We start from the raw sequence: 118,530 nt of genomic DNA on the forward strand, positions 1-118,530 counted from the left end.
AAAATTGAGAAAGGAAACGGGGAATGTGTAAAAGAGCAATCAATCCGATCAAAGAGCAGAAAACAGCCCCAGGTCACCAATGGGTTTTCAACACAACCAGAAAATCCCGCACCAGGAGGCAGTCTTCAGCTGGCCCCTAAACAAAAACGTGTACTACTTCAGCAAAAATGTAACATATATAAGGTATAGATATACTTCATATTTTGATGATTAATTCTTAATAGTGATTTTTTTTTTACTTCTTATATATGGTTACCTGTAGGAATTAAGACAGTATATTTACTAAGGTTTATCTATCTTTTATCAATAGTAGTATTGTCAACTTTATGGCGGTAGAATTCTAACGTATCTGGCCTGGGTGATTGTAATATGAATGAAACGGCATTCCCTTTGATAAACAAAAAAAAAAAACAAAAATATTAGTATGCTGGAGTTTCTTATTAAGCATTCTTTAATCGATACTGGTATCGTCAACTTTATGACGGTAGAAATCTAACGTATCTGGTCTGGGTGATTGTTATATGAATGAAAAAGCATTCCCTTTGATAAACAAACAAAGAAAATCTGTATGCTGGAGTTTCTTATTAAGCATTCTTTTATCGGTAGTGGTATCATCAACTTTATGGCGGTAGAAATAGCAGGAGAGAATTATATATAGTTACCTGTAGGAATTAGGACAGTATATTTACTATGGTTTATCTTTCTTTTATCGATAGTAGTATCATCAACTTTATGGCGGTAGAAATCTAAAGTATCTGGCCTGGGTGATTGTAATATGAATGGAAAGGCATTCCCTTTGATAAGCAAAAAAAAATATGTATGCTGGAGTTTCTTATTAGGCATTCTTTTATCGATAGTGGTATCGTCAACTTTATGGCGGTAGAAATCTAACGTATCTGCGACTCTTTTCACAAAAATCTTACGATTAAAACTTATCGTAAGTTAAATTGAAATGTGAATGACTTACGAGTATTTTTACTCTTAAGATTTTTTGTGAAAAGAGACTCTGGCCTGGATGATTGTAATAACGGCATTCCCTTTGATAAACAAAAAATAACAAAAAAAAATTAGTATGCTGGAGTTTCTAATTAAGCATTCTTTTATCGATAGTGGTATCGTCAACTTTATGACGGTAGAAATCTTACGTATCTGGCCTGGGTGATTGTTATATGAATGAAAAGGCATTCCATTTGATAAACAAAAACAAAACAAAAAAGTCTGTATGCTGGAGTTTCTTATTAAGCATTCTTTTATCGGTAGTGGTATCATCAACTTTATGGCGGTAGAAATAGCAGGAGAGAATTAACCTTCAGGAGCACCTGAGATCACCCCAAGGTTTTGGTGGGGTTCGCGTTGCTCAGTCTTTAGTTTTTTCTATGTTGTGTTTTGTAAACTATTGTTTGTCTGTTTTTTTTCTTTTTTAGCCATGGCGTTGTCAGTGTATTTCCTACTTATGAGTTTGATATCCCTCTGGTATCTTTCGCCTCTCTTTTTGTCAGCAGATATGATAAAGCATATGTATAGCTCCTTGATGTAATATATGTGAAAATGAGAAGGTGTGGTACATGTAAATATCTGTTTCGAATAAATGAAGGAAAAACATCGAATAACATCATAACTTTTCCTCATTTTAGACCTGCCCTGTTAGAAGTGTTAGCTCAAGTGGTAAAAATCAACATTATTTGAAATATGAGTCTACAATTAACTCATCATAGATACTAGGAATGAAATTTTGTAGGCCAGACACGCGTTTTGTCTACTGAAAACTCATCAGTTACGCTCGTATAAAAAAAGTTTAAAAGACCGAAAAAGTACGAAGTTAAAGAGGATTGAGGACACAAAATTCCGAAAGGTATTGCCAAATACAGCTAAGGTTACATATTCGTTGGATCGAAAATCCTTAGTATTTCGAAAAAATCAAAGTTTTGTTAACAGTAAGTTTATAATAATAACCATATCAATAAAATTGAGAATGGAAATGGGGAATACGTCAAAGAGACAACAACCCGACCAAAGAGCAGACAACAGCCGAAGGCCACCAATGGGTCTTCAATGCAGCGAGAAAAACCCGCACCCGGAGGTGGTCCTCAGCTGGCCCCTAACTAAAATTGTGTGCTAGTTCAGTGAATATGGACGTCACACTAAACTCAAAAAAATATAAATGAACTAAAATTAAAAAAACATACTAGACTAACAAAGGCCAGAGGCTCCTGACTTGGGACAGGCGCAAAAATGTGGCGGGGTTAAACATGTTTTGTGTGATCTCAACCCTCCCAATATACCTCTAGCCAATGTTGAATAAAGAAACACATAGCAATACGCACAGTAAAACTCAGTTTAAAAGAAGTCCGAGACCGATGTCAGAATAGGTAACAAAAGAAACTAAGCAAAATGACAATGATACATAAATTAACAAAGGACTACTAGCAGTTACTGACATGCCAGCTCCAGACCTCAATTAAACTGATTGAAAGATTATGTCTTCATCATATGAAAATCTAGTACAATCCCTCCCGTTAGGGGTTTAGTATCATACCATCATAAAATATATGAGAAGAATATAACCCGTATCATGCCAACAACTGGTTTTAGAATAAATGTGTTAATTTTCGATGCAAAGACCCTATGAGTGAATCAATATTAATACCAAAATATGCAATCCTTAATGACTTGACAACAGTATCGTTACTATATCCTTTCCGAATAAGTCTGTTTAAAGGTTTGGTTAGCTTTTGAGGTGAATGCCGACATTTTTGTGCTTTGTAAAGAATATTACCATAAAATATTGGATGTGAAATACCTGAACGTATAAGATGTCTGCATGTTGATTTATTTTTACGAATAGTGTCCTTGTACCGATGACAAAATTTAGTAAATGTTTTGACTAGTTTGTGATATCGATAATAATCAATATTATTTTAGGTCAACACATATGTGCTTACTACTGGGCTGGTGATACCCTCGGGAAGAAATCGCAACCAGCAGCGTCATCGACCAGTGGTTATAAATAAATTCATAATAGATACCAGGATGAACATTTGGTACACCCTACGCGCGTTTCGTTTACAAATAACTCATCAGTGAAGCTCGTTTATAAAAAGTTAATAAAACCCAAAATATATTAAGAAGTTGAAAAACATGGAGGACCCAAGCATCAACTTTTCCTTGGGGTGAAAATTCTAAGTATTTCGAAAAATATCTAAGTTTTGTTAACAATTTATTTATAATTATGACCATATCAATAATAATTCAAGTCAACACAGAAGTGCTGAATATTTGGCTGGTGACACCTTCGGGGTGGAAACCGCCAATAGCAGTTGCATCGATCCAGTGTTTGTATATGAACTCATCATAGATACCAGGATTAAAATTGTGTACGCCTGCATACGCGCATCTCGTCTACAAAAGACTCATCAGTCAAAAAATTTAAAAAAAAAAAAAAAAAAAAAAGTCGAAATAAAGTACGAAGTTGAAGAGTGTTGAGGACCCATATTTCCGAAAGGTTTTGCCAAATACAGCTAAGGTAATCTATCCCTGTAGTAAACAATTCTTTGTATTTCAAAAATATCAAGTTTACGAGACAGGTAATTTATAATTTTGACCATATCAATGATAATTCAAGTCAAAACAGAAGTGCTGATTACTTTGAGTTTGGACAAATGTATCTATTTCATTGTTGGTAATGTTGCACTGCAAGCATTTACAAAAGGATTTCGTTTGGATATGATGTTTCATAATAACAATAATATAGGGTTATTGCATGAATATTGGGGAATATTGTCCCGAGTAGAATTTTATATTGCACGAGCTTGCGAGTGCAATATATATGTTCTACGAGGGACAATATTTTCCAATATTCATGCAATAACCCTTGTATTGTATAGCAATATAATATTTGAAAGTAAAAATTGGTTTAAACTAAGATTTTGTCGTTGATGACGTCATAAATTTTGAAGATTTATTGCACTAGTGTAATATTAGAATTTATTGCACGCTAACTTTTGGTTACTTTCTCTGGGAAATATTATATTGCTATCCAATAATAATATTTATAATAATTATTATAATTGCTATGCACTAATAATATTTATAATAATTATTATAATTATTATAAAGCATTCGTTAACATGTAAGGTAGACAAAACAAATTCAACAAATAAATATCCACTTGATTGCAGATGTGTTTGCGGCAACTAATATAAATCTTTGTTTCCGTAATGGAAGAGGTTAATATGCTCGACATACTTAAGCTTACTGTCACGTTGATGAGATGATTTAGAGAGGCGGAAAGATATCCAAGGAATATTCAAACTCATAAGTTGATGACAAACTATCAACATCATAATAATATAAAAGAAAACAGTATACAAAATACAAGACAAAGACTAAGCAACACGAACTCCAACAAAAAAACGGGGGTGATCTTAAGTGTTCCTGAAGGGTAAGTAGATTCCACTCCACATGCAGCTGCCGTCGTGTTGCTCATGTAAGTACAAAATTGTTGATAAGTCTAATTCGGTGATGTCACATTCGAGAAAAAGAGTACAGGATTATGGTTACGACAACTGAAAAAAATCAGTCGTCGTCTGTGAAATATATATTCCGTAACGGTTAACTTTCTCGTGAAGGCGAATTTTCGAAGAGTTGACTTGGACCTCACCACCGTGAACCCTTATATCCAGCAACTCTCCTTCAAGAAAATCTCGACAGGAAATGGAAGCTCAAGAATATCGTAGCAACTGGGAAATGGAAAGTTCACAATTGGAAAGCTGATATTATGTCTTTTGTTGTAAAGTTTTGTTCTCAACCCACCCTCATCGTCAATGCCTAGATATTAGTTGAGATATGAGGCAGACTGAACTGTACTTGCTGTATCCTTCATTTCAAGTTCAATGGGATAAAAACGTTTACCATAGTCACAAAACTTTGAATTATTCAGTGAGAGGACAACATCTATATAGCCGAAAGTAAAAGTAAAAGATAATGATAGTTTTTTTTCACCCTTCCTAGGAAGCTCAGTGTGAAATCTGCCTCATTTAGATAAATTTAGATACGATCCGGGTAAACTTATCAATCTTTTAAATAAACTTATTCTAAAAGGTTACCTATTCAACACTGCAATTAAATCTTTGAATATTATTTTTATTGGTATAAATATTGATTTTGTTATCAGTAAATTAAAACCTTACTAAATATTACACATATGTACTTTCACAGTACTACAATCTGTCGATACCTATAGTGTGGCTGTTAATGACGTCTTTTCACTAAATCCATTGAATGTTGGATGCATACTGATTGATATTTTAGTCTTAGATACATAATTTTTGTCATTAGTTGTTATTGGCTTTGAACTAGCTGGTAGTAACTGCGAGTACTCTCAGTTCTGTGCTGAGTATCTTTTTGCTTTTGGGATGTATAAGTACCCGTCCCCGTCTACTCTGTATTTTTGTTAGTTGTGTATTTCTATTTGTATCCATCTGAAGCCTTTTTCAATTGATTTTTATAGTTTGTTCTTATGTTGTACTGTTACACCACTGTCCCAGGTTAGGGGAGGGTTGAGCGCTCACATGTTTAACCCCGCCACAGTCTTTATGTCCCTGTCCCAAGTCAGGCGCCTATAGTTCAGTGGTTGTCGTTGGTTCATGTCTGTTATATTTGTTTTTCGTTTATTGTTTTGTTATAAATTAGGCCGTTAGTTTTCTCAATTGAACATAATTTTCATGTCGGGGCATTTTATAGCCGACCATACGGTACGGATTTTTCTCATTGTTGAAGGCCGTGCGGTTGTCTATAATTGCTTACATCCACTTCATTTGAACTTTGGTGGATAGTTGTCTCATTGGCAATCATACCACATCTCCTTATTTTTTAAAGTTGATAATAAGTGGAGCGCACTTGATTCCCATGCTATGCCGATTGATTGTTGAAAAACACGTCCAAACGTAACAAATATGTCGTCAACCAAGAAATCAACCATCATTTTGATGTCAATTAAAGTACAGTTTGCTTAATCCTGTTTCTTTTATTGCGTTTACGTCAGATGAAGCAATAGATGTAGTAGACACTTCATGCGTAAATTTAAATAAAAATGTGATGCGAGTTAGCTATTTTGAACTTGCTTGTTTTCAAATTTTTCCGTCCGTCATCTCTCTCTATATATATACCGTAGAAGTATATTCTTTGCTTGTATCAGAGAGTTTTTTTTTTACAAAGTATGATGCACCTCCCTTAAACACGACATTTATATCTACATTGACCATTATTTTCAATGAAACAAAGTAAGAATAGTTTGTCTTAAAGACCAAACAGCCTATTGTTTATGCGCATTAGCTAAACCGGCGCAACTTGACTGACATAAAAGCTCTATGACGTTGTGAACAGCTAGACAAAATGCGGCAGATAAGAACGTCACATTTCGCGGATTCCAATATGATGTACGCGTCAAAATACGATTTGTCAAGAAAAATGAGATTTAGCATATAAATTTGCAAATATTTAGTAAAAATCAAACAAAAATGAACACAAAAGACTAACGTTTACTGGAATTTTGAACGTTTGTGATTTGCACAATTGAGCTTTTAAAAGGTTAGGCCGAGAAAAATAGTTCTAGTAGTTTCGATCTACTGACTACTCTAACTGATCCTCGTAAAACAGTGTTCGATCTTGTAATGAAGTTTAATTCTATTTATACTGCTAAATTTACAAAATCTTTGCAAAAAAGATGCAATGTATTTTGCCATTGCCGATAACTGGTATCATTTTAAAATTGTCTTAATGAAAAAAATATAAAGATTTCGCTTGCTCTCGCTAATGTTTAAGGCAACAATTTTAAGAAATGATACTTGAATGTGAATTAAAATTAAATTTAAGGTTTGTAAAAAACCTTTTATTTATTAACTTCTTAGAAAAAAAATGACCCAGGAATAAAATCAACATTAAATGCTAACTTTTAAGAAGCTACAATGACCGGAAAGATTGAAAACAAATTTCGATACGTTGTCATTCTTTTTAATTTCCAAAAGAACATTTAAATTCATACGATTATAGTCTTTCAAATTTATTCTGTTTTGAGAAATACTTCATAGTTTTCAACGGAAAATTATTTCTTTCAGCAGTTCAAACGAAAATTGTTTTTTAATTCTTAACAAGACGTCTTTTCCAGCTTATTTGTACCTCGTATTTAATGTATATTCAAGACCCGTGAAGAGTAATAACATAAATCGTATTTTATAAATATAGAATAACCATACATTGTCTCGAAATATAAATTTTATTGGTACAAGTCTTAGAAACAGGTAGAAAGCGAGGCTTTGCCGAGCATTTCTATCCTGTTTTGAGCCGAGTACAAATAAACTTTCTATTGCAATTTGACTGCGCAAAGAGCACAGCTGCAGTATATTAGGCAATATACAGTCATGCAACATTTTAGTAATAATAACCTAATTCTACCTATCATATAAAGTTCCTTAAATTTTTAATATTTAGAAATTAGGAATCTATACATTTAATGGAATAGTTTTTATACGCCCGACATAGTCGGAACGTTGTATTGTACACACTAGTCGTCCGTCCGTCAACACTCTGTGGTCTAATATAAAAATAAGATGTGGTATGATTACCCAGGGCGAGTCCAGAACCTCGATGTCAAGAGGAGCACTATGAAATCAAAACTAATAATTGTCTAGATGTAAATGGATCTATATATGCGAGTGTGGGTTCTGGTAGTGGTGGTTGTGGTGGAACAGGGGGGGGGGGGGGGGGGGGGGGGGTCGGATATACATTTCTGTATTTCTTTATCCTTTAGGGTTTTTTTCACTATTCACACTACACCCTTTATTCTGTTTTTCTGCTTATTTCCGACTTGATTTTTCCGATAGATGAAAAAAACATTCACAAGAAACCGTTATCGTTATGCGAGTGTTTTGTTATGAATGACATATCCCATATTTTTGACACTACACATCTTGTTGTACCTTGCTATTCTTTAAAGACCGATTTTAGTTGGTAATATCTTTCCTGGTCAACATATTTTTTAACATGTTAATCGATGTTAATCCTTCAATATTGTATTAGAAACAAATAAAAATACTCGTATTCCAATCAGCATGTTTTACATAAAAGACATTACACATAGATGTCAATATAATGTGACTTTTTTCCTGTGACATTTTGTCTGTGACTTTTTCCGTGACTTTTTTTCCTACATTCATATTTACACACCCATCGATACATTGTCATAAATCACGCATGTTGAAGCTGGAGTCAATTAACGGCCAGTTTCAGAAGTCAAATCAAGCTGTGACAAAATTTCCGCTCTAGATTATCAGATTCAGTAGCATAAAATTATGCTAATAAATATTTTGGTGATCCCGACTGGTGGGGGGAGGGGGGTGCCCCCGGTAAATCTTCCACTGGGCATTGCCAATGAGACAACTCTCCACTAGAGAGCAAATGATGCAGACGTTTATCGTACGGTCTTCAACGAGTAGCAAAACTATAATACTAATAAAACTATTAGTCTAGATTTAGTCAATGTCATCTTTCATTTTTATTTTTTTTCATTTCCAATAATTTTGTGAAAGAGAGGGAGGGTAAAAATTAAAATTTATTTTTTAAAGTTGAGTAGAATACTAAATTCCACGGGCGGTGTTTTTGAAAGCTTATTTTAAAGTTGATATTCTCGGTTTTGTGAGGCAACAGAATGATATCTGACAAATACTGATATACATAAATGTGATCTCTTGTATTATAGATAATATAGTAGGTGCATACTGTTGCTATTATTGGAAATTTGAATGTGTGTTTGAAATGTCCAAATTGCAATATTTGCGAAAATTACAGGAAACTTGTACTACAATGTATGACGTCAGATTCAGTGCTCTATGGAAAGACAACTCTTTTCTTTGTTAAAACAATGAGTAAAAAAACATGAAAATTACTGATAACTTTTTTTGAAATGTCGGTGACGTATAGTTATTTGGCTTTATTTGAAAGAGGACACAAAGCACTTCCTATCTTGAAATGTTTAAGGAGAAATCAATGGTAGATATTTTTTAATACTGGAAACTTTTTTCATTCTTATGTATTATTTTTGGCGGGAATTAAATAAATCATACTTTTTAAGATCAAAACACCAAAAATCTTTAACTCTAGAATCTAAAATTGATAGATACAAATCTACTGTTTAATGTGAAAAAAGAATTATGCTCCTAGGTTTGGCATTATTGGATCATTTGAAATTTTGAATAAAAACCAAATATTATTCACATTGCGGAAACACACGAAACTAAGGTTGCTATAGTGACGAAACGAAGTCGGTGACCTCCAATTTTTTTCATCATATTTTATTCCCAATATCATGAAACCTACATGTGTGGCAATACATTACATCTAATTATGTAGTTAAGTTTCAAAAACAAAATCAAGTTTAGTACCGATAAAAACTTGATGTGATCCTTACACACAAACTACTCAAACAGTGTTATGAGGAAGACAAACTGAATATTCGACACTGCTCAAGTTTTACGTTCATAATCACAATTAGTTTGACCGAAACGTTTTGTCGCTGTTTTAACTCACTAGCAACATTTTTTCGCAGTTTAACATTTTAGGTTTTAGACATATGAGATATTTTTTCGTATGAGGCTGAATTCGAAAAAAGTTTTATCAACTTTCGATACATGAAATAAAAAATTGAATGACACAAAATAACAGTACTGCTTTGATGAAGGTTGACAATCAATTTGGTGCACTAAATTGGAACACCTTCAGAAAATAGTATAGTTAGAACATCGAAGTCAGGCTTTTATTAGGAAAGATTTCGCATTCTACCCAAACATGTTTTGACAGTCTTGTGTAGAGAAGATACGCTGCAAAAGATACCGACATTTTGTAGGAACAGATTTGATTGCACTGAACATGACCCTCGTTGGATGTTTACAGATCTTACACGAGCGACAAACTAACGGTGTAAAGTGAAAGATTTTATTTAATCATTGTGAATGTAAAGAATAATCATTGAATGTAAGGAATAATCATAGAATGATATTGTTCCTATTGTTACTATTTTAAGATACTTGTACGCAGGGACCGAGATGATACCATTTCTTTTTTACGTCTATTTGTAATCATTACATGTATTTTTAACATGTCCTTAATGGGTCAATAATTGGCTGAATAAAGTGTAATGCATTCCCATGTGTATACTTTGTATCATAACCTTATACAGTACGATGAATTTAAAGGTAAAATGATGTCAAAAGCAATATTTTTATTCAAATATGTATTTTTAATGTTGTTTTTAAATCATTTGCCTGTAATTTTTAGAGAGAATATATCTAGACTTGTTTAAATGTTTGTGTCCGCAGTAAGTTATTAACCTCGACATTTATGAAATAAAACAAATACCAAAGGAAGATCAGAGCGTGAAAACTACGTAGTACACGCTATATATAAGTCATATAAGTACAAACCATCAACTATAAAGCGTAAAATGTTAAAACATGATAGCATCAAAAGGTATTTACCTAAAATGACTGATACACACTTTAAACACCAACGCATATACAGTACCTTTAATTTAAGATAATTAAAGTACACATTTATACCGTTTTTTTTAAAGTTACACGATAAAATCAAATTTTCTTAAAAGACATAAACCATCACCTCCCAGGCTTTTTTTTTGTGGCTCCATATACAAGGCGTTTATCGAGGACTCAGTCCGTTGATCTACATTAGTATGGGGTTGCGTAGGAAAAGAGTTTGTTTATCTGAGTAGTATATGTCTGTTAATCTGGATTTATCGACAAACATCAAGGTCAATTGTAAATTTTACAATATTACAATTTGTACAATTTACTTCACCATAAATATCCATATAGAAAACTAAACAGAGTTTTACATGTCACTACCAAAAGATAGAGAAGTCAATGACGGCGTGTTACTCAGTAGAGAGTTTTATATGTCTCTACCAAAAGATAGAGAAATCAATGACGGCGTGTTACTCAGTAGAGAGCTTAACATGTCACTACCATAAGATAGAGAAATCAATGACGGCGTGTTACTCAGTAGAGAGTTTTACATGTCACTACCAAAAGATAGAGAAATCAATGACGGCGTGTTACTCAATAGAGAGTTTTACATGTCACTACCATAAGATAGAGAATCAATAACGGCGTGTTACTCAGTAGAGAGTTTTACATGTCACTACCATAAGATAGAGAAATCAATGACGGCGTGTTACTCAATAGAGAGTTTTACATGTCACTACCATAAGATAGAGAAATCAATAACGGCGTGTTACTCAGTAATGAGTTTTACATGTCACTACCATAAGATAGAGAAATCAATAACGGCGTGTTACTCAGTAGAGAGTTTTACATGTCACTACCATAAGATAGAGAAATCAATGACGGCGTGTTACTCAGTAGAGAGCTTAACATGTCACTACCATAAGATAGAGAAATTAATGACGGCGTGTTACTCAGTAGAGAGCTTAACATGTCACTACCATAAGATAGAGAAATTAATGACGGCGTGTTACTCAGTAGAGAGTTTTACATGTCACTACCAAAATAATGAGAAATCAATGACGGCGTGTTACTCAGTAGAGAGCTTAACATGTCACTACCATAAGATAGAGAAATCAATAACGGCGTGTTACTCAGTAGAGAGCTTAACATGTCACTACCATAAGATAGAGAAATCAATAACGGCGTGTTACTCAGTAGAGAGCTTAACATGTCACTACCATAAGATAGAGAAATTAATGACGGCGTGTTACTCAGTAGAGAGTTTTACATGTCACTACCATAAGATAGAGAAATCAATAACGGCGTGTTACTCAGTAGAGAGTTTTACATGTCACTATTAAAATATATACAGAAATTAATGACGGCGTGTTACTCAGTAGAGAGCTTAACATGTCACTACCATAAGATAGAGAAATCAATAACGGCGTGTTACTCAGTAGAAAGTTTTACATGTCACTACCAAAAAATAGAGATATCAATGACGGCGTGTTACTCAGTAGAGAGTTTTACATGTCACTACCAAAAGATAGAGACATCAATGACGGCGTGTTACTCAGTAGAGAGCTTAACATGTCACTACCATAAGATAGAGAAATCAATAACGGCGTGTTACTCAGTAGAAAGTTTTACATGTCACTACCAAAAGATAGAGATATCAATGACGGCGTGTTACTCAGTAGAGAGTTTTACATGTCACTACCAAAAGATAGAGAAATCAATGACGGCGTGTTACTCAGTAGAGAGTTTTACATGTCACTACCATAAGATAGAGAAATCAATGACGGTGTGTTACTCAGTAGAGAGTTTTACATGTCACTTATAAAAGATAGAGAAATCAATGACGGCGTGTTACTCAGTAGAGAGTTTTACATGTGACTACCAAAAGATAATCAATGACGGCGTGTTACTCAGTAGAGAGTTTTACATGTCACTACCAAAAGATAGAGAAATCAATGACGGCGTGTTACTCAGTAGAGAGTTTTACATGTCACTACAAAAAGATAGAGAAATCAATGACGGCGTGTTACTCAGTAGAGAGTTTTACATGTCACTACCATAAGTCACTACCAAAGGATAGAGAAATCAATGACGGCGTGTTACTCAGTAGAGAGTTTTACATGTCACTACCAAAAGATAGAGAAATCAATGACGGCGTGTTACTCAGTAGAGAGTTTTACATGTCACTACCAAAAGATAGAGAAATCAATGACGGCGTGTTACTCAGTAGAGAGTTTTACATGTCACTACCATAAGTCACTACCAAAGGATAGAGAAATCAATGACGGCGTGTTACTCAGTAGAGAGTTTTACATGTCACTACCATAAGATAGAGAAATCAATGACGGTGTGTTACTCAGTAAAGAGTTGTACATGTCACTACCATAAGTCACTCCGAAAAGATAGAGAAATCAATGACGGCGTGTTACTCAGTAGAGAGTTTTACATGTCACTACCGTAAGATAGAGAAATCAATGACGGTGTGTTACTCATTAGAGAGTTTTACATGTCACTATCAAAAGATTAAGGAAATCAATGACGGCGTGTTACTCAGTAGAGAGTTTTACATGTCACTACCATAAGTCACTACCAAAGGATAGAGAAATCAATGACGGCGTGTTACTCAGTAGAGAGTTTTACATGTCACTACCATCAGATAGAGAAATCAATGACGGTGTGTTACTCAGTAGAGAGTTTTACATGTCACTTATAAAAGATAGAGAAATCAATGACGGCGTGTTACTCAGTAGAGAGTTTTACATGTCACTACCAAAAGATAGAGAAATCAATGACGGCGTGTTACTCAGTAGAGAGTTTTACATGTCACTACCAAAAGATAGAGAAATCAATGACGGCGTGTTACTCAGTAGAGAGTTTTACATGTCACTACAAAAAGATAGAGAAATCAATGACGGCGTGTTACTCAGTAGAGAGTTTTACATGTCACTACCATAAGTCACTACCAAAGGATAGAGAAATCAATGACGGCATGTTACTCAGTAGAGAGTTTTGCATGTCACTACCAAAAGATAGAGAAATCAATGACGGCGTGTTACTCAGTAGAGAGTTTTACATGTCACTACCAAAAGATAGAGAAATCAATGACGGCGTGTTACTCAGTAGAGAGTTTTACATGTCACTACCATAAGTCACTACCAAAGGATAGAGAAATCAATGACGGCGTGTTACTCAGTAGAGAGTTTTACATGTCACTACCATAAGATAGAGAAATCAATGACGGTGTGTTACTCAGTAAAGAGTTGTACATGTCACTACCATAAGTCACTCCGAAAAGATAGAGAAATCAATGACGGCGTGTTACTCAGTAGAGAGTTTTACATGTCACTACCATAAGATAGAGAAATCAATGACGGTGTGTTACTCATTAGAGAGTTTTACATGTCACTATCAAAAGATTAAGGAAATCAATGACGGCGTGTTACTCAGTAGAGAGTTTTACATGTCACTACCAAAAGATAGAGAAATCAATGACGGCGTGTTACTCAGTAGAGAGTTTTACATGTCACTACCATAAGATAGAGAAATCTATGACGGTGTGTTACTCAGTAGAGAGTTTTACATGTCACTTCCAAAAGATAGAGGAATCAATGACGATCAATGACGGCGTGTTACTCAGTAGAGAGTTTTACATGTCACTACCAAAAGATACAGAAATCAATGACGGCGTGTTACTCAGTAGAGTATTTTGAAAGAACGAAGAACGAAATGTAAACAAAGTCATATCTAACTCTGTTTCATTGAAAATAGAATGATGTTGGTAAACATTTATACTCAGTTCAAACCATTGCCTTGAGTAACATTTATATTTAGTCTAAAAAAAACATCATTTATTCATTACATTTAATTGGCTTTGAACAAGCTTTTAGTAACAACGAGTTCTCTTAGATCAGTATGTTGTGTCTTTAGTCGTTTTGCTAGTTGTTTTTGTCGATCCGAAGAGTCAAGCCTTTTGCAACTGACTTTTATAGTTTGTTGTTACAACACCTGTCATGTTTTTTAGGGGGAAAAGGGCGGGGATGGGGTTGGGGGAGCACCTGCTTACATGTCTATCCTCGACCCTCGCCATATTCTGTATGTGCCTGTACCAAGTCAGGCGCCTGTTATTTAGTCGTTAAATCATGTCATTTTCATAGTGTTTAGTTTTCGAAATTTTGCACTTTCATGTATAGGGGCACGTTGATTGGTCAGTTGAGAGTAACAGTTGTGAATTTCATTTACATTTTATTTAAGAAAGATTGTCAATACCAAAAGATAGAGAAATCAATGACGGCATGTTACTCAGTAGAGAGTTTTACATGTCACTACCAAAAGATAGAGAAATCAATAACGGCGTGTTACTCAGTAGAGAGTTTTACATGTCACTACCAAAAGATAGAGAAATCAATAACGGCGTGTTACTCAGTAGAGAGTTTTACATGTCACTACCAAAAGATAATCAATGACGGCGTGTTACTCAGTAGAGAGTTTTACATGTCACTACCAAAAGGTAGAGAAATCAATGACGGCGTGTTACTCAGTAGAGAGTTTTACATGTCACTACCAAAAGATAGAGAAATCAATAACGGCGTGTTACTCAGTAGAGAGTTTTACATGTCACTACCAAAAGATAGAGAAATCAATACCGGCGTGTACCTCAGTAGAGAGCTTAACATGTCACTACCAAAATATAGTGAAATCTATGACGGTGTGTTACTCAGAAGAGCGTTTTACATGTCACTACCATAAGTAACTACCAAAAGACAGAGAAATCAATGACGGCGTGTTACTCAATAGAAAGTTTTACATTTCATTATCATAAGTCACTACCAAAAGATAGAGAAATCAATGACGGCGTGTTACTCAGTAGAAAGTTTTACATGTCACTACCATAATTCACTAAGAAAAGATAGAGAAATCAATGACGGCGTGTTACTCAGTAGAGAGTTGTACATGTCACTACCATAATTTAGAGAAATCAATTACGGCGTGTTACTGAGTAGAGAGTTTTACATGTCACTACCAAAAGATAGAGAAATCAATGACGGTGTGTTACTCAGTAGAGAGTTTTACATGTCACTACCAAAAGATAGAGAAATCAATGACGGCGTGTTACTCAGTAGAGAGCTAAACATGTCACTACCAAAATATAGTGAAATCAATGACGGCGTGTTACTCAGTAGAGAGCTTAACATGTCACTACCAAAAGATAGAGAAATCAATAACGGCGTGTTACTCAGTAGAGAGTTTTACATGTCACTACCAAAAGATAGAGGAATCAATGACGGCGTGTTACTGAGTAGAGAGTTTTACATGTCACTACCAAAAGATAGAGAAATCAATGACGGCGTGTTACTCAGTAGAGAGTTTTACATGTCACTACCAAAAGATAGAGAAATCAATGACGGCGTGTTACTCAGTAGAGATTTTAACATGTCACTACCATAAGATAGAGAAATCAATAACGGCCTGTTACTCAGTAGAGAGTTTTACATGTCACTACCAAAAGATAGAGTAATCAATGACGGCGTGTTACTCAGTAGAGAATTTTACATGTCACTATCAAAAGATAAACGATGACGACGTGTTACTCAGTAGAGAGTTTTACATGTCACTACCAAAAGATAGAGAAATCAATGACGACGTATTACTCAGTAGAGAGCTTAACATGTTACTACCAAAAGATAGAGAAATCAATGACGGCGTGTTACTCAGTAGAGAGTTTTACATGTCACTACCAAAAGATAGAGAAATCAATGACGGCGTGATACTTAGTAGAGAGTTTTACATGTCGATACCAAAAGATAGAGAAATCAATGACGACGTATTACTCAGTAGAGAGCTTAACATGTTACTACCAAAAGATAGAGAAATCAATGACGGCGTGTTACTCAGTAGAGAGTTTTACATGTCACTACCAAAAGATAGAGAAATCAATAACGGCGTGTTACTCAGTAGAGAGTTTTACATGTCACTACCATAAGTCACCACCAAAGGATAGAGAAATCAATGACGGCGTGTTACTCAGTAGAGAGTTTTACATGTCACTACCATAAGATAGAGAAATCAATGACGGTGTGTTACTCAGTAGAGAGTTTTGCATGTCAGTTATAAAAGATAGAGAAATCAATGACGGCGTGTTACTCAGTAGAGAGTTTTACATGTCACTACCAAAAGATAGAGAAATCAATGACGGCGTGTTACTCAGTAGAGAGTTTTACATGTCACTACCAAAAGATAGAGAAATCAATGACGGCGTGTTACTCAGTAGAGAGTTTTACATGTCACTACCAAAAGATAGAGAAATCAATGACGGCGTGTTACTCAGTAGAGAGTTTAACATGTCACTACCATAAGTCACTACCAAAGGATAGAGAAATCAATGACGGCGTGTTACTCAGTAGAGAGTTTTACATGTCACTACCAAAAGATAGAGAAATCAATGACGGCGTGTTACTCAGTAGAGAGTTTTACATGTCACTACCAAAAGATAGAGAAATCAATGACGGCGTGTTACTCAGTAGAGAGTTTTACATGTCACTACCAAAAGATAGAGAAATCAATGACGGCGTGTTACTCAGTAGAGAGTTTTACATGTCACTACCATAAGTCACTACCAAAGGATAGAGAAATCAATGACGGCGTGTTACTCAGTAGAGAGTTTTACATGTCACTACCAAAAGATAGAGAAATCAATGACGGCGTGTTACTCAGTAGAGAGTTTTACATGTCACTACCAAAAGATAGAGAAATCAATGACGGCGTGTTACTCAGTAGAGAGTTTTACATGTCACTACCAAAAGATAGAGAAATCAATGACGGCGTGTTACTCAGTAGAGAGTTTTACATGTCACTACCATAAGTCACTACCAAAGGATAGAGAAATCAATGACGGCGTGTTACTCAGTAGAGAGTTTTACATGTCACTACCATAAGATAGAGAAATCAATGACGGTGTGTTACTCAGTAAAGAGTTGTACATGTCACTACCATAAGTCACTCCGAAAAGATAGAGAAATCAATGACGGCGTGTTACTCAGTAGAGAGTTTTACATGTCACTACCATAAGATAGAGAAATCAATGACGGTGTGTTACTCATTAGAGAGTTTTACATGTCACTATCAAAAGATTAAGGAAATCAATGACGGCGTGTTACTCAGTAGAGAGTTTTACATGTCACTACCAAAAGATAGAGAAATCAATGACGGCGTGTTACTCAGTAGAGAGTTTTACATGTCACTACCATAAGATAGAGAAATCTATGACGGTGTGTTACTCAGTAGAGAGTTTTACATGTCACTTCCAAAAGATAGAGGAATCAATGACGATCAATGACGGCGTGTTACTCAGTAGAGAGTTTTACATGTCACTACCAAAAGATACAGAAATCAATGACGGCGTGTTACTCAGTAGAGTATTTTGAAAGAACGAAGAACGAAATGTAAACAAAGTCATATCTAACTCTGTTTCATTGAAAATAGAATGTTGTTGGTAAACATTTATACTCAGTTCAAACCATTGCCTTGAGTAAGATTTATATTTAGTCTAAAAAAAACATCATTTATTCATTACATTTAATTGGCTTTGAACAAGCTTTTAGTAACAACGAGTTCTCTTAGATCAGTATGTTGTGTCTTTAATCGTTTTGCTAGTTGTTTTTTGTCGATCCGAAGAGTCAAGCCTTTTGCAACTGACTTTTATAGTTTGTTGTTACAACACTGTCGTGTATTTTTTAGGGGGAAAGGTGGGGGGGGGGGGAGGGGGGGGGGAAGCACCTGCTTACATGTCTATCCTCGCCCCTCGTGACATTTGTAAGTTATGCAAATATTCAAAGTCGATGAACCATGACTGAAGGTACATGGCTAAACAATTTTCATGGAATGAGATGTTGCCAATGCTAATACAACTGCATACCAAATACCATTGACTTATTATAAGTCGTTGCCTTTAAACAAACCTAAACATAAACATTAACTTGTAAACTATTTAAAAGTTTCAAAGTCAATGAACCATGATCAGGGGTGGGGGCTATATAATCTCCATGGAAACTATACTTGCAAATGTCAATACATTTGCATACCAAATATCATTGACTTAACATTAGCAGTTCATCTTAAACTGATCTAATCACAAACTAATACATGTAAAATAAGCAAAAGTTTCAAAGTCAATAGACCATGACTGAGGGGGCGGGGCCAAATATTCTCCATGGAAATGAGATGTGCTAATGCTTATACAACTGAACACCAATTAACATTGGCCTACCACTAATGGTTCCCCTTGAACTAACCTAATCACAAACTAATACATGTTAACTTAGCAAAATTTTCAAAGTCTATAGACCATGACTAAGGAGGCGGAGCCAAATAATCTCCATGGAAATGAGATATGCCAATGCTTATACAACTGCATACCATATATCATTGACCTACCACTAGTGGTTCCCCATAAATTGACCTAATCACAAACTAATACATGTAAACTATGAAAAGTTTCAGAGTCAATAGACCTTGACTGAGGGGACTGGGCCAAATAATCTCCATGGTAATGAGATGTGCAAATGCTAATACAACTGCATACCAAATATCATTAACCTACCACTAGTGGTTCACCATGAACTAGACCTAATCACAAACTAATACATTGTTGACGCCGCCGCCGCCGACGCCGGAAATAGCATACCTATGTCTCGCTTTTTGACTCCGTCAAGGCGAGACAAAAACCAGTTGAAAAATGCTTAACTCATCAGATCTATACAATGAAAAACATAAAACAAAAACACAGACAGGACGTGGCAGGGTATATATCCATCCCTTATCCCTAAAAAATCAAAAAAGACACAAAGAACAAATCTGAGAGTACTCGCAGTAACTGACAGCTAGTTCAAAGCTTATAACAACTAATTAAAAAAATCCTGTATCTAAGACTAAAATATCAATCAGTGCACATTCAACATCCAATGGATGGAGTGTTAAGACGCCATTAAAAGTCACAGAAAAAAGTACAAAAAAGACCCATTGTGGCCTTGGACTGTTTTCTCTTCTTTGGTCGGGTTGTTGCCTCTTTGACACATTCTCCATTTCCATTCTCAATTTTATATGTGTAACATTTAGTATGGTTTTAATTTACTGATAACAAAATCAATATTTATACCAATAAAAACAATATTCAAAGATTTAATTACAGCGTTGAATAGGTAACCTTTTTGAATAAGTTTATTTAAAGGATTGCTAAGTTTACCCGGATCGTATCTTAATTTCTGGGCTCGGTTAACAAGATCACCGTAAAATTATGAATGTGCTATTCCGTTTGAAATAAGTTTTCTACTGGTACAGAGGAACTTGCAAACCAAATCTTTGTTTCTTTAGAAGAATTTAGTACATTTTTTAAAGTAATATGTTATAACGAAATCACTGACTTGATAATTTACTAGTGATACATATATTACGCTCTTGAAATCCAAAACGTCACTACAGGCGTGAACATACCGAACGAGTTGGAATATATAAACACCGTAAGACGGTGCCAAAGGATCCGAACATCACCGTCCAAAAAAAGGAAAAAACTAACAATTATAGGGAAAACAAATCATCCTTTTTGTCGTTAAGATGGTTGAAGTGACGTTTAACCCTAATTTATCCTCAGTCGTGACAAGATAAAAAAAAATTTAGTTTTTAATCGTCTTCTGATGTATTTATTTTTCGGGATAACCCATTAATAAGTGACGGTGTTAACATAAAAGTATAATATAATTTTCGGTATAACTAGAGGGACTGCGAGGAAAACTCTCAAAATAAAGCCCCTGCACCTTGAAAAGTCTATGCTAAGGGGAACCCAAAATATATTCGGAACAAAAGCAAATGGGGTATACTCATTGTTGAAGGCCATACGGTGACCTATAGTTGTTAAATTCTGTGTCATTTGGTCTCTTGTGGAGAGTTGTCGTATTGGCAATCATACCACATCTTCTTAATTTCATATAAAGTATGAAATGCACAATGGCATTATAAGGTGAAGACTCTGCGAAAGTTTCATAAAAGTCTGATTAGGGATTCAGGAGGAAAAGCGCTTACACATATGAACTGTAATGTACAGATATAATAAAGTCTATGAACCCCAAATATCATACGGTTGAAGAAACTAAATGGGAGGTGTAAAAGATTCTGTGAAAATTTTACAACATTAAGTCAAGCGGTTTAGGAACAGCAGCGGAAACAAAAGTTGGAGAGAAGGACGGACGGGAGGACATACAAACGGACGGATACAAACGGACGGACATACGGACGATTACTCCTATTACTATATGCATGTATCACTCGATACAAAAATGACCTTTGATGCAAATATTTGTAACTTATATGTTAATACTTTGTATTCGTTTAATGATTTATTCGCCTATAAACCTAAAAGGAGATAACTAGTTTTATGATTTCTAGCTAATTCATATTTGATTATAAGTAAGGTAATGAGTCTCGACTTATGTGGTTTTAAATTAGAATGTGTTATGAAGACAAGTATCAAAAGAAGCTCAAAGCGTGAAAACTATATTTGTTAAAACTCACTGCGAAACTAACTAACAAACTTGACTTTTCATATGAATAAAAATCACGACAAAAAGTTTACATAAAAACAACCTTGCAAATCACTTAATTGACCACAAACATGTTTTTCACATTACACGCTTTTTAAAAGCAAATCATCTTGCTTATATCACTCGAAGCACACGTGATACTGATTTGAACCGATCGTATATTTGTATTGTAACATTCCTTTAAACAATTAATTAAAAATTGGGATTTTTATCTGGTTTTATATTGTCTTTCTTGATATTATATTTCTGACACTTTTTAATATGAAATCAATATGATGTGGGATATATGTAAATGAAAGCATAACCCAACAACACAATAACACCTAAAGGGTTCTATAAATGCAGACATGGACAAAGGACATGTATTCAGAATCTTTGAGTAAGTTTCGAACTTCGGATAGAAATGAAATAAAAAACATATTTTGTGGATAAACTTCCTTTTTCAATTAACGTGATCTGAGTCCGAGTTATTTTTCTTTGTCGCCGTGTTAACAGAAATCACTTCATAAATCAACTAAATTCAATTTGTTATACTGATTGTTAAAAAAACTTTCATTTTCTTAAACTTTTATAATTCACCACTAGTTCTAGTAATAATATTTTATCAGACTTGCTAGTACCACATAAATCAAACACCAATATGACCTAAAACATAGCGCCCAAGGAAAAAGACTCCAACTTAATCTCCGTAAAAACTACACGACGATATTTTTTCCTAACTATTCAATGTTTTAACTATGATTTATTGTAATATTGGTAAATAAATCCTAATTTGAAATGTTAAGAAATAGGGTCATTTTAAGGCCTTATCGAAACTACTCCTTTAACCAAATGATGAACAACCTGGTCCTGGACTGGTCTTGCAGTCTTTACATGCTTTAGTCATGACAAAAATATGAGCAATTCTATGCTGAGAATTTACGTATTATCTTTCTTTTCACGACGTCACACATACTGATTTTCCACATATATCAAAGAAAACTGGTTAACACCACAGTCCCAGGATTAGGGAGAGGGTTGAGAGCCAAATATCATGTTTAACCCCGCCACATTCTGTATGTGCCTGTCCCAAGTCAGGAGACTGTAATTCAGTGGTTGTCGTTTGTTTATGTGTTACATATTTGTTTTTTCGTTCATTATTTTGTACATAAAAATAGGCCATTAGTTTTCTCGTTTGAATTGTTTTACATTTGTCATTTCGGGGCCTTTTATAGCTGACTATGCGGTGTGGGCTTTGCTCATTGTTGAAGGCCTTGTGGTGACATAAAGTTGTTAATTTCTGTGTCATTTTGGTCTCTTGTGGAAAGTTGTCTCATTGGCAATCATACCACATCTTCTTTTTTTATAAATAACGTTTTACATATCTGATTTCAATATTTAGTTTGTCGTGGACTGCGCTCAATGTTTCCCAGGCCTAAATTTGGGAGAAATTTTGAGCAACCATATCTTGAAGGCGATTTTGTCAGTTTTCATCAAAATCTCTACTTTTAGTCTATTTTGGTTAAAATAAATATTAAAGCATTATAAAAAAAGCTACATGAAAAAAGCTCTATTTCACTTTCTTACTTGTCTTTTCATCCACTTCAAACATTTTTAATCTTCAAACGGTAAACTTAATATTCGGGGCCAATTTACCAAACTTACTCCTTTACACCTAGGGTTAAATATCGTAACCCTTGATTAAAAATCCACCCATGTTGTTCAAAATTTGTATAAATTTATCTCGTTGCTAAATCCTTGGTTAAATGATTCAGATTTAACCTTGCGTCGTACTTCCGTTAAAATTTTTAACGAAGACTATTGTTGCCATAAAGTATGAATCTATCTTCATTAAGGGTGCAAACAAGATTAATGTTTGATACAACCTGCTCTTCCTTTTTAGCGGCTTTTAGCTATAAACAATTTTTTTTACATTTGTTCCCCCTTTTTGCATTGAAATATTTATGATCATACATGTATATGTACCTTCTTGGTATAAGTATATGTACCTTCTTGGTATAAGTGTATGTACCTTCTTGGTATAAGTATATGTACCTTCTTGGTATAAGTATATGTACCTTCTTGGTATAAGTATATGTACCTTCTTGGTATAAGTATATGTACCTTCTTGGTATAAGTATATGTACCTTCTTGGTATAAGTATATGTACCTTCTTGGTATAAGTATATGTACCTTCTTGGTATAAGTATATGTACCTTCTTGGTATAAGTATATGTACCTTCTTGACATAAGTATATGTACTTTCTTGGTATAAGTATATGTACCTTCTTGGTATAAGTATATGTACCTTCTTGGTATAAGTATATGTACCTTCTTGGTATAAGTATATGTACCTTCTTGGTATAAGTATATGTATCTTCTTGGTATAAGTATATGTACCTTCTTGGTATAAGTATATGTACCTTCTTGGTATAAGTATATGTACCTTCTTGGTATAAGTATATGTACCTTCTTGGTATAAGTATATGTACCTTCTTGACATAAGTATATGTACTTTCTTGGTATAAGTATATGTACCTTCTTGGTATAAGTATATGTACCTTCTTGGTATAAGTATATGTACCTTCTTGGTATAAGTATATGTACCTTCTTGGTATAAGTATATGTATCTTCTTGGTATAAGTATATGTACCTTCTTGGTATAAGTATATGTACCTTCTTGGTATAAGTATAAGTATATGTACCTTCTTGGTATAAGTGTATGTACCTTCTTGGTATAAGTATATGTACCTTCTTGGTATAAGTATATGTACCTTCTTGACATAAGTATATGTACTTTCTTGGTATAAGTATATGTACCTTCTTGGTATAAGTGTATGTACCTTCTTGGTATAAGTATATGTACCTTCTTGGTATAAGTATATGTACCTTCTTGACATAAGTATATGTACTTTCTTGGTATAAGTATATGTATCTTCTTGGTATAAGTATATGTACCTTCTTGGTATAAGTATATGTACCTTCTTGGTATAAGTATATGTACCTTCTTGGTATAAGTATAAGTATATGTACCTTCTTGGTATAAGTATATGTACCTTCTTGGTATAAGTATATGTACCTTCTTGGTATAAGTATATGTACCTTCTTGACATAAGTATATGTACTTTCTTGGTATAAGTATATGTACCTTCTTGGTATAAGTATATGTACCTTCTTGGTATAAGTATATGTACCTTCTTGGTATAAGTATATGTACCTTCTTGGTATAAGTATATGTATCTTCTTGGTATAAGTATATGTACCTTCTTGGTATAAGTATAAGTATATGTACCTTCTTGGTATAAGTGTATGTACCTTCTTGGTATAAGTATATGTACCTTCTTGGTATAAGTATATGTACCTTCTTGGTATAAGTATATGTACCTTCTTGGTATAAGTATATGTATCTTCTTGGTATAAGTATATGTACCTTCTTGGTATAAGTATAAGTATATGTACCTTCTTGGTATAAGTATATGTACCTTCTTGGTATAAATATATGTACCTTCTTGGTATAAGTATATGTACCTTCTTGGTATAAGTATATGTACCTTCTTGGTATAAATATATGTACCTTCTTGGTATAAGTATATGTACCTTCTTGGTATAAGTATATGTACCTTCTTGGTATAAGTATAAGTATATGTACCTTCTTGGTATAAGTATATGTACCTTCTTGGTATAAGTATATGTACCTTCTTGGTATAAATATATGTACCTTCTTGGTATAAGTATATGTACCTTCTTGGTATAAGTATATGTACCTTCTTGGTATAAGTATATGTACCTTCTTGGTATAAGTATATGTACCTTCTTGGTATAAGTATATGTACCTTCTTGGTATAAGTATATGTACCTTCTTGGTATAAGTATAAGTATATGTACCTTCTTGGTATAAGTATATGTACCTTCTTGGTATAAGTATATGTATCTTCTTGGTATAAGTATATGTACCTTCTTGGTATAAGTATAAGTATATGTACCTTCTTGGTATAAGTATATGTACCTTCTTGGTATAAATATATGTACCTTCTTGGTATAAGTATATGTACCTTCTTGGTATAAATATATGTACCGTCTTGGTATAAATATATGTACCTTCTTGGTATAAGTATATGTACCTTCTTGGTATAAGTATATGTACCTTCTTGGTATAAGTATAAGTATATGTACCTTCTTGGTATAAGTATATGTACCTTCTTGGTATAAGTATATGTACCTTCTTGGTATAAATATATGTACCTTCTTGGTATAAGTATATGTACCTTCTTGGTATAAGTATATGTACCTTCTTGGTATAAGTATATGTACCTTCTTGGTATAAATATATGTACCTTCTTGGTATAAGTATATGTACCTTCTTGGTATAAGTATATGTACCTTCTTGGTATAAGTATAAGTATATGTACCTTCTTGGTATAAGTATATGTACCTTCTTGGTATAAGTATATGTACCTTCTTGGTATAAATATATGTACCTTCTTGGTATAAGTATATGTACCTTCTTGGTATAAGTATATGTACCTTCTTGGTATAAGTATATGTACCTTCTTGGTATAAATATATGTACCTTCTTGGTATAAGTATATGTACCTTCTTGGTATAAGTATATGTACCTTCTTGGTATAAGTATATGTACCTTCTTGGTATAAATATATGTACCTTCTTGGTATAAGTATATGTACCTTCTTGGTATAAGTATATGTACCTTCTTGGTATAAGTATATGTACCTTCTTGGTATAAATATATGTACCTTCTTGGTATAAGTATATGTACCTTCTTGGTATAAGTATATGTACCTTCTTGGTATAAGTATATGTACCTTCTTGGTATAAGTATAAGTATATGTACCTTCTTGGTATAAGTATATGTACCTTCTTGGTATAAGTATATGTACCTTCTTGGTATAAATATATGTATCTTCTTGGTATAAGTATATGTACCTTCTTGGTATAAGTATATGTACCTTCTTGGTATAAGTATAAGTATATGTACCTTCTTGGTATAAGTATATGTACCTTCTTGGTATAAGTATATGTACCTTCTTGGTATAAGTATATGTATCTTCTTGGTATAAGTATATGTACCTTCTTGGTATAAATATATGTACTTTCTTGGTATAAGTATATGTACCTTCTTGGTATAAGTATATGTACCTTCTTGGTATAAGTATATGTACCTTCTTGGTATAAGTATATGTACCTTCTTGGTATAAGTATATGTACCTTCTTGGTATAAATATATGTACCTTCTTGGTATAAGTATATGTACCTTCTTGGTATAAGTATATGTACCTTCTTGGTATAAGTATATGTACCTTCTTGGTATAAGTATATGTACCTTCTTGGTATAAGTATATGTATCTTATTGGTATAAGTATATGTACCTTCTTGGTATAAGTATATGTACCTTCTTGGTATAAGTATATGTACCTTCTTGGTATAAGTATATATACCTTCTTGGTATAAGTATATGTACCTTCTTGGTATAAGTATATGTATCTTCTTGGTATAAGTATATGTATATGTACCTTCTTGGTATAAGTATATGTACCTTCTTTGTATAAGTATATGTATATGTACCTTCTTGGTATAAGTATATGTACCTTCTTGGTATAAGTATATGTATCTTCTTGGTATAAGTATATGTACCTTCTTGGTATAAGTATATGTATCTTCTTGGTATAAGTATAAGTATATGTACCTTCTTGGTATAAGTATATGTACCTTCTTGGTATAAATATATGTACCTTCTTGGTATAAGTATATGTACCTTCTTGGTATAAATATATGTATCTTCTTGGTATAAGTATATGTACCTTCTTGGTATAAGTATATGTACCTTCTTGGTATAAGTATATGTACCTTCTTGGTATAAGTATATGTACCTTCTTGGTATAAATATATGTATCTTCTTGGTATAAGTATATGTACCTTCTTGGTATAAGTATATGTACCTTCTTGGTATAAGTATAAGTATATGTACCTTCTTGGTATAAGTATATGTACCTTCTTGGTATAAGTATATGTACCTTCTTGGTATAAGTATATGTATCTTCTTGGTATAAGTATATGTACCTTCTTGGTATAAATATATGTACCTTCTTGGTATAAGTATATGTACCTTCTTGGTATAAGTATATGTACCTTCTTGGTATAAATATATGTACCTTCTTGGTATAAGTATATGTACCTTCTTGATATAAGTATAAGTATATGTACCTTCTTGGTATAAGTATATGTACCTTCTTGGTATAAGTATATGTACCTTCTTGGTATAAGTATATGTATCTTCTTGGTATAAATATATGTACCTTCTTGATATAAGTATATGTACCTTCTTGGTATAAGTATATGTACCTTCTTGGTATAAGTATATGTACCTTCTTGGTATAAGTATATGTACCTTCTTGGTATAAGTATATGTACCTTCTTGGTATAAGTATATGTACCTTCTTGGTATAAGTATAAGTATATGTACCTTCTTGGTATAAGTATGTGTACCTTCTTGGTATAAGTATATGTACCTTCTTGGTATAAGTATATGTACCTTCTTGGTATAAGTATATGTACCTTCTTGGTATAAGTATATGTACCTTCTTGGTATAAGTATATGTACCTTCTTGGTATAAGTATATGTACCTTCTTGGTATAAGTATAAGTATATGTACCTTCTTGGTATAAGTATGTGTACCTTCTTGGTATAAGTATATGTACCTTCTTGGTATAAGTATCTGTACCTTCTTGGTATAAGTATATGTACCTTCTTGGTATAAGTATATGTACCTTCTTGGTATAAGTATATGTACCTTCTTGGTATAAGTATATGTACCTTCTTGGTATAAGTATATGTACCTTCTTTTTGGTATAAGTATATGTACCTTCTTGGTATAAGTATATGTACCTTCTTGGTATAAGTATATGTACCTTCTTGGTATAAGTATATGTACCTTCTTTTTGGTATAAGTATATGTACCTTCTTGGTATAAGTATATGTACCTTCTTTTTGGTATAAGTATATGTACCTTCTTGGTATAAGTATATGTACCTTCTTGGTATAAGTATATGTACCTTCTTGGTATAAGTATATGTACCTTCTTGGTATAAGTATAAGTATATGTACCTTCTTGGTATAAGTATATGTACTTTCTTGGTATAAGTATATGTACCTTCTTGGTATAAGTATATGTACCTTCTTGGTATAAGTATATGTACCTTCTTGGTATAAGTATATGTACCTTCTTGGTATAAGTATATGTACCTTCTTTTTGGTATAAGTATATGTACCTTCTTGGTATAAGTATATGTACCTTCTTGGTATATGTATATGTACCTTCTTGGTATAAGTATATGTACCTTCTTGGTATAAGTATATGTACCTTCTTGGTATAAGTATATGTACCTTCTTGGTATAAGTATATGTACCTTCTTGGTATAAGTATATGTACCTTCTTTTTGGTATAAGTATATGTACCTTCTTGGTATAAGTATATGTACCTTCTTGGTATATGTATATGTACCTTCTTGGTATAAGTATATGTACCTTCTTGGTATAAGTATATGTACCTTCTTGGTATAAGTATATGTACCTTCTTGGTATAAGTATATGTACCTTCTTGATATAAGTATATGTACCTTCTTGGTATAAGTATAAGTACCTTCTTGGTATAAGTATATGTACCTTCTTGGTATAAGTATAAGTACCTTCTTGGTATAAGTATATGTACCTTCTTGGTATAAGTATATGTACCTTCTTGATATAAGTATATGTACCTTCTTGGTATAAGTATAAGTACCTTCTTGGTATAAGTATATGTACCTTCTTGGTATAAGTATAAGTACCTTCTTGGTATAAGTATATGTACCTTCTTGGTATAAGTATATGTACCTTCTTGGTATAAGTATATGTACCTTCTTGGTATAAGTATAAGTACCTTCTTGGTATAAGTATAAGTACCTTCTTGGTATAAGTATATGTACCTTCTTGGTATAAGTATAAGTACCTTCTTGGTATAAGTATATGTACCTTCTTGGTATAAGTATATGTACCTTCTTGGTATAAGTATAAGTACCTTCTTGGTATAAGTATATGTACCTTCTTGGTATAAGTATAAGTACCTTCTTGGTATAAGTATATGTACCTTCTTGGTATAAGTATATGTACCTTCTTGATATAAGTATATGTACCTTCTTGGTATAAGTATAAGTACCTTCTTGGTATAAGTATATGTACCTTCTTGGTATAAGTATAAGTACCTTCTTGGTATAAGTATATGTACCTTCTTGGTATAAGTATATGTACCTTCTTGGTATAAGTATATGTACCTTCTTGGTATAAGTATATGTACCTTCTTGGTATAAGTATATGTACCTTCTTGGTATATGTATATGTACCTTCTTGGTATAAGTATATGTACCTTCTTGGTGTAAGTATATGTACCTTCTTGGTATAAGTATATGTACCTTCTTGGTATAAGTATATGTACCTTCTTGGTATAAGTATATGTACCTTCTTGGTATAAGTATATGTACCTTCTTGGTATAAGTATAAGTACCTTCTTGGTATAAGTATATGTACCTTCTTGGTATAAGTATATGTACCTTCTTGGTATAAGTATAAGTATATGTACCTTCTTGGTATAAGTATATATACCTTCTTGGTATAAATATATGTACCTTCTTGGTATAAGTATATGTACCTTCTTGGTATAAGTATATGTACCTTCTTGGTATAAATATATGTACCTTCTTGGTATAAGTATATGTACCTTCTTGATATAAGTATAAGTACCTTCTTGGTATAAGTATCTGTACCTTCTTGACATAATCGAGACATTCGATGTCAAGCAAAAATAAGCATGTTTTAGTAAGAACATATTTTTATCATTTATCTTTAACACGTACAATCAACGCTTCCAAAGTTTCAAAACAAAAGGTGATCTCTGTCACGTCCGCATTGTAGTTGACTGTACTAAACAATGAACTAAGACGTTTGTTTTTTAATAAGTAATTACATTTATCGACCATAACATTTTCTATGATCAGAGGAAAGTGCTGATAATCCTTCATTTTGAAAAAATCTACAGTCAGTGAAAACTTAACCATGGGTGTCGTAACCAAGAGTTATAAAGAAGGTGAACAACCAAATTTTAGTATCTTTGGTTACGTAGCCATTTGTTAAAAATACTAAACCTGGGTTATATTTTAAAACTACGTTGTAAGGGTTATATCTAACCAAAGGATGAACAAAACGGTTTCGACTAGAGAATTTGGTGGACGTCTCACCACTGACAATTGCGCCTATAAATGTACCTTTAGGAAGACCCCTACGTACTTTATAAGGTTAAAGGGACTTTTATTTTTTTAGTTATTTTATGAGTATGAGTGGGTAGATATATTGTGATGTCGTTTAAGTGTTTATCAAATTATCATTGCACTTTTATTTGAATTTTTAAATTTGATTTCAGAATTAATTTCTCATTTGAGCTTTGAAGTACATACCGATATCTTTTTATTATCATAGACTCCATCTTTATTAAATTACACGTTAAAATTAAATTTTGTTTAAATAATTTTTCTACATGACAATAAATGTAAAGGAGTGGTATGATAAGAGCCTAATTTGTCAAAATATATATGAACAAAAGCTTAACCAAAAAGATATTTTAAACACATAGACATTTTTGTAAAACAAAATTTGGCTGCAAAAGATTTATTTGAGTAAAACTGAAGTTTATATTTAATAATATATGTTGATATCTTAAAATGAGGCTATATTGACAGTTTTTTGCTGCTTTACACTAAATATAATAAGTTTTAAGCCTTAGTGGCAGTAAATATAAGAAGTTTGAAGCCTTAATGGCAGTAAATATAATAAGTTTGAAGCCTTAGTGGCAGTTAATATAATAAGTTTGAAGCCTTATTGGCAGTAAATATAATAAGTTTGAAGCCTTAGTGGCAGTAAATATAAGAAGTTTGAAGCCTTAGTGGTAGTATATATAAGAAGTTTGAAACCTTAAACGCAGTAAATATAAGAAGTTTGAAGCCTTAGTGGCAGTAAATATAAGAAGTTTGAAGCCTTAGTGGCAGTATATATAAGAAGTTTGAAACCTTTAACGCAGTTAATATAAGAAGTTTGAAACCTTAAACGCAGTAAATATAAGAAGTTTGAAGCCTTAGTGTCAGTAAATATAAGAAGTTTGAAGCCTTAGTGGCAGTATTTTAGACATATTTAAATCAATATTGATGTCCGACAAACTTATGTTTAATAAACATTTGAAGGATGTTATTTGATAGATTTATAATGCCTTTTGATATTTGAATTCATCGGTCCAAAAAGTACAGAAGCAATAAAAGGACACATATAAGATAAGACAGGACAGAAATCAGACAAGATTTAACTAACATAGGGGTCAAAGTCAAGGTCAGAGTCATCTTATTAAACAACGGAAATAACAGTTTAGTAATTTGAGATCACATATTGGAAACCTAGATCACGGATTATTAATTCGATATTACGGCTTGGGAATACGAAATCACGGATTATTAAACCCAGATCACGAATTGGGAAACCAAGATAACGGTTTATTAATCCAAAATCACGGATTAAAAATTCAAGATCATTGATTAGAAACTGAGATCACGGATTATTTTTCCAAGATCACGGATTGGAAAACCGAGATGATGGATGATTAATCCAAAATCAAAGGTATTGATTCGAGATCACGGATTGGAAAACCGAGATGATGAATGATTAATCCAAAATCAAAGGTATTGATCCGAGATCACGGATTCATTTTATTTTGTATGTATCCTTTTAGGGATTCCGTCAAAAAGTGACCCGAAACATCTAAAAGTTAAAAGAAAAAAAAATAGAATATAAAAATCTATGATATAATAGTCCAAAAGTTAGTCAATGTCCTCTCGTTATCTGTTCTATGTTTAATATTTGTTATTTGTAAAAAAGCGGGGCTGATGATTTTTAGGATAATGTTTGTTTTTACAGTCGAAACTTAACACTGATAGATGCTGTGTTTCAGTGTGAAATTGTGTGGAGTTTTTTTCTGCTATTTTTTTGTCTGTAAATGATTTAAAGAAAGAATAATAGTTGAGAGAATTGTGAATTAAACACACTTCGACAATAAGTCTTCAATAGAAAAAAAAAGACTATCAGTGTGATATATATATGTATCATATACTTATAGAAAATAATGGTATAATTGTATCCCATGATAAAACTTATTTGTACATATATTTATTCATTAAATTTGAAGAATTGCCTTAGCTGTGTGATATGACTTTTGTTATCAACTGCTTCCGGTTTATATCAACTGCTTCCGGTTATCATCGCATGCTTTTCTGTAACGTTATCGCATGACAGTTCGACGTCATTCGACAAATTCCAAAAAAAATGTACCTCAATGGTACGTTTTTTTTTTAAGTAAAACATAACAAAGTTGGAGACAAAGAAAATATTAATAATCAGGAAAATATATTATTAAAAAATACAAAACAAATATTACAACAAATGCATTGTTTCAAAGTTTTAAAAATAGTTTTTACTGTTGTTTTACTCCTCTGTTGAGGCATTTGATAGAAAGATTTCATATCAGAAGTATTACATTTGGCGTCCGAGTTCCGTAAAGTTATCGCTTTTTGAACTTCTACTTGAGAACCACATAAAATTATCAATATATTAAACTGTTAATTTTCTCCATTGTTGAAGCATATGATAAAAAGATCATAACATGTCATTTTTCATATCAGATGTTTTATCAAGCCCTTGGTCAATATCAGCCCTCGAGCCTTCGGCTCTTCGGCTGATAATACATCTGATATGAAAAATGCCATGTAATAATCTGATAATATATAGAAAATGTCAATTCCATTTCTGACTCGTAATATATGAATATGTGTAAAGATCATTTAACAAATATAAAAGTCCTCCTTGGCCATCTAGATTGAACTGTTAACTTTAAAGGCCACTGACCAGGTTTGTATTAAAAAGGAATGAAGTTATTGAATTTACACAGTTGACTTCTTGATACGACCCAGTAATTCTACATTTTATTGTTATACTGAACCATTAATTTTGTCGTTTATTGTGATTGTCAAAATAAAGGGAATTATACAAAAAATATTTTAAAATTTAAAGATTGTTTTTATCGGACACAAGTTTTCTAAATTTTAATCACGATTAAAAATGTACATTTTCTAACAATTCGCTTAAATCCCTTACTGAAAACTGAGTTTATGATTCGCGCCATATGGTTAAATGTATGTGTACATGTGTAAGTCTCTGAAACTGCAAAGATGATTGAAACTGGCTAATTCTAAACGCATTCCAAAATTCTAAATATCGTTGCTATGCTTTGATTAATAGAAAGAAAGAAATCGGGAAATCCTGCAAAAATATCCTGAAAAAAATAGAACCCCCCCGGACCCCCCAAAAAACAAACAAACAAACAAAAACACAACAAAATAAAAAAAGCGAACGAAAAACGATCACCCCTCCCCCCTCCCCCCCCCCCCCCCAAAAAAAAAAAGATTAAAAGAAAACACAATATCTTTTTTTTTATCTGTAAAATAAAAATATATTATTTACCAGTGAAGCTACTAATTTTCCATTTCAACTATGAAAGACGCTTATGAACATTGAGCAATTGCATATAGTTGTTTAAAAAGGGATACGGGTTTTTAATCAAATGCAACTCGTCAACCAATACATAAACTTATCATTTTTTAAATGTAGACAGTAAAAAATCAAGTCATATTTCATGGACTAAGAACTTCAGAAGAATTTAAATACTTTAGTCAATTGATCGCTGTCAGATAGTTATTCAAGATTATAAGTTCTGAGGGTAGTGAACACACTTTTTGGACATTAGTAATGAAATTTTATTTAGTAATTATCTTGATACATGGGATTTATCTGGTCAGTTGTGTCGAAAGATTTTTCAATGAAGCGGAGGAAAATGTTTCGAATAGAATAAAAAGATTAGATGTAAAAGACGGAGAATTCACGAACAGAATAGTTTTCACCACGACCAGAGAAGATGACCCAATCTTATGGTTTAATCAAAAGTTTCCTCAATATGAGTATATTGGACAGGTAATTCAATGCTTACTTTTTAATCAAATTCAGTGGAAAAAGTTTAAATAAACTATCATTGCTAATACATGTTTTATACTTGTAAAAAAGAATCTACAAAATAAACATCGGGTTTTTATCTTTGTTAAAAAAATATAAATGTACCATACACATACGGTTTTTATGATAGTTAATATATGACATTGATGGTGTATATGAACGAAACTGTCAAACTTTGACATTTGTACGTAGCCATTTTAATCATTTTTTTTTAAAAAGTTGAAAAATGTTTGTTAACATATCTTCGTGTTATTCCTCTAGCTTTGTGATATCTATTGGACTCTTTTATGCTGGGAATTTGGGGTCCTCATTGCTCTTCAACTTCGTAAATATTTGACCCTTTTAATATTTTTGATTTTAGCGTTAATACAATGTTTGATCGCTTCAATTTACGATCTATTTCGACCTTAATGTTGCACAGACACTCAACCATCCCCCTAAAAAAAATCAATAAATAATAACACTATTAAAACACGATTTCACGATTTTCGATTTATGTGTCGACTGCAATGTTTCACACACAGATGTGCATCCACGTATTACCACACATACATTATAGATATTATGAGAACCCAAAGAAAACAAGAATTTGTTTCCCATTTGTTATTGTATGTCACTAGCATTCATGAGAGATGTTACAAAATTACCATGTTTATTTAGATTAATAATGAAAATAACCCTTTATCATTTCTATGCGTTTGACGCTCTTTTTTTGGATTTACCTTCATCAGGAGAGCTCAAAGAAAAACAAAAATATATATCAGTACCTAAACACGTGAAGAGTTATACCTTGCACGACCAAAAGTTACCTATAATGATAATAATTTTCAATAAAATTTGTAACATATTGAATATATTAAAAAGGAGTTGGCGTTGCGTTAACAGTATGTACTCTTCATTTCAATTCGTTAAAATGAGAAAAAAGATGAAGGAGGAAAGACGTATTTTGATATATTAATTCTTTTCATACATTTTATTAATATAAAGAAATAAACTGATATATATATCCTGATATGGTGTACAAATTTTTGCACCTCATGTTTGCGGTATACCATCTTTTCCGCAAGTTTATTGTTTTCTGTTTGGCAATAAATTAATAATAAGATCCATTTTGTTACATCTGGTGATCCGTTTATTTGGCAATCGCCAATGACATTCAGCAGGGTTTAAGAACATCAGTTGTTCGACCTGCTAGTCAAATGCGTTTTGTTAAAATAATTTTTTTACTTTTTTAGTCTTTTGGAAAATGTTGTTTGCGCTGTATTTAGACCCCTCTACCAAGAAATTTTTTACATGTACACGTATAAAAATTGCGGTTTTTATCCAATGCAATCATAGGTTTGAACGTTGTTTTCAATTTAGACTTGTATATATAAACAAGTCTAAATTGAAAACAACGTTCAAACCTATGATTTTTATCCAACGCAATCATAGGTTTGAACGTTGTTTTCAATTTAGACTTGTTTATATATATATTTATATATATATATATATTTGCGTTGGATAAAAACTGCAATTTTTATACGTGTGCATGCAAAACAGATGTCTCGGTAGAATATTTGCGTTGGATAAAAACCGCAATTTTTATACGTGTGCATGCAAAACAAATGTCTCGGTAGACAATTAATTCTCTTCAGTGATGTTAGGAATCGAAACGGTATTTTGAAGGCCATATAATTTACCTCAATTTAGGATAGACGCTTGAATTTTGAAGAGTCGAAATAGGATGAACGGATCATATAAACCCGAAGGCAAATATAATACAAGCCTAAACGAAAAAATATAAATAAGTCTAAATTGAAAACAACGTTCAAACCTATGATTGCGTTGGATAAAAAAACCGCAATTTTTATACGTGAACATGCAAAACAAATGTCTTGGTAGAGGGGTCTAAATACAGCACAAACAATATTTTCCAAAAGACCAAAAAAGTAAAAAAGTATATTTAAACAAAACGCATTTGACTAACAGGTGCCACGATATCTCAGTAGAATGAGTTCGAATCCCGGCCAGGGAAGAACAAAAAAATGTGCTTCCGCAAATTTACAGATCTAACATTGTTGGGATGTTGTTTAGACGAATTATACATATATATATATATGTAATAAAACTTGTTACTAGTACCTACTATAATTCCGTTAAGTGCGATGTCATATATCATATTCATTCTATTCAATTAGAACGCAGTAACTGTCGGTAGTTAAAATATATTTTTGTTTGATTTTATCCTTTACTAGATTCGCATAGTTTTGATAGAGATAACTAAATCTATTTAATATGCAAAACAACAAGACCAACACTAATACAGTCCTGACACCGATTTGAAGTTATCTGATTAGTATAAATATACTACAACAATAAAATAAAGTACTATTAAGTAAAATGTACTGAACTACTTATACTAATGGGTTTAGTCTACATTTTACGTTTGCAATTACTCAATCATTTAGGCATGGTTTCAAGGGAAGTCAAAAGGCTAATAAATGGTAAAGATTTTTATATATGTACAATTGTACCTAGTATTCATTTCATATATCATTGTAACATGTTTAACAGTTGCACTGTTAAACTTTCCGCTCTCCTCAATTGTTGAAGGCTGTACGGTGACCTATAGTTGTTAATTTCTGTGTCATTTGGTCTCTTGTGGAGAGTTGTCACATTGGCAATAATACCACATCTTCTTATTTTTATATTGTAAGCGAAATGATATCAAATCAAACAAATGATGTCTGTAGCCTGGTCTATTTGCCTTTTGTCTATCGGCTATGTTTCAAGTGAAAGAACCAGCATAAGTATGTCTGGTTAACAACTTGTCAAACAGCACTACCAGCAACAAACCTGTCTGCTGTCTTTCACTAACAAAAGTGTAACACAAACAGTATAATTTAGAATATAATAATTAATTAATAAAATAGGTATTGTGAACCAAGTGCTCTCGGATGACCTCCATCAACAAACACTAATAATGCATAACTAATCTGATAAAGAGAAACATCCAAAATGGGAACGGTAGAGGTACAAAATGTCTATGAAAATAAACTTTTTTTTTTAAAACATCAATAGACATATTCAATCTAGTTTTAAATCATGCGATTACTAATTGCTAGTTTATACCTACAAGAGATCGTTCAAGGTAACGCATAATATATATATTTACTTGATTCTGTCGGATGTAATGAAATAAAAGTCAGCGTACTCCCAAATCTGTTGACATTTAAAATTCAAATTACAAATCAAATACTATAAAAAGAAAAAAGAAAAAAATACCTGTATTTTTAGACATTTTAAATATTTAGTGAGAATGTGACTTACATTATGGGGTTCTGAACGGGATCTTACATTATGGGGTTCTGAACGGGATTTTACATTATGGGGTTCTGAACGGGATTTGGTTTACCTCTGTGTATTTATACTTGTCTTTTTTAATTATGACATATTTTAACATATATAAATAGCTCATCAAATATATTGGTATACAATATACAATGTATTTAATGATTTTATCTTATGTTGTTTAATTTTGATTAAGTCCTCTTTTCAATTTAATGATTTTATCTTATGTTGTTTAATTTTGATTAAGTCCTCTTTTCACTTCTAAAATCGAACAAGAATCTTTTTTTTTTTTAAATTGGGGCTGAATCGACTTTAAATATTGGCCGAATCGACTTGGGGCGGAACGACTTGGGATGTCTCACTGATTATGAGTAAATTTATAGGCATTTATATTTGGTAAATGGAATCCTTGCAAGGTGTATAGGTCCGTTAGAAAGGGTTCACATGACCTCGACTTCATTTCATGGATGCATGATCTAGACTTAAGTTATGTGATAAGGTCCGTTTCTAAGATTCTATAAGCAATTGGCCAACAATATTTGGTGTATTAAATGAGTGTAAGGTGAACTTCTGACCTTTATCTCATTTAAATATTTCTTTGGACAATGTTTAGTTTTTGTCTGTTTTTCAGATACTATTAGCAATAGGTCAACTATATTTGTTGTATGTAATGATTGTAAGATGTACATGTCTATCTGGCAGGATTCATCTAACCTTTGCCTCATTTTTATGGTTCATTGGTCAACAGTCAATGTTAAGTTTCATGGTTAGGTCTGTTTCTCATATACTATAAGCAATTATAGGTCAATTAAATTTGGTACATGCATGTAATGATTGAAAGGTGTAATTGTCTGTCTGGCATGGTTAATTTGACCTTGATTTCATTTTCATGGTTCATTAGATAATATTAAGTTTTCGGGGATACGTCTTTTTCTCAAATAATATATACAGTTTGTCTTCTGTATATGGTGAATTTGGTGATTGTTTGATGTTATTGGCAGTTTGGACAAGGTTCATCTGACCTTGACTTCGTTCTCAAGGTATTTTGGTCAAATTACAGTTTTTAGGGATTATAGGTATGTTTATCAGATACAACAAGCAGTATGTCAACTATATTAGGTTCATTTGACCTTGACCACAGTTACATGGAACATTGATTATGTTAAATTCATGTGATACTTGTATAGTTAAACATTTAAAGTTAAGACTTTCAACATAAAACTATTAGTAATCAGTTAAGCAGGCGTTTTAGCGTATGGCATGTATTTATATACCTGATCAAGTGAGAGGATTGAGATTTCAAAACCTAACTTCATCCTGCCATATAATCATGTGTCGGTCCTATATATATATATATATACACCGGTAAGCTTTTATCAGATTTTATAAATGTAACAAAACCATCAAGGCGGGAATTACAAGTTTCTAATTTAATTTTAATAGTAAAAACAAATATTTGCAAATTGGGGCTCTTCATTTGGATTCCGAGCTTACCTTACGTTATGTAAAGACACTTTTTGCTTTTGAATTTTTTTTTTTTTTTCAAATTTCTTTTTAAATAATGAATATTTTAATCTTTCAGTTTTGGATTGGGAAAACAAAATATATCACTGCTCAAATACGTCAGACAAAAACCAAAGAGATATTAAGTACTCTCAGAGAAGACTCGGATGTAGAAGTACTGAGACAAAGACCTGAGGTATGTGGAAGATGTACGACTGACTGCGTCAAAATGAAAATACCCAATAAAAATCCAAACTAAAGTGGAAATTATTTAAACAAAAGAAGTTCAAACCCTTCCAAAACAGATTTTGTCAAATAACTCTTACTAAAGTTTTACGAAGTTTTAACACCTTTAATGCACATTGTTTTACACTATCTCATTTGTATTGTCCTTGAATGGACACACTTATTATTGTAGTCTTCATCTCTCCGTCCGTACCCTTTATACCTTGTGAACACAACACCTCTGCAACCCTTTTCCCACAAGCTTTTATTCTTTGTGTGATTTATTGTCAAGAAAATGTTTTAAAACAAAGACAACTATGTGTATTTGAAGTATTTCTTTTTTACTGCTTCATATTGTCATTTGAGTATATATATATTAGATGCAAAAAATCCTCAATTATGCATCTACATTGTGTACATTAAACTTTTAAAGCCATAGAAACAGATGTAAACAATTCAAATATATCAATTCAGCCAATTTTATCTTCTCTAATAAAGAGTTCCATTTCTTTTGTTTAATTTCAACTGGATATCAGCCTCTACAAGTGGATGACAAGCAATAGAATAGCCAGACGAATATTCAATATATAAAATATGGGTATCATATGAAATAAAGCATGTTAAATGGATAGTTATACGAGAACGACACAACTACATTTATTTATTATTAACACATATCAAAATTTATAAATTGAACACACATAAAATTTAATGAGCAAACAGTAAAACGTTGTCGTGCTAAATGAAGAATTATTGGGAAAATTTTCGATAAACAAAGCTAAAAGCGGGAAATAAAAACGCAATCTGTACATATAAAAATGAAAACACTTATGAAAACATCATTTTAATCTGACTGGCTTTATTCAACCGAATGACATTACAAGATTTACATAATTATGCTTTTCAATTAAAAAAATGTTTCATTTTTTCTTGAGAACAAGTGGCAACGTGAGCAAACTAATAATATTGTTCTGCAATAAGACAATGAACTTTGAATGGTATTTTTTAAATTCACAGTTTCTCCCTCTGTATTCAGAAACCATTTGAACTTAACCATGTTAACCTGCATTTACTTTCCCGTTCCATAAATACAAATACAAATTTATGCTTTTGAATATGAAGAATTGTTATTTATATATTGTATAACATTACAGATTTCCTGGGTTATACAAGAAAAAGCATACGTCAGAAAGACAAGAACAATGGATACAGAATGGCCGAATCTTTGGCATTTGGTATGTTATGGTTTAGATTTTAAATGGTTAGATATTTGTTTTCTCCAAGATACATTGTAATCTGCTAAACCTCTATGGAAATGATGCAATCAAGCGATTTCTTAATATGCTATTTTTACCCTACATTAATATATAACTTCGAATATCAAATATAATTTGTATTTAGGGATGACATGTACCTTTACCATGAACCATTTTAACTGTTTCAGATATACATCTACAGACTTGCTTGTTTGTCTTTGTGTTATTAATGTTTTTTTTTTAATTCAACAATATTACAATCAAAAGCGTCAAGATTTTTTTTCGATTTTTTTTTAAATTTGTGTTTACATGAAATTAATGGAATACTAAATGAGCCACTCCATGCGAAAAGGTACAAAAAGTGTTTTGATAAACTTTTCAGGACACGTTGTTAAAGTTTGTTAAAATATTTTTGAAAAACGATTTTATCCATAAAAAGTGGTATTAATGTAAACATCGATAAAATGGTCAATTCTGTCCCGAATTTGTCAGTTAAAACGGAAAGAGACGTAGATATATCTGAATTTAGCAAGTGTTAAAATCATTTGTTACCCGTAACAATGCTAAACTGAGCCGAAATAAAACAATTTACGACACTACAGAGAGAAAAAGTCAACCATTTTCATCATCCCTACCTTTACCTTTTGTAAGGGATAATGCAAAAATGATGTGATCTTGTGTTTTTGAAATCGAAGTTAAGTTAAGTTATTTAATATTATATAAATCAACCGTCCTTGGACGGGATTCGAACCGTTGCCCCTATTATATTGCATTGATTTCTGCTTTGTAAGCGAGAGCCTTAACCCCACTGCTACCCGAGTGAACATAATCAAGTGGCAAGTTAAGATACTTAAACTATACATGAACAAATGAATAAAAAAGTAAATAAATGAGCAAAATCTAATAAAAACAAGGGGTGGGGGGGAGGTTGTAAGCACCAGAAGGTATGTATAGCTTACTTAATCGTATGAGGAAAAGCAACGGTGTGTTATAGAACACAAGTCTGGTAGCAATAATTATGCACACTTTTTAGAATTTCGCAAATTTTTCGTTTTTGTACCTTTTTGTATGGACTGGCTCATATATAAATGCAATTTGGAGTTTAAAGTTCTCATAATTTCTCTAATGACATCAGTTATTGAAAATCAAATATACTTAAATTTACAACACCGTATGATGTAAAAACATCTGAAAAACTGGAAAGGCTTTTTCTGTGACAAATTCCGGTTGTGTCATTTCATGTAGTATATGTTATCTTTGCTTTCAGTGTACAATTTAATTCATTATTCTTGACCATGTATGGATAAAGAATTACTCTTATGCTCTCATTTTTACATGTAGACTTCCTATGAGAAGTTACAGACACAATTTAAGTTTCATGCTCATCGATCAATTCGTTACGAAATTAATCTCGTAAAGAAATCTTGTTAGTTCTTTATTACTATAAAAAGTTCACGCGTTTACAATCGTTTCATGTACTTTTCTATCGATAGAAAGTGAGTTATTAGTCTAAGAATTTAATGACTTTCTGTAGGTTTTCAAGCTGGAAAGACGATCATGACTTTTCATTTTTCAGTGTTTAGAAATGGCTGATAAATAATCAGATTGTGTTTTATAGATAAACCATAATAATTCTTCAATTTCTGTCGTTACTATTTTAGAATGGTGATATTTCTCCGACGTTGAAAGTCAACGAAGCTTGGACGGCAGGGTACTCTGGTCAGGGTATTAATATAGCAGTGTTGGATGATGGTTTACAGACAGACCATCTAGACCTTGCTGCCAATGTCGTAAGTAGACTCCTTGACCATTATCTGTATGTATACGGTATTTAGAGACTTAAACCGTTCGTTATTTATAAAACTTTTCTCTCTGCAACTTTGTCTGTTGGTTAAGACAATAAACTATACGACGTGATCACAGTCGATGTTAATGCTAGTCGGCGTTTTGTCCCGGAGGGTATAATATGCCCAGTATTCAGTTTTTCTGTGCTGGCATAAAATATCATTGATACGTCCTTTTCAGTAAAGGAGGAGGTGTGATGAAATCTCTTTTTTAGCCACTTGAAATCTAAAATCAAAAATTTTTATGGATCTACCAAATAACATCCTTCAAATGTTGACAAGACATTATTCTGTCGGACATCAGTATTAAATGTTTGAATTTTGTCTTGCATATTTGTATTAGGGCTTCATAAATCTTGCATTTTGTGCAAAACAGCAAAATCTGCCAAAACATCTCATTTTGAAATCTTGTCATTTATATAAAGATATGAGCAACTGTAACAGCTTTATCCAAAAAGATATTTTGCTACAAAATGTATTTTACAAAAATGGCGATGGGTGTACAATATATTTTTGTGTAAAGCTGTTGCTCATATATATTTTGACCAAAACGTAAATTTTGAGATGCTTATGACGTCATAGTGATATCACAAGTGACCTTTCTGCACTAAAATGTAACTACTCAAAATGGATATAATACTAACTGGTAACTAACTAGGAAAAAAGTAAAAAAGAAGATTATAATTAGGATTAGCATGTGACAAAAACTCCGATGTTAAATGTAAACAAATTGGACTTGTCACATATTGCATTTAAAAACAGTATCTTTTTATATTATGAAGCTTAAATTGGTACATATTCCAGATGACCATCCCAGCAAGGATGTTTTCTTTGGAAGAAGAGTGCACAATCGGCTTGAACAAAATGGACACCCCCGATGTAGCAATTACATCAACAGAAGTTGATACAACTACAACAGAATTCAACCCGGTTTTCATCTACTTGTCATGATTTCAATTTACCCATTATGAACTTCAGTGTAGCAACATTCCAGCATCGCCTGCATATTGATAATATATACGATACGATACGATACTTTAGAACTTGCATTGCTATCCCATTTCCTTGATAGGGGTTGCTGCTAACAAGGAAGCTGTTGTATCAAGGATTCCGAATTGTAAAGTTGGAGTCATCCCTTCGAAAGTTTTACGGACCCCTCGCCTTGTTTTATAGGGTTTCGTGTTCTTAACAAACTTTATAACAAAGCTTTCGGCACAGTACCAAAGTGCGATCTTTATCGGCTTTCGTAAACGCGAGGAACATACGTTATCTGTCTTAATGTAGGATTTCTGAATTCTGAATTTTGAATTTTGAATTTTGAATCTTGAATTCTTAATTTTGAATTCTGAAATATGAATGATCCTTCTCGACTTTCATATATATCGAATATTGATTCATGACAAAAATTTCTTTCACACACTTAAACAAACTATTTTATATAGTATCACACTTAAACAAACAGTTTTATATAGTATCACACTTAAACAAACAGTTTTATATAGTATCACACTTAAACAAACAGTTTTATATAGTATCACACTTAAACAAACAGTTTTATATAGTATCATACTTAAACAAACAGTTTTATATAGTATACTAATTGTTTGTAATTCACATGTTCCCATGAACTGACTTCATCAGACACGCACGATATGCCTTCCGTACTAAAGCCTCTGATTTAATGTAATTAGTTCAATAAATGGATGCGGCAAAAATTACATTTTCTTAAAGCACTAGATCAATAAGGCAACAGGCTTGTGTATTGTGAACCTTAGATATATTTAATAATGTAGTTTAATTATCATGTGACCACACAAGTTGACATTTGCGGTATACAATCACGCTTTTGTATTTACTTTAATTTTTAACTGATTAGAAAATGTTCTTAATTATTTTCTAATTTTTTTATGCAGGATACTGCCAATGATAAAGACATTTATGGCTTTGATAATGATCCTTACCCTCCAGCAGGGAATAGGTAAACAGTTCTTTTAATTAGGGTATACTTGGTAGGAATGATATTCATTGTTTCAGCAGAAATCGCCATTTAATGTTTGTCTCCTAATCAGTAAACCTGTCCTCCACACTCAGTTATACACATTGTATCCTAAACAGTTAACCTATCCTCCACACTCACTTATACACATTGTATCCTAATCAGTAAACCAGTCCTCCACACTCACTTATACACATTGTATCCTAATCAGTAAACCTGTCTTCCACACTCACTTATACATATTGTATCCTAATCAGTAAACCTGTCCTCCACACTCACTTATACACATTGTATCCTAATCAGTAAACCAGTCCTCCACACTCACTTATACACATTGTATCCTAATCAGTAAACCTGTCTTCCACACTCACTTATACACATTGTATCCTAATCAGTAAACCTGTCTTCCACACTCACTTATACACATTGTATCCTAATCAGTAAACCTGTCCTCCACACTCACTTATACACATTGTATCTTAAACAGTAAACCTGTCCTCCACACTCACTTATACACATTGTATCCTAATCAGTAAACCTGTCTTCTACACTCACTTATACACATTGTATCCTAATCAGTAAACCTGTCCTCCACACTCACTTATACACATTGTATCCTAATCAGTAAACCTGTCATCCACACTCACTTATACACATTGTATCTTAAACAGTAAACCTGTCCTCCACACTCACTGATACACATTGTATCCTAATCAGTAAACCTGTCTTCCACACTCACTTATACACATTGTATCCTAATCAGTAAACCTGTCCTCCACACTCACTTATACACATTGTATCCTGATCAGTAAACCTGTCCTCCACCTCACTTATACACATTGTATCCCAAACAGTAAACCAGTCCTCCACACTCACTTATACACATTGTATCCTAATCAGTAAACCTGTCTCCACACTCACTTATACACATTGTATCCTAAACAGTAAACCTGTTTCCACACTCACTTATACACATTGTATCCTAATCAGGAAACCTGTCTCCACACTCACTTATACACATTGTATCCTAATCAGTAAACCTATCCTACACACTCACCTATACACATTGTATCCTAATCAGTAAAACTGTCCTCTACACTCACTTATACTCATTGTATCCTAAACAGTAAACCTGTCCTCCACACTCACTTATACACATTGTATCCTAATCAGTAAACCAGTCCTCCACACTCACTTTTACACATTGTATCCTAATCAGTAAACCTGTCTTCCACACTCACTTATACACATTGTATCCTAATCAGTAAACTTGTCCTCCACACTCACTTATACACATTGTATCCTGATCAGTAAACATGTCCTCAACCTCACTTATACACATTGTATTCCAAACAGTAAACCAGTCCTCCACACTCACTTATACACATTGTATCCTAATCAGTAAACTTGTCTCCACACTAACTTGTACACATTGTATCCTAATCAGTAAACCTGTCCTCCACACTCAATTATACACATTGCATCCTAATCAGTAAACCTGTCTCCACACTCACTTGTACACATTGTATCCTAAACAGTAAACCAGTCCTCCACACTCACTTATACACATTGTATCCTAATCAGTAAACCTGTCTCCACACTCACTTATACACATTGTATCCTAAACAGTAAACATGTCTTCACACTCACTTATACACATTGTATCCTAAACAATAAACCTGTCCTCCACACTCACTTGTACACATTGTATCCTAAACAGTAAACCTGTCCTCCACACTCACTTATACACTTTGTATCCTAAGCAGTAAACCTGTCTCCATACTCATTTATACACATTGTATCCTAAACAGTAAACCTGTTCTCCATACTCACTCAGTAAACCTGTCTCCACACTCTCTTATACACATTGTATCCTAAACAGCAAACCTGTCCTCCACACTCACTTATACACATTGTATCCTAATCAGTAAACCTGTCCTCCACACTCACTTATACACATTGTATCCTAAACAGTAAAGCAGTCCTCCACACTCACTTATACACATTGTATCCAAATCAGTAAACCTGTCCTCCACACTCACTTATACACATTGTCACTTATACACATTGTATCCTGATCAGTAAACATGTCCTCCACCTCACTTATACACATTGTATCCCAAACAGTAAACCAGTCGTCCACACTCACTTATACACATTGTATCCTAATCAGTAAACCTGTCTCCACACTCACTTATACACATTGTATCCTAAACAGTAAACCTGTCTCCACACTCACTTATACACATTGTATCCTAAACAGTAAGACTGTCCTCCACACTCATTTATACACATTGTATCCTAATCAGTAAACCTGTCCTCCACACTCACTTATACACATTGTATCCTAATCAGTAATACTGTCCTCTACACTCACTTATACACATTGTATCCTAAACAGTAAACCTGTCTCCACACTCACTTATACACATTGTATCCTAATCAGTAAACCTATCCTCCACACTCACCTATACACATTGTATCCTAATCAGTAAAACTGTCCTCTACACTCACTTATACACATTGTATCCTAAACAGTGAACCTGTCCTCCACACTCACTTATACACATTGTATCCTAATCAGTAAACCAGTCGTCCACACTCACTTATACACGTATCTTAATCAGTAAACCTGTCTTCCACACTCACTTATACACATTGTATCCTAATCAGTAAACCTGTCCTCCACACTCACTTATACACATTGTATCCTGATCAGTAAACCTGTCCTCCACCTCACTTATACACATTGTATCCCAAACAGTAAACCAGTCCTCCACACTCACTTATACACATTGTATCCTAATCAGTAAACCTGTCTCCACACTCACTTATACACATTGTATCCTAAACAGTAAACCTGTTTCCACACTCACTTATACACATTGTATCCTAATCAGTAAACCTGTCTCCACACTCACTTATACACATTGTATTCTAATCAGTAAACCTATCCTACACACTCACCTATACACATTGTATCCTAATCAGTAAAACTGTCCTCTACACTCACTTATACTCATTGTATCCTAAACAGTAAACCTGTCCTCCACACTCACTTATACTCATTGTATCCTAAACAGTAAACCTGTCCTCCACACTCACTTATACACATTGTATCCTAATCAGTAAACCAGTCCTCCACACTCACTTATACACATTGTATCCTAATCAGTAAACCAGTCCTCCACACTCACTTATACACATTGTATCCTGATCAGTAAACATGTCCTCCACCTCACTTATACACATTGTATCCCAAACAGTAAACCAGTCCTCCACACTCACTTATACACATTGTATCCTAATCAGTAAACCTGTCTCCACACTCACTTATACACATTGTATCCTAAACAGTAAACCTGTCTCCACACTCACTTATACACATTGTATCCTAATCAGTAAACCTGTCTCCACACTCACTTATACACATTGTATCCTAATCAGTAAACCTATCCTCCACACTCACCTATACCCATTGTATCCTAATCAGTAAAACTGTCCTCTACAATCACTTATACACATTGTATCTTAAACAGTAAACCAGTCCTCCTAACTCACTTATACACATTGTATCCTTATCAGTAAAACTGTCCTCCATACTCACTTATACGCATTGTATTCTAAAGAGTGAATCTGTCCTCCACACTCATTTATACACATACACATTGTATCCTAAACTCTAAACCTGTCCTCCACACTTTTCTTAAAACGCTTGTCCGAAGTCAGGCAATCCAGTGGTTGTCACTGGTTACTGTCTAATATAATTGTTTTTCGATTATTTTTGTAGCATATATCAAGTCGTTGGTAATCTTTTTTGAATTGTTACACATTTTGTTACCCCGGGATCTTTTATAGCTTTCATATCTTTATCATTTGGTCTTTAATGTTTAGTTGTCTCACTGGCAATCATACCACATCTCCGTATTTTTATAATGCCAATACATATACTATTTATTTATCATAAAATTGAGAATGGAAATGGAGAATGTGTCAAAGAGACAACAACCCGACCAAAGAGCAGAAAACAGCCCAAGGCCACCAATGGGTCTTCAACACAGAGAGAAAATACCGCACCCGGAGGCGGGCTTCAGTTGGCCCCTAAACAAAACGTACGTCACACTAAACCCCGAAACATATAAATGAACTAAAACTAAAAAAACATACAAGACTAACAAAGGCCAGGGGCTCCTGACTTTGGACAGGCGCAAAAATGCGGTGGGGTTAAACATGTTTTGTGAGATCTCAATCCTCCCCTATACCTCTAGCCAATGTAGAATAATCAAACACACACATGACACAGCAATACGCACAGTAAAACTCAGTTGAAAAGACGTCCGAGTCCGATGTCAGAATAGGTAACAGAAGAAACTAAGCAAAGTGACAATGATACATAAATTAACAAAGGACTACTAGCAGTTACTGACATGCCAGCTCCAGACCTCAAATTAACTGATTGAAAGATTATGTCTTCATCATATGAAAATCAAGTACAATCCCTCCCGTTAGGGGTTAAGTATCATACCATCATAAAATATATGAGAAGAACTTAAACCGTATCACACCAACAACTGGTTTTAAATAAATGTGTTTATTTCCGATGCAAAGACCCTATGAGTGAATCAATATTAATTCCAAGATATGCCATGTTTAATGACCTGACAACAGTATCGTAACTATATCCCTTCTGAATAAGTCTGTTTAAAGGTTTGGTTAACTTTTAAGATGAATGTCGACATTTTTATGCTTTGTATAGAATATTACCATAAAAGATTGAATGTGAAATACCTGAACGTATAAGATGTCTGCATGTTGATTAATATTTACGAATGATGTCCTTGTACCGATGATAAAATTTAGTAAATGTTTATGCCTATCTACAGCGTTCTGTTTAGCAGTGCCAAAAATTTGTATCGCAGTTTAAAATAAATGAATATAATCTCGTTTGAACCAGAGAGGTCAATAATAAAATGATATTTTGACCGGTCGTTTTTAAAGGAAACTTATGAAGTTTTGAAACGAGGAAACACTCATCACAATATGGTGAATATGTTCATCACAATACGGTGAATATGTTATCAGCAGATAGATTAATATCGTAAAATATCAGCGGCTAGACGTTATATAAAGGTGTTAAGCTCGTTCGCGACACCAACTTGCCTTAACAGGTTCATATGACTTGCGGCTGATATATGGTAATATATATATTGTTGGATACCCCCAGCAACGATTCTATTGTTCAACCCTTGAAGAGATTAATTGAAATATAGAACTCTGATTTCATACGAATGAAATCAGAGTTCTATATTTTAATTAGATTGACAGTCCTGCTCCTAGAACAGATTATAACAGTTATACCTTAGAACAGATCCTGACAGTTCTATCCCCGAACATATTCTGACAGTCCTACCCCTTGAACAGTTTCTGACAGTCCTGCCCCTAGAACAGATTGTAACAGTTATACCTTAGAACAGATCCTATCAGTCCTAACACCAGAACAGATTCTGACAGTCCTACCCCCGAACAGATTCTGACAGTCCTGCCCCTAGAACAGATTATATAACAGTTATACCTTAGAACAGATCCTGTCAGTCCTACCCCTTGACAAGATTATAACAGTTATACCTTAGAACAGATGCGGACAGTCCTACCCCTTGAACAGATTCTGACAGTCCTGCCCCTAGAACAGATTATAACAGTTATACCTTAGAACAGATTCTGACAGTCCTAACACAAGAACAGATTCTGATTATTCTAACCTAGAACAATTTAAAAGTATAACTGTTCTATAGATGCATGATTTTTTTATTTGCTGTTATTGGCTTTGAACTAGCTGTTATTAACTGCGAGTACTCTCAGATCTGTACTTAGTGTTTTTTTGTTGTGGGGATGAAAAAGTACCCTGCCACGTCCACTCTGTGTTTTTGTTATATTTATTTCTGTTTGTATCCATCTGATGAGTTAAGCCTTTTTCAACTGATATTTATAGTTTGTTCTTATGTTGTACTGTTACACCACTGTCCCAAGTTAGAGGGAGGGTTGGGCGCCTGTCCCAAGTCAGGAGCCTGTATATCAGTGGTTGTTGTTTGTTTCTGTATATCATATTTGTTTTTCGTTCATTATTTTGTATATAAGTTAGGCCGTTAATTTTCTCGTTTTAATTATTTTACAATTGTTATTACGGGGCCTTTTATAGCTGACTATGCGGTATTGGTTTTGCTTATTGTTGAAGGCCGTACGATGACCTATAGTTGTTTTACGTTGTTAGCCGAACAGTTTTGTCTTTTTACTTTATTCAATTCCTGTGTGCTGGTTCATATTCTGGACGCCAGTCTTTGCTCCTTTCAATTGGAATTGTTAATTTCTGTGTCATTTGGTCTCTTGTGGATAGTTGTCTTATTATCTCCTTAATTTTATATGTTCTAGAGCAGCGTAGAACAGTTTTAGGACACCTTATTCTGACATTTCTGAAGAGAGTTAAGGGCTGATTCCAACTGTATAATTTCATAACAATCGGAATTAATTTCCCTTCGATTTCTTTCAGATATCTTAATTTTTTAAGAGAAATAGCTTAAAATGCTATTCAAATTGATAACGGTTCAGCTTATCTAAACTCCTAATTGTTTATTCGGAAAGAAATGGTCTGGTAATCTTTGCACAGAGGGATTAATACGTTTATAAAATGTGCTCAGTACTGGCAGATAATTTATATAAAAATAAGAAGATGTAGTATGATTGCCAATGAGACAACTTTCCATTAGAGACCAAATGACGTAGATGTTCGCAACTATAGGTCACAGTACGCCTTCAACAATGAGCAGAACCCATACCGCATAGCAAGCTATAAAAGGCCCGACATGACAAGTGTAAAACAATTCAAACGAGACAAATAACGGCCTGATTTATGTACAAACAATAAGCGATAATCAAATATGATACACAGCAACAAACGACAACCGAAGATCATTTATATTCATAACAAGCCTGGTTAAGTTCACTTCGATTTCGTACAATTTTCTTCAAAATGATTTTTGGGAAAAAGCCTCAAAAACTTTTTCGAATTATGAACTTTATCCCATTTTGGTTTTCAATAAGACGTGGCCTGGCAACTAAAGTAACGTATAAATGAAAACATACTTCTGTACGGCTAACACATAAGTTTTTAGTTGTCGGTGAAAGTGAGAGTACAGGGTCTGTTCAAAAGATGAGTTCTTTTTCGACTTATGCCTTTTTATTGTCCCCTTTGGTATATTTTACCCCTTTTTGCCTGAGGCAGTTTGTAGGAACTTCAAGTAACTGTAAAAATGAAGAACAGCAATAAAAACGATATTCTTTTTATTATAAATAGTCAGTCAAAGTGGTATCGTTGACAGTCATAGTCTTAAAGAGCCGAAAAATCGTTGTAAACATCAGCCATTGAAAGTTCAAGTAAATTAAAATAAAATAAGATTGAAAAAAGATAAAATAAACCTTGGGTTTTTAACAAATTTATTTTTGAAACCATCAATAAAAAACTACCGATTTGAGTTAATATATATTTGTTAAGCTTTTATATGAAAATGATTCTCAGTACTGAGTTTTTGACAGGATGCTGTACCTGTTTTAATATTTCAGTCATGGAACACAGGTTAGTGGATTCATAGGTGCAGTAAAGGACAACAATATATGTGTAGTTGGTGTGGCGTTTAGCTGTACTCTCATAGGTGAGTTATAAATTGGATAAATTGATGCATTGCAGTACATGAATTGATAGTGTAAACTAAACTAAGTATTTAGCCCTAACCTTACAACACGACGGGGACCATGTGAGGAACATGATCTGCTATTCCTTCCGGACGCATGATATCACCTCTGGTGTTTTGGTTGGGTTTGTGTTGTTCAGTCTTTAGTTTTCCATGTTGTGTTTTGTAGACTGTTGTTTGTCTTCTTGTCGTTTTCCGTTTTTTGCCATGACGTTGTCAGTTTCTCTTCGCTTTATGAGTTTTGAATGTCCCTTTGGTACCTGCCATCTCTTTTTTAGGTAAATTTATTATTGTAAAATTGATTGATTGTAGCATTGAAAACAGCATGCAATTAAAATGTTGTTCGCGTGAGAAAGAACTTTCTGAGATGAGTTTGAAGTACGTTGAACTTTAGTTTAAACAGTATTTATTAATGAAAAATTACAACAATAAAGTATTACAATGTTACATGAAATTCAAATATGGGATTCGGAAACAAGTTTGAACTTTATTGACAGCTTATAAGCTGATTGTGTGACATTTAATCCAACATTCATAATCTAGTGTAATTTCTAGTTGATTAATTATAACGTCGTAGAACAATACTATCTATGGTGTTAGTACGGCATTTAGCACAATACTATCTATGGTGTTAGTACGGCATTTAGAACAATACTATCTATGGTGTTAGTACGGCATTGAGCTTTACTATAAAACATAAACATAGGTGTAAACGAAATATCCAAAAGGTTAATTTGCTTGACAATCATTCTATTATGTTAAACGTAAATTTAGTGTGAAATGAATCAACCATAAAAAGGCAAAATACCATGGTTATTTATAAACATTTAAATCTACACCAATTGATGTGATTGGCATAACATTGACTTCCGTTAAAATTGCCTGCCTACAGTCTGAAAAGAGGACGTTATCGCAGAATTGAACGTCGATAATCAATACGAGGTATAAATCTCTGACTATCCTACTCAAAAGAGTTAAGTGGATTTATTACATCACTGGAAGATACCAAGCTATGTATTGTCAATCGGTATTTGGTTTCACCTAGACTTCCATGATAGATGACATAGTTTATCTTGAAGAAAAAAATACAAAACATATTATAAGTTCATAGAGTGACATGAAAATCTCGCGTTATTGAGATTGAATTCAAATTGATTAATTGACACATACATGAAAAATTAACCACGATATTGCATATATCAACGGTATGGCATTAAGCTTCATTCACCTTCATATATGATTTTGATGTGAAATGTGTTTTTTTGTGAATGCAAAAAAAAAACTTATTTAGTGTTTGTGTTGTATTTCTTCGCAACATCGAACATAGTATGCATTCGATGAATCCCGAGAGTTTTATTGCGAAACTGAGCTCAACCCTAAAACCAGAGGTATCAAAAATATCAACAGTAACGACGAGTAGTGAAGCTGTTCGACAAAGATACCATCGGAAAATCTAGCAAGCTTCGTAAGTTTAATTAGAGTTGTTCCTCCGTTCGACTTGTAAATCTGTCTCGCATATAAATAGTTTCATATATGTCTGTAAGACATTCAATTCATAAAAAGACATTCAAAACCAATCAAGTATGTGAAGAATGTAAAGCTATTTAACTGTTTAGCTTCTGGCGTAGCAGAGACTTTCAATGATCGAAATGTATGAAAATCATTCAGTAAGTTCTAATTTTAATTGATTCTAAAAGCGTTTTATTGTTAAGATAGTTTATCGTGAACAGGTTCTTTGGCGGCTACCTGACCTTGTTATATTTATTATTTAAAGTAATTAAAGCTACAGACATTTTACCAGATACAGTTTTACCCATATTCTAATACAGTTCTTAATTATACATTTCTTGGCTAAATTTTCAGGAATACCAATGCCTTTGATAGAAAAAAAAATGATGCAATACAAATAAAAAGCCAAGAACACATACCCATCCCCCGAACCCTACCGCCGATAAAAGGTAAACAAATCAATATTCAAACGAAAAAACATGACGTTTTCAGTTTTTGAAAAAATCCTAATAGTCATATCTTTTTTAAGAACATAATCACACATAAATAAAGGCAACAGTAGTATACCGGTGTTCAAAATCATACATAACAAGTCGTAGTAAATATGACCATATGGAAGGTACACTTGACTATACAAATTTGGTTGCGGGTTGTAGGTAATTAATTGAAAACCCGACAAAAGTGTATTTACAATCCTCACTCATTCTTGCGTGATTGCAAATATTTAAACAACCAAACGCTCCTATGTAAGAGTAGTTGTTCGAGTATATACACTACATCATACTCGTACCGGATGCGTACTTATATATCACGACAGCCAAATAATTTCTTTCCCTTCCAGTACTTGATAATGATATAGCCTTTGTATCCTACTATCGGGTGTAAGAAAACAGTTTTTAAATCATACTTCATATTCTTTGATTGCTTTTGATAGGGAAATGAAAAGGGAATTAAAGAAAAGTTACAATTCAGCTAGAGTTTTGATAAGGAAATGGAAAGGGAATTAAAGAAAAGTTACAATTCAGCTAGAGTTTTGATAGGGAAATGGAAAGGGATTAAAGAAAGGTTACAATTCAGCTAGAGTTTTAATAGGGAAATGGAAAGGGATTAAAGAAAGGTTACAATTCAGCTAGAGTTTTGATAGGGAAATGGAAAGGGAATTAAAGAAAGGTTATAATTCAGCTAGAGTTTTGATAGGGAAATTGAAAGGGAATTGGAAGAAAGGTAAAAATTCAGCAAGAGTTTTGATAGGGAAATGGAAAGGGAATTGAAGAAAGGTTACAATTCAGCTACAGTTTTCTTGATAATTATTGGGTATTGTTCTATGACAACTAACTACTTCGATATAGTTGATTTAGAGGAAGTCAGGATAGAAGGTTGTATAGCTATCATTGTCTTTTCCAAATCTGTTGCAGATATGACATCACAATTCTGCTTTAAGCAGATGCAATGTTTTTTTTTTGTAAACAGCAGTCGTCAATATGTAAACTATTTCATCCTAATTGTTTAATTTATCTGTAAAATGAGTTGTTAAAAGAATATTTTTCTGACAGCTGTTTGACTGCTAACACTTTGTCAAATTTTCGTTCTCTGCCATAAAATTGGAGGAAAAGGTTTCTCCTTGTCAAAGATTATCTCCAAGAAAACATTTACAGACTCCGCTAAGCGTGTTTGTAAGCATTTTGTCTAGTTTCCCAACTGTGCATTTAAAAAAACTAATTCAAAGTGCAAAAAAGATCAAGGGGGATATTTGCAACAAGGAAAAAGGAGAGGAGCTCATGAATCGGTTGTTTTTGGGAGCATACAAGCAGCAAACACAAGCAATTATATGATGAATAGGAAGGAGAACACATATCATTAATAGTGAGAACCATCAGAACTCTTGGTATCAAAACATGATTTATTTTCCCAATGACGAGATGAATCAGATAGAGACATTATTTGTGGATCACCAAGAACTGCCGAACACTGACGTGATCCAGTTAGCATGTCCCATGCAGGACATACTGAATCATGCTTTGGGGCTATATTCCTGTCTGACGCAGATGTTAGCTAATTTGTTGTTCACAAAAGACATTCATCTTGTAACACATATGGAATAAAATAAGCATTCAGTTCTTGCGATACGCGAGCGTGATAGTTGTACTTGATTGTCTCAGTGGTGCATTGACATTCATCTTCCTTAAAGAACACCAATAGTGACCTCCTTCGAGGAGTGCCTGTGAAAAGGATGTAATGAAATAGGAAAAAAAAGATAACATCAAAAGAAAACACTCGCGTCATCAAAGCAACAACTATGCTTTTCTATGTCTTGAAAATGTATTACCAGATGGCTATTTCTGCAAGCAATAACAATATGCATGATGGGATACGATGTTTTTATAGGTTGTTTCCCAAGACACAAACTACGTTCCTATAGCACGGGTTACAATATAAAGTAATGGTATGCAGCAGAGCAGAGTGGAACTGTATTGAGTTGATACCATGCAATAACCGGGTACACATGTCCGACATATATACAGCTCTTATAGAATTCCGTCCCAAATCTAGTGCTAGTTGTGTGAAAAAAAAGTATGTTGTGAGTGACACCATATATGTCCTGCAAAAAGTATAGGACCGTTGGAGAGAGCTGCATCAAAACGCTAGTACATAGACAACAAACGTGGCATTACCATAGAGTAGTGACTAAAATGGGCGGGGTTCTGATTAGACATCCAAACAAATCAACTTCAAAGTATAGAGTACGGAAACGAACAGAAATTTAGTTGATTGACACGGGGTACATACAGCGTAAGTCCACATGTTGATAAGAATGATGGTGTATTTAGGTAAAATACTGAATGTTGGCATTCAATACAAGCAGATGCATGATTTTTGTTATTAGTTGTTATTGGCTTCGAACTAGCTGTCAGTAATTGCGAGTACTCTCATATCTGTACTTAGTTTCTTTTTGTTGTGGGAATGTATAAGTACCCTGCCACGTCCACACGTGTTTTTGTAAGATGTATTTCTGCTTTGTATCTATCTGATGAGGTAAGCTCTTTTCAACGGATTTTTATAGTTTGTTCTTATGTTGTACTGTTACACAACTGTCCCAGGTTAACGGGAGTGTTGGCGCCTTCAAACTAGTTTGACCCCGCCACATTCTTTATTTGCCTGTCCCAAGTCAGGAGCCTGTAATTGAGTGGTTGTCGTTTATTGCTGTTTCTCAAATTTGTTTTTCGTTTATTGTTTTGTATAGTTTGTTCTTGTATTGTACCGTAGCACCACTGTCCAAGGTTAGGGGGAGGGTTTGGCGCCAACAAACCAGTTTAATCCCGCCACATTCTGTATGTACCTGTCTCTAGTCAGGAGCCTGTAAGTCAGTGGTTGTCGTTTGTCGCTGTATATTGTATTTGTTTTTCGTTCATTATTTTGAACGTAAATCATGTCGTTAGTTTTCTCGTTTGAATTGTTTTACATTTGTAATTTCGGATCCTTTTATAGCTGACTATGCGGTATTGGTTTTACTCATTGTTGAAGGCCATACGGTGACGTATAGTTGTTAATTTCTGTGTCATTTGGTCTCTTGTAGAGATTTGTCTCATTGGCAATCATACCACATCTTCTTATTTTTTTAAGACATACATGACTGCTGAATACAAAGGAAATAACTTCGACATTAATTCCTAATAACAAGTACGAGGAAGTTTGTGTTTACTCCCGAAATGCTTATGTTGAACAATGGCAACAAACTATAACTAAAAAGAAAAAGGTGTTAGTATTCTTATTTGATAAACATAAATAGTTCCTTGCGGAAAGCATTGGTTAACTTCAAATGTTTTACAAAGGTGAATTTGACCACAACTTTGCATATTGATCGGAAGACGCAGAGATAGAGAAAAGACAGCTTGAAGTACCTCAAGTCTGACGTTTCTTCGATAGAAGGGTTTGTATGACAAGTTACTGACGCAATGTTTCGAGAGCTTTAGTAGGGATATGAAAAACTTTATCCCAACTTGTTAAATGGATTTTGCTTTATGGAGTGGGGGGCAAATTGCTTCATACGACATGCACATCAAACGCAACATAACTCAAAGCATAAACCAAGTTTCTCAGTTCACATTGACATAATACTGAAGCATAAACCAAGTTTCTCAGTTCACATTGACATAATACTGAAGCATAAACCAAGTTTCTCAGTTCACATTGACATAATACTGAAGCATAAACCAAGTTTCTCAGTTCACATTGACATAATACTGAAGCATAAACCAAGTTTCTCAGTTCACATTGACATAATACTGAACAAGGAAAAAAGGTTTGAAAATGTAGCTGACTATCTTTTTTGACATTATTCAACGCCATGCTATTCTCAAACTGTTTTCTTTACACTAAATCCATTGGATGTATACTGATTGATACTCAAGTCTTAAAGAACATGATTAATTCATTAGTTGTAATTGGCTTGAACTAGCATTCAGTAACTGCAAGTTCGTTACTTTGTGTCTGTTGTCAATATTATTAGTTGTTGTTTGTGCTTCGTGTAAATCTGATGAGTCAAGCCATTACCAAATGATTTTTACAGTTTGTTCTTATGCTGTACTGTTACACTACTGTCCCAGGTAAAGGGAGGATTGAGCGCTCACAAACATGTCTAGCCCCACCACATTCTTTATGCGGCGTCCCAAGTCAGGTGCCTGTATTTCAGTGGTTGTGATTGGTTGCTGTCTGTCATATTTGTTTTTTTCGTTTATAGGTTTGTACTTAATCAGGCCGTTGGTGTTTTCGTTTGAACTGTTTGTCAGAACCTTTTGTAGCTGACTATACGGTATGGGGGTTTGGCTTATTGTTTGAGGCCGCAAGGTGACCTATCATTGCTTACATCTACGTCAGTTGACGTTACCTGGTGGATACTTGTCTCATTGGCAATACTACCCCATCTCCTTACTTTTTGTGTCTGCTTAACTAAGATTCAGTTAGTTTTTACCCATCTAAAAAGTTACATTAGTTAACATTTTGTGTTTTAGTACATGGACTATTAGGAACAAAATACAAATGACTATGATTAAGATTAGGTCGATAAAAACATAGAAGCAACTGCATCCACACTTGCGAAGATTCAAATGAAGGGTTTGTTAGACAGAATACTTCTAAGAGCAATTGTTACCAAGAAACAAATCATTAGAGACAAAAAAATGAGTAGTGGAAATTTCATCATAAGTACAACTTATCTACAGTTAAATGGAGCAAATTTGTATCAGCGGAAGCAATACAAGACTTCTCACGTTGATGCATTTGTGTTGGCCTATAGTCAAGCTATCATATGTTCATTTGATGTCTCTAAAACTCGGGCTTGATTTGGAATTAGACTTCTACTATACTGGTAGCTTTCATATAATGTGTGAACAAATGAATAAATGCTGATTCCGAACTGCACTGGAAACAATTTCGTTGATTTGGCAAATGACTACAAGCAGGATGCGAAAAAAATGTCAAGGGTATTTATGTTACCCCAAATGTGTACATGCGTCTAACAATTACCAAGGACATGGAAATCTGAGCTAAATAATTGAACAGGGTTGGACATAATAAAACTGAGGGCTGATGATTTCCATTAAATGTTGAAGGACTAACAAGTTTCAACTAGAGATTTATCTGAATATGTCATCAAGGCAACAGGCAGTCTATTTCTTTACCATCACTCATCACTCTAATTTTGAAAGAATTACAAACAAAACAGAGTATTGGGGATGCCTGTTAATAAATAAGAATTATTCTGTTCTTCATGGTTACGAGTTTGATAAGGCACAGTTTGATTTCTGACTTTCTTGCCTTAATAAAAAGGTCAAAACTAATAAGATAAAAATAGGTGATAACAACATTGCATTTTTAAATTACTTAAGAAATGACTGTAATATTTTTTCTGTCAATGAAGAAATAACATCAAAAATGTGGTGCACACTGAATAACTCGCGTAGCGGGTTATTTAAAGTGTGCACCACATTTTTTAGGTTATTTCGATTAGACAGAAACAAATATTACGGTCATTCCTTATGATTTGATTCTAAATTCCATTTTTAAGGAGTAAATCATGAAAAAACGTTGATGACGTTACGGTCACATGACACAATTTGTCTATGAGCTGATAGACAAAAAACTTTCAGCCAATCAGAAGATGTGTTACATCCAAAATTAAATTATTAGTATATAGAAAGTTGAACGTCAAATGTTAAGGTATTGTAAATGCACAATGACATGATGCAGTTGCCAATAAATATTCTTACATCTCCTGTGACTGTAACTTGAATTTTTACTTGTGTATTATATTTGCTAATAATTGGTGATGAGGATAATTTATTCAATTTTAAATAATCTCCGGTGTACGTCACACTTAGTACTCAGGTCCACCGTGTGAAGAAATGAAACGCTTTTATTTAATGCTAGAAGTATGCGAAATAAAATTGATTGCTTACAAACGATACCAAATGACTCTTCAATTATCCGTGTAACTGTGAGAGCCACTTATAGGCTAATGTTCCCGCTGACAGTCTTGTTATCCTTGGCTACCATAATATCGAATTTAGGAAAGATAGGAATTGCTTTAGTGGAGGTGTTATGGTATATATTTCTGATAACTTTCATGTCGTAAGGCGATCTAACCATGCATTTAATAATGGTGAGTTGATATGGTTAGAAAGTAAATTCCCGAACTGGAAAATGCTTCTGTGTGCAGTATATAGATCACCAAGTGCAATAAACCCTTTTTAGGCTAATTTCCACAGTTCTATTGAAGGGGCTTTGGAATCATCCGGTAAAGTAACGGTCAATCTTAACATTAATTTGTTGTTAAAAAAAACAACAGACTGATCGATTGAAATAATAAACACGTTTATTATGAAAAACTGTTTTTCGGACCCTACCCGATTTGGTGCATTATTAGATCCTATATATACATGATATATATTATATCAGATGAAATCAACGTAATTTTTTTCTGAAATAATCAGTGTTGATAGAATTTTGCAGTGATCATGACGCAACAACCGTTTCTTTTCGCATCCCCTTTGATTTAAACACTTCTTATTCTCGTGATAAATATATGCATCTAGTAATATGCAATTGATTTTCTTGTGTTTAACCAGGAATAAGAGAATTTTGACTTGGAATCTTTTCTTTTTTACGAAAATTGTGACGTAGACCGAATGGCTGAAAATTTTACCAAAACATACTTAGACTTACCAAAAAATAAATAATGTAAAAAAGTAATTATAAGACCAAAAGGTAAACCGTGGTTTTATTCAGATATAATGATTATGAGATCGGTTACACAACCATTTGAAACGGAATTGAACAGATTCCCATTTATCAAGGTATAAAGCACAGAGAACAAGGTCAATAAAATCATCAAATCTCGAATCTTATTGGAGGTTAGTTAAAATTTACCGGGAAATATAAAATTTGATAATATACTATCATAGCAAGATAGTATGTCCGGTGAAAGTTTAATAAACGAAGAAGATAAAGCAACTCTCCTTAAGTTAATTAAGGATTCTAATAGGACAAATACGGTAATTTAAAAAAACTGAAGCGAGGGTGGGTATGCCGTTTGTGTGGCTGTTTTATTTTACCCTTGTTAGATAAAGCTAAAAATTTCCAATAAATCTATAGCTTGCATGAATAACTTCTCAAATAGATATAAGAAGATGTGGTATGAGTGCCAATGAGACAACTCTCCATCCAAGTCACAATTTGTAAAAGTAAACCATTATAGGTTAAAGTACGGCCTTCAACACGGAGCTTTGGCTCACACCGAACAGCAAGCTATAAAGGGCCCCAAAAATGACTAATGTAAAACCATTCAAACAGAAAAACCAACGGTCTAATCTATATAAAAAACGAGAACCTCTTATGAACCACATCAACAAACGACAACCAATGAATATCAGGTTCCTGACTTGGGACAGGTGCAAACAAATGCAGCGGGTTTTAAAGTTTTAATAGGCGCCAACCTTCACCCTAACCTGAAACAATAGTGTAACATCACAACATAGAAAGACACACTAAAAAATATCAATTCCAATGGCTTAACTCAATCAAAAGACGTATTAACAAAAACAAGTGAACATACACTGAACGAATAAATTTGATCTATGACGCAATGTAAATACAAAATTAATAAAACAAGGGGGTTAGATGTAAAACATTATCAGAAAGACAACCATAATCTTGGACAAAATACCGCCAAACAAAATAACGTACACAGGTAAATAAAAATAACCGCTAGTAAAAATGTGTTTAATTCTTTTAATTCTCAACCCCAACATATGCCATTTTTAATTTACATTTTTTTCTCGTAAGCTACCGTCAAATCCACAGTTGACATTTCGTAACTAAGGAGCCGCCATGTTGACTTGCTGAAATCAGTAAATGTGCAAATAGTGCAATAGAATAGAAAATAAACCAACCCCTACCTCAAAACTGCATTTTAATACAATATAATCCGAATTTGGAGGGTTTTACGTAACGGAAAAACCTTCAGCTTTAGCGTTTTCATTCGTATGACGTCATGTTTTGGAATGACTTTAATGCGCCAAAAGCATTAATGGAATTTCGCGGAATTTTAATTTATTTTTTTGATTTTGTACATTTTTCCGAGCTCTAATGCATTAATTCTTTTTGTTATGCATCAGAATAAGAATAAAGGTTCTGTAGGTTTTTTTTCAATTGCAATTTTTAACACAGCGAAATCGGCAAAGCGTTTGCACATAGGTTACGATACATGTGGATTTACGTGGGAGGTATATTGTAAAAGCCATTATTATGTACATCTCTTAGTCTGTGCTAAGTATAGATAAATCGAGAATTTTATCACGGTGTTGTTTATAAAGCAAAAGAAGCACGTCATATTATAATACGTTTTTCAGTTCAATATCTAATTTAGAAAATTCAGATAGCTCGCCTCCAGAATTTGAAAATAGAACAGATAAACATGTTGATGTCCCATTAATAACATAAGATGAAATGAAAGCAACTTTCTTATCCTTCTAGCAAATTAGTGAAATTGAAAATAACTCAAATTCTGACTAAGACATTATATGCAACTGGTCTAAACAATGGAAAGTGAATTTCAATCCACAAATAACTGAATATATGGTCTCTTCAAACTCTCGAATAACTGAGAAACCTGCTATTGTTTTTTAATGGCAAAGAAATACACTGTATAAAAAATCATAAACATTTGGGTATAACATTTAGTTCAGATTATAAATGGAGTTGTCACTTTCATAATATTATTAAAAGCACGTCGAAAAGTCTCCTTTTAGCAGAAATTCAAATTTTCAATATTCTCTCAGCAGACAGAACCTGGAAAAAATGATTTTACCTACGTACTTCCCCTGCTGGGATGGTTGTATCAATCAAGACATCATAAAACTGGAACAAGTTCAAAACGAAGCAATTAGAATTGGTTTGCCGAAATTTTCAAGTATTGAATCATTATATTTTGAAACTGGGTGGTAATCTTTACAATCAAGAAGACGCAGTAGAAAATTGGGTTTGTTCTATTAAAAAAATGTTTCCTTGAACCTACTAGATTGCTTACAAACTTTTCACGAAACAATAATGAACGTATTTTAAGGAATACAAGTGACTAAAGAATACATGTACCACTTGCCAGATTACAACAATATTGTATTTCATTTTTGTCTCGCCTTGACGGAGTCACAAAGCGAGACTTAGGCGTGCTGTTTCCGGCGTCGACTGCGGTTGTGGCGTCAACAATTTGTTAAAGTTTGTGACTAGGTCAGTTAAAAAGGAACCACTTATGGTAAACCAATGAAATTTGGTATGCAGTTGTATTAGTATTGGCACATCACATTTTCATGGAGATTATATTGCCCCACCCCCTCAGTCATGGTCTATTGACTTAAAAACAATTGGTAAGTTTCAATGTTAAAGTTTGTGATTAGGTCAGTTTAAAGGGAACCACTTATGACAAGTCAATGTTATTTAGTATGCATTTGTATAAGCATTGGCACATTTCATTTCCATTTAGATTAGTTGGCTCTGTCCCCTCAGTTATAGCCTATTGACTTTGAAACTTTTGCATAGTTTATATGTTAAAGTTTGTGATTAGGTCAGTGTAAGATGAACACCTAATGGTAAGTCAATGATATTTGGTATGCAATTGTATTAGCATTAGCACATCCCATGGAGTTAATATTGCGCTTCAGTCCTGATTTATTGACTTTGAATATTTTACATACATATTGCTATTACTATTTTGATTTCAACATTTGCATTTAACTATCAAAATTACATACATGCGAGACATATCTCTGTGTCAACAGTTTATTTCCTTCTACTATAAATTTATGGAATAATTTAGAATTGGAATTGCGAAGTATCAACAATTGAATTTTTAAAAAAGCTCTGATGTCTAATGATTACGGAAAACCTCCTTTCTTTTATTCAACATGTAATCGACATCTTAATATTTTACATACAAGAATTCGTCATCAATGCAGTGAATTAAATGCAGATTTATTTAGAGTGATATGTGTGGGTGATCCAGGTTGTGCCTGCGGATGGGTAATTGGAGATTCAATTCACTTTTTCCTTGAATGTAATCTCTATACATGAGCAAGAGAACAATTAAGAACTAGCTTAAATTTTCTTACTGAAATAAATATTGAAACTTTACTGTTATAGTAATATTACATTATCTGACGAGCTAAATTCAAGAATTTTAAAATCAGTTAAGGTACATCGGGTGTCTTCCGCCTTCTTGGATTGTAAAAAAGCAGAAAACAATCGGTCTAGATCTTCACTGAAATGCGCAAATTTTGAGAGAGGAATGTCATTCATTTGCAAAACTTTTCATCTAAATGAAGAAAATAATGTGTTTAAACTGATTTTTTCAACTGTTTTTACAAATATAAAATAAATTGTTTGATTAAATTTTTTTTCTAGATAACTCTGATAATGTAAATTTTATAAAGGAATGTGTTATTAATTTACCTATTTTATTTTGTAGCAAGAAAACGAGTCTCGTGACCCTAATGTTTCTTTTTTTTTTTTCAAAAAGCACATTTGAAGAGCTATCTTCTCATACTTTATCTTAAAATTCTATCGTTTAGTTTTCTTTTTATCACACAAAATACGGTTTTCATGTATAATCTGTACAAAATCTGACAATTTTGCACAACCCATAGCTTGAAAAAAAGCCCGGTAACATGTTTTTGAAAAAAAGCATGATATAAACACCACATTTTGGTAAATTATAAAAAGATTCTATGGATTTAAATTTAGACCCCCCCCCCCCCCACCCCAATCTCCCCCCATCTCCCTGTGTAAAAATATAAGAGGTTCAGTTTCTATAGTTGTATGGTTTTCACGTGATAATAATTGAATATATAATTGTTGGTGACACTTGTTTACTACTTTATTGATATTGTTGGGAAAGGACCTTTGTAAGTTGTGATAACTTGTGTCGGATTTCTTCGTTAGCAATATAATGTGTTTAATCTAATCTACTCCTTTAACCAAAATCTGTTTTTTTCCCCTATTTTGGATGTTAATATCAACGTTTCATTATCACAGTTCTACAAAAATAATTCTATTTCACTTTCTCATCAATTTAAAACACTTTTCGTTGTAGAAAAATGAACTTAATAAGGCCCTTGCCGCACCTACCCCTTTAGATGCTGTTTTCATTTTGTCACTGGCCAAATATTCTTTCCGCTTTTATCTTGACCAACTTGCATAGATTTATGAGACATGATTTATTTCTTTTAAAGGAATTCGGATATTGGGTTCATTTGCTATATCAGATTCAGAAGAAGCTGAAGGTCTTTCTCACTATCTTTCAAATGTTGACATATACAGCAATAGCTGGGGACCTGGTGATGGTACTGGTTTTAATGGACCAGGTTCTGTAACAAAGGCAGCACTGCAGGATGGAGTGACTAATGTAAGTTATATATATATATCTATATATATAAGTGCCTTTAAATAGACCTTTTCAGCAACTCTCGACACCGACTATTGACACCTACAGTTTACAGGAGAAATAGAGGGGTCGTATCAAAGATAACAATCATTCAGGTATTACATGCATGTAATATAAACGTAGTACACTACAGGTATTATTTAAAAAAGAACGGATATTGTGCAAATAACTAAACTGGATTTTCGGTGTTGTCCCCCTTTCTTTCATATAATACTAATCATATGTAAAAGAAAATTATGAACCATTTCACTTTCAATTCTATAAATCTTTTTTTTTTAAATTCGGAAATCTGTTAACATCCGAATCTATTGCTTCTTCGGTAATATGATTATTGATATCTAGTTGTACGATTTTTCCATGGAAGACTGCTTCGCTTGCCAATAGCCGTTAACTCGTTTTTGGAATGTTATTTTATGACTCTACATTTTATCCTCCCCATAGTAACAAAGTTAAGGATAGGACATTTTAACCGCAATAACGCGTCCAAAACACTTGTGAACATTGTAGAGGTTGCGTCTCAGCAGATATATACTTGTTGTACATATTGAATATACTTGACTGTTATAAGTTCCCGAATGAATCAGACCTTGTCCCTTTGTTTTTGATACATTTTCTCCGTTCCCGGGCATAATCATCACGGGAAACACGTATAGTGTGTTGTAAGAAGCTAGAACTGCTTACCCTGTCGGAGAATTTGCGTGGATCCCAGTTTTACGGAGTCAGTGTTTTCTCGTATAACTTTGGTCTTCTATGAGAAAATTTCCCTTTTCTCTTGTCCGTCCCATTTTTTGTTCTTGATTTTCCAGTTTGTTGATCTACGCTTCAGTTTTACTCTCTTATCTAGTTTATATTCCCCATTTCCATTCTAAATTTTATTACTATGCGTCTCAATGGTCTTTTTTTTTTATTTCATCGCTGACCAAACACAGAGGGAAATTTAGGATCCGTTTATATAATTAAAACCCCCGCTGCATATGGTATGCCCCTTTTCCAACCCCGGAATATGTTCGTCAATGGTATATTTTTTTCTCGGTAGAAATTTTAGTTTACAATATTATGCTGCGGCCTTGGATTTTATCTCTTCGTTTTGTCGGAGCCGTTCAGATCTCGCCGACAGTATTGAAGATCACTCGGCAAAATGTCTGTTTAATGTGTTGCATTGTGTGATTTTAAGCTTTATTCGTGCCGTGTCCATTATCCGTGCCTGCCTTTTCTCATTATTGTCAAAGTCTGTTTTGTGCTATTTGAATTAAAAAAAATATAACCAAAAAATGAAATAGGACATTCGCCTTATCTAAATGTTCTGTACAAATTGTCACTGAATACACATTTTTAAGTTGAACATATAGCATGAGTGAATTATAAAAAAAAATACTAACTTAAAGTATAAAGTACATTGTGAAGGCATCCGAGGCAAAAAATAACGGACTTTGTATAGACATGTGCCGCCCTTGTCAATAGAATAAAATAATTGTCTGTTTACATATTTACAACTTTTTTTTTCATTTTGCTAGCTTAAAGTAGCTAGAATCTCCTCTTCTAAAAATACAGAATATTCTAATATGACGTATCGTTTGTAAACAACACCATGATAAAATTCTCGATATATCTATACTTAGCGCAGACTCAGAGATGTGACTGTTACAATACACCTCCCACGTAAATCGAAATGTATCGTAACATATGTGCAAACGCTTTGCCGATTTCGCTGTGTTAAAAATTGCAATTGAAAAAAAACCTACAGAACCTTTATTCTTATTCTGATGCATAACAAAAAGAATTAATGCATTAGAGCTCGGAAAAATGTACAAAATCAAAATAAAATAAAATTCCGCGAAATTCCATTAATGCTTTTGGCATATTAAAGTCATTTCAAAACATGACGTCATACGAATGAAAACGCTAGAGCTGAAGCTTCTTCCGTTACGTGAACCCTCCAAATTCGAATAATATTGCATTAAAATGGAGTTTTGAGGTAGCTGCTGTTTTATTTTCTATTCTATTGCATTATTCGCACATTTACTGATTTCAGCAAGTGAACATGGCGGCTACTTAGTTACTACATGTCAACTTTGGATTTGACGGTAGCTTACGAGAAAAAAATGTGAATTAAAAAGGGCAAATGTTGGGGTTGAAAGTTAAAAGAATTAAACACATTTTTTTCTAGCGGTTATTTAAGAAATAATTCATGCAAGCTATAGATTTATTGGAAATTTTTAGCTTGATCTATTAGGGGGTAAAATAGAACAGCCACACACACAGCATACCCACCCTCGCTTCAGTTTTTTAATCACCGTATTTGTCCTATTAGAATCGAAATAATTCATGGAAGCCATAGATTTTTTGGTAATTTACACATGGCCTGGGCCGTGATAAAATTCGAATATCACGTCCCAGGCCATGTGTAAATTTCCAACAAATCTATGGCTTTCATGAATTATTTCTTAAGAATATTAAAGATTTCCCTTTTATTCATTCATGAGGGTCTGGATGGGGTCCCTCAACTCTGTATTCTATTTTTTTTTAAGCATTTTCCCCTATTCTTCTTTTATTTTGCCCATTATTCTCTATTCTTTATTATAATTTAGCACTTCAGTATTCTCTATTCTTTAATTTTTGGGCCTATTTTTCACTATTTTTTCCCCATGATTCTGTAGTATAAGTCCATTTATGTCTATTCTGTAAACCCCATCTAGACCCTTATTCATACTCAATTTAAAAATATAATTAAAGAATTTAAATCAGTAGCTAGTTTATAACCAAAACAACCATAACTACTTTGAGACGACCACTTACATCTTACCTGTCGTAGTCGTTGTCAACTTTAGGTGTAGATAATTGTTGAAAAGGTCTACTAGCAACACATAACAAACAAATCTATTTGAGTGTGGAATAATCAGTACAAAGATTAATACAATTACACAAATGAAATTATAAATTGCCTAACAATGTAATTTTAACACACTATTTAGTATGTAAATATAAAAATGTTAAAAATATTTACAATGCGATAAAAAAATAAACGCAATATTTCGCTAGACAAACTAGCTTCATCGAGCGTGCATCTATCCAAGTGAAATCGGATGCAGATAAGAAACTTTTGCAGCTCATTGTACATTCAATTATAGCTGCATAATAAAAATATTCAAATTTTGGATGGAGTTTAAGATTTTTTTATCTAATTACGAAATTTGTTGTTGAATTTTGCAACGTCCATTGGCCAATATTACAGAGATATAAAGGACGATGCTATAAAATTAATTATTCTTTATCTTTCCTGTATCTTTTTCGTCTTTTTCATTAAGCCCATCAGGTTCCAAAGTATGGAGCTGGTGGATCCAAAAGTTTTCTCTCCTCCTTCTCGCCGTGGTGTCCCACTCAGTGTTAACTTCTATATTTGAAAAGTAACATTATCAAAAGGATGTTTCGTTGAGCGAAGATGTCTTGTGAGTGGACAGTTTTTGTTGGTTTTGTACCATGATCGATGGTTATTTAGCCGAATATTAAATAAGTCCATTGTTTCTCCCACGTACAGAATGCCACAGGTGTAACATGTTAATACATAAATTGAGTTCTCCATTTTAGAGTTGGAATTTGTGTAGATAGTATAATTTTGTTTTGTAAAGGAGCTGATGAAAGAACTGCTAGTGACAGTTGTATTAACAAAGCAACCTACTCCACATCCTGGTTGCTACAAACAATGTGGGAGAAGGAATTGCTTATGTTGTAAAGCTGCCAATACTAGCAGTTCTTTCATGCAATGAGGAACAGTGTTACATTTTGTTTAAAATTGAACAGTATAAGCGGCAAATAATGCTATTGAATTTAGAACTGAAACATTGTTATCGCAAATTTTAATGCGGTTTTAAAGGTTGGCTTAATAGAAGGAGGGTTATGGTGTCCCTGTATCGATAAAAATAGTGGTAATTGCTCCTTTTCACCCGTATATTAGATTAGGAACAAAGTGTTTCCTCTTACTAGGACAAATACTAAGCAATACAGGAAACGTTCTACCTATTTCTCGTACGTTTAAGGATTTATTTTAAGTTTTTCTTGAGATTTGAAACAAAATCAGCATTTTTGAAACTTGTCAAACGTTGATGAAGAAAACTTTATTTATTTACTGTATCACAATATCCCGGTTTTTTGGATTGGTTCGTGTTGTTCAGTCTTTAGTTTTCTATGTTGTGTTTTGTGTATTTATTCTTTGTCTTTTGGTCCTTTTTTCGTTTTTTGCCATGGCATTATCAGTTTATTTTCGACTTATGAGTTTGAATGTCCCGTTGGTATCGTTTGCCTCTCTTTTAATTTCAATTGAGAAATCAGGGATTTAATAATCTTTACAATAGGTAGAAATGCATCAAGAAAATTACTTTTTCGTTCCGTTTTTAGGCGTTTTATTTGGGAAACTACCAGTACGCTTCATTTTATAGAACGTTGCATCTTTTGTTTTTTGTTTGTTTTTTGTTGTGTTTTTTTTTTTTTTGGGGGGGGGACTTTTTTTTATTGGAAATGGAAAGAAATTTTTAAACGTATTCAAGTTTACATAATATTGTTTTCTTGATGAGAAAAATATTTTGTTTAAATTTCTCAGCTTAGCCGTTTAAAAACATCTATAATACTAAATGAGTCAGATCTGGATTTTTTTTGGGTCTCTTCTCCAACTACCATATTAGATTAATCAGTGTAAATTTGTGTACTTAAGCTAGCATATACAATGCAGTTGTTAGTGTCAATTTTCATTATTTATTTCGGATTAACTGCGGAATATTTTAAAAAAGAAAATTATTTCCGAATGTGATTTAAACCTTATAAAATATCCAAACAAAATGCAACACAACGTACCTTAATGAATCAAGATAGGTCTAAAATCAGACAGAAAATTTCAAACAACAAAGTATCACAGCATTCTGAAATGAAAAAGTAAATTGGTTTCAGACTAGTTAAATTGAATCTATCATAAACGGAATAAATTAATTGAACATGACAAACAAAAATAGCTCAATTTCTTCTTTCAATATAGTAATTAATATGTAATTTATCACCTGACAATGTGAAAATTAAAAAATAACCATGATAATCCCCCTTCCTTCGAACAATTTCGTAGCTGTTATTTACCGGTAGTAGTCTCTATTTAAAAAAAAGAAAGAAAAAAAAGAAGAAAAAAACAGAAATAATTTTCTTGATGTTCAATATAGTATCTTTTATGCAATTATACATGATTGTATTGATAGATGATGAATGATTTTTGTAACAGACAAAAGTAAAACAGTAGAAAAACCTACCACAGCCCCCCCCCCCCCCCCTCCCACTCTACGCAAATCAAACTTCAATAATACACTTATATAGGACAAGAAAGGAGTGCGTCTGTGGACTTATTGGCCGCAACATTCCGTGAAAATTTTGTCACGTAACTATCTAATGGATTTTAGATGAATAAAATACATATCAAATTAGCTGATAAATGAAATAATTACTTAGGGGCATATAAGCAGTAATAACTGTGCCCGTCGATCAAATCTTATTCTGTATAAATTAGATCTTAATATTGTTAAGTTTTTAAGGGAAAATTTGACCATTAGTTTGGCCAAAAAATATTAGGCTAGAATGTATACCACACCAATATACGTAATTTTAGATTACACTTATTTTGGTATAAGGATGTAGGCAGAACAAAAAAAAAAACTTTAAAATACATGAACATTAATCATTCTGAAATATTCTCAAGGTTTTTGTCTCTTTCCTTTCCGCCATTGTGTTGTCGGCCTTTCGCCGTCTTATTGTTTCAGGTTGGAACTTGATTTGTCATCCATTTTTAAAAGCTTATAATATGTCTAACGAAAATGTAACAATGCAAAACTAAGTCTTTTAATGAGAGTTGTTGATTGAAGAAAATAATGTTTTTTTAGGGGACAAGTAACAGTGTTATAGACCTTCAGTCTATTGGCATGTAGGAGAAAACCTAATTAAAAAAGAGTCAAATATAGCTCTGTTGTAGGTTTCCCCATTAAATATATAAGTTTGGACAACAGCCTTACAAAAATTTACCCACAAGATGACTTAAATGAAATTATTGGTGCAAATTAGAAAGGCAAAGGTTGTTGGTGCAAATTAAATAAGGCAAAGGTTGTTGGTCATATTTATATTTTTGAAAGATAGTAAAATGGCCATTCTTGGTCAAAAACTCAATGATGACATGCTCATTGCATTACATGGACTTCGTATTTGACATAATGGCACCGAAGTACCAGGCTTTGATCAATTTGATTATATTTCAAAGGCCAAATAATTGTTCTCATCATACATGTATTTCCTCCTTTTAGGATCCAGCATTATACCTACCTGATCCTAATTCTTTGCTATGAATAACCTTAGAATGAAAGCAAATGGGCGTAAAGTTTTTCCATTCGACCTATTCTTATAAATTACAGCAAATCTTTTATCAATCTTATTGTCTTGTGCTTTAGCTAGAACATTCCGTGATTGGTTTATCAAACATATTTAATTAAATGTAAAGATTGATAATCCACAACTCTTCTAAAACTACAAAATATCATTATGCTCTGTAATGTGACATATAAAAATAAGAAGATGTGGTATGATTGCCAACGAGACAACTCTCCACCAAGATACAAAATGACATAGAAGTTAACAACTATACGTCACCGTACGGCCTTCAACAATGAGCAAAACCCATACCGCATAGTCAACGATAAAAGGCCCCGAAATAACAAATGTAAAACAATTCAAACGAGAAAACTAACGGCCTGATTTATGTACAAAACAATGAACGAAAAACAAATATGATAAACAGCAACAAACGACAACCACTGAATTACAGGCTCCTGACTTGGGATAGGCACATACAGAATGTGGCGGGGTTAAACATGTTTGCTGACACGCCAGACCCTCCCCCTAACCTGGGAGAGTGGTGGCAGTACAACAAAGTAAGAACAAACTATAAAAATCAGTTGAAAAAGGCTTAACTCATCAGACTCGACACAAAGCAGACAAACAACTAACAAAAACACTGACCGACGTGATAGGGTATTTATACATCCCCACAACAAACATGACACTAAGAATAGGTCTGAGAGTACTCGCATATACTGACAGCTAGTTCAATACGATGTTTGTCACGATATGATTGTCTGAATGTTCTTTGCTATACGTCCAGTTGCAAATATTTCATGCATATTCAGTACGATAACAAATTAACAATAAATCCAATAGGTAGATTCTGCAAAGATGATTGATCGGGATGAAAGGCGGAAAATTAAGTTTTCTACTGGAAAAAAAAGAGGCTCTGTTGCATAAGGACAAGAGTTTTATCGCGTAACAGACCACCTGAAAACAGAACTCTTCTAAGAATTCTTGTGAGGGCTTTTTTTAACCTACAAAGAGCAAATGGCACTCTCTTTTCACATGCTACAAGAGACATCAGATTTCACGTCGAAATGTCCAGGCCTGACTTCTTATTGATACATCCCAAGCAGCAAAAACGGACGCTCCTCCTTAGCATGTTTTTTTTTTTTACGGATTGGGGAATTCCAGGTGACATGCATATTTCTATTTCCCGGTCATATCTTGGGGTCTGTTATAATTTGTAATTACAATAAATGCTTTTTCGGAGTTTATTTTAAATATTTTCGTACTTTTTTCCATGCATGCGCCATTAACTTTTAGAGTAGACAAACATATTATCAAAGTACAACAAAGAACATAAACTCCAACGGACCGCAACGTACAAAAATAAAACCAAAATGACAAAACACAAACAAAATTTTCAAACAACAATACACCATAATGTATCTAAATATAAGAAAAAAAAACAAGATTGGTATAAAACTTACAAAATGGTGTCTATGATCAAGGGAAGAAACACAAATGGACTTGACAAAACGGTTCAATTACTTCTCTCGAAATGTATAATAACCTACATGTACGTTATTTGTTGAATTGCTTTCAGTGCTCTTCAACTTCGTACTGTATTTGGCCTTTTTAACTTTTTTGATTCGAGCGTCAGGTATAAGTCTGTTGTAGATTAAACGCGCGTCTGGCGTACAAAACTTTAATCCTGGTATCTATGATGAGTTTATTCGATACCCTGGATATTGATAAATTAATCTAATTCATGTGGACGTGAACTCCTGTGTGTCTTATATTATATTATGAATATATATATTGTCTATAAGAAATAAAGCATAGTATTTAATCTAATTTACATACTGCAGGGAAGGAATGGTAAAGGAGCTATTTACATATTTGCAGCAGGGAACGGAGGTACAGCAGACAACTGTAATGCTGACGGCTATGTCAATAGTATTTATACTGTAGCCATTTCTAGTGCAATGATTGGTTCCAATGCATGGTACTCTGAAGTGTGTGCTCCTGCCTTAGCTGCAGCGTATGGTGGCAGCCAAGATGACAGGTACCTGGTAAGTCTTCTGTTACACTACAAAAGTATCAATATCCTACAGCCTTCAACTATAGATAACAATTAGAAAGTTCATATTTTCTTCCAAATATAAATAAGAAGATGTGGTATGTGTGCCAATGAGACAACTCTCCATCCAAGTCACAATGTGTAAAAAGTAAAACAATTATAGGTCAAAGTACGGCCTTCAACACGAAGCCTTGGCTCACATCGAACAGCAAGCTATAAAGGGTCTAAAAATGACTAGTGTAAAATGATTCAAACAGGAAAACCAACGGTCTAATAAAAACGAGAAACGACACACTTATGAACCACACCAACAAACGTCAACACTGAACAACAGGCTCCTAACTTAGGACAGGTGCATTCAAATGCAGCGGATTTAAATGTTTTAACAGTTGCCAACCTTCACCCTAACCTGAAACAGCAGTGTAACATTACAACATAAAAAGACACACTATAAAATATCAATTGGAATGGCTTAACTCGATCAAAAAGTCATATATTAAACAAAAACGAGCAAACGTACACTGAACGAATAAGTTCGACCCATGACACAACACATACCTTAAAGCTTTGTTTTAGGGCCCCGTCTACTGATCTTGTTGTGCCAGGTGTTCAACGACAATGATGGATATGCATAATATGTTATTCCGAATTGATTCCTAATGTCAAATTTGTTAAAAATCTTAAGATCTTAAATCCCACCCATTTTCAGAAACATCTATTTGTGCCAGGACTTTTTATCAAATTTGATATAGTTAGTAAAAGTTATCGCATGAATACTGGCGAATACTGTCCCGAGTAGATTTTTCAATTGCACGAGCTTGCAAGTGCAATATATATTATACCATGGATAATATTCGTCAATAAGCTTGATTCAAGCATAATTTTTTCACTGATGCCGTCGATGATTTGAAGCTATGTTTGCACTGGTGTATTCTCATAAAATATTGCATGCTGACTTTTCGTTACGTTCTGTGGGAAATATTATGTTGCTGACATGAACAAATCATGGATACGGCAGTTTTTGTAAATTACTGAAAACTTGCACACAAAAATCGTTCGAAATATTAAAGTGTTTCTACCCCAGGAATAAATGGCCGCTGCCAGATTTGGAACAACCTTTTGGAATCTTTGGTTTTCAATGCTTTTCAACGTCCTTATTGGATTAGTCTTTCATTTTTTTTATTTGAGCGGCACTGTTGAGTCTTGTGTCCACGATACGTCTTGTTTACAGAATTGATAGCTTTGTATCTTTCATGATTTCATATAAATGCGATAGATTTTTGTGCCGTTAAATTTGTTTCAGCCGACGTCTTTTATTTCTAGGCCAATAAATTGGGAGCAATAAATATTAACAATATACATGTATGAATGAAAGTGTCCTGAAAGTCCCAATGGGTGAGAAACCAAGATAAAACAGTAACAAAAACATCCATCTTCATTTTTCCAACAAAGATAGTTTTTTTTTATATAAAAGGTAGCCTGTAAATATGGATAAACAGAGGCGGATTTAGGGGGGGGGGGGGGGGGGGTGGGGGGGGGGGGGGGGGGTGGGGAGGCTTTTGTGGGAAAAATTTGGTTGATTGTTTAGGGAATCACTGAAGCGGGCCCCCTCTTATGGCAGTCAGTGCCCCCTCCCCCCTTCTTAAAATTTCTGGATCCGCCACTGATATAAACATTTTTGAAATAAATAAAAGCCAGTTTATGTACACATGGAAAGTTTTTTTTTAAGGCATTTGTTATTGTCGAGTCTTAAAGTATTGGTAGCGTTGAATTTAAGTAGTTTATAGGGTCTAAAAAACAACATGGGAGATAAATCATTCCAAAAACTATTTATGCCTATGCATTATGTGTACTTATCTTTTTCGGCTATTAGTTCTATGTATATTGGAAATATTGGATATATTTATGACCGTATTAATGATGTGATTAAATGTATTATTCATAAAATTGAAACAAATATATGAAACAGACAATTGTATATTTTCTAAACGACAATCAAGGTAATCAGCGACTACTTTTATAATTTAGACAACAACTACAACATCATCAGGATGTATAAGTGATGGTATCCAGGGGACGTCGTACGCAGCACCTATTGCTTCTGGTATTGTTGCTCTTACACTCGAGGCTAAGTACGTATATGTCGCTGCTGGAATATGCCTCGAACACTAGAAGTTAAACGGTATCATCACGTATAATTAATGGGATTTGCTTCCATGAATTGTAATATGATTATCTAAAGGCGTTATTTGTGTTCCTCTAACGCTCCAGGCGAATTGTATAGCGACCAGTCTTGCGCTTTAATATTCGGTACACACATTATGACCATTTACAGCTATTGTAACTGCTGTTTTAACACACGAAACAATATATCACCACTTACAGCTAATTGTACTATTGTTTCAATATTCAAGGTAAAATCTACGCCTCTAACTATTGATACTTTTGTTTTACCACTCCGAGCAAAGCAGCTTGTATCTTTGTCGTAACAATGTAGGTAACCTGTCGTTTGGTTGCTCTTCATTATGATGTAAACAACTAAAAGAAACAATAATCTAACAGAATTGCTGCTCTTAAAGTCAAGACAAAATGCGTTTAGCTCTTCCTAGTCTTGTACAGCTAAACACTTCTTAGCATAACATTATCGAATTTATAGCTGACACAACTGCTACTTTAACAATCAAGGGAAAAGAGTTATCAGAGACAGGTATAGTTACTCTAGGCAAACTATTGACCTTTAACACTTACTGGTGTTGCTAAGACAGTCAAGGCAAACATAGTATCTAACATCTTTGCTTCAAAACTTGAGGCAAAGTAAGAAAATGTAATTGCTATATAAAATAGGGAGATGTGATATGATTACCAATTAGTTACCTATCCAACAGATCACAAATGAAATGGCTTTTAGTACCTATAATTTGATTCAGTTACCTTAACAATACTCACTGGGAATATTCGAACTACATACTGGTAAAAGGTAAGGTTAAACATTATGATAATACAACGAATAAGCGCAGTCTGAAGTAGATTCTAAACTTTATTTCAAAAGGTGTTTAACAAAATTAAACTACAGTCATAAGTTTATATACTGTTAAAAACATCAAACTAATATAAATATAGATATAGGTTACGCAGATCTTTTCTAAATAATTCCTAAAGGAGGTCATGTAATGTTTCTTTTGTTTGACGATCCCTGTCCGAGTATTATAACGAGTAGGATAATATATGTATTTATACAAAGATTACTAGTATGTTCATTGAAATCCAACACATCACTACATACACGGAAGGAAATTTTTGCAGTTTATTTCTCCTTATTGTATTGTTTATTCGGCAAAATTGTTCTATTTTGGCAGTCCAAATCTGACCTGGAGGGACATTCAACATCTGATTGTTTTCACATCAAACAGGAATGGTTTAAATGACACGTACTCTGATTGGTCAATGAATGGAGCAAATAAAGAATGTGAGTTTCGAAAAAATAATAAATGTAATAAAAAGGTATAGAACACACCAGTGCAAGCATGTCCCATAGAACTCACCAGTACAACCATTTCCCATAAAATACCGATAAAGAATGTCCTATATAACACCAGTACAAGCATGTTCCATAGAACACTCCAATACAAGCATTTCCTATAGAACACACCAGTAAAGATTGTCCCATAGAACACCAGTACAAGTATGTCCCATATAACATATCAGACTGATTACAATGTACAAGCATGTCCCTTAGAACACACCAGTACAAGCATGTCCCATAGAACACACCAGTACAAGCATGTCCCATAGAACACACCAGTACAAGCATGTCCCTTAGAACACACAGTACAAGCTTGTCCCATAGAACACACCAGTACAAGCATGTCCCATATAACACACAGTACCAGCATGTCCCATAGAACACACCAGTACAAGCATGTCCCATATAACGCATCAGTCGAAAAAATCCCTCCGAGATGCTTGAAATTTACAATCTATATAATGGTTTACCATTGTGATAAATATGCAAGCCATCTAAGTATTTTTGATGAAAATTATTGTATTTTTTTCAAAAATCATTATTACAGTGCATGCTATATTACATGTATCGTTATGGTTTAGTTATTCAAATGAACAGATTAATATTTACTATACACTTGCTTGTTTCCTTACTGTTTACTCTAACTAACGTTGGATGTAACATACATAGTTATTAGAAAGAAAAATTAATACGAATTGAAAAAAAAAAATATTGTTTAATTGCAAATTCAGTATACCTTAAGACCTTTAAAAAACCTGAAGTTGGCTTCGAAATTATTCAGAACCATGCCGATACAGGTAATACTTTACTTAAGGAATTGGTACTATGAAGATTTATACGGGCTTAAAATGGTTGCCCTTAAAATTGAGAATAACAACATTTAAATAAATGATGTATCATTCAATAGACAACGTATAACACATCAACATTTTAGAAAAATAAGATAGATATATGATATAAAACAAGATGTGGTATGATTGCCAAAGGGATAACTCTCCACCAGAGACCAAATGACATAAAACATTTAGAGCATTTCAAATGTGTTCCAGAATCTTATAGAGAAGTAATAAAGTCTGGATTTTGACGAGGGTGGGCAAACAAAACAACCAGTTACATTTGTTGATGTAAGAAAGCAACTAATAGGGGGAATAAAATTATAACATTTCATAATAAACAACTTATCTTTGAAAACTGGATCAATAGTGATATACATGTTATATATCTAAATGACATTCTAGATGACACCATGTCATTGTCAGACTATTTTTTAACTAATTGAAGTGTAAGGTAAACTGGATTGCCGAATTTCATAAATTGAAACAATCTATTCCAGAAGATTGGATCCGCATCGTTAAAATAGAAAATTCTGTTTAACGTATAATAGTAAATGTTCATAGAAATAAGATTACATGGAAAAATCGTTATTCTGAAACTACATGTTTTTCAAATAAAATTTTATATAATTCATTAGAATGCAATAAAAAAGAATCGTCAAGATGAATAAACAGATGGCTGAGAGTTCTACCAATGCAAGAATCTCCAAATATGAATTCATTGTTGCTTCGCACCACGGTGCGAAGCTATAAGTTTCATACGATATTCACACCATCTTGAAATTATTATGCAACAAATATCGATTCTCACTGGTTGCCTTATGGTGTGAAAAAGATTATATTGGCTAGAATGAGATATAGAATAAGAAACATGTCCCGGACAGGAGAAGATATTAAATACAATATCGAGTCAAATTCAAATTGATAAATAAGAGGAGGGACTAATATGAACAAGTTACTGATTGACAATCTGACTATATATGCATATACACCAACACTTAAAATAGATATTACTGCCAATGATCTTCAAGAATTTTGTCGGAAGGCATGCATTCCGTGTTATAAAACCAAATGGTGTATAAATAACCAGCTACGCAAACAGTACGTGATACCCCCGCATCATGCATTATAATTTTTGTGAGAATTATCTGGAATATGTAGGAAGCATCTAATAACAAGTCAGTAAAATGACCATAGGAAAACTTGCATGAAGATAATAATGCAAATAAATATTGCGTAAAAATTAATGTTAAAAGTCCGATAACTCTGGAACGACTAACCATAAAATTAAAAAAATCTCAAGCTAGTCTAGATTCACCAATATCAACACAATGTAAAATGAATTAAATTGATGCAAGCATCATATTTTTTATTATACCTAGTGCATGACAAGTAAAATATTACCTTTTATTAATCTGACCGTCAAATTCCCAGTAGCGGTGGAATGAAAAAGCATCAATTTTCATAATAAAACGATAGGAAGCTTCCTTCTGTCAATCCTGGTGTTCCGTTAAATTATGGTGGGAATTGGTTAAGGCACATTTGAGTTATTGTAGGAAATGTTTATTGACAAACTACAGTATACCATAATACGTCCAATCTAATGCGTGCTTATAATACCACTTATGAGTATATCCACACAGGAGATTAATAATACCTTTCCAATACTTAAACAACAAAATAGACCACATCTTACTTAAAAGTATGATACAGCGAAGCAGTCCAAAGCTTTTCAGAAAGCTGAAACTTGTATAACAACAGTATACCATAATACGTCCATTCTAATACGTGCTTATAATACCACACTTATGAGTATATCCACACAGGAGATTAATAATACCTTTCCAATACTTAAACAACAAAATAGACAACATCTTACTTAAAAGTATGATACAGCGAAGCACTTTAAAGCTTTTCAGAAAGCTGAAACTTGTATTACAACAGTATACCATAATACGTCAATTCTAATACGTGCTTATAATACCACACTTATGAGTATATCCACACAGGAGATTAATAATACCTTTCCAATACTTAAACAACAAAATAGACCACATCTTACTTAAAAGTATGATACAGCGAAGCACTCCAAAGCTTTTTAGAAAGCTGAAACTTGTATAACTGTATATTTAACTGAAAATGAATCTTCAGATGGAAATTATTACAGTTTATTATTCCAACAAAAAGGCTTTTATTGCAATGGAAAATAACAAACAACAATATGTGTAATGTTTGTGACCTAGAAGAAACTTTACTCTTTATTTTTTGAATTGTTCTTATTTAATAAGATTTTTGGCAAATATCTCTTAAAAAGAAGTAATACAGATGTTGTAATAAAACTACAGCACCTAATATTTGGATACAAAATCATAGACAACAAGTATTACTCAATATTTTTTTTATAATTACAATACTTAGTTTTTCTATATATAAGTAATATTATGTATCTGAGCAGAAAACAAAAAATATAGATTTATACATAATTTTTGTGAATGAATATAATAAGAGAGTAGACATTAATATAAAAGGACATATTATAGATAACACGCCAATGTTACTAACAATTAAAAGAAACGAAAGCAATGACTACTTTTTATTAGTGTTTTTTAATGTTATCTAAACAAAAATGTGTATGTCAATAAATCTAATCAGCTGATTATTCCCTATGTAGTCACATTGGAGTGTAACAGGGTACGTTAGAAAAAGCTTGAAATCCTGATGGTTTTAGTGACAAGCAAGATTTGATGAATAAAAATATACTGTTGAACAATAAAATAAAAAAAAAAATAAAAAAAATAAATGATGTGTAATTTAATAAACAACGCATAACACATCCACATTTTAGAAAAAAATAAGATATATGATATAAAAATAAGATGCGGTATGATTGCCAATGAGTTAACTCTCAAATAGAGACCAAATGAGATAGAAGTTATGAGTCAACGTAATGACACATGGAAAACAATTCAAACGAGAGAACTAAAGGCCTGATTTATATATAAAACTGTGAACGAAAAACAAATATGACATACAGCAACAAACTACAACCACTGCATTGCAGGCTCCTTAAATTGGGACAGGCAAGTACAGATTGAGGCAGAGTTAAACTAGTTTGCTGGCGCCAAACCCTTCCCCTATCCCTCTAACCTGGGAGAGTGGTGAAGCAATACAACATAAGATCAAACTATAAAAATCAGTTGAAAAGGACTTAACTCATCAGATCGATACAAAGCAGAAAAACATCTAACAAAATCACAGACCGGACGTGGCAGGGTATTTATACATCCCCATAACAAAAAAAGACACTAAGTACAGATCTGAGAGTACTAGCAGTTACTAACAGCTAGTTCAAAAACCAATATCAAGTAATTAAAAAAAATATGCATCTAAAATATCAATCAGTACACATCCAACATCCAATGGATTTAGTGTAAAGGCGTCATTAACAGTCAGAGAAAAACATGACCTTGTGCAATGCCAAGATACAGGTATCGACAGATTGTAGAGCCATGAATGTGCATATGTATTTAACAATAATATTTAGTTTGATTTTAATTAACGGATAACAAAATCAATATTCATACCAATAAAAACAATATTCAAAGATCTAATAACAGTGTTGAATTGGTAACCTTTTAGAATAAGTTTATTTAAAGGATCGATAAGTTTACCCGGATCGTATCTAAATTTCCTGGCGCGGTAAACAACATCTCCATAAAAATTAGGATGCGCTATCTGAGCTTATTTTATTCAAATAAAAGGTTTTGGAAAATAAAAATTGTTTGCGGGCAATGAATAATTCTGAAATGTACATAAAGTTTTGGTAAACCGTATGCAAGGTACACCAGCAATAACAAGGTTTAAATTTTAGGTGAAATACATTTGAGATGCATTTTTTTTAAACAAAGCTTGTAAAATATAGAGATTGCTCAGCTTACATCTTTACTGCGTAGCGTAAGTAAATGTCAAAAGGGATTACATAATATTCAGGGAAAAGAGGAAAGCTTGAGAAACGAAACTCCTTATGTGGAAGAGACAGATGATAGATTTAATAGCTATTTGTTGTCAAATACACGTGTTTAATAATGCCCCAAATCTCTTTTCATTTATATATATATATATGTTGTTGTTGCATTATCAGTTAGCCAGGTCCTAGGTTTTGGTTTGATGGACGCTGAAGCAATGGTGAGCTATGGGAAAAACTGGGTAACAGTTCCAACACAACAAACGTGCAATTCATCAACAAGCTCTCCAGCTTTGTAAGTATACGTCTTACAATGGTATAGATTGCTACATGAATGGTTTTGTTTTCCTTCCATGATTTGCCTGACCCTCGTTGCTACATGTCGTGAAGCTTATAAAACGGTAACAAGTCAATTCGTACCTTGACCATTTCGTACCTTTGCCATTTCGTACCCAAAATTATCATTTCGTACCTACGATAAAAACCATTTCGTACCCTATGGGCCAGATAGATCTACCATTTCGTATGTTATATTTGTAAAAGTTCACATTTTTAAAAAGATATTAAACATTTTGGGATGATTCTAATTTTTTTTAAAAATAACATATTGAACAAAATGCATCCTGCCGTAGAAATTTTGTAAAAACCGATAATTGGTAACTTGGAAACTTTCATATTTTTAATTACACATTGTTTGTTTGCAGGATTTATCCTTAATGAATTTTTATACTCTAAAAATAAGAGGTTAATTAACCAACAAAGGAATAATCATCTGCAACTGTTTTTATAGTTGTAAACAATTGTTTTTGTCAGGAAATGCAGAGAAAAGGGACACAAGCTAATATCCACCCAAGAAGGAAGCCATGAATAAACATTTTTGCATTAATAATTTGTACCTTATGTGACCAATTAAAGAACTTGCTATGGCTTTTTCAATTTGAGAAATTACAAGTTCATTTATTTTGTATCCTTATATCTAACCTTTTAAATTTCAAAAACGTTTGGTAGATATCTTTTTTTTAGTGTTTTACATATTATTTTTTTTAAAGTATTATTTAAAAAAAAAATCCATGCATATGATATATACATTTAGGTTCAACTACACCTTGCGATAATCAATTGAAAATATTTCAGTATTTAGGCACACTCGCAATTTTAAATAACACGTGTATGCAATAAACATTTTTAATCAAATTAAAAATAATGCTACCTTTGCAAAACAATACGCCAGTAAGGCGGGTATCTTTAGTTACAAGTTTATACCAAAGAAACAAAGTCAATGTTATCTGCAGAAATGTGAACTGTTACTAAAGAGCTAGCTAAATTTTCCATGAGGTACGAAATGGTATACATACAAATCTTCCATGAAGTACGAAGTTTTATACATATAAATCTTCCATATGGTACGAAATGACGCACATCAATGAGACAGTTCTTACCAAGAAATCAAATACATATAAATATTCCATGAGATACGAAATGGCATACATATAAATCTTACATGAGGTACGAAATGGCATACGTATAAACTTCCATGAGGTACGAAATGGTATACATGTAAATATTCAATGAGGTACGAAATGGTATACATGTAGATATTCCATGAGGTACGAAATGGTCAAGGTACGATATGGTCAGGGTACGAAATGGTTTTTGCTAGGGTACGAAATAGGGGGTACGAAATGGTTGGGGTACGAAATGACTATAATTCTATAAAACAAGCCACCTGGTACGAGAACAAAAACATAAGGAAAATGCAAAAACAGAAAAAAAACATTAATTATTACGCAGTGGCTACAATGTATATTAATCTAAAGACATAATACTTATTGCAACGCGCAGGACTCGGGTTTATTGAATGATCTTAATCAAGTACGCCAAAGGCCAACAGTTTGAGAAGCCTAAAACGTAATGCGTTAGAGAGATTGAACTGCTCAAACAGTCAAATGTCAAGTAAGGTCGTTGCAACCTTAGTTGTAATGCAAATTTTAACACACTGAGGAAAATTTAGTTTTGTTAAGGCAAGAATTTGCAACCGATAAAGATCTGTTCGACCATTCAGTAATGGTTAAACTTATTTATACTGCAATCAATGCATTTGCTGCCCATGTATAAAGGTGTACGTATAAACCTTTGCTTTTTATGTCTATTTTAAAGTCTCCTGGTACCCCGCGTCTATGAAAAGCATAGAGTTAAAGGCAAAATTTTCGGTTGAACGCGGACCGCGCTGTAGACACCAAAAAAGAAATTGGCCAAATACAATATCTCATTGTTTTCGCCTTTTTGTGTGTAATTTTGACGTACATAAAGTTGCAGTATAAACACACTATACATATACATTGTCGACAAATATATAATTTCTTTGTTATCGCTACGAATCAGGTGAGAACAGCTCGCTAATGCTCGCGTTTCCTCCTGTTTCTAAAGCTCATACAAACACATTTTATATTTGCCAACAATGTACGTACATTGTCTAGTATGTAGTTGTTAAAAAGCTGTACGAAATACTGAAGACTGAAAAGCCAGTTAATGAATACGACTAAATGTATTTATGGGCAAGTCCGCTTAATAAAAGGCATAATTCATTTCCGAACATTTAAGATTAATAAAAGCAACATGCTTTTATATACGACCGCAAAAATTTTGCGGTCGTATATTGGTATCACGTCGTCGTCCGAAGACACTTGGTTTCCGGACAATAACTTTAGTGTAAGTAAATAGAAATCTATGAAATTTAAACACAAGGTTTATAACGACAAAAGGAAGGTTGGGATTGATTTTGGGGGTTATGGTCCTCACAGTTTAGGAATTAGGGGCCAAAAAGAGGCCCAAACAAGCATTTTTTTAGTTTACAGACAATAACTTGTGTTTAAGTGTAAGGATCTATCTGAAATTATACCACAAAGGAATGGTTAGGATTGGCTTTGGGGGGTTATGGCTCAAACCGTTTAGGAATTAGGGGCAAAAAAAGGGGGGACAAGGGTTTCCTGGTTAATGTACAATTAAGACAATTTGATAGCAGTGTAGGAGAGGTAATCCAAATATAATATGTTTGATTACCTTTACATTGCTTTTAAATTATGTATAAAGAAATTTTGTATTTTTGAGGTTATTAGCTGTCAATTTACTATAAGAAGTTACTACTAAATTTATGATGATTAAGGAATATTGATTTTAGCCATGGTTTTGTCTGTCATTTTTTATTTTTAGACTTTTATTATTAAAATGGGTAATCATGGTTGCAAACTTCAATGGAAATTTGAATTGAGATTATGACCAAACTTGAGGGAAAGAATTTTTGTTTGGAAAAAGGGTGGGGGAGGTTAAAAAAAAAGGGGGGGTGGTAAAAAAGAAATTGTAGGAGGGGGATAAAAATATTTTGTTAAAAAAAAGGGGGGTACAAATTTGTTTTTATTTTCTGGGGTGGGGTTGTTTGGAAAAGGGGAGGGGGCAAAACTATTTTGTAAAATAAAAAAGGGGGGTAAATTTTTTTTTTTTGGGTGGGGTTTGTTTGGAAATAGGGTGGGGGGAGGTGAAAAAATGGGTTTGGTTTGATGAAGGAATTTATTTTTAGATATTACTATTAAATTTCAGGGGTTAAAAAAATTTGTTACAGCTCCCTAGCCCAGGACTTATTGGTAGCAGGATTTTACTAGCCCTGTTGAAAGAGCTGCTAGCCCATCAAAACTGACCTGCTAGCCCGAGTATACCTTACAAATTTAGAGTGGGTGTCCCTTGTTTTGAATCAGGGGTTAAAAAAATTTGTTACAGCTCACTAGCCCAGGACTTATTGGTAGCAGGATTTTACTAGCCCTGTTGAAAGAGCTGCTAGCCCATCAAAACTGACCTGCTAGCCCGAGTATACCTTACAAATTTAGAGTGGGTGTCCCTTGTTTTGAATGCGGCATTATACACGGTATTTGATAAAATAAATCAAATAATTTTTTGTTTTATTAATTATAACAAGGATCTCCAGACATCTGTTTGGATATCCCTTGTACTATGGGTTGTTAAATATTTTCGGGCACAGAAAACATGTTCATTGATCTTGTCATGTGAAACCAGTGGTTCAATTCGTATATTTGTTGTTCCCACATACAAAGCAGACTTTTTATCAGCGTGATCAGGAAAATAACGGCAATATTCACAAAACATCATCTCTTGTTTATCATCAGTAACAGTCGACCTTGCCCATGGGGAATCTTTCTGTCCATGACACTATAAATGTTTTTTTCCGCTTTTCCTGGTCGTATTTGGCATTTTTTGGGGATAAATTTTCAGCCTCATTACCCCCTTCATCTACCGTTTTTCGTTTTGAAACTGACAAAGTTCATATGGTGGCCGTACTAAAATGTTTAGAAATAATTTGTGCATGGTTTCAAGCTCAAATTAACAGCTGTCCGACAAGACAGGTCAATATCGATCATTACATCATACACCAAGTACCATTAATTGAAAATCTCGGCATAAGCAATGTACAATACCCCCTGTACTGAGAAATTGATATTGAAAGTACGTGAATTGCGATCAATACATGATACCGGTCCACCCAGAGTTAGTTGTTCTATTTTCAAAACATGTACAAAATCGGTTTAAATTCTTGAAATCCCGGATGACGTACGTAATTGAATCTGATTGGCTAAGATAGAATAGTGATGAGGGGATTTTCCACTTACTATTTTGGAAATGCCAAGAATTGTTTGTTACTAGTCCGTCGGGCATATTCGGTTACAAGTTTTAATTGCCCGAAGTGTAAAAGTCTAGTCCCGGGCGTCGGGCTAGTGGATTTTTTAACCCCTGAATTTTGCTGAACAAGGTTTTCTAATTTTAGCCATGACTATGATGTCATTTTCTATTTAATACTTTTATGATGTTTTTAAATGGGTTTGTTTTTTTGCATAAGAGTTACCTCCCTTACAATGGTTTTGTTATAATTTTCTAACATGCAGGAATTAAGTGCAAAAAAAGAGCCAAAACAAGCATTTTTAAAGTTTCCAGACAATAACTTATGTTTATTTAATTTATCTAAAATTGTACTACAAGGTTCCATACTACAAAGGAAAGACTGGGATTGAGTTTGATGGTTAATGCTTCAAGGGGGGTTCGAAAAGTTTGAAAGGGGGGGATCCAATATTTTTTAAACGGTTCATATTTTTTTTTCAACTTTTTTCAAATTTCAAATTTTTGAAAATTTTCAAGAAGAAATCTTCAATTGCACCGTATTGCGCATTAGATTTGTAAAATCTTTGACCACATTTATTTTGTGTCAGAAACCTATATTATGGCAAAAATTTGATCACAATCCAAATTCAGATAGTATCAAGCTTGAATACTGTGTCCAAATTTGCCCCAACTGTTCAGGGTTCGACCACTGCGGTTGTATCAGGCTGCGCTCAGCGAAGCATTTTATTGAAGTTAAAATTATTCATTTACTATTAGACATGAAAGATAAATGTTTACACTTGACAATTGATAGTTGCGCTTCTTCAAGTGAGACATTTAGATAAGAAGTCATCCCAAAGTATTAATATCTAGTTATTAATTTACTCCGCACAAAAATAGAATTTAAAACATCACTAAAGTTAGATATAAAAAATACTAGCGAGTGAAGTCGTTCCACCTCTTCTTACAACACGTTGGTTGACTAGTTGGTTGAAAAATGATTGCACAACATCAATAACTTCTTCATATAGATTGATTGGTGTAAATGGTTGGTAGATAGGTTTAATTAATTGACTTTTTTAATCAATTAATTGACATTTTGCATATTGTCAAATTTGACCACGAATATATTGAAAACAGTAAAAAAATTGCTTCCAACAAACAACACATTGAAATACAGTCGTGGTACTCGCGTCCGCTCATGTTTAAAAATTGCTCAAACAGACACAAACATTCTGATTTTTCATAAAATTCACGTTTTTCAAGACAAAGAGAAAGGTATTTTATAATTTTAACATACTAAAAAAAGAAAGTTACATTGATTTTTGTAAGATAAGATACTATACTTTTAAAAAAAAAGTATCATGTCTATTTGATTCTATTCATTCAAATGCAACCGTAAGTAGGGGACCAGTTGCCATAGCTTATCGTACCTTGTCCTTTGACTAATTTTGCAGTCATGCATCGATGTGGCTTGGTTTGTTTGCTTGTATGAATGATTAATGGATTAGTTGATTGATTAACTATTTCATAACGTTAAACGCATATTTGATATCGATTGATCGATTGTAACTTTGACGTCCAGTGACAAATATTTTACTCATATTCTTTGCTCACAGAGTGATAAAAAAATCTTAAACTTAAGAACCAATTCCCTAATTTAAAAACAAAAACACGGGGCTGGGTTCCAAGGAACAAGCAAAAAATGTAGGGACTGGATCCCCTTAAATAGATTTCTTTTTTATTTCAAGTCAGTGGAACATGTTTGTTTTTTCTACGAACATTCAAGGATTTAACACGCCTCTCCTTTTTCCCTTCCAAATACATCCTTGCATTTTATAAATTGTACTAGGAACATGTAAAGATTTACACTTTCCTCAAAAATATCCTTGAATCTTCCTTTTTGAATTGCCTTTTCTTTATAGGGATCCTCGAAACTTATGTTTAGTTACTTTGTTGTGTATCTATTTAGTTTTCAAATTGTAATCCAAATCGGACATAAAACTTAAAGTTTGTTTTTGTTGTTTTACGTGTCTATGTGAATCTGAAAATTTCATCATATTTTCTTTTTCGCTTGTTTAAGAGCTGGAACGACTTCGCTTGCAAGGTTTTTTTTTTATCTAACGGAAGTGATGTTTAAAAATATGTTATTGTGCGGAGTAAATCAATAATTAGATTAATACTTTTTTGATGACCCCTTCTTTAAATGTCTCAGTTGTAGACTCTTGACTCTCAGTTGTCAATTGTAAACATTTATCTATCATGTTTATTGAACCATTTATAAACCTCATTATCTAATGTGTAGGTAATTTAACCCTATATGGAGATCTAATTGTATCACTTTTGGGACCAAATAAGATAAGTTAAGGTGGTATGGGAGTATAAATTAAAAATGATAGAATTTATTTAGACTTTGCTAAAACGTAGTATATATTGATATATGTTCAAAAATATAATAAAAATGATAGGTCACCGCGCATTTTCTGAAGCTACAGGTTGTGACAAAACGACACATTTTGTATGGATTATACATGAAAAAACATCATTATGTGATTAGAAGCTAAACTAAATGATAATTGTAAGATAAATTACCAGAAGATAGCTTTTAGAAATGCTTTGAGAACATCAAAAGAAAAGATCGAGTCCCCGCACGTTTTTTCCTGCAAAAATACAAAATATCGAAATTCCGTGTATATTCCTTCAGAAAATGCACTATTTCGGAGTAACCTCCCCTTAAAATACCAATCTAAGAACATTAAAAATCAAGCTAAAATAATCTACACTTGTAAAAATATTAATATTTATAAGTTATAATCTTATAAATTTGTTCTTTTAAATGAAAATTCACATTAGTTTTTTTATTCCTGCATCAAATTTTGCTAAATTGATCGAAAATCTATACCTTAGGTTCTTTGTTTTTTTTACAACCCAAGATAGCGAAAGACACCCATACCACTTTAAGTGACAATCATTGTATGTAAATGTTTTGGAGTTAAGTAAAAGTGCAAATCACTTGTTATGACGAAAAAGAGATCCCGAAATCCACTTTTATTTTTTTTTATCACATTTATTTTAAACCAAGCGTAAAACATTGAACCCAAATCTGTTAAACCCAAGAAAGAAACTTACAAACTATAAGGATTAAATCCAGTAACCCATAGAAACGGCATGAACAGGTGTATCAATAAAATTTCAATTGTTTAAGTAAATATAATGCTTAATTGAGAATGGAAATGGGGAATGTGTCAAAGAGACAACAACCCAACAAAATCAGTAAACAGCCGAAGGCCGCCAATGTTTTTCATGCAACACAGCGAGAAAATCCATGAGGCGGGCTTCAGCTGCCCCCTAAAAATGTTTAATAGTTAAGCGTAAATGGACATCACACAAGACTCAATGAACTAAAATAGAAAAAAAAAACATACAAGATTAACGATGGCTAGATGCACCTGATTTGGGACAGGCGCAGAATTGCGGCAGGGTTAAACATGTTTAGTGAGATCTCAAACCTCTCGCTATTCCTTTTGCAAATGTAGGATAAACAAACACACAGCAATACCAACAGTAAAACTCAGTTTAAAAGAAGTCCGAGCCCGATGTCAGAAAAAAAAAGTTTTTTTTTTTCAATTGTACGGTGACCCATAGACTGTTACTTCAACATCATTTGGTCTACCGTGGAAAGCGTTCTCCTTGGCAAGAATACCACATCTCCTTATTGTATACTTAGAGGTCAAATTTTGATATGCAAGCGACAGTTTCAAATAAAAATAGTTTACTATGAATACATAGAACTTCTGATATTTTCCTCAATGGAAATAGCACTTAGAGAAAATGTCAGATAATAAAGGCTTTTAAGAATAAACATAATGTCTGAAAAAGTATGTTCTGACCAGTTTATACAACAAACATATATATGCATGGTATTTATTTATTTTCGTTACAAACTATGCATAATTGTCAGACAAACAGGCGTTCGTTAATTCATGCAAAAGGCTTACTAAAATGGGTTGATTTTGTACCGCTTTAAAGAAAAAAAAAAAAACCCAACCGACATTGGTCAACACACAAAAACCATTCCAGTGAAAATAAAATAATCTAACACATAAAAAAACTTATGAATTTTTACACATGAGGCATTTTTTTGTTTTAACAATTGTCAGATTAACTTATGTAAAATAAGTTTTGAAAGCCTAGGACAATATAAAGTATGTTGCTCATGTTTACCACTTTTCCTTTATACAAATTTAGATTGTTTAACACCTTTTTCTTTATTCTAAGCTATGCATTTCAAATTTTGGTAGCTAATTTTAAAGTCTTATTAACAAAAATAATTCTGGCATATTTTGAAATTCATATGAAAATAAGAAGATGTGGTATGAATGCTAATACAACAACTATCCATAAGAAACTACTTAACGTATAAGTAAGCAGTCATAAGTCACGGTAGGGCGGATGATTCAAAATTTAAAAAAAATGTATCATGTGCACATTACAGGAGCACCACTACGTCGACCTCTGATTCTATTACTGTAACATCTGGTGACTGTTCGTCGATACAATATCTTGAGCACGTGGTAGTTGACATTACATTCTCCTACTCAGGCCTCAGAGGTGTAACACAGTTGTATTTGGTATCTCCATCTGGAACCAAAAGTCATCTGTTACACTACAGAAATCAGGACGCTGTAGATAACTCAGCAGCCGGAAGTCTAACCTGGGATTTTATGTCAGTGCATTTTTGGAAGGAAAATCCAATCGGAAGCTGGACCCTGGAAATGAGTCCGAAATTGGATTTTGTAACAGGTAACACAATATAATGTTGACTCGTGTAGATTTTCTGGCAAAGCGTAATAAAACATATTCATAAAGATAACAATGTTAAACTTTGGAAGGCCAGAGGCGCGTTTTGTCTACATCAGGCTCATCAAGGGTGTTCGAAATAAAATAGTTGGAAGGGTAATTCAAATACGAAATTGAAGCGTTTCAAAATCTATAAAAACTCAGTGTAGATAAATCTAAAGGCTGATCCTGCTTGGACATTTTGTGAATCTAATATTGGATGAGTACAAAATTGTACTTTTATTTTCTACACACTTGAGACAATGGATGTTTGATTATTCCTAAGACATGTTTCTATGAGCAGATATAAGTATTAAAAGTTGCAAAAACTCATCCTCCTACCAAGTTTTTAATATAGATGTAAGGAGATGTAGTATGGTTACAAATCGGACAAATATCCACCAGAGGCCAAATTTCAAAGACGTCAACAACTGTAGGTCACCGTACGGCCTTCAACAATGAGCAAACTCATACCACATAGTCAGCTATAAAAGTCCCCGAAATGACAAATGTGAATCAATTCAAAAGAAAATTCACGACTTGCTTTATGTACAAAACAAAGAACGAAAAACATATATGATAAAAAGCAACAAACGACAGCTACTGAAATACTGGCATCTGATATGGGACAGGACTATATCGAATGTGGCGACGTTAATCTAGTTTGAATGCGCCAATCATCCCTTCACCTGGGAATAATAGCACATAACAAGAACAACTATGCAAAACAATAAACAAACAACAAATATGAGAAAAAACAAAAACTGACAACCACTCAATTGCAGGCTTCTGACGGTACAGGCTCATGTACGGAGTTCGTTTTAGTTGTTGTTATTCTATTTATACAATGGGCGAGGTTAAGTTAGTTTTTTGGCGCAAAACCTCCCCCTAACCTGTAATATACTAGTAGTGGTTTTACAGTACAACATAAGAACAAACTATAAAAATCAGTTGAAAAGGACTTAACTTACCAGATCGATACAAAGCAGACAATCATCTAACAAAAAAACACAGACCGGACGTGCTAGGTTATTTAAACATCCCCACAATAAAGTACAGATTCGAGAGTACTTGCAGTTACTTACAACTATTTCAAAGTCAATCACAACAAATAAAAAGGCATGCATCTAAGACATTTAAATGCCAGTAATTCACACAGTGCCGATTATGGCTCCCGTTTAAGATCAGACAGCGCTAAGACACGAAAAGTGAAAAAAGTCGGATTACTATCCTCAATGATCTGGAATATCCTATCATTGTCTGAACGCAGTCGTATACATTCGTAACAGATTCCTACGGATCGGGAATGGTCCGGAGAGGTCGGCCAAGCACCCCGACAGTTAGGTGCAACCCGTAACATTCGGGGAGACTCAGCCGATTTGGTCTAGTCGGATTACAATCGTGACTATGTCGTGACTGATTCTGCAGTATCGGATCAAAATCGTAACAATGTTCTGTGTTTTCTGGACGGTGTCCTGAGGAACGGGCATGGTCTGGAGACATTTTTCATAGATATTTTTTTGCCGATTGACTCCAGATTGCAACCAGATCTTGCCGAATGCGAACCGTCTTCTCCGAAACCGTTCCGTAACAGTCCCGTTATTAATACGAAATTCGGCAATAATAGCCACGTAAGAGTCTCGACAATTACAGAACACAATACGACTGAGTCCAGACCAAGCCGTTTGCAATGCGGTACAGCAGACTGTGATAGGATTGCGTTCCGACAGTACCTGATCATCCCGAATATGGCGACAGTTTTCTAACGGATATCTTCCGTCAGCGTCGGTTCACTGTATGGTCACTGTCTTATCTCTGTCGGATAACATTCGGTATAATCGGGACGATGTCGGGACTCTTTCGGGACAGATTCTGTCGGTTTTTACCATGTGAGAGATACAAATCGGATTAATATCGGATTGAGAACCGTATAATCGGGACAAATTCGGCTAGAAACGGCTGCATTTAAACGCTTCCTGAACAATATCTGATTGTTGTCGTGATAAGTAAATGTTTTTACAAATTTTAATTAAAGTTTCAACTTCCAGCCACGATTCACAGGATCGTAATCAGACTTTTGACAAATTTTAATTGGGAATGTTCCTGTCAAGGACGGCAGTGAAAATCGTGAATGTGTGACCCCAGCTTAAAACGAGAATTAAAAAAAATGGATATTAAAAGGAGTCAGAAATATGGATTTAAATACCACAAAACTGTTTTTCTGCAGATCTAACTACAAGTTATGTACTAGTTCGCGATCTCCATGTATAGAAGAATACAAGGACCGAATCAATTACTTTTATCTCGATAGGTCGATAGTTAAACTCGTTCCGTTTTAAGATAAACTAGGACTACTTAGAGTAGAATGACGCATCGTCACTCTTTGAATTTTAGAGAAAGGGAACCACTGATATATTTTTGACTTCATCCTATTGCAACTAAATGGAAACTATAAATATTCAAGGTCGCCATTTTACATCCGCATGATATCTGGTCGCTGTACATAGCGAATCGCTTAATCTATTATGTGATAAGCAGATATGTGACATGAGGCAAACGCAGAGGATTGTTTGAGTGCTTTATCTAGTTTGACTCACCAGAGGATTGTTTGGGTGCTTTATGTTGTTTGACTCGACAGAATATTATTTGAGTGCTTTATCTAGTTTGACTCTCAAGAGGATTGTTTGAGTGCTTAATCTTGTTTGGGTCGACAGATGATTGTCTGAGCGTTTTATCTTGTTTGACTTGCCAGAGGATTGTTTGAGTGCTTTATCTTGTTTGACTCGCCAGAGGATTGTTGGAGTGCTTTATCCCGTTTGACTCGAAAGAGGATTGTCTGAGTGCTTTATCTTATTTGACTCGACAGAGAATTGTCTGAGTGCTTTATCTTGTTTGACTCGCCAGATAATTATTTGAGTGCTTTATCTAGTTTGACTCGCCAGCGGATTGTCTCAGTGCTTTATCTTGTTTGTCTCGCCAGAGGATTATTTGAGAGCTTTATCTAGTTTGACGCGCCAAAATATTGATTGAGTGCTTTTTATCGTTTGACTCGACAGAGTATTGTTTGAGTGCTTAATCTTGTTTGACTCGACAGATGATTGTTTGAGTGCTTTATTTTGTTTGACTCTCCAGAGGATCGTTTTACTCGCCAGAGAATTGTTTGAGTGCTTTATCTCGTTTGACTTGCCAGAGGATTGTCTCAGTGTTTTATCTTGTGTGACTCGCCGGAGGATTGTTTGAGTTCTTTATCTCGTTTGACTCGCCAGAGGATTGTCTGAGTACTTAAACTTGTTTGACTCGACAGTGGATTGTCGGAGTGCTTTATCTTGTTTGACTCGCAAGAGGATTGTTTGAGTGCTTTATCTCGTTTGACTCGTCAGATGATTGTCTCAGTGCTTTATCTTGTTTGACTTGCCAGAGGATTGTCTCAGTGCTTTATCGTTTGACTCGCCAGAGGACTGTCTGAGTGCTTTATCTTGTTTGACTCGCCAGAGGATTATTTGAGTGCTTTATCTCGTTTGACTCGCTAGAGGATTGTTTAAGTTTTTTTTTTATCTCGTTTGACTCGCCATACGATTGTCTGAGTGCTTTATTTTGTTTGACTCGACAGATGATTGTTTGGATGCTTTATCTTGTTTGACTCGCCAGAGGATTGTCTGAGTGCTTTATCTTGTTTGATTCGACAGAGGATTGTTTGAGTGTTTTATCTTGTTTGAATCGCCAGAGGATTGTTTTTCTACTTTATCTAATTTGACTCGCCAGAGGATTGTTTGAGTGCTTTAACTTTTTTGAATCGCCAGAGGATTGTTTGAGTGCTTTCTCTTGTTTGACTTGCCAGAGGATGGTCTCAGTGCTTAATCTTCATTGACTCGCCAGAGGATGGTCTCAGTGCTTTATCCTGTTTGACTCGCCAGAGGATTGTCTCAGTGCTTTATCTTGTTTGACTCGCCAGAGGATTGTTTGATTGCTTTATCTTGTTTGACTCGCCAGAGGATGGTTTGAGTGCTTTATCTTGTTTGACTCGCCAGAGAATTGTCTCAGTGCTTTATCTCGTTTGACTCGCCAGGGTATTGTCTCAGTGCTGTATCTTGTTTGACTCGCCTGAGGATTGACTCATTGCTTTATCTTGTTTGACTCGCCAGAGGATTGTTTGAGTGCTTTATTTCGTTTGACTCGCCAGATGATTGTTTGAGTGGTTTATCTTGTTTGACTCGCCAGAGGATTGTCTGAGTGCTTTATCACGTTTGAATCGCCAGAGGATTGTTTGAGTTCTTTATCTCGTGTGACTCGCCAGAGGATTGTCTGAGTGCTTTAGCTCGTTTGACTCTCCAGAGGATTGTTTGAGTTTCGAATCTTGTTTGACTCGCCAGAGCATTGTCTGAGTGCTTTATCTCGTTTGACTCGCCAGAGGATTGTATGAGTGATTTATCTCGTTTGACTCGCTAGAGGATTGTCTGAGTACTTTATCTCGTTTGACTCGTCAGAGGATTGTCTCAGTGCTTTATCTTTTTTTGGCTCGCAAGAGGATTGTTTGAGTGCTGTCTCTTGATTGACTCACCAGAGGATTGTCTAAGTACTTAAACTTGTTTGACTCGACAGTGGATTGTCGGAGTGCTTTATCTTGTTTGACTCGCTAGAGGATTGTTTGAGTGCTTTATCTCGTTTGACTCGTCAGATGATTGTCTCAGTGCTTTATCTTGTTTGACTTGCCATAGGATTGTCTGAGTGCTTTATCGTTTGACTCGCCAGAGGACTGTCTGAGTGCTTTATCTTGTTTGACTCGCCAGAGGATTATTTGAGTGCTTTATCTCGTTTGACTCGCTAGAGGATTGTTTAAGATTTTTTTTATCTCGTTTGACTCGCCATACGATTGTCTGAGTGCTTTATTTTGTTTGACTCGACAGATGATTGTTTGGATGCTTTATCTTGTTTGACTCGCCAGAGGATTGTCTGAGTGCTTTATCTTGTTTGATTCGACAGAGGATTGTTTGAGTGTTTTATCTTGTTTGAATCGCCAGAGGATTGTTTTTCTGCTTTATCTAATTTGACTCGCCAGAGGATTGTTTGAGTGCTTTAACTTTTTTGAATCGCCAGAGGATTGTTTGAGTGCTTTCTCTTGTTTGACTTGCCAGAGGATGGTCTCAGTGCTTAATCTTCTTTGACTCGCCAGAGGATGGTCTCAGTGCTTTATCCTGTTTTACTCGCCAGAGGATTGTCACAGTGCTTTATCTTGTTTGACTCGCCAGAGGATTGTTCGATTGCTTTATCTTGTTTGACTCGCCAGAGGATTGTTTGATTGCTTTATCTTGTTTTACTCGCCAGAGGATTGTTTGAGTGCTTTATCTTGTTTGACTCGCCAGAGGATTGTTTGATTGCTTTATCTTGTTTGACTCGCCAGAGGATTGTTTGAGTGCTTTATCTTGTTTGACTCGCCAGAGGATTGTCTCAGTGCTTTATCTCGTTTGGCTCGCCAGGGTTTTGTCTCAGTGCTGTATCTTGTTTGAATCGCCAGAGGATTGACTCATTGCTTTATCTTGTTTGACTCGCCAGAGGATTGTTTGAGTGCTTTATTTCGTTTGACTCGCCAGATGATTGTCTGAGTGCTTTATCACGTTTGACTCGCCAGAGGATTGTTTGAGTTCTTTATCTCGTGTGACTCGCCAGAGGATTGTCTGAGTGCTTTATCTCGTTTGACTCGCCAGATGATTGTGGCAGTGCTTTATCTTGTGTGACTCGCAAGAGGGTGGTTTGAGTGCTTTATCTTGTTTGACTCGCCAGAGGTTTGTTTGAGTTCTTTATCTTGTTTGAGTCGCCAGAGGATTGTTTGAGTGCTTTATCTTGTTTGACTTGCCAGAGGATTGTCTCAGTGCTTTATCTTGTTTGACTCGCCAGAGGATTGTTTGAATGCTTTATCTCGTTTGACTTTACAGAGGATTGTTTGAGTGCTTTATCTCGTTTGAATCGCCAGAGGATTGTCTCAGTGCTTTATCTTGTTTTACTCGCCAAAGGATTGTTTGAGTGCTTTATCTCGTTTGACTCGCCAGAGGATTGTCTCAGTGCTTTATCTTGTTTGACTCGCAAGAAGGTTTGTTTGGGTACTTTATATCGTTTGACTCGCCAGAGGATTGTCTGAGTGCTTTATCTCGTTTGACTCGCCAGAGGATTGTTTGAGTACTTTATCTCGTTTGACTCGCCAGAGGATTGTCTGAGTGCTTTATCTTGTTTGACTCGCCAGAGGATTATTTGAGTGCTTTATCTCGTTTGACTCGCTAGAGGATTGTTTAAGATTTTTTTTATCTCGTTTGACTCGCCATACGATTGTCTGAGTGCTTTATTTTGTTTGACTCGACAGATGATTGTTTGGATGCTTTATCTTGTTTGACTCGCCAGAGGATTGTCTGAGTGCTTTATCTTGTTTGATTCGACAGAGGATTGTTTGAGTGTTTTATCTTGTTTGAATCGCCAGAGGATTGTTTTTCTGCTTTATCTAATTTGACTCGCCAGAGGATTGTTTGAGTGCTTTATCTCGTTTGACTCGCCAGAGGATTGTTTGAGTACTTTATCTCGTTTGATTCGCCAGAGGATTGTCTGAGTGCTTTCTCTTGTTTGACTTGCCAGAGGATGGTCTCAGTGCTTAATCTTCTTTGACTCGCCAGAGGATGGTCTCAGTGCTTTATCCTGTTTTACTCGCCAGAGGATTGTCACAGTGCTTTATCTTGTTTGACTCGCCAAAGGATTGTTCGATTGCTTTATCTTGTTTGACTCGCCAGAGGATTGTTTGATTGCTGTATCTTGTTTGACTCGCCAGAGGATTGTTTGAGTGCTTTATCTTGTTTGACTCGCCAGAGGATTGTTTGATTGCTTTATCTTGTTTGACTCGCCAGAGGATTGTTTGAGTGCTTTATCTTGTTTGACTCGCCAGAGGATTGTCTCAGTGCTTTATCTCGTTTGGCTCGCCAGGGTTTTGTCTCAGTGCTGTATCTTGTTTGAATCGCCAGAGGATTGACTCATTGCTTTATCTTGTTTGACTCGCCAGAGGATTGTTTGAGTGCTTTATTTCGTTTGACTCGCCAGATGATTGTTTGAGTGGTTTATCTTGTTTGACTCGCCAGAGGATTGTCTGAGTGCTTTATCACGTTTGACTCGCCAGAGGATTGTTTGAGTTCTTTATCTCGTGTGACTCGCCAGAGGATTGTCTGAGTGCTTTATCTCGTTTGACTCGCCAGATGATTGTGGCAGTGCTTTATCTTGTGTGACTCGCAAGAGGGTGGTTTGAGTGCTTTATCTTGTTTGACTAGCCAGAGGTTTGTTTGAGTTCTTTATCTTGTTTGAGTCGCCAGAGGATTGTTTGAGTGCTTTATCTTGTTTGACTTGCCAGAGGATTGTCTCAGTGCTTTATCTTGTTTGACTCGCCAGAGGATTGTTTGAATGCTTTATCTCGTTTGACTTTACAGAGGATTGTTTGAGTGCTTTATCTCGTTTGAATTGCCAGAGGATTGTCTCAGTGCTTTATCTTGTTTTACTCGCCAAAGGATTGTTTGAGTGCTTTATCTCGTTTGACTCGCCAGAGGATTGTCTCAGTGCTTTATCTTGTTTGACTCGCAAGAAGGTTTGTTTGGGTACTTTATATCGTTTGACTCGCCAGAGGATTGTCTGAGTGCTTTATCTCGTTTGACTCGCCAGAGGATTGTTTGAGTACTTTATCTCGTTTGACTCGCCAGAGGATTGTCTCAGTGCTTTATCTTGTTTGACTCGCCAGAGGATTGTTTGAGTGCTTTATCTCGTTTGACTCGCAATAAGATCGCCTTGAACTGTTTTATCTGTTTACTATCATTAGAGTAGATGCGTTTAGACACCTGGTTTACTTTAGAAATTGTGACTTGGATGGAGAGTTGTTTCATTGGCACTCATACCACATCTTCTTATATCTATCTTCTTGGGTCTAACATGTGTTCAATGTTTCATAATTATAAACACATGAAACATTTCCACAGTCATATGAAATTCGAAACGGAAAGTCCTTCATCAAATGTCAAAATCAAAAGCTCAAACACATCAAATGAATGGAAAACAAATGTCATATTTCTGACGTGGTACAGGCATTTCCTTATGTAGAAAAAGCTGGATTTAACTTGGTTTTATAGCTAGTTAAACCTCTCACTTGTTATACATAACATATAGTTGTCATATAAATAGATTGGTGTTTTACGTGAGGCGCATATCATGATTTATTGAAATGTAGAGAGAGTTCTATTCACTCCAAATTTCATAAGACATTTGCAACAATTCTTCAAGGGGTCCGTCGGTGGTATGTTGTAACTATAAATTTTACCGTCGAAATTCCAATCCGTCATTCCAATAGATCCACTTTGCAGACCCTACCTTTTAGATTTGTAGATAAGTAATGAACATGCATGAAAGTAATGCCACTGACTGGCACACACCGGTCAGTTAATATAACGTTGTAGAATATCGACAAAGCAGACAGACAGGATAATAGTGAGACAATAATTAAAATAGCATATCCATCATACATATATTTGCTATAATGTGGTATACTTCCACCAAAGTTCAAATAAAGTAGATATAAGAATTATTGGCGACCGTATGAACTTAAACAATGAGAACAAACCTATAACGTATAGTCGGCTATAAAAAGCCCCGGCATGAAAAAATTGAGAAAACTAAAGGCATCATTTATAAGACAACATTTTACGAAAAAAACAATATGACAAACATGAACCAATGACAACAAATTAAGTACATGCTCCTGACTTGGGATAGACACATACAGAATGGCGAGGTTATACATGTTTGAAGGCGCCAGTCCTCCCCTTGGCAATTTGACATCCAATATAAAACATGAAGTATTAGCAGTTGTTCTATATTCGGCACTTTTCATTTCATTTATTTAGATTTTCATGTGTACTTGTAGTTACCTGAAACAACTGTTCTCTTAAATTTTATGGATTTGGCACTTTTCATCTCATTTATTTAGATTTTCATGTGTACTTGTAGTTACCTTAGACAGCTGGTCCTTAAAATTGCATGGAACTTCAACAGATCCATGGCCAAGTGAGTATATTTTAATTAACAATAATTAAGCGACTGAAATTAAAACTTTGAATGTTTACCTTTTTATTATGTTGACACAAGAGGGTTGCCTGAAAGGGGGTGGGAGCGGTTTTCACAGAAACAGATAGAAAGAATTTAGAATTATAAAAGTTCATTGTAATCCCTTGCAATGTTATTGAAAATAATGATTTTCATTGAAAGTACCCGAAACTACTGAGTAAAAAGGAGGTGGACAATACATTCAATGACTTGCCATTCGTAGTAGTGAAATGATAATAGCACGTTATAAATTAAGTGCATACCAGATACCAAAGAGTTATAGAAAATAATTATGAGTCCAAATAAAAACAAACAACCGCGTGGCATATGGAAATACAAACAACATGACATGACAAGACCATTTATTTACAACTAAGCCGCACGTAAGTTGCTACAAGAGCATAACAGGATAAATATTTTTTGACAAAAATTCAACAGTAAACTAAGGATTGAGTAACACGAACCCAACCAAACAGCGCGAATGAACTCCGGTGCTCCATGATGGTAAACAGTTTCTATTCACATTTGGCAATCGTTGGTTGTTTATGTATGTACAAATCCGCTGATAAATCGCATTCGGCATTTACAATATTTGACAACACGACAGTTGAAAAGATCACAATGACAATAACAAAAGGCACAAAAAAGTACTCATGGTTACTTAACGTTAAGATAAGACTGATTTACAATTTACACACATATTTTACTTATTAGTTTAAATTCTTCAAGGAAACCTAAAATAATCTTAAACTTTTATATATTGTCGAAGAATATAATAATGCTATTTAATATTACACCCGTAATTTGATATGTTGATTTTTTGACATGAAATACTTGCTTTATCGGGTTTTACTGTTAAAACATCCCAAGAGCTATATTGTTTGTTATTTATGTTAGGCCGTCGTTGTCATGGGATATTTTAGACTTTGTGAAATATTTTTGTAGGCGTGGAACAAACAACTTCACCCATTTCAACAGATATAACTACACACCTAGAAGTCACCACTAAAAACGTTTTAACAACAGAGATTTCAACGGAACCTATAACAGAAAGTACAACAATGATACCAGCAACAAAGATAACAACTGAATCTATAACACCAAGCACATCAAAAATACCAACTACAGAAATTAGATCTGAATCAACAACATCAATCACATCAAAGATATCAACAACAGCAGCTACAACTGAACGTATGGTTATTTGTATTTTTTGCCATCCTCGTCCATTGGTGTCTGGCTGATATTTGATTCAATTACAAGCATATCATGCTTTCTCACGTTATATAGATAGTAACAAAATGTACACCATATAGGATATTTGTCGCCGACGTTTTCAACTCCTGTATTTTTTTAAGCTATACATTACGAGTTTGCCCAGTAATCCTCAATACATTGTACTTGTGAAAAATAATATAGTTCAACATTAATTATATCTCAAAATTAAATAACTCAATTATATATAAGTTTGCTTTTATATCATTTACTAACCAGATGTTTACCTGTAAATTGTTTTCAAAAATATGTTCATTGTATAAACTAATATCATGCTCCTAGATTTCTTTGAAATTATATGAATTGTATTAATGAATTACGATATTGTAATTTATGATGCTTCCTATATTTCATACACTATTTAGTAATCTTGATACCTTGAAGCTGTATTGCTTTTGAAATAAGGAATATTATATATATGTATATATTTTATAGTCTGTCTTAGTGCTTTATATATGCCTTAAGTGTTATCAGTTAATGTAGTGCTGTTTTAAAACTATGTATTAACTTGCTGCATGCTTTGTTTTACATTCTATTTGTTATAATACATGTATATGTTATTGTATTTGGTGAAAAGCTAATCAGAGCTAATGTTCAAATGTTCGTCGACATGCAAATTCAAAATACGTACTTTCTTACTTACTTACTTACTTACTTAACATTTTGCAGTTTATATGGAAAATCCAATGACTCTTTTCCAGCGAAATAATCTAAAAATTTTCAATAATTAAAATCGTGTAAAAAAAACTCGGGTACCTATGTTATTTTCAATAATTATGATGTGAATTGCATTATCGATTGGGGAAGATCTGATATGAAAACATTGTTTAATTTTTATTTCAGCATCGAGTATCCATAAAAAATGAAGCATCTATCAGATAAGACCGATTTACAATTTACAAACATATTTTACTTAGTAGTATAAGTTCTTCAAGGAAACGTAAAAAAAATCTTAAGCTTTTATATATTGTTTAAACATACATTAATGCTTTACATTTTATATTAATCATGTTATTGCATATGTTAATTTATTGACATGAAATACTTGCTATATCCAGTCATCTCGAGAGCTTTATTGTTTGTTATTTATGGTATGCCGTCGTTGTCATGGGATATTTTAGACTTTGTGAAATATTTTTGTAGGCGTGGAACAAACAACTTCACCCATTTCAACAGATATAACTACACACCTAGAAGTCACCACTAAAAACGTTTTAACAACAGAGATTTCAACGGAACCTATAACAGAAAGTACAACAATGATACCAGCAACAAAGATAACAACTGAATCTATAACACCAAGCACATCAAAAATACCAACTACAGAAATTAGATCTGAATCAACAACATCAATCACATCAAAGATATCAACAACAGCAGCTACAACTGAACGTATGGTTATTTGTATTTTTTGCCATCCTCGTCCATTGGTGTCTGGCTGATATTTGATTCAATTACAAGCATATCATGCTTTCTCACGTTATATAGATAGTAACAAAATGTACACCATATAGGATATTTGTCGCCGACGTTTTCAACTCCTGTATTTTTTTTAGCTATACATTACGAGTTTGCCCAGTAATCCTCAATACATTGTACTTGTGAAAAATAATATAGTTCAACATTAATTATATCTCAAAATTAAATAACTCAATTATATATAAGTTTGCTTTTATATCATTTACTAACCAGATGTTTACCTGTAAATTGTTTTCAAAAATATGTTCATTGTATAAACTAATATCATGCTCCTAGATTTCTTTGAAATTATATGAATTGTATTAATGAATTACGATATTGTAATTTATGATGCTTCCTATATTTCATATACTATTTAGTAATCTTGATACCTTGAAGCTGTATTGCTTTTGAAATAAGGAATATTATATATATGTATATATTTTATAGTCTGTCTTAGTGCTTTATATATGCCTTAAGTGTTATCAGTTAATGTAGTGCTGTTTTAAAACTATGTATTAACTTGCTGCATGCTTTGTTTTACATTCTATTTGTTATAATACATGTATATGTTATTGTATTTGGTGAAAAGCTAATCAGAGCTAATGTTCAAATGTTCGTCGACATGCAAATTCAAAATACGTACTTTCTTACTTACTTACTTACTTACTTAACATTTTGCAGTTTATATGGAAAATCCAATGACTCTTTTCCAGCGAAATAATCTAAAAATTTTCAATAATTAAAATCGTGTAAAAAAAACTCGGGTACCTATGTTATTTTCAATAATTATGATGTGAATTGCATTATCGATTGGGGAAGATCTGATATGAAAACATTGTTTAATTTTTATTTCAGCATCGAGTATCCATAAAAAATGAAGCATCTATCAGATAAGACCGATTTACAATTTACAAACATATTTTACTTAGTAGTATAAGTTCTTCAAGGAAACGTAAAAAAAATCTTAAGCTTTTATATATTGTTTAAACATACATTAATGCTTTACATTTTATATTAATCATGTTATTGCATATGTTAATTTATTGACATGAAATACTTGCTATATCCAGTCATCTCGAGAGCTTTATTGTTTGTTATTTATGGTATGCCGTCGTTGTCATGGGATATTTTAGACTTTGTGAAATATTTTTGTAGGCGTGGAACAAACAACTTCACCCATTTCAACAGATATAACTACACACCTAGAAGTCACCACTAAAAACGTTTTAACAACAGAGATTTCAACGGAACCTATAACAGAAAGTACAACAATGATACCAGCAACAAAGATAACAACTGAATCTATAACACCAAGCACATCAAAAATACCAACTACAGAAATTAGATCTGAATCAACAACATCAATCACATCAAAGATATCAACAACAGCAGCTACAACTGAACGTATGGTTATTTGTATTTTTTGCCATCCTCGTCCATTGGTGTCTGGCTGATATTTGATTCAATTACAAGCATATCATGCTTTCTCACGTTATATAGATAGTAACAAAATGTACACCATATAGGATATTTGTCGCCGACGTTTTCAACTCCTGTATTTTTTTTAGCTATACATTACGAGTTTGCCCAGTAATCCTCAATACATTGTACTTGTGAAAAATAATATAGTTCAACATTAATTATATCTCAAAATTAAATAACTCAATTATATATAAGTTTGCTTTTATATCATTTACTAACCAGATGTTTACCTGTAAATTGTTTTCAAAAATATGTTCATTGTATAAACTAATATCATGCTCCTAGATTTCTTTGAAATTATATGAATTGTATTAATGAATTACGATATTGTAATTTATGATGCTTCCTATATTTCATATACTATTTAGTAATCTTGATACCTTGAAGCTGTATTGCTTTTGAAATAAGGAATATTATATATATGTATATATTTTATAGTCTGTCTTAGTGCTTTATATATGCCTTAAGTGTTATCAGTTAATGTAGTGCTGTTTTAAAACTATGTATTAACTTGCTGCATGCTTTGTTTTACATTCTATTTGTTATAATACATGTATATGTTATTGTATTTGGTGAAAAGCTAATCAGAGCTAATGTTCAAATGTTCGTCGACATGCAAATTCAAAATACGTACTTTCTTACTTACTTACTTACTTACTTAACATTTTGCAGTTTATATGGAAAATCCAATGACTCTTTTCCAGCGAAATAATCTAAAAATTTTCAATAATTAAAATCGTGTAAAAAAAACTCGGGTACCTATGTTATTTTCAATAATTATGATGTGAATTGCATTATCGATTGGGGAAGATCTGATATGAAAACATTGTTTAATTTTTATTTCAGCATCGAGTATCCATGAAAAATGAAGCATCTATCAGATAAGACCGATTTACAATTTACAAACATATTTTACTTAGTAGTATAAGTTCTTCAAGGAAACGTAAAAAAAATCTTAAGCTTTTATATATTGTTTAAACATACATTAATGCTTTACATTTTATATTAATCATGTTATTGCATATGTTAATTTATTGACATGAAATACTTGCTATATCCAGTCATCTCGAGAGCTTTATTGTTTGTTATTTATGGTATGCCGTCGTTGTCATGGGATATTTTAGACTTTGTGAAATATTTTTGTAGGCGTGGAACAAACAACTTCACCCATTTCTGCAGATATAACTACACACTTAGATGTCATCACTAAAAATATTTTAACAACAGAGATTTCAATGGAACCTATAACAGAAAGTACAACAATGATACCAGCAACAAAGATAACAACTGAATCTACAAAACCAATCACATCAGAAATATCAACTACAGTAATTATAACTGAATCGACAACACAAATCACATCAGAGATACCAACAACAGCAGCTACAACTGAATCTACAACACCAATCACATCAGAGATACCAACAACAGCAGCTACAACTGAATCGACAACACCAATCACATCAGAGATACCAACAACAGCAGCTACAACTGAATCTACAACACCAATCACATCAGAGATACCAACAATAGCAGCTACAACTGAATCGACAACACCAATCACATCAGAGATACAAACAACAGCAGCTACAACTGAATATACAACACCAATCACACCAGAGATACCAACTACAGAAGTAACAACTGAATCGACAACACCAATCACATCAAAGACACAAACTACGGAATTTACAACTGAATCTACTGCACCAATCACATCAAAGATACCTACGGCAGAAATTGCAACTGAATCTACAACTCAAATCACTTCAGAGATACCAACTACGGAAGTTACAACTGAATCTACAGCACCAATCACATCAAAGATACCAGCTGCAGAAGTAACAACTGAATTGACAACACCAATCACATCAAAGATACCAACTACAATAGTTACATCTGAATCTACAACACCAATTACGACAACGATACCAACTATGGAAGTAACAACTGAATCTAAAACACTAATTACAACTTTGAAACCAACACAGGACAGTCCAACAAAAGAACAGACGACAGAAGCAACCACTAAAGATTCAACAACTGAAAGTACAACATTGTCATCATCAAATGAAGGTGCCATAGGCACAAAAGCTACTCGTAAGTATTTTTTCTGCTTTCTGTATGACTATAGATACTTTTGTTTTGCAAGGGTTGTCTGTAGTAATTGTCTTCTGTCGCAGATTATCTTGGATAACTTGCAGTGAAAAAAACTGATAAAAACAACAGTTTAAAGGCTATACTAGAGATTTAAAATGTATCCTTCTTACAGTTATATTCAAAATTAAGCTTCAACAGTTTGGATGAATAAATGATATTGTTAAATCTTCAATCATTAAATTCGAATCTTTTTTTTTAGTGTGAATGATAATTCTTAATATTCATTAAACTGGAATATAAAAAAAATATTTCATCTAAATATATCTATGCTCCTCCCATCCTGTGTTTTCTTTCAAAATTCTCATAAATTTGATAAAAGCTTTTACGTGATATAATGACAAACTACGGAAATTATTTAGAATTTTTATTTCAATTGCGGTAATGTTCAAATACCAGAAAATGTTTTTAAATTTGTTTTCAAATACCAAAACATAATTTAAAGGCTAGATAAAAAAGAAAATAAGCAATGCTTGCATCTTTGTGTTGTGTATATGTTTTGCACTATGCAATAAGGGATTGATATGAATTTGTCTTTTCCCATATTCTGTAACACGAATGAAATGTGTCTTTGATTTTTATTTAAATTATGTTCAGTGTGTTTTTAGCATTTTATATCATGTTTTCTTCTTGCACTGTTTATGGTGTTGCTTGATGATATCTCATTGAACGAACAGCCTATTTTACTACAAGCTTTTTTTTAACTCGATGATATGTGAATTTAAACATTTTTTTTAGTATCTCCATTATATTCCTGTATGGTGCAATTAAGTATTGTTGTTCACAGATACCTTGGTATATATGTATACTATACCGGTAGCATAATGGAATAAAGGGCTGTTATTCAACAGATTTAGTAAGATTTTAATTGCAGTTTCTTTCATTGTAACATCGAAATGGTAAATTAAATATGTGAAGTCAGAAAACCTCGCAATGGCTGTCTTTATTTAAATGTTTGTTTACAAAAGAATATAGGTTGGTTGAAAGTAGATCTTTTTTGAAATTTAACCTACAAATCTTCCTTAAGAAAAAACCAGAACGGGTTTTTTAAAGGAAGACAACCCAGATAAGTTAGTTATAAATGACGAATGTACTGAATATTTGTCTATTTGATAATGAACAAGCACACCTGAAGACCGTGGTCTCCCTTTTTTTGTATTGTTTTAGTGTTGTTGTTGTCTCATTGACGTACACCAAACATATATGTTTAGTAAAAGGAAATATTCAGACTGTCATATAAAATCAATGTAAGTAATTGATTTTTATCAACTGATTGAAGAAAATATTACTGTTAATAATAAAAGTTAAAATAATTATGTAAAATTCTAATGATTAGCTCCAGATGGAACTGTATCACGTTGTAGAATCCTAGCTGGTAGTGTAATTTCTGCTTTTTCAGTTTAAATTACACATTTTGAAGTTCTATGCAACTTAAGTATAGTTTTTTACACTTTTAAATTTATGAATTATGGTGATTTAAATTATAGTTATTAATTTCTGAAATTTTGATATTTTTTCAAGTTAACAACATCAATACTCCGATAATAGCCGGTAGTATCGGAGCTGTAGTTGCAGTTCTCTCCCTCATTGGAGCAATATATGCAACATATGCAGCAAAACAGAGCATTAACAAGTATGTATGAACTTTATCCTTTAAATATAATACGAGATATAGTTCTAAACATGGCAAAAAGTAAAATTCTAAACAAGACAAACACGCCTTTTGAAAAGTATATAAATATATATAAGAATATAAAGATTTCCTTCAAATTCAAGAGCATTCACAACAGAAAAAAGTAAAATCACAAAAATACTGAAGTCCGAGGAAAATTCAATCGGAAAGTCCCTAATCACATGGCAAAATCAAATGACAAAACACATCAAACGAATGGACAACAACTGTCATATTCCTGACTTGGTACAGGCATTTTCAAATGTAGAAAATGGTTGATTGAACCTGGTTTTATAGCGCTAAACCTCTCACTTGTACGACAGTCTTATCAAATTCCGTTATATTTACAACGATGCGTGAACAAAACAGACATTATAAATAAAATAGTCAAAATATGGGTACAGCAGTCATCATTGTGTTACAATATCAAAACAAACAATTATTTACAAAAAAAGCACAAAAGCATCTATCAAATTAAAAACCACATTCATTGCTTCGCGTGTCTGACGTCAGAAAATGTTAACGTCACATAAGAAAAAAGTTTGTCATTCAATGTTTATTCAAAACAATTTTATAATTTCACATGGGGAATGTTGGTATACAGGGTTAAAAAATCAAAAGTTATGTTAGAATTAATTTCAGAAATAGACCGAGATTTAAAATTGTCCAGAAGTTCTTAAGAATTTTTAAGAATCCACATATGGTAAATACCACTACGCGAGTAAAATAAATTTGTCGTTTGTCGTTCAAAGTATTTTCAAATTTATAATAGAACAATAACATAATGACATATAATAGAACAATAACATAATGACGGGATCTTTTAAAGTACACAAGCGAAGACTTTTGCTAATGCAATTCGTTTGTAAATGTATGATTAGATTATATTGGCTAACACTCCTTCTTAACTTCACTTATTGCCATTACTTAGGCCTACATGTAAGGGGACACACATATTTCTTTACATTCAGATGTTTTGTACAGTGTTTCAAGTCATCACCAACTCTTTACCATTGAAATGCATGATATCTGATACCTTAAAGAGATGTTTAACGTTAGTTGGTGCATTCGAAAAAAGATATTTGTTATCTATGTTGTGATAAAAAAGTTAAGGTTCCCGGCAAGATCGATTTTCATTTATAATACTGAGGAAGCATGTTCCTAAATTGATTGAAAAAGGACACTTTGACATTACGTGCAATAACTTGAAAACTTTTCAACCTTTTGCAAGTTTTAATCAACTGTGTGTTATGACAAAATGGATATCAAGTTAATTATTGACGGTTTTCACTTAAATTGTTCCAGATTGACGTCTACTGAATGATTGAAAAGTTACACTTCTTGTCGTTTCCTTGAAGTAAAAAAAGTTCATCAAATGATTTGTTTTATATGTTGTTATTACTATTAAATGATAGCCAATGACAAATCCATTATTGATGACGTTCCTTTTTACAAGTTCAGATGTTGTAATCCTTGATTGATTGGAATATAATATTCACTGATTAAGTTGGGAACCATTCAAACATTATTTGTATTAAATTTTTGTGTTTTAATTTCTTGTTTTTAATAACAAAATAGAGGTCAAGTTTGATATTAACGACTTTCACTTTTGCCGTTCTGTAGTAGCAGCTCTTAATTGCTTTAACAACGACACAAATATATGTTATGATAAAAAGAGCATAAGAAAGCATCATTATAAACGTCTTAAACTTGCAGTGAGATGAGAGTGTGCATTAAGTGAAACTATTTTATGAGAAAAAGAGCATAACAAGATATCATCGTAAACGTCTTAATATTGCAGTGAGGTGAGAGTATGCATTAACTGAATATATTTTATGAGAAAAAGAGCATAAAAATACACCATCGTAAACGTCTTAATATTACAGAGAGGTGAGAGTATGCATTAACTGAATATATTTTATGAAAAAGAGCATAAAAACACACCATCGTAAACGTCTTAATCTTGCAGTGAGGTGAGAGTGTGTGATCTTTTAAATCATGGATGAATACCCAAGAGCCTTTTCCATCATCTTGTTATTGTTTCTTATGTTGCGATAAAACAAAACGTTTCACCCCAGGAAATCTGTATCAACTAGATACATATTATTTATCTTCCGAGTTTATTTGGCATTGAGATAGTGCTTAATTTAAAACATTATCGTGTCGTCTTAATTTATCTAATTTGTCCATGATGTTATACATTGAGTAATGTAGTAACATATTTAAGATATTATAAAGATAACTAGTAAGAGATAAAACTGGTAAGAATACCAAATATTAGTTTCTAAATGTATTGTAAGTTGGTTAACGTTATAGTGTACTCATGGTGTCCTAATATAAATAGGCTTTCTTTCTTCTATTTTAGACCCGATATACAAAAGCAGCAAACATCAGAATTCTCCGACGTGTATGACAGTAGACAATTTCCTGCTGTTACCCCAAGATATGGTAGTCGGATAAGTTGGTATTAAGGTGACATCGTTGATTATGAGATAAAGCCAACCATATACTTTTTAACAAAGAAAATGAGATAAATTATAAACAGATTTTCGCAGATAATTAAAGTTAAAACACCATTTACAATGTATAAATATAAATTCTGCATTATTCTAGATGAAGAAAATTTTACAATGAATTGAATGAATATTACTTATGAATTATAATAATATTAAATGGCTGATATATCAGTATCGTTTGATATTGGAAATAATTAACCACGACAACTGTGGTCAACCGTCTCTTTGCATCAATTCAATCATAGTATACATGCATTTATGGTACCTCTAGATTTAATTGTATATCTTCATCTTTATGAAGCTGTTTTGATTTTCATTATGTATGCTAACTTTGTATTGTTGTCTTTCACATTATTCTTTTTTTTATTCAAAAAGGGGACATTCGATAGATTTTCAGTGGAGAAAACTTTTACTCTGCAACTAAAGTTGAATGTGACGTTGTGACGTTGTGTTTTGATCATGATGACGTCATTATAACGGAAAGGGATCATGTATTTATGTTAAGAACTTGTATTTGCAATATTTTCTATGCTTGTTTTGAAATGCAAAACAATCCGACTGGGTTCTTTGGTGACATACATCATTACCAGGATTTGAAATTTACGTTTGTGCAACAACAATATATACGCCTTTTGAAAAAAAATAAATGATATACATATCACTTTTGTGATCTTGTGCATTTGTATTTTCTATATCAATCTCTAAATATATCAACATATATTTTTTTTATATGAATATTTGTTTAAGCAATCTTATATTTATTTTCTTATTTTTTTATTTTATACATATTGTAATTTGAAAATGGAAATATTTTAATAAAGAGTTTATGTTCTTTGATTTGATTTCAAGTTATTTTACAGCGGTGAATAACAACATATGCTTATGTCCCAAGTTTGCATTAGTAGAGGTCTAAAAGTGATAAAATCAATTTTTCGATTTGCTTACGTATAACACAATAATCAAATAGAAAACATGACAAAAATGTGTTCTATTAGGTGTTATACCACCATTGATTTTCCCCTATCAATTTTTGTTAAATTTGCACTTGTCAAAAAATTGTGCAGAATTTATCTTTGCTTCAAACAAAGAAATACCTGGCACAAGTACAGTTTTATCCTGTCCAGTACTATAGAAAAAATTTCACATTACATTTCATTGCATACAAGACAATAACCATCACTGGAAGTTAACCAATCAAATTTCCCACCTTATTTAACCTGTGTACAAGCTTTAGTAACCATGTAACCTCAAGTTTCCAAAATATTCTAAAGAAACCCCAAATAAAAGAATAATGGTGCTTTGAAATACCCGAGATATATGTTTATGACCAAGAAATGTTTTACTGCAATGAAATGTAGGATCAATTACCTACAACTGTCAAATTCAAGGGAATATTTTTTTCGACCTATTTTCGTATACAACCGGATGTGACGTACCATGATTTGGTGGTACCGTAAATTGTGTTATTTTGGTTGTAGTTTTATTTTGGTTTATTTGGTGCCTCCAATGAAAGTGCAAAAATTAAACACACGAAAATAAAGCAAACACAAAAAATAGAAAAGCCAAAATCGCGTACCGGTACAACAATATCATAATGTTATTTGTTGGGGAAGATATTTTTTGTTATTGTGTCTTCCGTATATTTCCTACAATTCTATACATAGCCAAATCTGAAAATATATACCTGGTATAATTTGACAACAAAACTATATATTTTTTACTTAATTGTCAATTTTCTGAAATTGTTAATGAATTTTTATTCACACATGTCATATATATGCCAGGCTGTTGCTGATAAGACGCCGTTATTGGTAATTAGTATATAAAAACTCCTTGTAATCATTTATCTTCATTTTAATTAACTAACATATACTGCCAGAGGCATAAGGATTAAAAAAATCCTTGATCGTCAATAGATTAACATGTACTGCAATAGATATGATTAAAATTTATTTCATATGAAATTTGTAAGAAATAAATAATATATTTAAAAAGTGATTTTAATGTTTTAAGATCTTATTTCATATTTTCTTTCAGCTTTGAACCACTATATACAGAATTATTAACAATTGTATCTGTATCCGATTCCTTCATTAAGTTAACTTTGTCGTGTTTCTAGTTTGAGAAATTCAATGATATTTTGTCAATAAACGGGTAAATAAAGGCAAATATGAATGCGCTTGCTCACTACTGTTGTTCAAAAATTAAACATTTCAATTGGACGAAGCACCAAAATTACACACACCAAAATAAAACACATGCCTTTCAAGAGAAAACGACCAAAATATCCCGACGCCAAAATTTCCCACAAGTCATTCTTGATTTGATTGACGTTCGAGTTTTATTTTTTAACTCGATAATTGCGCAACAATTGGTACATTTACATTTATTGTGCTTAATGATAAACTTAACGCTAAGTTTATCTCCTCCTTATTCATGCCATTAGTATGCTTAAGTCCTTTGTGCATCACGTACATATTCAATATTTATCACCTGCGTGCATCAATCAATCTACTTATTAACATTGTGGTCAAACATCCTCCGAAATCCTATGAATTACAAAAACAAACAATGCTACAATGTGTTCCAACCTATACTTAAAATTGTCTTATCTCGTTTTAAGTTAGTTCAAATCTAGTGTTCACTGTCTCTGAAAAAGACGACATTGTTCCTGTTAGTTATTAAGATTGTGGAAATAATAGAATCGATGATCTTAGGTCATATAATAAATGCAATATATTTATGAACAATTGCATTATTGTCCTGAATTTTCAAGTATTATTCGAATTGTACTATTTGAGATAGTTTCGTGAATATCAATCTGTGATTAACACTGTGACAGTTGCTTGTGTTGAATATCCGACTAAATTCTACAAATTGGAGTAGTATTTAAGTGATTCTAATCGAGGAGGGCACAGTGGTTCAGCATGTGGTCTACATATTTACTAATAGTTAAAAAAAACCAATAAAGTGGATGACACGTCGCCCAGGATAAAACAGATGTCAAACGGATGTTGTCATGAAAACAACAACTCCTAATGTAATATGTGATTCTAGTAGCACTTTAAAAGATGTCAGGGGAACAACCTTTGATTATTCTTCAGATTCCTTACCGAAAAACAAACATTCAGACAAGTACATCATATCTGGTTCTGTCTGTAGGGTACAACTGCCATATATATTACATTGAAACAACTTGCAGCATTGTTTCAGTCTAAAACTTTCACCAGCTTGAAAATTCCAGAAAAGTGTATCCTTCAACGCAGGACCCTGTATTGAGTATACTGTGGATTCATTATTATTCGTTGGATACCAATTTTCGTGGATTTCGTGGGTACAAGTGAACCACGAAATTAAATGTTCAACGAATGACTCGTTTTGTATAGGCTTGTACGCAGACTTTCGGTCAAACCACGAAATTAAATATCCACGAACATGCAAATTTTCACTAATCCACGAAAATTGGTACCCACGAAAATAAATGAATCCACAGTACTGTATTATATTACCAAGAGAAGATTTCTGGATTCGAGAACAGCTATTAATGAACACAATTGATGATGTAGTTATTTTGTCTTGTCCCCGGTTGTTCGACCCAAAAAAGGTCACGCGCATTAGAAATATCCAGGACAGTTCAAACAGTGTCTGGATGGTTTTTTGTTCTATGTTTTAAAATCTTTCAAACTAGACTGTTTTCATACCTTTGCCACAGCTAAATTCACTATTTAAAGAGTAAAAGCAATGTTCAGCAAAGTAAGATATACAAATAAGTCAACATTACCAAAATGATCAATTGACCCCATAAGAAGTTGTTGCCCTTTAAAGTAAATTTTTAACAATTGTTGTAGAAAAGTCTAACCCTCTGAAACAACTTTAACCAAACTTGGCCACCATTTTAGTTTAAAATTGTGTCCGATGACCCAGCCTGCCAACCAACATGGCAGAAATGGCTAAAAATAGAAGATAGGGATATAATGCAGTTTTTGGCTTATAACTAAACCAAAGGTATAACGGTTGCATTAATTTATGCATCAATAAAATAAAAATAATAGGTGAGCGACACAGGCTACTTGGAGCCTCTTATTTCCCCTTGCAATGTACCGAATACTTCAAAGAGGGGCGAAAGATACCAGAGAGACAGTCAAACTCATAGATCGAAAATAAACTGACAATGCCATGTCTAAAAAAATATAAAGACAAACAACCAAATAATAGTACACAAGACACAACATAGAAAATGAAAGACTAAGCAACACGAACCCCACCAAAACTGGGGTGATCTCAGGTGCTCCGGAAGGTAAGCAGATCCTGCTCCACATGTGGCATCCATCGTGTTGCTCATGTTATTACAAACCCGATAAATAGTATAATTCGGTAGGTCACATTCGTGGTGAAAAGGGGTCAATTGACGACAAAAGGAACATATCCGATATCATCTGTGAAACGGTTATTCCATAACGGTCAACCAACTCGTGATGGCGTCCGTAAAATTTACGAAGGGATGATTTCAACTTCACCATTTGGAATTCTTGGTTTAATAGTTTCCTTGTGAGCAGCAACCCTCTATCAAGAAAATCATGTTAGGAATACAAGCCCTGGAATATCGTATCAATTGGGAAATATATACTCCGTATGCAGGCGCTGCTGGAATGTTGCTACATAGAAAAGGAAAGTTCACAATGGGAAGCTGAAATTACCCCTTTTGTTGTAAAGTTTTGTTTTCAACCGACCCTCATTGTCAATTTCTAGATGTAAGTCATGATATGAGGCAGACTTAACTGTATATGTTGTATTTTTTATCAAAATGTATTCACTATAAAGATACGAAGATGTGGTATGATTGTCAATGAGACAACTCTCCATAAGAGACCAATTGACACAGAAGTTAACATATATATAGGTCACCGTACGCCCTTCAACAATGAGTAAAAGCCATACCACATAGTCAGCTCGTAAAGTCCCCGAAATGACAAATGTAAAACAATTCAAACCAAAAATCTAACTGCCTGATTTAACGTACCCAATAGTGAACTAAAACAAATGTGATATACAGAAACAAACGACAACCACTGAATTACAGGATCCCGACTTGGAACAGGCACATGCAGAATTTGTTTTTCCCAAACAGTTGTTGGTCACAGATCCTAATGGCATGATCTTGTCCAATAGACATTTATGTCATGGTAGTAAATACTAATGATATATAACTCGGCTTCAAGTCAATAATGGTTGAGTATGAAAAGAAATGAAAATTAAGGCCTGAATGTGAAAGAATGATCTTGTATCCATATTACTGACCTGAAAAACTGCCCATGCCATTGACTGAAAGGTGTTTCTCCATCTGTTGTTTCCGTATTTAAATCAATGTTATCAACACCTTCTTGAACAAGACCCCCACCCCATCCGAGAAACATATGGGACGTGCACAGCATCTTGAATTCGCACAATTTTATGGTTGACAATACTTGAAATTAGAGTCGCACTTCACTGTACAAATCACAAAATCCATTGGTATTTTTACTGTTTCAACAATGTGTGTTTGAACCAAACTCATGATACATTTGTAAATCTTGAATGTAAAGCAGTATATCTGTTTGGTCACAGTGACAATTGACTCAACAATTTCCAAGCATTTACCAATTTCTCTGGTTTCATTTCCTGATTATAGACTTTTCTGTATGCTGTATTATGCAATAAGACGAAGGTATAGAATGAATTGAAGAAGGAAGAGACAATTCATGAGAATTTGGGTATTCTTCTGTCGAGTTTCGATGTTTTTTCTAAGTTTACACGAAATGTATATATGATCCTTATTTGTGTCTATTACTGCTGAAATAAAGGCCTGCATCTCAGAGATTTTGAGGTTAGCATTTAATTAGCTAGCAGTTGACATGGTATCCCTAATAGTTTTGTTTCTACTGAATATAATGTTAGATTCTCTTTGACCTTGTTGTGGTTGTATGAAAACTGTGTTTCTACGTAGTTTCCAAATAGAATATTTTAACTTACAGTAGGAAAGACATATCTTTATATATTAAGTAACGTTGTCACGAGGAATGCCTTTTTTCACAATAAAATCGTTGTTAATAGCCAATATAAGATTAGTAAAAGCAGTATCGTGATCTGTGATTTCTGCTTCTAGGGATTCAGATTTTTGTTTTGTTTTCGTTTCTAGCCAATATGCTCTAATGCAACCAGAAAGACATAGCGCTTGAAGTTTAAAAGATGGGTGATAAACTATTTCTACTCTTAAATTATCGTAATTGCTTGTTGCCACGGATTAAACATTCTCAATAAGTCCATCTGATTCAAACTTGCAGAGACTCAAATATTTCTTAAACATTTTGTTGCAACAAATTATACCAGAACTCAAGTCGAATCACAGACTTGTAGAATGCGTATAAACACCCGAATCTTGGAGACAACAGTCCGATGATTGTCTGTCGTCAGCTTAGAATCTTCCTCACGCAGAAAGGGAGAACAATTCTGAATACTGTTGTAACTTTTGTAGCATGAACGATGGTATACTGCCTGCATTTCTCCAAAGTCACAGCTATCAAATGAAACAAATTCATCTATAACCTTGATGTACAACTCATCCACTCGTTTGTGCATTGCAGAAACAAAAGTCGACTTCCCTTTCTTGATTAATGCACTCAAACTTTCAGTTGATTTTATGAGGCATATTATGCAATGCATGAAATTAACCACTAACTTACATCCTTTCTTGGGACTTGAAAGAAAAAAATCAACGGACTTGACGAATTGTACATGTCGCAGAATTTTAAACTGAAACTATCCGCCAATTATTTTTGATTTTATATAAATAAACTTTTCTGATCAAGTGTTTCTGACGGATAATGGTAAAAAAAAAAATATGAGCATATATATACAAAATTTTTACATATATAAGTGCACTTAATTGAAAATAGTTGT

The 118,530-nt window shown here is 33.4% G+C and overlaps 1 protein-coding gene across 1 annotated transcript; it reads left to right on the forward strand.

Annotated features, from left to right (window-relative positions):
- Positions 1 to 40,470: 40,470 nt before the first annotated feature.
- LOC127737227 (mucin-3A-like) lies at positions 40,471 to 111,647 on the forward strand. Its single transcript, XM_052247761.1, has 14 exons — positions 40,471 to 40,546; positions 42,229 to 42,357; positions 44,325 to 44,389; positions 52,022 to 52,110; positions 65,439 to 65,611; positions 73,885 to 74,088; positions 76,125 to 76,228; positions 77,453 to 77,562; positions 100,936 to 100,992; positions 103,450 to 103,698; positions 104,923 to 105,171; positions 106,396 to 107,349; positions 108,928 to 109,039; positions 111,444 to 111,647. The coding sequence occupies exons 1-14, from the start codon at positions 40,514 to 40,516 to the stop codon at positions 111,547 to 111,549; spliced, it is 2,634 nt and encodes an 877-aa protein (XP_052103721.1). The 5' UTR covers positions 40,471 to 40,513; the 3' UTR covers positions 111,550 to 111,647.
- The last annotated feature ends 6,883 nt before the right edge of the window (positions 111,648 to 118,530 follow it).

This window comes from Mytilus californianus, unplaced genomic scaffold, assembly GCF_021869535.1.
Source record: "Mytilus californianus isolate M0D057914Y unplaced genomic scaffold, xbMytCali1.0.p SCAF_4, whole genome shotgun sequence".
Taxonomy (NCBI): Eukaryota; Metazoa; Mollusca; class Bivalvia; order Mytilida; family Mytilidae; genus Mytilus; species Mytilus californianus.

What these genes read in the sequence shown, in the direction of transcription:
- LOC127737227 (XM_052247761.1), top strand. Translation starts at nt 40,514, where the DNA reads ATGGATACAGAATGGCCGAATCTTTGGCATTTG. An exon ending in GGCCGAATCTTTGGCATTTG is followed by an intron (nt 40,547 to 42,228) that starts GTATGTTATGGT and finishes TTACTATTTTAG; the next exon opens with AATGGTGATATTTCTCCGAC. An exon ending in GCCAAGATGACAGGTACCTG is followed by an intron (nt 74,089 to 76,124) that starts GTAAGTCTTCTG and finishes TTTATAATTTAG; the next exon opens with ACAACAACTACAACATCATC.